Genomic DNA, 144,179 nt, shown 5'->3' on the forward strand with positions numbered 1-144,179 from the left:
GTACTGTTTATTTTATACTCCTTGTGAACAAAGAATGGATACCATCTCATGGAGCGAAAAGAGGGGGGCAACAAGTCATATAGTTGGTACTGAAGTTTTTATCATTATCATGGCCGATGCAGGACAACAATAAGACAATAAAAGATGCCCCAATAACGCTGGTGATTAATGATTCGCTTGAGAGCAATCATTTGTCTGTTAGTAGTTTTTAAATGCAGATGAACTGTATTTTGTGTCGAAGCTCAGTGGGTTGTTGCCTTTGCCACAGAGATCCTTGTGTTACTTGCAGTTCAGAAGTTACAATCCTAACATAGGACAGTGACCAATGAACTGAGTCTGTCACCAAAGAGCTGCATACAAACGTGAATGGTATAGATATGTTTTGTGATATAGTTAGAACTTCCTCAGTCTTTCATCATTCTAATGTTGCTAAAATGAGTATGTTTGGGCAGAGATACATTTTTATCAGTAAAGCTGACCCCCATGGAATACTCTTTTAAATCCTAAGGTTGTGTTTCCCCAGACCAAACCCTCTCAAAATATACTGGCCACCAGTATGGATGACACGGACCTACTTTGAAATACAGTGTAGCAAAGGCTACCGGTAATGCTATTAGGTTTTTGCAGCAAGCAGGAGTGTGTGCAGTTGAAATAGCATACACATAAAGCAACACTTGGAGTGTTTTGCTGCGAATAATCTTTTATTGGGGAGGTTTTTAGAGACCTTTCATAACAAATCACACTTTTGCTTCCCTCCTCGGCATGTTTAATTCCATTTTGCTAACATTACAACGAAATCATTGTATCTGTAGCAATGAAACAAGATGAAAGAGGGTGTGGATGAATTCAAATGTGAGCGCTTTGCAGAGACAAGAAAAGACAAACAGGGGCATATTTATCAAGGTTTTGCGTCGTCGCAAGGGCACAAAACGGCGTCACAAAACCTAAATGAGATTTATCTAGTCCCGCAAGGCCACCTTGGTTTGAGGAATCTAGAGTAACACAAGGCAGCGCAATCGCTGCCTTGCGTTAATCTGCATCAGGGAGGCATGCCTCAGGTGGAGTGTAGGTGTTCCAGCGCATTTAACCATGGATTCTGACACATTCCCAGATTCACCAACATTAGTAGACCTGGGAATGTATCAGAGTTGTACGCCTCCCCACCAGAGGCACAACGGGGAGAAATATCTTTATTTATGGTTGTTGTGTCCTCTTTCTAAGTATGCAGCAGATTCCTACACCTTGTAATCCTCATTGGCTTATGTGACATTCCCTGTAGACTGATTTACATACTTGTATGATTCATTGTCTCTGTATAATGTGTTCGTGGTGTAAAGTGCAGACACACTACACTGATATGAGTAGCGCTAAACAACAAATGCATATGAGAGAGGGGCTACGGAGCGATGAGGGGCACAGGTGGAGGGTGGCAGTGAAGTAATCTGAGGAGGAGGTAGTTGGAGGGGCTGTGGAGCGATGAGGGGCACTGGTGGAGGGTGACTGCAGGGCTCGAGTCGGGGTACCAGGCGGGTGGATGGCGTCCCCTCACTTATTTTCACGGGAGCTCGATTACTGGAGCCACACATTTACTCTTTTGCCTCTCTGGGGCGAGATCGGAGCTCATTCAGAACGCTGCTCACGCGCTGGCTTTTCTGATGCAATGGCATCTAAGGGGTGAGCGAGGGGAGGCAATGAGTCTGATGGTGCAAGCCACCTTTCGTGACATCACTTGCTGTTGTGATGTCAGCGTCCCCCCACTTCTTTTTTTAGGACTTGTGCCCTGGGTGACAGTGAGGGAATCCAAGGAAGAGGTCATGGTGTGGAGGGGGAGCTAGGGTGAGATGAGGAGCACTGGTGGAGGGTGGTAGTGAGGGAGTCTGAGGAGGAGGTCATGAGGGGGAGAGGCTACAGAGAGATAAGGGGCACTGGTGGATGTTGGCAGTGAGGGAGTCCAAGGAGGAGGTCATGAGGGGGAGGGGCTATGGGGAGAAGAGGGGCACTTGTGGCGTGAGGGAGTGAGGGAATCTGAGGAGGAGATCACTAGGGGGACCATAGAGGGATGAGGGGCACTGTTGGAAGGTGGTAGTAAAGGTATTTATGGAGAAAGAGGTTATTAGTGTGGTGCCAAAAAAGACTTTCGCATCAGCGCTAAAGCCGGCCCTGTTATGGCCTTTCTGTTTTTGTTTATTTAATTAGCAGTCGGGTCATAAGGGCTACTGTGGAACATACTTTAAAGTGCATGCTAATTATATTTACTGCTATATTCAATGTTTTAAGTTTGAAGGTGATTTTACTAATGTTTTTACCGGGAAAAAGCAAAGTGGAGCCCGATGGGGCCTGATATGGGGCTGGGGGCCCAAGGTCAGCTGTGAGATAAGGTGCACTGGAGAGAGGAGTAGTGGATAATCAAGCCTGTAAGGGAGAGCGTTGCCGAGTCCGCGGTCAGGTGGAGGTAGTAATGAAGAGGGATTCTCCCTGAAGGCTCACACAGAGGGAGCCCGTAAGGGAGTGCGTTGCAGAGTCCGTGGTCAGGTGGAGGTAGTAATGAAGAGGGATCCTCCATGAAGGCTCGAACAGATGGAGCCCGAGTAGTATCACTTGCCTGATACTCCCACCTCAGAAACCTCCTCTTCCCATCAAAGGAACATTACATGGAAAGTGATAATATTTAGAAAGAGATTTGGAAAGGAGTGAGTTTTACTGGTCCTATTTTTCTGGTTTCTTCTGAATATTCAAGGAGTGCCGCAGCGCCGGAACAGTTGGTCCCGGGTCTTGGATAGAGTTGAACAAGTTCCCATGGCCCCCACAACTGTGTTTAAGGATTGTGATCATAATGTGTCGCCCCTCCCTGTATTTTAGCTTTGGGCCCCCAGGCAGGCTGTGCACCATGTGTGTGCTGAGGCTGCTGTGAAGAAGAGATGCACTATTACAAGCTGGTTTTGGGAACCAAGAGCACATGTCTTTTCATTCCCAGGGAGTTGGTTGCTGCTGCTTGGAAGTAATGACAGGGAGTGACCCCTGGTTGTTGCCTTTGAGCCACCAGAGTGGGCTTTGTATCCGGTCTGTGTTGGCAAGGTGGAGCTGACTGACCCCTTTGTGCTGCGTTTAGTTTTAAGGGCACACAGTGAGTCATTCCCTGTGAATAATTAATTTGCTGTTTTTGAAAGATAAAGAATCACAGGCTTCGATACTGTTAAGTTGGTTTTGGGTCCACAGAGCACATCACGTTTGTGCAGGTCCCCACTGCTTTAATGGGGGGGGGACCATGATGAATGGTCATTTAATGTAAGCTGTAGATGAAGGTTACATGAACAGTGTCATGAATGTGCATGTTTGCATTGTGTTGAGGGGATTACCAGGTAATTGTTCACGCAGCTCTCTGATGGATGTCACATGCAGTTTTTCTGAGTCCCCAGATAGATCATGCAGTCTGTGTGTTCTCTTTTGTACTGCCAGTCACCGGTGTTTTCAACTGTGTAGCCTTGGACCGTGTCATGTATGTGCAAGTAACTTGCATGATAAAGGTAACTATTAGCGGCGATACTACGTGTCTCTCGGACCTCTTTGAAGTGCATGCCCTCCCCCCGCCCCACCCGCTGGGGGGGGGGGGGGCGGCAATCTGAGGGATAGCCCCGGGCGCCACAAGCTCTAGCTACGCCACTGACAAAAGTGTGAAGTTTAAGAAGGTAAATCGGATGTTATTTGCGGAACGTCGACTTCTGGTGTTTATCAAGAGTGCCCACCGGCTAGGACACTTCCCCCTCTTCAAGGCGGCATCTTGTTGCCTGGGAAGGAGAAGGCACGCGCTAGTTTTCCCACCTCTGCAAACATTTCCATCTGCAAACAACAATGGCTTTGCATCTTTCTCGGCACCCCAAACTTTCAGTAGTCTCGACTGACTGGTCGACTAAATGACAACATTCTGTACATTTAATACTTGTATTGCATGTTCGTTAGATTAATGTTTCAGGACGGGTGATACGTACATTGGCATCTACAATTACACACGATGGATGCCGCTCATCCATTAAGTTGCCACTTGTCTAAAGTAAGTTAACTATGCGATCAGTCCACCAGCACAGCTCTAAATCCTGCAATGTCTGTTTTTGAAAAATTACTGCTGCTTTCAATAAACAAATAACCAATAAAATACGATAATATATGCGCTTCTCCATACCATTTCATATCGCACTTCTGGCATGTCTACGGGCTGTGGAACACTAATGTTGCTAATAGACAATTTGATGGTGCTCAATGTACCGACCCTGGAAGGATGGAAGGTTGAGTTGGACATGCCAATATTCAAACTTGTAACCAGTGGCGGCTCCTCTGCTAAGGGGGAGGAGTGTTGCCCTACTGCTCTTTAGCAGTGAAATTAAGGGAAAATAAAATGATAATAACTTGCGTAATTATCATTTCTTTTTGTCCAACTTCCGGCAGCTTTGTGCGACGTGACGGGTTGGGTCAGGGCTGCTCTGCTCACATAGCAGGGCGGGGGAGGAGTGGTAGCACCCTCCCAAGTGTGCAATGACTGCTTGGCCGGCCCTCTTGGGCCGTCCAAACATTCATGCTCACTTCGCATGTTCTCCATGCAGGCTGCATTACAGTCTGCGTGGAGAACATGCCTAGGCTCCCAGTCAGCGTCTAAGCACCGAACCACGGCACTCAGACCAATCACAACACTGCTAGGGCAGTGAATGGCTGACTAGGAGCCTGGGTGTGCTTCCTGTTCAGGCCAAGAGAGCGACTACGAAGGAGAGACATGGGAAGGAAGCAGCCAGAAGGTACGTTTTTTCTTTTTCTTATCTTTTTTAATACCCGCTCCCCCCGCATCCTCACCGCCTCCAACCCCCGTCCCCTACATCTGATCCGTGCCTGCCGCTGCTGCTTGTAACCTGCAGATCCGAGCACGTCACAGTGGGGCCGGTTTACCTTACTGAGCCATTAAGTGGGCCAGGCCACTGCCCTGCTGCCGGTTCTGACCACAGCTTCTTGGTATCCAATACCACCACAGAGAAACCACTATTGATGTCTGTGGTTGTACTGCTGCGAGAGCTCACTCACTTTTCTACCATTGCCTCCTTATGTGAACCCTGCCCTTCTTGTTGCCAAGCTCACACTGGCACCATGCTCGTGGGTCTGTTTGTGGAAAGAGGAACAGCATTTGTGGCTCCTTCAGCACACAGTCTGCATCTGACTCTATAACCTGCTGAAAAATCACAGCTACAACAAACTGCAGACAACAGACTCTGCTGCCCCTCCGATCGGCATGCCACAGGTCGCCTCCTGACCCAAACTTCCACAATCTCTCAATTTGTTTCTCATAAATTGAGTCCACCCTAATGATCATATACCAAAGGCATCCAGGACAGCCGCTATTATCGTTCAATGGGCTTCAATATTTCCTTTGGGTGCTCAGTCAGTGCGTTGCAATTGGGGCACTGACGTTCACATAGCTTTCCGAAAAATTGTTGAATTTGTTTAGAAGGGTGTTAGCATTGGACATGGAGTTAGTGGGGTGAGAGATGAGTTCAAGAATTAGGTTGTCCAAGGAGAAGTCTTTGAAGAATCATCAGATTTTGTGCTTTCTTTTGTGTTGACATTGGTTTGTTATTAGTATGCTGAGCAGGGAGATAAGGATGGCGAAGTAGTCAGTCCAGTCCAAGGGTATGGGTGGTTTGCATTGGATTGTTGGTGATGTTGGTAAGACAAGATCTAGGATGTGATCTGTGGACTGTGTTGGCTGTGTGACATGCTATACCACATTGTGTATATTAATTAGGTTGAAGAGGGTATCTGATGGTGTGTTTGAGCTTGTGTTGTCTGGAAGGTTTAAGTCACCCAAAATGATGGTGTTAGCATGTCAGATGAATGAGGTAGTGAGGAGATATGATAATTCATGAATGAATCATTCTCTGCCAATACATCTCTTTCAACATGATCCAGATGTGTATCTATTCATCCACTTTGCAGGTGCCATTAAGTACATATGTGGTGCTGATGCTGGTGGGTGTTTGTGCCACTGAGTCCAAATGTGGTGCAGATGATGGTGGGTGTAGGAGCCACTGGGGCAGATGCCACTAGATGCCAGTAGGTGATGCTGTTATTGAGTGTAGATGCCAGTGGGTGCTGGTGCTAGTTGGGGCAGATTCCACGGGTTGCAGAATCACTGCTGATGCTATTTGTAAAGAGACCACTAGGTGTGTGGTGGTGCAGATGACGGTGGATGTAGAAGCCACTGGGTGTGGTTATGGTGACGGTAGCTGAGGGTGCAAGCAAGCAAGGGTTGTGCGGTATTGGTTAGCGTGCGTATCACTTGGTGCGGGTGTGGTGCCACTCATTGAAGGTGTGGTGAAGGTGCCAGTGGTTGTATGTACCAAGGGTGCAGGTTCCAGTGGGTGAAAATGCCAGAGACTTCAAGAGGGCAGCAGACTCCTGCAGGTAAATATGACGTGCAGGGCTAATGCTTGCGTGTCCAACAATGGATGCAGGTAAATGCGCTCCTGGCAGCGGGTCCCGTGTAGATGCCAGTGGGTATATTGTGTCTGTGAATGCTTTTAACCAATACTGTTCCACATTGGCCAAACTAAACAAATACATATTTGCCGATTAGGACCTGAGTGCAAACAAAAGCTGCTCCAGCATGAGAGATAAGAGGGTACTTACACCACACATGCACACTCCTGGACCATGATGCAGCAGCAATTATAAAACCCATTTCATTTAGTGTTCCAAGATGACAGATGCCAATCTAGGAATGTTAAATTAAGTAAAACATGCATGAAAATGCACCATAGTAAGGGTGGCCCGATAGGAAATTGCAGCTTCCAGACTGTCCAAAAAATAAATCAAAATTCTTTTTTAAAAAAAATTTTAGACCACAGTGGGAAGTGGCAGGAGAACAAGGAAGTGGGGGTGAAGAGGAGCAGGTCACTGCTGACGGGTGCCGGGAGCCACATGGGGGGCAGGGTCACAGCAAATGAGCTGTGCAAGGTGAGGGGGAAGGGTAGGTAAATAAACAAGCATTGGCATAGCCAATAGGTCTCGCTTTTGGGACCTTATAAGTGTTTAGCCATGCAACAGTTGCATAACTAAATACTTATAAGGTCCCAAGAGTGAGACCTATTGGCTATGCCAATGCTTGTTTCTTTTTATTACTGCTCTGTAGTAATAGTGGCGCACGGGTGCCACCATTACTACATAGAAGTAATAAACAGGAAAAAAAAACCTGGCTCACGGGAGAACATCAAAGCGGCCGTGCGGCCGCGAAAGTGAAAGTGATCGCAATCGCGATCAAACATCAAAGCGGCCGTGCGGCCGCGAAAGTGAGGCGCGCGCGATCGCGCATTGTAGCTCTAGGCTTCAGTGGTAGCACTTTTTTGAGCCCCCACAAAAAGTCTCGCCAGGTCAGCGCATGCGCTCGGTCAGGCGAGACCTAAAAATACTGGATGGGAAGGAGTGACGGAGAACAACATAGAGAGTGCAGAGGAAGGAATTGTAGGGGAGAAGCAGCGCACAAGTGAGAGCGAAAGAAACACGCAGTCGCATGGAGAGCTGATAGAAAATGGAAAAATATTGGGGCATATTATCAAGAAACGGCGTTAAAATTATCGCGGTTTTCTGCGGATAATTTTAACGCGGTGCTTGATAATATGCCTGTAGTCCCTTGGATGTAATCAGTGGAAGGTTACAAGTCATCTAGTCTCAAATGGTAAAGAAACTATGCTGAAGGAGAGAGACAACACTAAAAGTGGAATGAAGGACATCAAATAAGATGCAACCAAATGAGGTTGACAAGAAAGTCAACCAATAGTAAGCAATGAGCTGACACACAGCCCAGTATAAGTGCTCGGATTGTCCTCAACAGATCTTTGACAACGTTCAACTAAATGGTATGTGTATGCAGGACATACAAAAACGCTAAGCACTTGAAGGGGATTCATACGGAACTTATTAGCGCGCTGGTTTAGATGTTGTTAATATGCGTTTTGGAAGGCAGACAATAGTAAGGCAGTTACAGAAACGTCCAGAAATAACTGTGGGCATTTTCAGATATTTTTTGATACACAGTAATTCATTGTTTACAATTACTGATACATGAAAGACAGTTTGAGAGCAGCACAATAATCTGGGTTGTTACTGCAAATATGGCGCAAGAGTGACACCCAGTGGCACAAATATTAGTTGCAGCTCTGTGAATAAAAGCGATCATCTGTATTAAGCAGAAGGTAGCTAGGTCGGACATTTTCAACGACTCGCTTGTGAGAACAGAGCAGGGGGAAGGAAACAGAGCAGGGAGAAGAGCCTTCTCCTCCATCACAGCCAAGTCCTGGAACGAGCTCCCAATCAACATCGGACGCTCCCCTACCCTGCACGCTTTCAGGAAGAGCCTCAAGACCTGGCTTTTCGGTTGACCTGGAGCAGAGAGACGTATTACTATCATTATTATCTCGGTGCAAGCAGTGCTTAATTTGTGCCGGTGCTTAGCACCGACACTTATTTCTCAGGGCCGGGTCTACACTCTATAATCTACTCTACACGCAATATTGATATCGGTAACGTAATAACATTTATGCGTGCTGCTCACTAAGTAGAGAGCAGGGCCCCAGTCTCCCCTGTCAAGAGTTATTGTCGCACGTGACTGTGAACGCATAAAATATTACAAGTGGGATGTTGGCAGCCCGGCTGCCCGGCTTGCCTTATTTTGAGCCACAAATTACTGCCAGAAAGTAAAACTGCCTGGATCCCTGCCTCGGCATAGCGTAGGTCACCATCACATGTCATATCACACGTCATATCCCATTTTGCAATTGTTCATTGGTAGCGCACTAGCCTAGTGCACTACCAATGAACAATTGCAAAATATAATAGTAGCCGGGTCCCTCCTTGGCGAATCGTCATGTTTGGGCCCAGAGTCAATGACCAGTGTTTTCATCTGCGGCATACTGCAGCTACAGTATTAATTCATCACCCGACGAACGAAGCAACCAGCAATCGTACAGCAGACATCTCTTGTAGTTTATTTAAAACTAAAAATGCTGTCCCACAGTCCGGTAAGTAATAGCTATTTATGCTAATTACGGTTTTGTAGTGCAGGGCACACGGCTGCAGTTCGTCGTCCACTGCTGCTGGCTTTTAACTTTTGTGGAAAAATAAATCTTTCTTTAAAGTTAAAAGTCCGCAGCAGTGGAGGAAGAAATGCACCTGTGGGCCCCGAGCTATAAAATGTTAGTTTGCACAATGAGCCATTTCAATGCTTTGTAGATAAATACAGCACTGAACACAGGTACACAGCGGATGGCAGAAAAACAAGACTACCTGAATGTGAATTACCCGGAGTGGCACGTTCTGGTAGTCTTGTTTTTCTGCCATCAACTGTATAGTGTTCACTGCTGTATTTGTTTACAAAGTATTGAAATGGCTCATTATGCAAAATAACGTTTGATAGTGCGGGACCCACGGCTGCAGTTCATCCTCCACTGCTGCTGGCTTTTAACTTTAAAGAAAGATTTATTTGTCTCGAGTGGCACCAGTAGCATCTACTCCCAATAACACTTGGTGGGGCAGTGGGGGTGGGTGGGGAATAATTTAAAAAAACATAAAACAACTAAAATAACTTACCTGCCACTGCTGCTGCTGGATACCGCCTCAATGCTCCTCTGCTCCCGTCCCCACCCAATCACAACGCTGCTCTCACATGAGAGCAGCGTTGTGCAGTTGAGCAGTGCATTCTCAAACACTTCACAATTGTATTGGTTGACTGCCGGCTCTGCAGTAGTGCACGTTCCAATGTCCATTGCACTAGAAACAAATTAAGGGATCACGAATGTGTGATGCAAAGAACTACAGCTACCACAATGCAATGGAAATGAAGAGCTTCTAACAAGCAGAACTATCGTAATGTTTTACCTCTGCTGAGTCTGCACTAATCTGGTGAAATAATCAGATTATGGTTTGTTTAGACTAAGAGTTGTATGGCCCTATCACTTGTGAATAGTGCTCCCTCCGGTATGAGGCCAGACCTTTGCCAGAGGGCAAGACTCCTCTCTTCTGCTTCTGCATGGGGACAGGTGAGGGTAACTAAATCTTCTCAACCTAGGTCACTGAGGTCGCAGAGACTACAGGTTTTTAGTCAGTCAGGCGTTTAGGGACAGGCTATTATTAGAAAGATGGCAAAGAAAGGGAAGCTTTAATGAGCAGTGACCTGCCAGACTGATGTGTCTGGAGGCTACAAGCCAGACTGGGGCATAAGGATGGGGATGTGGCACATGCCAGACTGGAGCGTAAGGGGCCACAAACTAGACTGGGTCCAAGGAGGTACAAGCACACTGGGACTGAAGGGGGTGTTACGAGCGAGCCTAGAGGGTGTCGGGGCAGAAGCCAGACAGCTGTGTGAGGAGGTCGCAGGCCAAACTGGAATGAAAGGGAGGCACATGCAAATCTGAGGCATACGTGGGGCAAGGGCCTGATCGCAATGTGAGGTGGTCAAGGGGGCATAGCTCATACTGAGGGTACTGGCCAGGGAAGGGCATGTGGGAGGGAGATACAGGAGGAGCCGCCCCTGAGTGGCACGTTCAGGTAGTCTTGTTTATTTGCCATCAGCACACATTCTTGAAATCTTATAAAGTGAAACTAGAAGTTCCACAACGTAATGTAAGCTACTCTTGAAAACCTTGTACTGGCTAAAGGAAGCAGTGGCACACGTTATGGGGCCAATTGGCCATTATTCTGGACAGCTCACCAACCTAGTTGTACCATATACTGCAAGACAGCAACAGAGTATTCAGGTTCTCCCTTTCATGAAGAGCTTGTACGCCAGTCAAAAAAGAACATTTATTCTGCCTCTCACCTTCGCAATATTATCGTATTTCAGGACAAAATGTTACCCTTTGATGTCAGAAAAACATGCCCAGTTGGTGTCTGAGTTGCAGTGAAAATTGAAAACCTGGGATCACTGCCGGCTTCCCTACTTAGCCAGTTTGTGTGATCCTAGGCTGCTATTTTCTTTCATTTACTCTCTCTTTTATTCATTGGCGTAAGCAAGGAGAGGGCTAACTGAGGACCTCTATTTCCCTGAGAGAGTCTCAGGTGTGTGTTCAACTCATACCTCTTCACACCTCTCCCGGGTACAAATGAAGTTGTGACATAAACATATTGTTGCTTAGCTGCAACAAGTCAATCTAGAGCAGCAGATTACAACATTTGCCATCTCTTTCTTCTGATTTATTTTAATAGTTTACAAAAAACAAGCAGAGAAAATATTTTGTTTGCACTCCATAGATAGAGAAAAGCTTTTTCTGCACGTTTCATCTTTCTGTATGCGCCATACTACTCCAGCTTTTTTTAAACTTATTTGTATTGAACTGTTTCTAATATCTGTATGCAACACACATCCAGCAGGTTTTTGGTGTGTAAAAGTTTGCAGCACTAGAGATTTTATCTGTATTCTTCATGTTTGCAAGCATGCTCACTTTATCATATAAAAGTGCTACGCACCAAGGTTTTAAGTGGTTTCTGCGAAAGGTGATGGTGTGGCCATGTTTTATATGGGATAAAGACATACACCCTGGTGTACATGTTCGACCTTGTTTCCTGTTAATCATTTTAGCCAATTTACTCCAAAATTGTGCTTTAAATGCACTTTTGACTTCATTTAAAAAAAGATTTCCTCAGGGGTGGTGGGAACCTCCTATCAAAATCTTACTTGAGGAAGGCTCCCTTGTTGAAATTCAGATCGGGTATTACATCGGGCTTTCAGCGGTGCCAGTTGACGATGCAGGTGGAGCCAACAGAGTAGGTGGGTGGAGCCAGTGGAGGAAGTGGGTATGGCACCCTACAAAAATTTGAGCACCTGGACTTAATATTTTACAAATTAAGCACTGGGTGCAAGGAGCCTGCAGATAATGCTGTTGTGCACTAACCATGGTGAGGCACTCCATATTGACAAATGTTAACATTTTTGCTAGCAATCCTGCCTGATACACTGAGATGTCCACTGCTAGTAATATTACATTTTGTGGCCACTAAGGTAATCTTACGTGTTATGGTCACTATCAGCATACCAATAATATTAGTAGCTCCGGATGATTTTTATTCAACATAAGTAGCTCTGATTACAGAAAAGGTTGGAGACTCCTGAGCTAGACAAAGTATACATTTGATGATTTGATGAAGGTTGAACTCCAAGGCTCTTGTACCTCTTTCATCTGTGTCAATTGTGTATATCTGTAACTACACTAACCACACAACTCTTCTAACTTTAGTGTAACTATATAAAATAGTAACTATGTTACATAGGAGCCTGAACAAACATTCAACTTTATGAGTTGTAGATGTATACTAATAATATTCATTAAGTTACAGATTTTTCGGGGTTGACAAATATCTCTTTCCTTGAACACAGAAATCTCTGAAAATCATACATTCCAATGTTCATGCTTAATCCTAAACTGGATGGAATTTATGCCGACAGAAAATACTCACTTATTGGATTAGAAGTACAGACTTTTTTAGGCACATGGAAAATGTTTTCCCATGTGGACAAATGACCTCAGTTACTTTTTTTTTTAACACATAATTTTAATAATTTTTCTTAATGACATTGTATCACATATTATCAGGGAGTACTTTACATTGTACATTTAGTAGTATTACTGCTTATGTTATTGAAAGCATAACATTACAACTCCTCTCATATATTTCACTCTAAAACCTTCGATGATACAATTCCCATATTTGGGAATTAACAAATCTGTGATTTATATTATTATTCTTAGAACAAAGAACGATTCGGAGCAAGGCACTCAACCTGACCCCCCTCCCACCCATGAAAAGAACTTTCTCATTACCTCCTGCTGGTAGATGCTGGTCCGTGCGGGCCTTAAATTACACTTGAAGAAAGGCCGCCGTGAGCCTTAAATGAACAGTAGGGAGGAGGGGGGGGGGGGCTGGAGTAGAGCCCAGGAGGTGGGTGGGGGGAGGGAGTAATGGATTGGGAGGGAGTATGGGTCAAAGTAGGGTAGACAAGGAAACAGAAGATAACCACAGTGACATTGTAGGACGCCGAGATCAAGGTAACCCCCGGGGGCTGGGAGGTAGCGTGGCCGTGCGGAGGCCTGGGACTCACCCCCCTGCTCCACGGGAGGCTGGTGGAGGACCCGGTGTGCCCCCTGTCGATCGGGAGCGGCACCGCACTCTGAGACTCTGGTTCCCCTCCGTGGGATTCCCCCCTTGCATCGGAGACTCTGATTCCCCTCCGTGGGATTGCCCCCTTGCTGCTAGACTGCCGCGTACCAGGGGACCAAGTGCTTACGGCCTGATTATTACGAGTGGCGCTGTATTCTTAAGTTCTGCTCTGAAATGCTTACGGCCTGATTATTACGAGTAGCGCTGTATTCTTAAGTTCTGCTCTGAAGTGCCTAATGATTGATTATTACGAGTAGCGCTGTATTCTTAAGTTCTGCTCTGAAGTGCTTAATGCTTGATTATTACGATTAGTGCTGTGTTCTTAAGTTGTGCTCTGAAGTGCCTAATGCTTGATTATTACGAGTAGCACTGTGTTCTTAAGTTCTGCTCTGAAGTGCTTAATGCCTGTTTTATTACGAGTAGCGCTGTGTTCTCAAGTCCTGTTCTGAAGTTCTTAGTGCCTGGTTATTACGAGTAGCGCTGAGTCCTCAAGTTCTGCGCTTAAGCGCTAGTAGTCTTCCAGGTGTGGCGCTACGTTTTCCAGTCCTATTTCAAAGCGCTGATAATCGCTAGATACCGCGCAAGGTACACACAGCAGATTGAAACGCTAGTGGTGGGAGGGGCGCAGCGCGCTGGTTAACCGCTGTGTTTACCGCTCCCCCAGGTTCGCCAGGTATTGCCAATGGAACTATGATGAATTGCTGATGAATCTGACGCTAATGTATTCAGGTACTGCATATTGCATCATAATGAATTGCTGGTGAATCTGACGCTAACGTATTCAGGTACTGCCTATGGCACCATAATGAAATGCTGGTGAATCTAATGCTAATGTATTCAAGTAATGCCCATTGCCATCTCATGAACTGCATTTGCATCTAACTGCTTAGATAAACTTGATTGATTTTCATTGAACCTACTGTGTGGCGTCCATTATTGTGTGCGTTTCCTGCTTCAGGGGATGTGTGTGTTATATGGTCGCTTTACACTTAAGCCTTCGGGTGCCCAACCGCTCGAGTCACGTTACCCCCTTAGGGCCCGGTGACCCCAGGTCTTACATTGTTGGCGAGCGGTGGGATTAGGACCTGTGACCATACAGCACCCTCCCGGGAAGCGGAGGGCGCCACAATTAAATGCCTATTGTATTGAAGCTCTGCAACTCTGATCTAACAAGATGTTTGATTCGGGCCATCGATCAGATAGCGCCAGTGAAAACACAGCAAATCAAGGGCTCTGGGAAAGCTCCCTGGTTTACTCCGCTCTTAAGGGAAACCAAAACCAAGCTAAGGAGATTAGAAAGGCTGTGGAGGAAATCCAAGCAGGATACTGATAGGGATACCTATAAGGCCTTACTCCACCAATATAAAAAACGTATGATTCAAGCTAAAGCGGACTATCTTGAGTCGCGCCTAAGCAAGGCCACTAATATCCAGAAAGAAACCTTTAAAATCTTGGCTGAGCTGAGTAAGAAGCCGGATAATGTTAAGCCCCCTTTTGATTGTAATACCTTCCAGACCTATTTCCTGGAGAAGGTGAAGATCATTGTCCAGGAGATAGAGAATATGGCAGCAACAGGGACTGCAATTGCCTTAACATCTAATAAGGCGAGCGACTGTTCTCTTACAATGTTCCCACAGATGGATACATTAATCTTGGAACAACTGATGTGTAAAATTAAATCTGGCTCTCCAGCTGATCCTTGTCCACCTGAGATCTTTCGCATTGCGCGTCCCTTATTGGAGGAATACATCATCTCTCTCCTTAATAGATCGCTAGACATGGGATACCTGCCGAGTGAACTTAAGGAGGCGCGGGTAAGACCCTTATTGAAAAAGCTGGGGTCAGATCCCGCTGTGTTGAAGAACTACAGACCCATCTCCCAGCTGCCCTTTCTCTCAAAAATCCTTGAGCAACATGTTCTTCAGTCCCTGTCCTGCTATCTGGAATCTCACCATCTACTCCACGATAGACAGGCAGGTTTTCGAGCACATCACAGCACCGAGTTGGTGATGCTCTCGGTGCTGGACGAACTAAGAGGTAGGGCTGACTGTAAGAAAGCGAGCGCCCTGATTTTATTAGATCTATCAGCGGCGTTCGATACTGTCAGCCACACCCTGCTCTTGGACAGATTGAAGAGCTTTGGGATTAAGGGCTCGGCGCTGCAGTGGTTGGAATCCTTCCTTACAGGCAGGACTCAAAGGATACAACTGGGGGATGAAACATCTGAGGTCGGGGTTTTAGAGTGTGGAGTACCGCAGGGGTCGGCCCTGTCCCCTCTTCTATTCAACCTATACCTGCAACCCCTGATCGCTGCGCTGGCTGCGATGGACTGTAAAGTCTTCAACTATGCGGACGATACGCAGTTGCTGCTAAGTATAAATGACACCTCGGCCGCACAACTCCAATCCCAGAACATCCTGAGGTTCACGGTACGATGGATGACAGATAACCTTTTAAAAGTCAATCCTGACAAAACTGAGATCTTGGTTATACCATCCACCCTTTCACCTTGGAGTGACCTCTACTGGCCCATGGAGTTGGGCTCGGCCCCAAAACCAAGCCTGGCTGTAAAAAGCTTGGGGATTCGGTTGGACGCTGACCTATCGATGGCGCCTCAGATCGCGTCGGTGGTAGGCAGCTGTACTAATATCATCCGGCAACTGCGGAAGTTATCCCCTATCCTTTCAGAGCCCATGATGCGCTCAATAGTAACTGCCACTATCATTTCCAGAATTGACTATGGGAATGCCCTCTATCTTGGCCTACCGAAAACCCTTACTAATAGGCTTCAGATTCTAATGAATGATGCTGCCCGACTGATTTTTAGACTCCCTAGGAGGTCTAGAGCCACTCCTCTACTACAAAACCTACATTGGCTTCCAATAAAAGAGAGAGTGGAATTCAAGAGTCTGTGTATAGCCCATAAGGTCATCTACGGTAAGGCTCCGGCCTATATCAAGGAGCGCCTACAACTGTACTGCCCGACGAGATCACTTCGGTCCTCGGACCTGCAGTTGTTGACTTGCTCTCGGTACAGGCTAGTGACGAAGGGAGGCAGAGCCTTCTCGGTATTGGTTCCCCAGCTGTGGAACAACTTGCCTGGAGGGCTACGTGAGGAAGGAAACCTCTTAAAATTTCGAAAGAGCCTGAAAACGCTACTGTTCAGGAGAAGCCTGAGCATGGCTTAATCCAATGCGATCTTTTGTTCTGACCTGTTGTGTTATTGTCCTATTCCATCTTTCCGGGCGCTTAGAGGCCTGCAGGTGATTAGGCGCGGTATAAAATTAAAATAACAATAACAATAACAACTGTTTATTACTGCACTGATTGCATTCCACTGTCCAGATTGAGGGTGTAAAATCCTGGTTAGCTTGAAACTGTCACCCATATCCTAGAATTTTTCTTCCTTGATATCTAGGTCCCCACCTGTCATGATGGAGTTCCGGTTAGCCGACCTCGAGGGGTACACTGTAAGGCAGCTGAGAGAATTCGGGCAGGGGATGGGGGTGCCTGGGGTGCGGAGGGCCAAAGGACCGGAACTCCGTACCGCCTTAAGGGCATGGGTAGAGGCCCACCCAGAGGGGAGAGAGGATGAGGGACAGGAGGCGCCAGATGCACCTCAGGAGGAGAGCGCCCAGGAAGTACTAGACATACTAAATGTAGATGTGTCTGAAAATGTGCCCCCAGGGAGACGTTCTGGCGCCAGCAGTAGGACAGGGTCTAGGAGGAGCGCGTCTCCAGAGGAGTATGAGGACAGGAGGGAGGAGAGGCAGTTAAAGTGGGAGCTGGCCAAGTTGGAACAAGAGAGAGAAAGGGAATTGGCCAAATTGGAACAAGAGAGAGAAAACAAGAGATGGGCAATGGAAGAAAAGAAGCTGGTGCACGAGCTTCAGCTGAAGGAGTTGGAGCTGCGCGCCCTCCAGTTAAATGCATCCAATAAGGACAATGGTGGCAGCGTACCAAAAGATCCCCAAGAGTCAAAATTCTGTTTCCCCAAGGATGATATCGCCAGGGTGTCTGAGGAGGCATTGGGGAGTGACCCTGAAGGGGGTGGTGCAGGGATCTTCCAACCCAGCGAGGTGGGAGAGGTGGCGAATAGCCCAGCTAGGTCCCCGGGAAGAGAGAGGGTTGTAGGGCCTCACGTCCTATCCATAGGAAGGAGTGAGACGGGGAGGTGTCCCGAGGTGCCCCAACCGCAGTCTCAGGGCCTGAAGAGTTCCATAAGGGAGCCCCAGGTTGGGAGCCTAGGCTGTCCTGATGTGCCGCCCGGTGAGGGGGAGCCCCTAGTGTCAGGAGGACCCGGGGCGACTGTAATCCGAGCTCCTGAGGGTCTGGGGTCGGCCCAGCCGCAGGGTTTAGATCCTGGGCTGGGATGCCAGGTTCAGGGGTTGCCTGACCTGGCGGGTGGGGCATCTGTAAACAGTGTCCCCCCAGGATTGTCTTCCAGGGGTACTTTTCCAGGTGGGAGGGTGCGTGTAGGAAGGTGGATATCTGACTATGGTTACCCCCAACTTTTTGCCTAGTGTCTAGCTGGTTTTTCGACTTAGTTGGCCTGAGATCCTGCCATTCAGGGTCTCAGGCTGTCTGCTCTCTCTTTAAAATGGACTCCATGTACCCTAGGTACATAACCAATTGGTAAGGATCACCTTATTGGACCCTGTACAGTGTACCCTAGGTACCCAGGGCATAGGTGTACCCTAGGCCTCCCAGGGGCTGCAGCATGTATTATGCCACCCCTGGTCTGGCCTTCCAATCAGACACAACTGGCTGATCACTCAGCTGGGGCAAGGTCGTGTAATCACCCCTTGCTTAGATATAGTATGCCTATATCTACCCTTATATATAGACACATGTGTACCTATCAGTCACTCCTATGGCAGGCCTTAACAATCCTGGAGGCAGAGTGCTTGGTAACATGTGAGATGGTGCTCTAGCATGAGCTGAGCCTGTCTGCAGCTTTCGGAACCATGTCCTTATAGCTGGTCTATGATATAGCCTACCATATACTCTTAAAGTGCCTTATAATCTTAAACGGTTATGGTAACTATGGTTTGGCTTTATCAAAACATGTCGTGTAAGGTGTCTAACACTTTGGAATAATACCCCCATACCATTTCTGGTGATGAGGATATTATTCCTCCCTTCTAGAGGGAGAGACATGTTAAAATCCTACTTTGCTGTTTAACTCTAACCAAAGCCTCAGCATCACAAAATGGATGCTGCTGCCACAGACACGAGTCTGACCCCCTGCTGCTGGGAGTGATCCTGGCAAGGGAGGCTTGGACAATAGGTTTCCTGCTTGGGGAGGTGCTAGCACCTCCCCAGACAGACTTTAGTGTATTGGGGCAGGGAGGGCTGAAAGGAATGAGACATGCCTGGGGCACACAAGGTGTCCCATGCATAGTCCAGTTCAAACCGGTGCTGGGGCACTCCAGCCCCAGTCCTGGCGCGAAACTGGACAAAGGGAAGGGGGTGTAACCACCCCCTCCCAGGTCCCACCCATAAGGCGTGACCTAGCAGGTATCCCAGCCCCCCAGATTAGTATAAGAGTGGGAGTTGGGCCTCAAGACTTTAGATTATCCTGAACCTGCAAAACTGAACAGAAACTCTGGACCTTCGACATTCGACGAAAGAAGAAGACTGAAGAATCTCCCTTGTAGCCAAGGAGTGGCTACCCTGTGCAAACAGGCACCATCAAGAGACTACCCTTTGCTTTGCCCACGTTCTACGAGGAACCGACTGCAGAGCCTGACCAGAGCCTTGACTTCCAGACTTCTCCGACCCTGATCCACATCTACAGCAGAGCTGAGATCCGTGGAGGCGACGAGCGACGTGGGACCGGCTACCTGGAAAAAGTGGCTAGTAACTTAAAGCGCAGCTTCTGAGTTACCCTCGAAGTTGTGCACCGGAGATTGAGAAGCCCCAACCCCAAGCACCATCTGCACCAAAGATCAGCCCCCCACACTCCACGAGTCTTGCGTGGGGCCCTTCAGCATTTTCCTGCTTGCCGCGTCTGTCCGGTTGCTTGCCCGCTGGCTAGTGGCCTTTGTGACGACGCACCCTGAAATCTTCTGCGCTGGTTTGGCTCCTCCAGACTGGCTCCCGCTTCTCTGCAAAGAAGAAGCACCCCAGACCTTCCTGGTCTGCACCAGAAGCAAGTCCTTCGTTCTTCGTGGGTTCCGCTTGCCAAGGCTTGGTGAGTCCTAGTCCAACTTCGACGCCGCCGACAGCAAGAGCCTTCGTGGGACAGCTCGCCTCCTGGTCCTGGTTGTCCTCGACGCTTCCTGGTCCTCCTGGCTGCAGCAACAAGCTTCACCTTCACCTGCAATCTTCACGACATCGCCTGGTTCCTTCCTGGTTCCACGTGGTCACTGGCTAGTGACCTTGACTCTGTCCCTTCTGCTTGCAGGTTTCTTCTCTTCTTGATCCCAGCCTTGGGATCCACCGGACACTCTTCACTGACTGCCTGTCAGCATCTTTCTTCAGGCATCCATAGGAGTCGACGACGAAAACGACGGATCTTCACCCCTATGCACCCGCAGCCTGTGGGCTAGGTAACTTGGGTACTCCGGTGCTCATCAGGATAGTGACTATCCTAGTGTCTAGTTTTCAAGTCTCAACTTCCTAGCTACTCCGGAAGTGTCCTAAATCTACCGTTTTCTAAACTGTACTATTACTATTGACTTTTACGCATTACGCGTGAGTGTTTCCACTCTGCACACGAATCCCGTGGGCCTCCCACTTCCTAACTAACGCTAGTGTAGTGTAGCCCCAGCGATTCCCTAGGCCTAGGCCTATTCTATTTCCGTGACAGTGGTTCTTATACCACTTACTTAGTATATGGTTTGCGTGGCCCCTAGGGCCTAACTGTATTACTTACCTGTGTGACTTAATGTATGCTTAAATAAGACTGTGTTGTACTTACCTCTAATCTCATAAAGAGTGCTGAGGGTTTGACTAGAATAAATACACTTTATTTTATATATATATCTGTTGTGGTGTCCTTTCATTTGGTATTCAAGGGATTATATATGGTATCACAGCTGGCTTCACATGCCATTCAGAGTTTAGCCTAAGACTGCTCTTGTCCATGCTACCACTAGGATAGCTGGTCTATAAGTTTGACTTCACAACCAATCACCATAAGGGTATTTGGACTGATATAAGGTGTACACTTGAACTAGTGACATCATACATCAGGCCAACTTCTCACAATGGTGAGCAGCGGTTGGGATCTGAGCTTGCTGTTGTAATACCATTGTAATCTTGAGATACTAAATTGAAAGATCACACAGATATTGTCTAGGTACATATAACATAGATTATAATACTTAAGTCCTACTGGACTTAGTGGTTGTAGGTTGAAGGGAGTGACACACCCTGACTACAACTACTAGAGAGGTTTAGTAGATACAACTAGTGTAGGTAGGTGCACACACCACACCCTCACTAGAATCATGTCCCTGAATGGAGATCACACTGATGCTCCCTCAGGAGAGGAGAATCCTAGACAGGTTCCCTCTAGATATGATGCATTCACTTTCCAGGAGATGAGACAACTGTGTACCTCCAGGAGATTAAAACAGGGTTCCAACCCTACCCTTAGACAGCTAGTGGAGCTTCTGGAGGCCTATGATGCTGAAAGAGCTGCCAAGTATGGTGCCATAGCTGTAGATAAGGGTCTACCCACCACAGAGAATTCAGATGGGACTTCAGATGAAGAGGTAGACAGCCATGGCCAAGTAGGAAGACTTAGCCAGGCTAACCTAAGCTTACATGGGAGTTTGCATGGGGTCCCCCCATACAGACCCCCAAGTAGGCTTACACAGAGAAGCAGGAGGGACAGATCCCCTTCAAGGGAATCCATCCACTCCCATGTCTCTAGCATCTCTAGTGTTTCCTCTCACAGGGGAATGACTTCCCCTGAGAGAAAGGAGCATGAAGCCAGAATGAGGGAAGCTAATCTGAGGATTCAGAGGGAAGAACTTGCCCTTGCCAAAGAGAAGCTTGCTCTGGCTAGAGAGCAAAAATTGTGTGGGTCAGAACCCACTGGTGGCAGCAACATTCCTAGAGATAGGGATAGGTCTTATGACCATAGAAACCTAAGCAAGATAGTCCCCCCATATCAGAATGGGGATGACATCCACAAGTGGATGACTGCTTTGGAGAGGGCCTGCAAAGTACAGCAGGTACCCCAGAGTCAGTGGGCAGCTATCTTGTGGCTCTCCTTTTCTGACAAAGGTAGAGACAAGCTCCTCACAGTCAGTGATGAGGATGCTAACAATTACAAAGTCCTGAAGAGTGCTCTGATAGATGGGTTTGGCTTAACCACTGAGCAATATAGGTTGTTGTTCAGAGACACCCAGAAGACACAGACACAGGACTGGTCTGATTTTGTGGATTGTGCCACTAAGGCTTTAGAAGGTTGGTTAACTGGCAGCAAGGTGCAGGACTATACAGGATTGTACAACTTGATTATGAGGGAGCAGATCCTTAGTAATTGTCAGAACCAGCTTCTCCATCAGCACCTGGTAGACTCAGATTTGACCTCTCCCCAAGAATTGGGAAAGAGGGCAGATAAATGGGTCAGGACCAGGATTAGGCCTAAAAATCAGGGTGGTGACCAAAAGAAAGATACCACCAAGCCTCAAGAGAAGGGTGGGGATAAAACAAAAGAGAAATCTTCCTCAGGGCCCCAAAACTCCACACAGGGTGGTGGGTCCCAAGCTCCCTCCTCTACCACAGGTAAAAAGCCTTACTGCCATGAGTGTAAAACTCCTGGGCATTGGAAAACTGACAGCGGTTGCCCAAGGGCTAAAAACAAAACTGTTCCTCCAACTACTCCTGTCACACCACCTATTACTGTCAGCAGTAATCCCCCAGGTGGTGGGAGTGCCCCCAAAAATTTGGTTGGGTTTTCTTGGGGAACACAGGGGGACCCTGGCTTAGCCAATTCCCCTACAGCAGCTACTCTTGTCTGTGATGGTGGCATGGGGTTTGCCAACTTCACTGCCTGTCCCAACACTTTGGGTAGGTACAGACAGGAGCCCTACATCAATGGTAGAAAAGCTGAGGCCTACAGAGACACTGGAGCTAGCATCACTATGGTGGCCCATAGGCTAGTTCCCTCTGAGCAGCTTTTGCCTGGTTTCTCATACCAGGTAACTAACATTGATGGCAAATAGAACAGTCATCCCATGGCAGAGGTATGTCTCAGCTGGGGAGGGGTCACTGGCCCTAAAAGGGTGGCAGTGTCTCCAACCTTGCCTGTGGACTGCTTACTGGGGAATGACTTAGAACTCTCAACTTGGGCTGAAGTTGAACAAGACACCCATTCTAAAATGGTAGGCCTTTCACAAAAGGGTAGTGGGGTTGTGCCAGCCACAACCCCTGTCCAAGTAGATTTCCTCCCTGAAAAGGTTGGAAGGGCAGTGGTAGCCACAGCCCAGGCAAAGACAGACTTCCCTGTAGAGACTGGCAGAGCTGTGACAGTCACAGCTCAAACACAAACTGAGTGCCTCCCTGAAAAGGTTGGCAAGGCTGTAATGGTCTCAGCCCATACTCAGACTGACATAGGTGTAGTGAAGCCTGAAACTATGGATCACTCCACACAAACAGAGAGTAGTGGGGAGGAAGAAAAGTCTCCCTCTCCCCAGACCTTAGGAAAAGGTCAGCCTCCTCAGGGATCTGACCTCACCCCTTGTGAAGGAACTGCCCCAGAGGTAGCCAGGCCTGGCCTGGCAGAGCCTCTGATGTCAGTGGCCCCTTCCAAGGTGGGACCCAGTCTGGTGCAGGTAGCCTGCCTCTCTCTACCCTGCCTCAGTCAGCCCAGGGCTGCAGAGGTCAGGGAGGCCAGTGGACCCCAAGAGGGCCCCTGTCCACAAGAACCCCCCCATCAAAAGAATGAGGATTGCCTGGCTAGTAGCCCTAGCCAGGTGATGGGTAAAAACATTCCTGAGGGATCCCCTTTACAGGTAGTTAGGGACCTCCCCCAGAGGGATTCTGTTGGGCACAGGCAAACCTGGGACCTTAGGGCCCCAAACCTGACCTGTCCCTCCAGTAAGCCCACAAAAGGGACCCAGCCTCCAGCTTTAGGTAGCCAGAGGCTGACCCTGAGAGCACAGTGCAACTCAGTGAAAGAAAGAAAGGCATCCATGGTGGAGGATGATTGGAGGAAGCTGAGGCCTCACTTTGAGGACACTCACTTCAGTACTCCATCTCAACACCAGCCTTTTACTTTGCAAAGACACCCCAAAGGTAGAGATTCCCTATGGTGGAGACCCTATGATACCTTTATGATGAGGGATTGCTTAGTGGACCATGAGACAGGGGGTAACCATGCCAGTGCTGGTTCTTCCTTATATGGCCACTTAGGCAATAGAGGCTTACCTTGTCAAGGCCAGCCTTATCTCCTTTCGTTTGGGGGGGGGTTGTGTAGGAAGGTGGATATCTGACTATGGTTACCCCCAACTTTTTGCCTAGTGTCTAGCTGGTTTTTCGACTTAGTTGGCCTGAGATCCTGCCATTCAGGGTCTCAGGCTGTCTGCTCTCTCTTTAAAATGGACTCCATGTACCCTAGGTACATAACCAATTGGTAAGGATCACCTTATTGGACCCTGTACAGTGTACCCTAGGTACCCAGGGCATAGGTGTACCCTAGGCCTCCCAGGGGCTGCAGCATGTATTATGCCACCCCTGGTCTGGCCTTCCAATCAGACACAACTGGCTGATCACTCAGCTGGGGCAAGGTCGTGTAATCACCCCTTGCTTAGATATAGTATGCCTATATCTACCCTTATATATAGACACATGTGTACCTATCAGTCACTCCTATGGCAGGCCTTAACAATCCTGGAGGCAGAGTGCTTGGTAACATGTGAGATGGTGCTCTAGCATGAGCTGAGCCTGTCTGCAGCTTTCGGAACCATGTCCTTATAGCTGGTCTATGATATAGCCTACCATATACTCTTAAAGTGCCTTATAATCTTAAACGGTTATGGTAACTATGGTTTGGCTTTATCAAAACATGTCGTGTAAGGTGTCTAACACTTTGGAATAATACCCCCATACCATTTCTGGTGATGAGGATATTATTCCTCCCTTCTAGAGGGAGAGACATGTTAAAATCCTACTTTGCTGTTTAACTCTAACCAAAGCCTCAGCATCACAAAATGGATGCTGCTGCCACAGACACGAGTCTGACCCCCTGCTGCTGGGAGTGATCCTGGCAAGGGAGGCTTGGACAATAGGTTTCCTGCTTGGGGAGGTGCTAGCACCTCCCCAGACAGACTTTAGTGTATTGGGGCAGGGAGGGCTGAAAGGAATGAGACATGCCTGGGGCACACAAGGTGTCCCATGCATAGTCCAGTTCAAACCGGTGCTGGGGCACTCCAGCCCCAGTCCTGGCGCGAAACTGGACAAAGGGAAGGGGGTGTAACCACCCCCTCCCAGGTCCCACCCATAAGGCGTGACCTAGCAGGTATCCCAGCCCCCCAGATTAGTATAAGAGTGGGAGTTGGGCCTCAAGACTTTAGATTATCCTGAACCTGCAAAACTGAACAGAAACTCTGGACCTTCGACATTCGACGAAAGAAGAAGACTGAAGAATCTCCCTTGTAGCCAAGGAGTGGCTACCCTGTGCAAACAGGCACCATCAAGAGACTACCCTTTGCTTTGCCCACGTTCTACGAGGAACCGACTGCAGAGCCTGACCAGAGCCTTGACTTCCAGACTTCTCCGACCCTGATCCACATCTACAGCAGAGCTGAGATCCGTGGAGGCGACGAGCGACGTGGGACCGGCTACCTGGAAAAAGTGGCTAGTAACTTAAAGCGCAGCTTCTGAGTTACCCTCGAAGTTGTGCACCGGAGATTGAGAAGCCCCAACCCCAAGCACCATCTGCACCGAAGATCAGCCCCCCACACTCCACGAGTCTTGCGTGGGGCCCTTCAGCATTTTCCTGCTTGCCGCGTCTGTCCGGTTGCTTGCCCGCTGGCTAGTGGCCTTTGTGACGACGCACCCTGAAATCTTCTGCGCTGGTTTGGCTCCTCCAGACTGGCTCCCGCTTCTCTGCAAAGAAGAAGCACCCCAGACCTTCCTGGTCTGCACCAGAAGCAAGTCCTTCGTTCTTCGTGGGTTCCGCTTGCCAAGGCTTGGTGAGTCCTAGTCCAACTTCGACGCCGCCGACAGCAAGAGCCTTCGTGGGACAGCTCGCCTCCTGGTCCTGGTCGTCCTCGACGCTTCCTGGTCCTCCTGGCTGCAGCAACAAGCTTCACCTTCACCTGCAATCTTCACGACATCGCCTGGTTCCTTCCTGGTTCCACGTGGTCACTGGCTAGTGACCTTGACTCTGTCCCTTCTGCTTGCAGGTTTCTTCTCTTCTTGATCCCAGCCTTGGGATCCACCGGACACTCTTCACTGACTGCCTGTCAGCATCTTTCTTCAGGCATCCATAGGAGTCGACGACGAAAACGACGGATCTTCACCCCTATGCACCCGCAGCCTGTGGGCTAGGTAACTTGGGTACTCCGGTGCTCATCAGGATAGTGACTATCCTAGTGTCTAGTTTTCAAGTCTCAACTTCCTAGCTACTCCGGAAGTGTCCTAAATCTACCGTTTTCTAAACTGTACTATTACTATTGACTTTTACGCATTACGCGTGAGTGTTTCCACTCTGCACACGAATCCCGTGGGCCTCCCACTTCCTAACTAACGCTAGTGTAGTGTAGCCCCAGCGATTCCCTAGGCCTAGGCCTATTCTATTTCCGTGACAGTGGTTCTTATACCACTTACTTAGTATATGGTTTGCGTGGCCCCTAGGGCCTAACTGTATTACTTACCTGTGTGACTTAATGTATGCTTAAATAAGACTGTGTTGTACTTACCTCTAATCTCATAAAGAGTGCTGAGGGTTTGACTAGAATAAATACACTTTATTTTATATATATATCTGTTGTGGTGTCCTTTCATTTGGTATTCAAGGGATTATATATGGTATCACAGCTGGCTTCACATGCCATTCAGAGTTTAGCCTAAGACTGCTCTTGTCCATGCTACCACTAGGATAGCTGGTCTATAAGTTTGACTTCACAACCAATCACCATAAGGGTATTTGGACTGATATAAGGTGTACACTTGAACTAGTGACATCATACATCAGGCCAACTTCTCACAATGGTGAGCAGCGGTTGGGATCTGAGCTTGCTGTTGTAATACCATTGTAATCTTGAGATACTAAATTGAAAGATCACACAGATATTGTCTAGGTACATATAACATAGATTATAATACTTAAGTCCTACTGGACTTAGTGGTTGTAGGTTGAAGGGAGTGACACACCCTGACTACAACTACTAGAGAGGTTTAGTAGATACAACTAGTGTAGGTAGGTGCACACACCACACCCTCACTAGAATCATGTCCCTGAATGGAGATCACACTGATGCTCCCTCAGGAGAGGAGAATCCTAGACAGGTTCCCTCTAGATATGATGCATTCACTTTCCAGGAGATGAGACAACTGTGTACCTCCAGGAGATTAAAACAGGGTTCCAACCCTACCCTTAGACAGCTAGTGGAGCTTCTGGAGGCCTATGATGCTGAAAGAGCTGCCAAGTATGGTGCCATAGCTGTAGATAAGGGTCTACCCACCACAGAGAATTCAGATGGGACTTCAGATGAAGAGGTAGACAGCCATGGCCAAGTAGGAAGACTTAGCCAGGCTAACCTAAGCTTACATGGGAGTTTGCATGGGGTCCCCCCATACAGACCCCCAAGTAGGCTTACACAGAGAAGCAGGAGGGACAGATCCCCTTCAAGGGAATCCATCCACTCCCATGTCTCTAGCATCTCTAGTGTTTCCTCTCACAGGGGAATGACTTCCCCTGAGAGAAAGGAGCATGAAGCCAGAATGAGGGAAGCTAATCTGAGGATTCAGAGGGAAGAACTTGCCCTTGCCAAAGAGAAGCTTGCTCTGGCTAGAGAGCAAAAATTGTGTGGGTCAGAACCCACTGGTGGCAGCAACATTCCTAGAGATAGGGATAGGTCTTATGACCATAGAAACCTAAGCAAGATAGTCCCCCCATATCAGAATGGGGATGACATCCACAAGTGGATGACTGCTTTGGAGAGGGCCTGCAAAGTACAGCAGGTACCCCAGAGTCAGTGGGCAGCTATCTTGTGGCTCTCCTTTTCTGACAAAGGTAGAGACAAGCTCCTCACAGTCAGTGATGAGGATGCTAACAATTACAAAGTCCTGAAGAGTGCTCTGATAGATGGGTTTGGCTTAACCACTGAGCAATATAGGTTGTTGTTCAGAGACACCCAGAAGACACAGACACAGGACTGGTCTGATTTTGTGGATTGTGCCACTAAGGCTTTAGAAGGTTGGTTAACTGGCAGCAAGGTGCAGGACTATACAGGATTGTACAACTTGATTATGAGGGAGCAGATCCTTAGTAATTGTCAGAACCAGCTTCTCCATCAGCACCTGGTAGACTCAGATTTGACCTCTCCCCAAGAATTGGGAAAGAGGGCAGATAAATGGGTCAGGACCAGGATTAGGCCTAAAAATCAGGGTGGTGACCAAAAGAAAGATACCACCAAGCCTCAAGAGAAGGGTGGGGATAAAACAAAAGAGAAATCTTCCTCAGGGCCCCAAAACTCCACACAGGGTGGTGGGTCCCAAGCTCCCTCCTCTACCACAGGTAAAAAGCCTTACTGCCATGAGTGTAAAACTCCTGGGCATTGGAAAACTGACAGCGGTTGCCCAAGGGCTAAAAACAAAACTGTTCCTCCAACTACTCCTGTCACACCACCTATTACTGTCAGCAGTAATCCCCCAGGTGGTGGGAGTGCCCCCAAAAATTTGGTTGGGTTTTCTTGGGGAACACAGGGGGACCCTGGCTTAGCCAATTCCCCTACAGCAGCTACTCTTGTCTGTGATGGTGGCATGGGGTTTGCCAACTTCACTGCCTGTCCCAACACTTTGGGTAGGTACAGACAGGAGCCCTACATCAATGGTAGAAAAGCTGAGGCCTACAGAGACACTGGAGCTAGCATCACTATGGTGGCCCATAGGCTAGTTCCCTCTGAGCAGCTTTTGCCTGGTTTCTCATACCAGGTAACTAACATTGATGGCAAATAGAACAGTCATCCCATGGCAGAGGTATGTCTCAGCTGGGGAGGGGTCACTGGCCCTAAAAGGGTGGCAGTGTCTCCAACCTTGCCTGTGGACTGCTTACTGGGGAATGACTTAGAACTCTCAACTTGGGCTGAAGTTGAACAAGACACCCATTCTAAAATGGTAGGCCTTTCACAAAAGGGTAGTGGGGTTGTGCCAGCCACAACCCCTGTCCAAGTAGATTTCCTCCCTGAAAAGGTTGGAAGGGCAGTGGTAGCCACAGCCCAGGCAAAGACAGACTTCCCTGTAGAGACTGGCAGAGCTGTGACAGTCACAGCTCAAACACAAACTGAGTGCCTCCCTGAAAAGGTTGGCAAGGCTGTAATGGTCTCAGCCCATACTCAGACTGACATAGGTGTAGTGAAGCCTGAAACTATGGATCACTCCACACAAACAGAGAGTAGTGGGGAGGAAGAAAAGTCTCCCTCTCCCCAGACCTTAGGAAAAGGTCAGCCTCCTCAGGGATCTGACCTCACCCCTTGTGAAGGAACTGCCCCAGAGGTAGCCAGGCCTGGCCTGGCAGAGCCTCTGATGTCAGTGGCCCCTTCCAAGGTGGGACCCAGTCTGGTGCAGGTAGCCTGCCTCTCTCTACCCTGCCTCAGTCAGCCCAGGGCTGCAGAGGTCAGGGAGGCCAGTGGACCCCAAGAGGGCCCCTGTCCACAAGAACCCCCCCATCAAAAGAATGAGGATTGCCTGGCTAGTAGCCCTAGCCAGGTGATGGGTAAAAACATTCCTGAGGGATCCCCTTTACAGGTAGTTAGGGACCTCCCCCAGAGGGATTCTGTTGGGCACAGGCAAACCTGGGACCTTAGGGCCCCAAACCTGACCTGTCCCTCCAGTAAGCCCACAAAAGGGACCCAGCCTCCAGCTTTAGGTAGCCAGAGGCTGACCCTGAGAGCACAGTGCAACTCAGTGAAAGAAAGAAAGGCATCCATGGTGGAGGATGATTGGAGGAAGCTGAGGCCTCACTTTGAGGACACTCACTTCAGTACTCCATCTCAACACCAGCCTTTTACTTTGCAAAGACACCCCAAAGGTAGAGATTCCCTATGGTGGAGACCCTATGATACCTTTATGATGAGGGATTGCTTAGTGGACCATGAGACAGGGGGTAACCATGCCAGTGCTGGTTCTTCCTTATATGGCCACTTAGGCAATAGAGGCTTACCTTGTCAAGGCCAGCCTTATCTCCTTTCGTTTGGGGGGGGTTGTGTAGGAAGGTGGATATCTGACTATGGTTACCCCCAACTTTTTGCCTAGTGTCTAGCTGGTTTTTCGACTTAGTTGGCCTGAGATCCTGCCATTCAGGGTCTCAGGCTGTCTGCTCTCTCTTTAAAATGGACTCCATGTACCCTAGGTACATAACCAATTGGTAAGGATCACCTTATTGGACCCTGTACAGTGTACCCTAGGTACCCAGGGCATAGGTGTACCCTAGGCCTCCCAGGGGCTGCAGCATGTATTATGCCACCCCTGGTCTGGCCTTCCAATCAGACACAACTGGCTGATCACTCAGCTGGGGCAAGGTCGTGTAATCACCCCTTGCTTAGATATAGTATGCCTATATCTACCCTTATATATAGACACATGTGTACCTATCAGTCACTCCTATGGCAGGCCTTAACAATCCTGGAGGCAGAGTGCTTGGTAACATGTGAGATGGTGCTCTAGCATGAGCTGAGCCTGTCTGCAGCTTTCGGAACCATGTCCTTATAGCTGGTCTATGATATAGCCTACCATATACTCTTAAAGTGCCTTATAATCTTAAACGGTTATGGTAACTATGGTTTGGCTTTATCAAAACATGTCGTGTAAGGTGTCTAACACTTTGGAATAATACCCCCATACCATTTCTGGTGATGAGGATATTATTCCTCCCTTCTAGAGGGAGAGACATGTTAAAATCCTACTTTGCTGTTTAACTCTAACCAAAGCCTCAGCATCACAAAATGGATGCTGCTGCCACAGACACGAGTCTGACCCCCTGCTGCTGGGAGTGTTCCTGGCAAGGGAGGCTTGGACAATAGGTTTCCTGCTGGGGGAGGTGCTAGCACCTCCCCAGACAGACTTTAGTGTATTGGGGCAGGGAAGGCTGAAAGGAATGAGACATGCCTGGGGCACACAAGGTGTCCCATGCATAGTCCAGTTCAAACCGGTGCTGGGGCACTCCAGCCCCAGTCCTGGCGCGAAACTGGACAAAGGGAAGGGGGTGTAACCACCCCCTCCCAGGTCCCACCCATAAGGCGTGACCTAGCAGGTATCCCAGCCCCCCAGATTAGTATAAGAGTGGGAGTTGGGCCTCAAGACTTTAGATTATCCTGAACCTGCAAAACTGAACAGAAACTCTGGACCTTCGACATTCGACGAAAGAAGAAGACTGAAGAATCTCCCTTGTAGCCAAGGAGTGGCTACCCTGTGCAAACAGGCACCATCAAGAGACTACCCTTTGCTTTGCCCACGTTCTACGAGGAACCGACTGCAGAGCCTGACCAGAGCCTTGACTTCCAGACTTCTCCGACCCTGATCCACATCTACAGCAGAGCTGAGATCCGTGGAGGCGACGAGCGACGTGGGACCGGCTACCTGGAAAAAGTGGCTAGTAACTTAAAGCGCAGCTTCTGAGGTACCCTCGAAGTTGTGCACCGGGGATTGAGAAGCCCCAACCCCAAGCACCATCTGCACCGAAGATCAGCCCCCCACACTCCACGAGTCCTGCGTGGGGCCCTTCAGCATTTTCCTGCTTGCCGCGTCTGTCCGGTTGCTTGCCCGCTGGCTAGTGGCCTTTGTGACGACGCACCCTGAAATCTTCTGCGCTGGTTTGGCTCCTCCAGACTGGCTCCCGCTTCTCTGCAAAGAAGAAGCACCCCAGACCTTCCTGGTCTGCACCAGAAGCAAGTCCTTCGTTCTTCGTGGGTTCCGCTTGCCAAGGCTTGGTGAGTCCTAGTCCAACTTCGACGCCGCCGACAGCAAGAGCCTTCGTGGGACAGCTTGCCTCCTGGTCCTGGTCGTCCTCGACGCTTCCTGGTCCTCCTGGCTGCAGCGACAAGCTTCACCTTCACCTGCAATCTTCACGACATCGCCTGGTTCCTTCCTGGTTCCACGTGGTCACTGGCTAGTGACCTTGACTCTGTCCCTTCTGCTTGCAGGTTTCTTCTCTTCTTGATCCCAGCCTTGGGATCCACCGGACACTCTTCACTGACTGCCTGTCAGCATCTTTCTTCAGGCATCCATAGGAGTCGACGACGAAAACGACGCATCTTCACCCCTATGCACCCGCAGCCTGTGGGCTAGGTAACTTGGGTACTCCGGTGCTCATCAGGATAGTGACTATCCTAGTGTCTAGTTTTCAAGTCTCAACTTCCTAGCTACTCCGGAAGTGTCCTAAATCTACCGTTTTCTAAACTGTACTATTGCTATTGACTTTTACGCATTACGCGTGAGTGTTTCCACTCTGCACACGAATCCCGTGGGCCTCCCACTTCCTAACTAACGCTAGTGTAGTGTAGCCCCAGCGATTCCCTAGGCCTAGGCCTATTCTATTTCCGTGACAGTGGTTCTTATACCACTTACTTAGTATATGGTTTGCGTGGCCCCTAGGGCCTAACTGTATTACTTACCTGTGTGACTTAATGTATACTTAAATAAGACTGTGTTGTACTTACCTCTAATCTCATAAAGAGTGCTGAGGGTTTGACTAGAATAAATACACTTTATTTTATATATATATCTGTTGTGGTGTCCTTTCATTTGGTATTCAAGGGATTATATATGGTATCACAGCTGGCTTCACATGCCATTCAGAGTTTAGCCTAAGACTGCTCTTGTCCATGCTACCACTAGGATAGCTGGTCTATAAGGTTGACTTCACAACCAATCACCATAAGGGTATTTGGACTGATATAAGGTGTACACTAGAACTAGTGACATCATACATCAGGCCAACTTCTCACAGTGCGGAACTCTGGAAGGGGGTGCAGGGGGAGGGAGGACTCGCCCCTGGCACCGGTGCAGCCTAAGGGTTTAGACACTAGGCTGGGGAACCAGTTGAGGGGTCAAGGCCCTGGACTGGGGAGAGAGTGGTGGTCTGAGGGTGCCTCGCATGGGAGTAGGGAGAGGAACACCAGAAGGAGGAGGAGGGGAGTGGTCAACAGGCACTACAGGCCTGGGGCTACTGCCCCCCACTCTGCGAGACCACAAGGGCCAGAGACATCTGGATGGCCTAGGGGTCGGTGCTGGCCACAACCAGCTAGGGAGCCCCAGTGGGGTGGCTTCATTGGTCCAGGGAGGTCTGAGAGGGAACCATCGGGTTCCAGAGTGGAGGAGAACCTGCTGGTGCTCCTGCAGTTGCGGGCCTGCGTCCACCTTTTCTCGCCCCAAGCAGGGAAGCCCATCATGGCATTGATCGGTCTAGCCTGGCTTTTGGCTGGAAGGGGGTTGTGTTGGACTTGGCCCTTTTCCCTGAATTTTTTCGTTTTTTAATGCATGTTAGATGCAAATAACCAGTGTTAAGGTGCAGGTGCTCCCTTCCCCTAAGATGGTTGCCACAGGTCCCTGCTACTGCAGAGTGGTCTTTCTAGTAGCACCCTAGCTGCCAGGAGCTAGCTGGAACCCCACAACAATGTTGCGACACCAGCCCGCCTTTTTTGTCCCATAGGTAGAATGGGGAAGCTCCTGGAATGTGCTGGAACCTTCTAGAAGGGAGGTGGGGTTTTTACTTTTGCCGCCTTGGATAGAGGTCACCTGACCTAGGGCTATTTAACAGAGGGAGGGAACATTTTCTAGTCAGTTGGCCAGTTGGGGTAAAGCAGACCTGGAGGATCCACGCAGGAGTTTTAGGCGGTAGGGCCTAGCCAGGGACTTATGCCTCTGAAAGTGACAGGACTTAGGTACTGCCTTTTAAGTGAGTGAGGGATCCTGTACAGCCCACTGATCTAGCCCAGCGGTAGGAGAACCCAGGGGCCATCTGCCAAACCTGACTAGGAGGGAACTAGTCACCCACTCAATCCCTACCCCCAAGAAACAGAACCCCTAAGGGCGCCAGAGACATCTGCGCCAGAAAGATCGCTAGAACTTCATGCTGAAACTGAATGCTGAAACTAAACGCTAGAACTTCATGCTGAAACTGAATGCTGAAACTAAACGCTGGAACTTCATGCTGAAACTGAATGCTGAAACCTAATGCTGAAGCTCCCTATTGAAACCTAAGCTGAAAGTGACTGCTGGACGGCTGGGGGATCAACCAGGTACTAGCGCTGTGACCCCTGCGCTCCCCGACCTTGCCTGGGATCCCCCCGAGTCAGTCCCACATCGGGCGCGGAGCGCTGAGCCCGCCGTCGCCCCTACTTAATTTGTCACCCCCCCCCTGGTGCAGGGACCAGAAGCCTGCCCTCATCGAACTGGGGCCCGCAGAGAAGCCCGCGGCCCCGTCGCAGCCGTCGCAGCTTCTGCAGGAGTCGTGAGAGGCCGTGAAGCTGCACCCCCGGCACCCACGTGACGAGGGCGGACTGCGCGTCGCCGCCCCCGCCGCTGAGAGCACTGACTGCGGGACCCGACGAGGTGAGGAACCCCTGAGCGACTGCCCGACCCTAAGGACGCCGAGATCAAGGTAATCCCCGGGGGCTGGGAGGTAGCGTGGCCGTGCGGAGGCCTGGGACTCACCCCCCTGCTCCCCGGGAGCCTGGTGGAGGACCCGGTGCACCCCCTGTCGATCGGGAGCGGCACTGCACTCTGAGACTCTGGTTCCCCTCCGTGGGATTCCCCCCCTTGCATCGGAGACTCTGATTCCCCTCCGTGGAATTGCCCCCTTGCTGCTAGACTGCCGCGTACCAGGGGACCAAGTGCTTACGGCCTGATTATTACGAGTGGCGCTGTATTCTTAAGTTCTGCTCTGAAATGCTTACGGCCTGATTATTACGAGTAGCGCTGTATTTTTAAGTTCTGCTCTGAAGTGTCTAATGCTTGATTATTACGAGTAGCGCTGTTAATTCTTAAGTTCTGCTCTGAAGTGCTTAATGCTTGATTATTACGAGTAGCGCTGTGTTCTTAAGTTCTGCTCTGAAGTGCCTAATGCTTGATTATTACGAGTAGCGCTGTGTTCTTAAGTTCTGCTCTGAAGTGTTTAATGCCTGTTTTATTACGAGTAGCGCTGCGTTCTCAAGTCCTGCTCTGAAGTGCTTAGTGCCTGGTTATTACGAGTAGCGCTGAGTCCTCAAGTTCTGAGCTTAAGCGCTAGTAGTCTTCCAGGTGTGGCGCTACGTTTTCCAGTCCTATTTCAAAGCGCTGATAATCGCTAGATACCGCGCAAGGTACCCACGGCAGATTGAAACGCTAGTGGTGGGAGGGGCGCAGCGCGCTGGTTAACCGCTGTGTTTACCGCTCCCCTAGGTTCGCCAGGTATTGCCAATGGAACTATGATGAATCGCTGATGAATCTGACACTAATGTATTCAGGTACTGCATTTTGCATCATAATGAATTGCTGGTGAATCTGACGCTAACGTATTCAGGTACTGCCTATGGCACCATAATGAAATGCTGGTGAATCTAATGTATTCAAGTAATGCCCATTGCCATCTCATGAACTGCATTTGCATCTAACTACTTAGATAAACTTGATTGATTTTCATTGAACCTACTGTGTGGCGTCCATTATTGTGTGCGTTTCCTGCTTCAGGGGATGTGTGTGTTGTATGGTCGCTTTACACTTAAGCCTTCGGGTGCCCAACCACTCGAGTCACGTTACCCCCTTAGGGCCCGGTGACCCCAGGTCTTACAGACTTCATTCCCGTTCATATCACTACCCATTTGAGTGTATTAACCCTTCATATATCGGTAGTACAGACCCCCAGAGCCTTAATCAACAGAGACATTACTTTTAAATTGTTCCAACAGTTGAAACCAGTCCAGCGATATCGTTTTTTTGCGAAGCCCTCTATATTCCTCCCTCTTGAGAGCTTCACATTCCAGCTGGGCCCATCTTATCACTTCCTCCCCCCAACATCCTCCCCTCGGAGCCGTATGAGGCTTCCATCGCTGTGTAAGCAGTCTTTTAGCCAGTATCAGAGAGAGGTCTGTGAACCAGCGCAACACTTTTGCTTTCCGTGGCAGCGGGGATAGTCCTAGCACGCATGTTGGACAGTTGTGTTAAACTTTCAGTGACCTCACGCCAGTACTCTTGCAATGCCGAGCAGGACCATAACATATGTGTCAAATCGGCTCCGGGCAGGCAGAAAACGAGGGCAGTTAGAGTAAGCTTGTGGGTTCATTGTATGGACCTTATCCGGTGTCAAGTATATCCTATGCAACAGGGCCAGTTGTATGAACTTGAACTGCACATTTCGGGATATCCGTTTTGGATATTCAAGGACTACTGCCCATTCCTTATATGTGCACAATTAATATCCACTTCCCATTTTTGACGAAGGGGTGAAAGTGAAATCTCCAAATGTTCTTTCAGTCCCCTATAGAGCCATCTGACCAAATGTCTCCCGTGTCACATTATGTGCAAAGTTTGCAATAAGTGGAATGTTTGGGGCTCACACTGATCAACTAGCAAATACTTACGAACTAAATGTAAAATGCTAGCATGAGTCAAAAATAGCGTATTGGGTACTCCATATGTTCGTACCATTTCAGCGTGGGGCATTAGTTGCCCATCAGTGAATAAGGAGCCCACAGTCGTGATTCCCCCTTCTATCCAAGGTGCTAACCTATGCATAGTTAATTGACCGTGCGGTGTTGGAAGGCCACATAGGGGTATGTTCGGAGCATATGGAATGGGTACTTTTGAGTACTTCAACGCATGTTTCCAGTAATGAAGCGCTACTTGGAGCAACACAGAGATATCTTTCGGTATTCCAGGCTCAGGAGTAATCATTGTCTGCAGTGTTCCACTCCACAATTGTGCGGACGTATACCCAATTTCAGATAAATTATGCCCCGCCAGCCAATATACTAGCCACTGCAATTGGCTAACTATGTTGTATGCCTTGAAATCTGGGGCACCCATACCCCCTTTTGCTGTGGGCAGCTGCAATTTGGCGAGGCTAATTCTACGATGCCCAGTCCTCCATATCAATGTTATTAATAAGGAGTTTAACATTTTAAAAACCCTTGCCGGGACTATTGTAGGCATAAATGACCTCAGTTACTTTCCGGCAATCTTCATTACTCTTAGTCCAGGTCTTCTTGTCACAGTCCTTACAGAGTGAATTTTTAGTTTCCATACTTCACAGAACACCATTACCAAGTTTAAAGAAAGAAAGGCTTCCTCTGATATGGCTCCCATTCCCTTAATACATAGAAGGAAGAACTGGATATGACTACTTCCTGTCACAGTAAACAGAAACTGCTTTCCAGACATCAAGCCTGTGCAGTTTCTAGTGTTCCAAAAAGGAAGAGTTGGGGTAGAAGACTGGCAAAACAATGTCCTCTTCACAGTGAAACCTAGAGGGGATCTTTGCAGAAAAAGAGGACTAGGTCCCCTACTACCTGAACTTATGGTACTGTAAAATGGACCTCAGTGGAAAGAAACTTGATGTCTGTTGATTGTAAAGGCTCAAAGGGGCTCTCCATCAAGTGTGGTGAACCAGGGAATGATCGCAAGATGGGACCGGATAATAAGTAGGTGGCCTATGTGAAAGAAACTTCTCTGGCAAAATGACAAATTTGAAAAACATTCACACCCATATAGGCTGGAATCCCTGCCAATTGAGTTTGAAGTTTTGATACAGTCAGACCCAAAGAGAATGCGTCCTTCAAAAAATCTAGGATTTTGATAGGGTTACGAGAATCCAAATATATATTTTTATTTCTATACCAGACTTCAGAACTCTGCCAATGGCAAGAATATGCCCTATGTGTAGAAGGCTAAAACAATTCTGCCATGTTCGCTGAACAACCCTGGGCCAAAAGATTTAGCCTCTCGAGAGCCAGATTCCAAGACTGAGATGTCTGAGGGAGTCCGGCTGTAGAAAGGAAACTCTCAGTGGGGATGGGTAAGCTGGAAATCACCAATGAGGCCCTTTCTGAATCTCCAGCAAAAGTGGTAAGTAGGTTCTTGTGGGCCATTCTGGAACCACTAGGAGAACGTCTGTTCGATCTCACTGAATCTGCTTCGACACCTTAGGTATTAGTGGAAAGGCCAGGAATGATTAAAGCAGGCCAGGTGATTGATAAGGCATCTATTGCATAAACTTACCTTGATGGAGTATGGCTGCAAAATTGCAGTAGAAGGAAGTTATACTCTGTGGAAAATAGGTCTAACCATGGTTGGCTGAACCTCAGATCAATCTAACAGAACAACAAGGCTGACAGACAAAGTGGAACTGAGGATTGAAACCTCGGGCTCAGGCAGTCAGCACACCCATTCTCCTTCCCTGGAAGATAATTTGCAGAAATCGAGAAAAGACTCCTCTTGACCTAAGGCCTATCTTCCAGAAAATAAGAGAGAGATGGGGCCGCATTACCCTGACGATTGACACATGGTCTGATCAACTGATCGTCTGTCTGCTGTCACACAGAGGAAAAGAAGAAAGGGAAAGAATCAAGGACAGCTTTCCATAGAGCAGCTAGTTCCTTCCAAATGGAAGATTGATCCTTCTCTACAGGATCCTACTTTCCCTGGGCTTACAAACACTCCCAAACTGCCCCCATCCAACCATGTTGGCATCTGTCATGAGTGTTGTGACTTGTGGAGGGTTTAGACCTTCCCGGATCTGTGCAAAAACAAATTTCCTATGAACTGAAGTGACTTGTATGGGTGGGGGTTGGAGCTCTTGTAGCTGAGGAGGAAACAGTATCTCATAAGAATGTTTCAGACTTTGCCTTAACAAAAGAAGAAGAGACAATTAACCAGTCATCAAGATATGGGTGAACTTGAAAAACTTTGGAATGTAAAATACCCACCAGGGGTGCCAAGAGTTTGGTAAAAACCCTTGGAGCAGAGGATGCCCAAATGGAAGAACCCGGATCTGGTAACAAGACCTCTTGACCCCTTGACTGCTAAACGGTGGAAAGTTTGGTGATACTCGATGATAGGGATGCTCAAATGCACATACCACATGTCCAAGGATGGGAGGAATTCCCTCTTGACTGGTCAATTGAAAAATGGCCTGTACAGTAACTATTTTGAACGGCCTGTGATGGATCTAGTGGTTCACCACTTTGAGGTCAAAACCGGATGATAATCTCCCTAGGCCTTTCTCAATAGCCGAGACCATGATTGTTAGATGGAACATTAATTATTGCTGACTTCTCCATTAATAGCTGGATTCTGGAAAGAAGAGCCTGGAGACACATTGGATCCTTTGGCACATGAGTGGGACAAAATATGGCATAAGGGAAACTGGAAACTGATAACTCTCTATTACCATCTGAAAGGCCCAGGCATCTGTCACTGAAAGGCACCAATGAAAAATGAGCAGTCAGCCCCCCACCGGATGACTGGCATAGTCAGGCTCTTGGAGGGAATGGAGTTGAGGAAGTTAAAGTTGGATCGGGGAAAAGTCATTGGCAGAGCCCCCCGGACACGACTCCTGCCTCAAAAGGGCAAGTTGGTAGACCTCGCCGAAGTTGGACCAAAGGCTCGGTGATACATTAACCTCTGCCCGCAAGAACTGTTTAGCTGAAACCATCACATTTCTATTCTTGACTGACCTCTTCACCATATCCTCCAACTGTGGGACAAAGATTTTAGAATGCTCAAAGGGCATTTTCATGAGGACAGGCGTTTGAATGGAGTCCGCTTTCTGAGCACGCATACAGATGTGATGTCAAGCTGCTATTGCAGCTTTAGAGGCAGCAGCCGATGTGCAAAAATTGTCGAAGGATTTGTCCAATGGAAAGTGGACCTGAGATTCAATTATAGCCACGAGAGTAGAGATATCCTGCCCTTCCTGCATCTGCTCCATCGATTTTAGGAAATCTTGCAAGAGGTTTGAATGGTGTATGTCAAATAGGCATTTGCTCCTACAGTAAAGTTTGTTGTGGAGTAAGCTCGCTGGACTGCACCCTCTACCTTTCTGTCCTTTTGATCTGTTGGCAATGCATCCTCTGAAATGACAGTTCCATTTGAAGATAGTCTTGCAATTACATTATCTACTTTTACTGCCAGTGTAAACTCCTCTGAAAAACCCTCAAGAGGGTAACATTTTGACAAATCTTGTGAAAAAGCAGTTTTATTGATGTCCTTCCATTCACTGTGTGAACCACACAGTGAAGGGGAAAAAACTCAGGGTCTGGGTGCTGGTATTTAGAAAAGAAATCGTCTTCATCAAGGTAGAAATGGGAACATCCAAATGTTCGCTTATGTGCTGGTAGATATATGCCAATTTAATGCCCTGCACAAAACAACCTCTTCTCTCCTCCTCCTCAGAAGGCAGTGGTGGCTGGCATGTCCCGAGAGGGGTGGGCGGGTGGGAAAAAAAAATACATTAAAGAAAATAAAACCATTCCTGCAACAAGATGCAGTCCTCCGTCGTCTTCTCTTCTCGAGGCAGGCTCCCAAGCCAATCCGGGTGCTGCTCTCATGCTCATGAGAGCAGTGCCCTGATTGGAGGGGGCGGCCATTGTTGGCGCTCCAGAGGGCACTGTATGCCCACACGTACTCATACTTGAGAGGTTTAAAGTGCGCATGTCTGGCTGTCCGTCACAAGACAGCCGGCAAAGTTACATACACACTTTAAACAAGTGCAAAAAGCCTACCACCCTCCTTCCTGCTGCCATTCAGCAGGCCTGCCCTGTCCTGACAGTCCGTTCAGGACAGGGTGACGAAAAATAAAATGGTAATTAATTATCTTCATTACCATTTTATATTTTGTCTCTGGGGGCATTTCAGTGGGGCGACGCTCTTCCGCTCATCATGCTGTGGCCTGGGAACATTTGGTGGAGGGGACCCAGACATGTCTCGACTCGAGCCCGTAAAGTAGTTTTCACCGCTGCTCAGTCATTTGCTGAAAGATTGTTAAAAAGGCAGAAGTAGTGGAAGTACCAGCATGCTCCTCCATAATGCTCTACAAAGAGGCACACTGAAATGGGCAGGAAGAATGAATGTTCTGATGTTGCTGCAGAATTTGGGTTCTTCATAGGTGGATTTTTTGTAATAAAAACAAAACCTCCAATAAAGGTGCTATTTGAAGGTAAGATCACGGAAAGCAGAATGTTAGCACAAATTCGTTTTGGTATTTTAGTCACCAGGAAATGTGTTTCAACAGTTTATATTCCATTTGATAACATGGGCTTCGTTGATGATAAAGAGGTGATGTAGTGTCGGAACAAAGCCAGCAGCATTCAGTTCAAAGTGGAGCTCTATCTGCGTGCCCTGAAGCACGGTGCCCCAGTAGGGTCAAATTTATGAAGAATTCAGTATTTTGGAATGAGAGGATCAGCTGCCTAAATGCAGGCGCGGATCGTCCATTGGGGCGTTGGGGCGTAGCCCCCCCCCCGCCCCCGCGCACCCGCCCGCGCCCGCAGCTCCCTCGGTGTCTCTGAACTTAGTTTACTTAAGTTCAGAGTCAGTCAGTCATGTCAGTCAGCATGACGTCGGACCGTGGGCGGTCCGGCGTCATGTTGACTGACATGCATTGTCACAAGCCAGGGAAAGGCAGCACAAGTGCACATGAGTGGGCATGGAGATTAATTTTTAGTCCGTGCCCAGTCATGCGTACTTGTGTTTTTACTGCCTTGCGCATGCCCATTAGGAGCCCCTCGGTCTCCTAATGGGCAGGCGGCGGGCGTAGCGTAAGCTGTGCCCTCAGTCAATCCTTGGCTGAGAGGGGTTGGCAGGCCCCTCCAGTACCGTTAGTGAAGGCGCCCAGGGGATCAGAGGTCTGAGAGGTGGCGTGGACCCGTGGACCGGCTGTGAGGTAAGTTTAAAAAAAAAAAAAATTCATTCCCCCCCCCCCCCCCCCCCCGCGAGCCGCGACTGACTAGAGGGTCTTGGAAGCAATGGGACTTGTGTCCATTTCAGGGCATATTCACTAAGGGGCATAATTACCATTCATATGTGTCGCCCTGGCGCCACGCAAGGGAATCTCAACTTTACGTAACTGGCACGTTATCAGTTTCCGATTGGACGTTTTCCTTATTAAAAATAGTTCCTTGCAAAATATGTGCCAGTCTGGGGAATGAATCCCATCATCCCTGTTTTGAGATACTATGTTGAACGGCTGTTTTTGTATTGCAAGTCCCCCTTTGTTATACTTTGCATTTCAATGTTGCCTCGGTAGATGTTAATTATTTTAAAAAACAGCAATCTCCGAAGGGCACAGAGTAGGTGGAGGCTTCACAGTGGGCATTAGACAGAGGGCCCGAAATAGAATGTTCTAGGAATGGTATAGGAATATAATGTGCTCTAATCATTTGCAAGTAAATAGCCAAGTAAAACACAAGAGAGACTGCATAAACAGATAGATAAAGAGCCCCATGTGATCAGATAGAGCCAGAACGTGGGAGTCAGTTCATGAATAAAATGGAGGCAGGTTTGTGTAGACACAATCAGTACAGAGAGGTTCAACCGAGATTCACAGAGCCGAAAGAGAGAGGGCACGGTAAGTGATCAAAGAGGGAGTTAGGAAGAGAGAGGGGAGAGGATAATGGGAGGGAGAGAGGGAGAGAACAATAACTAGTGAGGCACCGAGAATGACAGAGCGAGTGAAATATAAACAAGTAAATAGAGAAAGGATAGGTAAAGAGAAGAGAGAGCGAACAATGTAGATAGATAGATAGATAGATAGATAGACGGGGACAAGAAAGATGAGCAGAAAGAGCGACGCAAAGGCATAGGCCAACAGGAAGACATAGATAGACTTAGTTGGGGTGAGGTACCCATATTAAGAGATGAATTCATGCCATGCAGTGCCGCTTGCTTTCCTGTTCTTTGCGTGCATGTTTTTCACACTGCAAAATCTCCGCCTGTTCTCACGTAGAAAGAGAACAGAAAAGGTTCATTGTTTTTATATCGGTTGCTTTTTGGAAAGTGGTGCTCCTCTGTTCAGTTCCTCCACCAATGAGTGTGCAGTGAAACATGTTATGAAATGGGCCCAGTGATCACTGTTAGACCCCCTCCCAGCTCAGATTTCTTTTATCGCTGCCTGGCGTTCCTCTTTCAAAAGAAATGTCTTCCCAAGGTCACCCTGGCTCTCAAGAAGCATCGAGCCTGCAAACGGGACAATGTTGTGAGCCTGGCATGTGTCTGCTATACCATGTATGCGAAATGTGTGTCTGGAATGTTATTTGTATGTGCCATGCCTGTTCCTCGTAAGAGATTAGAATGTATCGAACCTGTAGTCAGGCAGTGTTTAGTTTGCATGTTTCTAGGGGAAGTTTGATTCCTTACAGAGGCTACTGATACTTGTACGTGGATATGTGTAAACTTTGAGCCTTATCTGCACGGTGCCTGACCAAAACTCCTGTGACTTAGGTTAGTCACTCATTTGAAACAGTAATGTGCGCTTCGTTGCCCCTCATTTGTAGTGGACACACTGGGTAGTCACCTCTGTATCCAGGTACGCCCAGGTGAGTAGAAAATGATGAGATGAGAAGAAAGGGGGAGTGATGGATCGATAGTGGGCGAAGGAGTAGTAGAAGAAACGTGAAAGGGAGGGAGAACTGATAGCGAAGAAGCCATGGCCCCCGATGGATGAAGTGCAAGTGGGGAGAGTCAGCTGTAAATTGTTTACGCACGCCTGCTTTTCTTTCCTTCAAGTTATTTGTTTTTTTACATTTTCAGTTTTAAATGCCCTGATCATCTGTACAGCTGTGTTAAGGTGCCTTGGCAGTGGTGAATGCACCCTCCCTCTTTGACCTCTCTAGTGCAGGCGCTGGGCATCCGTCTGCTTGGGGTGGCATGGACAAGGGGTAGTGGCACAAAGCTCAACCAAGTTCAGTGCTGACTCTTTACTGGGTTTAAATAGCTCCACAGCACCTCTGTGCAAGAGGCCACTAAATAGATAACACTGCACTACACTGCAATGTAGCACACAGCAGCAGTGGTTCGCTAATACATTTGTACAGCACGTTCTTGGTGCTCTGAAGTGCTTAACTGCCTAATGAAGAAAGACCAGACCATGTGTGTTCTGAAGGTTAATAAGTGGCTTGAAAGAGACAGCTTTTGAGCACTTTATAGAACTTGAGGTGATCTTTTTGCCCTTACGCAAGAGACAGCCTATTCCAGTCCTTCAAGGGCAGCACTGAGACGGTCTGGCCACGTCGACTTACGTTTTTTAAAGTACAGACTCCACAAAGGAACGATTTTGAGAGTTCAAGGATCTTTGTAACCACCTGAACATGTCACTCATAAATATGGGATCTTTATAAAGCCTGATTGGTTTCAGATCACTCACTATTTCACCAGTCTCTTGACGGGGAGTCCTTGAAGGGTCGCCAGTGCTGGGGATACGTGGCTGCCTCCTCCAGTGCATAAGAACCTGAGCCGCTGCATGCTGTAATTTCTGGAGCCTTAACAGCAAGCCTTCAGGGAAGTCGAGAAATACCCTGTAAGCATGATCCCACCCAAATATATCCACCACGGTGAATTCCTGCACCCTATGCTGGAAAGAGAGACACAGCACCCTATGCACCCTATTGTCATGTATATGATAAAATGATGAGCTACATTCCCTAAGCACTAGTGTCCAAGTAAATTCATCACCCTGTCAATCATGGTATTGTACATGTTAGCTTGTGGTTCTATCCAATAAGATTAAGAACAGTTGTGCTACTGCTGGAACAGTAAATTGTTGTTCATTTTAGTTCCATATTCCCAGAGCATTCTCATTGTGTGTCAAACTTCTATGAGGTTTCTTAACTCCCACAACTCTAAACAGTAGTACTAACTGAGCTGTTCTTCACACTTTCTGGTTTGCTTGAAAATGCACCATTTGCCAACTCTATTTTCAAAATGTTCTCGTGGGGAGAACTCCCTGTAGGTGGTTCTGGCTCGCTCACTCGCCGCAGTGAAGTACAACAATTGTTTTACGCCTCACCACTTTCAAATGTCACCAGCCGCCACTGCCTAAATGTAACAAATCGAATGGAACGTGCTGAGCAACATTGTTAATATACTCATAGAGCCTCTGTGACATAATTCGAGCCATTGTCCCTCAGTATGGAGAACGGCTATCATCACGTCATCAATGCAGTAGGTTGATGGTGCTTAAGGTTTCGATTTTAATACCAGGGATATACTTTGATCTATCTCTGACGTCATTCTTCTCTTAGCTCGACTCGACACCTTTCGCCACCTGGTACAGCCAATCTTTAAAATGTCCTCTCCGTACCTAAGGGTGTCATAAACACTCACCTGTGTAGGTGTTTCTCATTAAAGCAGCAGGGTGAAGTGTCACTTATCTACTAAAGGAACAGAGTCCAGGTTAGATGAATGATTCTGCTCTCTGTCGGCTGATACCATCACTGATATGATGTCGGCTGATACCATCACTCTAACGTAGACCTAACACAGTGCATTTCGCTGGCTTCGCCTTTTATCTCGAGTGAGTGCCTGCACAAACACAAGTAAATCTACCCCCAAATCTTTTGTATATAGTATATAGTATTTTGTTGTGTTGAATAACTGTATCTGTGACAAAAAGAAGTGCAAATGTGCAAAAGAAATACTTTTCATAAGGGTGAAGGAAAAACTGTCTGAACTTTGCCACATTGCAACGTTTTCAATAGGCCCTCATGAAGTTACAACAACAACAAAAATTTGCTGCTTCGGCCACCTCTAATTTTGAGGTTAGATAGATTGTGAAGAGCTACTTTAGATTTGTTTTATCAGATTGTTTTATTTCCAAATATGCTGGTTTTGCTTATGTATATTTCATTACGTCAAATAAACCTATTCTTTCACAGTGATGAGATTAGAGCTGTAGATGTTGTTGCTTGCTAAAAAGTAGGATATTAGTAAATAGCACAATTGTATGAATTTAGTTAAGAAATGTTTTAATAAAACAGATGATTTTTAGTTTTATCCACTTCCACTAAGATAGATAGTAGCAAAAATAACTATTGACAGGCAGTAGCAAATATAGTAGTTCTGGTTTGTCTTTTGCGTCCTGGCTAATTGTTTTTAATCCTGTTGCAGTGAAGCAACAAAAGAAAAAGCACCGCTTCTATGTCAAATGCATCTATGAGATAAAGATTTTTTTGTGATGATTCAGTAGATTGTAGTAGTCAATATCAAACCCGACAATATCGTGGTACATAAAAATTGAGGACAGTATATCAAGGGTCAAACTATAGAAAGGTAAGTGCATATAGGGAAATATAGATTTACAATTCATAACTTCAGATCTATGGGGCCCATGCATCAAGGTATTTCGCAAATGCAAACGGTGCGATTCGCAAAAATCAGCTGTTTGCAATCGCAAAATGGCCTTCCCTAATGTATGAAAGTTATTTGGATTTGCAATTTAGGTAAGGTGGTTAAAACCAGTCTGTATTAATCTGGGTTGTACATCCTATAGGGTGGCTCTACGTATTTTAACATATGAGTCACTAACCTCCAGTGCAATCTGTGGTACAGCAAAGTTTCTTGGAAGTGCATGGAGGTTAAGACAAAAGCTTATCAAAATGGAACAATCGATAAATAGTCTGCCATGAGCTAGCCTCCTTTTATTTTAGCTGACGCGGCTGGGTTTTAATGTAATGTATTTTGCCCATTGCATTACTTTTTATTATGTATGTTACACCTTTCACCATATGCATAGTATGGCGACATTGGGGAAAGTGGTCATTAGTTCACTATACTGTACAAAAGTGTGTAAATAATGAAGATATTTTTTAACTTGTTTTATACTTTTATGATGTTTTCTACATCGAATAAAGTTTATCCAAAAATGTAGGTAATCGCAATATCTTTCGATTACCTAAATTGCGAATGCAAATAGGGAATCGCAATTTGTGATTCCCTAAAGTATATGAAGAAGCTTTTCCTAAATGTGCAATGTGCATTTAGGAAACGCTAATTAGCATCAACTTCAGGTTGATTCTAATGTGTCCATACTTTGAAAAATGCACAAAACTGCATTTTTCAATGTGCCTTGTGGCACACACATGTCCATAGGGAATGTGTGTGCCCTACATGTGCACCTGTTTTGTGTTAGGGGCGCCTCAGGGGGGCCTTAGGCCCCTGGGGGGCACTCTTGCCTTTGCATTACCTAATTTGCGATTAACAATTAGGTAATCGCAATTTGGGCAATGCAAAACCATTCCCACCTATGGGGCTGGAGGCCCATAGGAAAGAATGAAGGTGCAAAAGAAAATAGCGATTCCCTAATTGCGATTGCGATTCTTAAGGAATCACAATTAGAGAATTGCTATTTGCATCCTTTTTTGATACATTGCATTTTGCGATTGCCAAGGAGCGATTTATTAAAAATCGCTATTTGGTCATTTCAAAAACAAACTTTGATGCATGTGCCCCATAGTACCTTGAAGATATATGTAGAAAATCTAGACTTACTTACTTGATATATTTTTTAAAATATTTTGTGTTCAATATTGTCTCATAGTGATATTCTAAGGACGGGTGTTCGGAGTGTGCACCGATTCAATGTATTTTTGAGATGGAAAAAATTACTCATGCATCACATTGCAAGCATTCTATAGGGGGTGGAATGACCCACTAAACAAACCATAGCGTGAGGTGCGAGATTACTATTCCTGAAGAGAGGAGCCTGAACTCATTCTATGCATTGTTAAAGAATTGGTAAGAATAGATCTTGCAGAGAGCTGCACTGTCAAACTACACATAAAAATGGTACTTCTGCAGGGTCAAAATTCAGAACTTTGTAATATGATAGATCTATATGAAATGTCTAAATGTTTAGCAAGGTTAAACATACAGCAGTTTAAGGAGGTACTTGGCAAAGTCTTCGTCAACGTACTTGCTGCAAAAATGTCTAGTAGTCAGCACTGTCTGTTGAGAGGCATACTGCAGCTTACCAAGAACATAGAGGGGCCTCCAGCCTGCCCTTTGCTTGCCATTCTTTCTATTACAGTAAATAACGCCTTTTTTCCAAAGAAGGTGTATGTTGGATATCTTGAAGTAACTGGAAGAGATGCAATTAATAGCTAAGAAGATAACCGGTTCTATATCATATCATTAAGGATCCCATTTTTCAGTTTTTACTGATGGAGACACGTGCAATGGGGAAAGGAGAAAAAGTGAAGTGAGACGCAGGACGTAGGACGTGGGCACACTAGCACTGGGACAAATAGACACAGACGTTTGGACACATGGGCAAACGCTGCCCCAGGAGGTGAGGACTTTGGGAGAGGTAGTTGTAGGTGAAGAGAAGGGAAATATGGATACTGTGGCAAGGATAAACAGACACTGGAATCTGGAGATCTACGCACAGGCACAAGGATACCTGGACCCTACAGCAGGTAGACAATAACACGGATACTAGCACATGGAGTCATGGACACGGAGACAGAGGGACATTGAAATTAGTTCAGGGAAAAGGTGTGGCGCCGTGGCCAGGGCGACTGACTCTGGAATCTGAGGATCACGGTTCGATTCCCGGCGCCGGCGGCAGACTAGCCCAGCACCAGGTGACTCTGGGCAATAGCTTGCTTAATCTTCCTGACGGCCCCCAGCGCCTAGAGACCCTAATGGGTGATTGTTTGCGCTTTACAAATGTGGATTGTTTGTTGTTATTGTGTGTCAGGAAGACACGGTCAATACTCAAGAACAGATTGACAGGGAGATTCTGACACTAGAACAGGAATCCAGGGACACTGTGACAGGGAGACACAGATAGGACAATGGACACGAGCAGTGGACCAAGGACATGGACTATGAGAAAGGGAGACAGACACAGGAGACAGAGAGCCATGGAACCAGAACAGCTGATCGAACATCAGCAAGGAGACTCACTAGTCAAAAACTGTCAGATGCAGCACAGACTTTGTCTCTAGAAGTCTGAGGCATTGCTAGGTGCTGTGCTTAAGAAAAACACATGACTTAATAGAGCAAGGTAGTAGGCTCAAAAACACATGCTCTCTAATGGAATGCTTCACATAAAAGAAAGAAGTAGTGCTTGAAGCAAGTAGTGGAGGCAGCGATGCCAGCCAACCAAAAAGACTGTAATGAAGTAGTACTTTGTGGGAGGGACAAACACAACATTGACAAGTTGGGGCATGAATAAGAGGCAGGCAAACGAGAGTGACAAGGAAAGCCAACTAATGGCAAGCAATGGGCAGGCTGGAAACCCCTCTATGTTCTTGGTAACCTGCAGCATGCCTCTCAGCAGACAGTGCTGACTACTAGGCTTGACCTAAAACGGTTGTGGTAACATAGTCATGGAATATACCCTTTTTGGTGACATTTAGCTGCCAAAACCCTGTGTTAAAAGTTTCTCTAAAAATATTTTGGAGGGAAAATGTTTGCAGAAACTATTGTTCAAGAATATTCTCCCTCAGATGCAGTTTTGCAGTAGTGATAAACTTTGCAAGTTTGCATAGTTATGTTAACTCTTATGTTAACCATCTATAGAGCACAACTGTAGCCTAGAAAGGCATCGTTGCGCTAATAACAGCCCCAGAGATATTGAACTAGCTTGTCTCGCACCATTAGCTGCATAGAGCCAAGTCTTGAGTAATTTACGAAATCTCAGTATATCTATGATAGATCGAAGTTGTTCCACAGACCTGAATTGTAAAGGATTTGCCACCAATGCGTGTTCCCTTGTAATTTGGTATATACACAAGATTGGCATCAGTGGAGTGCAAGAGGTGAGCAGGGCTATTTGAAGGTATAAAGAGCCAACCCGATGCATGGCTCTGTGCACCAAACAGAATGGTTCAAAGAGAATACTTTTGAGCACAGAAAACCAGTGTAGCCTACCGAACGCAGTAGATGCCGAGGCCAGATGCGGAAGGGATAAACACAAGTGAGCCATCGCAGTTAGCATTCTATAGATGCGATTAGGCAGGTAGTCAGGGAGCCCTGAGAACTATGAATTTCCATAATCTAGCCTGCTTAGGATAGTTGCGTGAACAATTATTGGCTTTAGATGTTGTGGCAGTAGAGGGAGTATCTTGTGTAAGGTTTTCAATACGGCAAAGCAAGAAGAGGACAATTTGTTGACCTGAAATTTCAAAGATCAGTCCGAGTCAAATTGGAACCCCAGATTTAAGACAGCTGAAAGTGTAGCAGGGGTGAAACATCCATAGGCCGAGACCAAAACTCAGCCAAAGCCAACAGTGGTCTGGGGATCTTTCCCGTAGAGCAGCACAACACCTCTGTCTTCTCCCCGTTATTAATATAAATAAATACTGAGTGAGCCAGGTTGTAAAGTTGTGCATTCAAGAATAGAATGACTCAAATGAGGCCTGCTGCGGATCACCAGGGGTCTGGGGTAAATGTTGAATAGAGGAGTTGATATGTTGAAATGAGCCCTGGGGTACCCCCTGTCTGCTGGCCTTGAAATCTGATCGAATGGTGGTAGATGTATCACTTGCCAGTTCTACAGTTTGTTATTTTGCACACAATTTTACAAGATACATTCTAATTTCACATGCCACTAGTTTGGACTCCAGGTGTGCTATGGAAAAACATCTCCATTTCGCCTTCCGATCTGTATAAGGGCTAGGCTACCAGGCAGTGTAAGCTGGCTGGCTGCAAAAGACCTATTGTTGACTTACTAAGAGCTTAAGGGACTTACAACTCACTCATAACCTACCATTGGTTGGCTAAATGTCTCTTTCATTTGCCTGCTCCTTATTCAATACTTTGCCTTTTCCCAGGTTGTCTAGCTTGTATTTGTCCCTCCCCTAAAGCATAACCACTTAACTATCTCTCTGATTGGTTGACTTCTACCCGTTTCCTGCTCACTTTTAGGGAACAATTTTTTTTATTTTTGCTTAAGCACTCTGGGGCATATCAGCAAGCAGGCGATAAAAAATTATCGCTGCTTTTGCGTCCGTTTTCGGACGAAAAGCGGTGCTAATTTTATCACCTTATCAGCAAGGTCACACTATCGCGTGAAACCTTGCCTTATCACCATTTCCCTTAACGCCCATCTTTGCATCTCTAATGAGATGCAAAGTGGGCGTTCCTCCCCAGGATAGCGGGGGAGAAATGTCGCTAAGCGACATTTCTCCTATTATCAAGCCTCACGCAAAGCAGTATAGCGACAAGAAAAGTAGCAATAACCTCTGTTATCGCTACTTTCCTTACACCTGCTTTGAAACTGACTTAGCCATGATATCCTATGGAAGGTGGATATCATGGCTAAGTATGTGAGGCCCTATCAGCAAGCTATCGCGAAAAGTTGTGTGATTATCGCTGGATTTCCAGCGATAATCGCACATTTGGCAGCTTGCGCTCTGAATTTTATCGCTTTGGAGATAAGCTTTGCTAATAGCACGGTATCTCCGGGATGAAATTCAGAGTTGGCCGGCGATAATTATCCTCACGCTAAGAGCGCTGTGCGATAATTATCGCCGTCCCTTGCTGATATGCCCCTCTATGAGAGTACATGTGTTTTTTACCTGTCTCCCTTGTGTGCTTTCCCCCGCCAAATACCCACCTCCCCATGCTCCATATTACTGTCTCCCTTGTGGTGCAAGCTCTCTCTTGTGTGCCTCACCTCCAGCCAAATTCTATCACCTATGCTCTGTATTTCATTCTTGCTTGTGCATTCTGCCTACACTCCCTTATTGCTCTCCCTCATTTGCTTCTATTTCCCTCACTATCCACTGTCCATTGCCTCCGCTCATGCGCTACTCTGTTGCCCCTCCATCCCCCGTCCTTTTTAAAAATATGGTATTTGTTGTGGGAGACCAGGCCGCAAATTATCGCCGGCCCCTGTGCCTTAAAAAGTGCTTTCGTGTTACTTCTTTTTAATATTTTAAGATTTATTGATCCATCTCGGATCAGTAAATGAAAAAATAATGGCACCAGTCTCATTATGTGGGCGTCCATGTGAAAGGACGCTTCGCTCGCACACATCATCCTGCATGCGCGTGCTTACAAGATTATGCAGCCTTTGCAACTGCTTCATCGCACCCTTTTCTTTTTCTTTAGCTGTACAGCATCGCCAGAAGGCATTGGTGGAACCAATATGACCCATAAGCAAGGCATATTGGATTTGCCGATGCTTGTTTTTTCAGATCTTGTGAGCATTACTATCAAGTAACAGTCGGTTTACATGTATTGTGAGCAAGTAATATTGTTTGTAAATTTTCTTTTTGAATTTAATGGTTTCCCCCTCCTTTGCTTAGGTAAAACACACTGACACGTTCATTCTTATGCGCTCATTAGGAGTGGCTTGTTAATTGCAATAAGTGCAGCATCTTTTCTTACCACTCATATCATAATGAATATTTTTTCAGATACCACCTCTCACCTACTGTTTCTTCCCTATAAATCGAATTAGGTCAATCCTGCTGAAATTTGTCGGGGGAAAAATGTTCGATAATAATATCACTGCATGGTATTATCATGGGGTTAAAACATGAGGCATAACAACTCCCTGCATATTTCTGTGTACTTCGTTACCATCCGCATTTACTGGTGGTGACCTGTCATAGGATCTCGATTATACGACTAGGTTTAACATTAATGCTCTAAAACTTCAGAAACTCTAAAAGCATGAGCTAGCCAAACAATGGAACATTTTAATCAATACTATGTTATCCCACTCACGCTCATTAGGGAGTAATTGTAACACTTGTGTAACATTGAGAAAGAAAATGCCACATGGTGGAGGTACAGAAATCGATTAGGGAATACCAATTTACCAGAATATCGTATCCAAATATCAACACAAACATTGGTGGGCAGCTCAGCCTAATAAACCACACATTCCAACTAGTTCCCACAGTTGTGCTTGAATATTGCCCACCTCTAAGGGCTGGGTGCCCACAGGACCCTAATGAAGCAGTAGACAAACAGGAGAAACACTGTGATGACAATACAAACTTTCTACCCAGTTTTCAACAGTTCATAAGGAATTTTCTTGAAGGCTTTGCCCATAAAAGATAAGTTTTTATTTCAAAACAACATTTCGTCATATCATGACTTGACAGCCAAAATATCTACAGGTAAATATGTATAGGCAAATATAGGTTTACTAAATTAACTCTACATATATGTACCTCGACAAGATATGTATTCAAGGTATATAGATGTGGAGTTATCTTACCTATACTCAATATTCTGACCGTGTCATTCTGGTAACTCGATATTCCCTACTCAATTTTCCAGACTGCAGCCCTCCGCTTGTGTCAAAACGCCGCAGACTGTGGACAGTAACTTTTTTGATTAAGGTAAAGTGGATATGTGCAATGCAAACGACTGCATTTTAATCAAACCCTGGGGAGATTCACCAAGGCCTTTGGTCCAGATTCCACAAATAACACATAGAACATTCTGTGTAAACAGCCTGGCTGGGTGCCCACTGGCTGAGATGTTAAAGCACATATGTGTTCCCAGGGTTTTCTGTGGGGTAGATGTGAGGTAGCTTGTCACCTGCATCAACGGGCCTTTGTATCCTGCTTCTACTTGCCCTGAAACAAGTCCTTCTTCTCTCAGTCAGTGCCTTACTGGGGACATAGCCTCAGGCTCAGAACGGGCTCTCGGCCCAGCAACTTATACGAATATACCACATAAATGTTGTGAAATGAATAAATAAAAACATAAGACAAACTGATAAATAAATGCACTTGACAGAAAGAGATGCGTTAAGCCTATGAATCTGTGAATAGAACTCACATGAATACTAAGAAATAAGCCGCACTTTTCTTCTGCTAAAGAAGATTTGAGGTCAATGATTGTGTGCACAGAAATCCTTGGTAGTGTATTGGTGATAAACATTTCCCAAATTTTCATTTAAAATATTTAATATATTAATATTCACTGATTTTGCATAAACTATGGAGACACAATTCCGCATAATTTTTAGGTCGAGCCTAGCGTTGCGTGCATGCGTTGCTCTAGGAGATGACCTTTAGAAATTGGTCAGGTTTTAGGAGACATGGGTACCCCGATATGTAAACCTGGGGTGATAATGAATAGTTAAAAACAATGGTTCAAGTATGGCCCAAAAGGGTCCAATAGAAAAGGTGACCCAAGCAGGGTCACTTGTTTTCTAAGAGAAGTTAAATCAATTCCGTAGGGAGCAGGAGACAAAGTACGTAAAGGGTCATGTAGGTCAAAAAATGACAGGTATTTATTTAAACAAAGTCAATTTTAGAGTGCTCACATAGTAAGAAAGCGTGGTGTGAAATAGTGATAGTAGTTTTAAAAAGACATCGCATTGACAACAATATCTTTACAAGTTATCTTCAGGACAGTGGTGAGCATGTATTTTGAAGTGAAACTGCCTGTAAAGTTACGGTGTAGTTCCTAGATGATGCATCAGCCAGCCCCAGCAGCTGCAGGACGTCTCTGACTGCTCGGCCTCAGGCTTCCATTCACTGCCCTGTCGCCCCTCTAAAGAAAATGATATTCTCCTGGCGGATCTATGTACTGCCAAGCTGCTCTACCCTACAATTGCTTGTTAACAAATCATTAACCTTTGAAGCCCCTGCCTCCCACTTTGGAGCCTCTAGGAACTACACCGTAACTTTAAGGGCAGTTTCACTTCAAAATACATGCTCACCACTGTCCTGAAGATGAACCCCAATAATTGGGTTCGAAACGCCGTCGACCACCCCACAACATGAATTCCTTATAACTTGTAAAGATCAATTATGGAATTCAACTACTATATTGTTGTCAATGCGATGTCTTTTTAAAACTACTATCACTATTTCACGAAACCAGTCTTCTAAATGGAGGGCACGCCAATGTGTAGGCACGCGCCTCGTATCCTGCGTCCGGTTTTTAGAAAACAGCGCTACAGACATTGCTTTCGTAAGCAGGCATTCTTTTATCTGCCAGTGTTTGTTACAGAAGAGGAGCTGACTCAGAGAGGAAACGTTGTTACATTTTGTTTTTTTTTGCTGCGTGAAGCCGCAAGTCTTTTGGGAACTTCCCACCTCTTTAAAAGAAGTGATTACTTGTCAAAAGACAGACTTGGCCATCTCATGCATGTACATGCTGCCTCGGGCTCCTGTTGCAAACAAGGAAGTTGCATTGAAAAGAAAACTATATTTCAATTACATCTAGGTCCATGCCGTCAGTTTCCTACCTCCCACTATCCTCCATTCCTTAAAAGGTGTAGCGCTTTGGGATTTCAGCTTTCTTGCGGTACAGTTCCTGGCTACTCGAGGCCCCAAGAACAATACGTGGGGGCTTATTCACAAAGACATTATGAGTAAGTGTTATCATCTTTTACATAAATCTGTGACTTAGCCCCAAAACATCTGTCAAATGAATAATATACAAATATTCACGGAATAGTCAAACAATTAGTATAAGCAGAAAAGACTGTGCCTTCTTTGCATTTTTACTAATGAGGATTTCGGGTTGATTTACAAAGACCTGTCAGAGTATGTAAACGAGTACTACCTGTACTTGTAGATGCTTTTGTGAATCGGCCACGTGCTTTGTCCTACCCCATGTACATTTATACAGTGTTGGAAGGGAAGTCCCATTATATAGCGGGAGTTGGTTGGGGGCCTGAAACAGAATAAAACAAGCATTGGCATAGCCAATAGGTCTCGCTTTTGGGACCTTATAAGTATTTAGTTATGCAGCACAATATCCTTGGTGCAACAATTTCAACTGTTGCATGGCTAAACAGTTATAAGGTCCCAAAGGCGAGACCTATTGGCTATGCCAATGCTTGTTCTATATGGTCTTACACGGAAGCATAATCTTTGTTAGCAAAATTTCCTATGAGAAGGTTTTGGGTTCTTCTTGAAGTGCAGTAGATTTAGGGCCTGTCTCAGCTCTAGAAAAATCGAACTCCATATTCAAGGACTAAAACAGAGGGCTGGTTGCAAATTTAATGGTGACACAAGGCACCATGGCCCAGTTCTAGAAACAGTCCACGGAAAACAGTGCAGCACCCAAAGTTGCAGCACTGTGTTGTGTGACTGGGAGAGTGCCGGAAAGCGCCACATCTACAGGAATATTGCACTATGCTACTCACTCCCTAGTGCTGGCATATGATCAGGCTATCAAGTGCCACGCACACACTTTGCACCTTAGTGCAAGCGTGTGTGTGTGTGTGTGTGATGTCTAGCATAGGTTTTGAACTTGAAGGGTACAAAATACAATGCCTAGAAATAAAAGCATTCCTCTATTTAATGGCTGCTTCAAAGTGGCATTATTTATTAGTGCAAAAATTTGTCAACTATTATTATTATATGGGTTTTAGGTAAAAAAACATGGATTGTTGAATGGGGACGCCCATATACCACACATAGAATTCTCCCTTGACACAAAGTAATGCAAAGCAGCTCAAAGCACTACTGTACATTACGTTGAAGTAACTTTCCAGCACAAAACAAGCTTTGCACTGGAAAGAAAATAATTAAAGAACATTTTGGTCTGGTTTGCATCACTTTTGTGATACAAACCAATTGCAAAATGTGTGTAAATCTCCCCCCTGATTTAGCAACAGTTTCACACTCTCTGTTCCTGTACAGGCACGTGTGCACTCTCGCTCTCTCTCTCTCTCTCTCTCTCTCTCTCTCTCTCTCTCTCACAAACACACATTAACATGCACGCATGCACATAAACACATACAAAAACATAAATATCACCCTTAGCTAGTACATTTAGCAGTAATACCCTTGGCAGGATACAAGCACACTTCATAAAAACAAATCTCAGCAAACCGAAGAGCCAACACCCCAGTACCTGCGTGCTAGCCACTCTAGGTTCATTTTAGAAACATTCGCCCCTAGTTATCTAGAATGGTGAGAGTTTGAGAGAGCACAGGTGAATTTCATAAACATGATGAAAGCTGGGTGCAAGCCACAGGTTGTGACAGTTGAGTAACCCACTTGAAACTTCTTTTGTCTTTATCTTAGATGTAAATGAAATGTAATATATCGGGGCCAATTAGGATGGCGGGCTGATTGCCCCCGCCGGGCCAGCGGTAGTCACCGCCGGCCCAGCAGGGGCGATCCACCCACCATCCACACAGCAAAGACCCCCGCCATATTATAATGGCTGGGGAGTCCGCGGTGGATGGAAAGACCATCCGCCGCTTTTAACGCGGGTCGACTCTCCAAGCGGTGGAAACATTGCCTGCTTATGGTGGCCGTGTCTGTACGATGCTGGCGGTTGTATGCCTTTCCACGGCGGAAAGACATACGGTCTTTGCTTTGGGGGTCCGTTGCGGGCCCCCAGGGTGAAGAGGGATGGGGGTGCACATGGGGGGTACCTATGGTACCCCCCCTCATTGCCATGCATTGCATGACAGGCACCAAGTGGTGCCTGCCATGTAGTGCATGGCAATGATGTGCACTGTCCTTTTCCATTGTGGGCGGGTCTGCAGCCAGCAGATCTACCGCTATGGAAAAGGCACAGGATAAGACCGCCAGGGTGGCGGGTGAATCCTAATGTGCATGGCGGGTCCGCCGCAGCTTCTGCGGGCGGTCCCACGCTCCGTTACGGTGGCGGGCGGACATATGTCCGCCCGCCATCGTAATAGGCCCCATAGTGTTAAATCAATATATTCTGGAAAAGAAGTAGATCATGACAGTAGGAACATGCCAATCTTAGTAGATGTGATTCTGTACTGTGTTTTACCTCTTGTAGATCTCTGTACTGGGGTCAATGTTTGACATTGTTCAACATTCTGTCCATCAATTGTTCCTTTTGCTCTTGTACAATGCAGCACAACAAATTTGGTTGCTGTGATGCTTTACCTACAAAAATAATAAATCTGCCCCTCTATGTGTCCTTGCGCTGTCTTGAGTGCCACCAGAAGAGAGGACCAAGTGTGATTAAGATCAGGTAGACCAGTCACTCTCAACAATTTAAACAGGTGCAATACCTACGACAAGAGGAAGAGGGCGCACCTTGGCAGAGTCTGTCCACAGAGTTATGGTGGAAGGGAAGAAGTTGCATCTAGAGGCAGCTGATCCTGTCTTCAGACAGTTTGGCTGTTGTGCGACAGTTGTCAGGTACTCACATGCCATCCCACAATATCTTTTGGAAAACCTCCAACAATGTTCATCTTGGTTTCTCTGATGTTCATGCCCTTCTTCCTCAAGATAAATGTGTCCTTGCATTTGGGCGGTGACCAAATGACATCAACCCATTACTTACTGGAATACACATTTTCTAGGACAGGGCTGCTGCTCTGCAAATAATTTTATTCTGCATTTTTGTCGACTAAATTGAAGCAAGCCAAGACTACATCTCCCGTGATGCAATGGTGTGAATGTTTAGGACCAGCATTAAGTGGTTAGGTGACATTGCATCATCAGATACCTCTAAGGCATTTACAATGAACATTTGCTGTGAACAGCATGGACTAATGCTAGGAGCTTAAAATAGAACAGCGGGAAGAGATTACAATAGAAGAGTCAAAGGTAAGCCACTCAAAACAGAAACACCAGGACACACAGCGTTGATGTCAAAGATTGGACCTGCATTGGAAATGCACCTTGAGAGCTACGGGTTTGGATAATAGAGGCAACGTGGGCTACACAGGGACGCAATTAGACTCAAACTTCGGGGGGGGGGGGCTAACGTGTAGATTAATGGAGACATCATGAGAGCTGAATCAAAATTATCTATAGGGGGCTCCCTTCGCTTTTCTGATGTAGCACATAAAACACTGAGTCATTCTTTGAAACTACATGAGGCAAATAGTGCATTTTAAAGTACAATGGGTCAGTAACATTGTTATTGTCATAACAGGAATTTGGGGTTCCTCCTTGAGGAATTTCAGCGCTGTGAATAACAAATGTTTTATTTTAATACACATAAGGCCACTAAATCTGGTGCAATGTGAAACACCTGATTCTATTTTACATAACGATCGGTGGCACATCATACAATTCAAACACACTGGGCCAGTCATGTCAGCCTAGCCGGTCTTAAAAACATTTTTTTTTACAAGATATTTGAGCATCCTTCCCCCAAAGGAAGGTTTGAAATATTGGAAGCAAATAATGAAGATTTGCTCTTATAACATGCAATACAAATAATAACTGAGCACACAGGTTTGATTATCCATAATACCCCCACATCACACATGAGTGTCAATCTGGGATTACCAAGGGTAGGAGATGTTGACCTAGTTTAACATTTGGTACTCATCACACTCCATCCTTGTCTCAGTGGAAGAATCAGAAAATAAACATCTTCATTCCAGTCCCTCTACCTAGCCATTGGGCAGCAAATAATTGGCTGTTGTGGAGCTAACCCTGGGTTAAGGGATCAATCTGTGATGCCACCTCAACTATTGTGGGCATTTTTGTGAATAAATGGCATGGCAGCTCAAAGTTGATATCAAAACCTGCAACATACCCCTCAACACAAACAGGAGCAGGATATTAAATAGTAATAACATTCTTGAAAATAATTTGCAACAGTACTTCAAGAATGACAATGTGTTTACAGCTAACAATGTTAGCACATTTTTGTGTGAAGCAAATGACATATAAAATAAGACTTCTTGGGGTGGAAGCTTAGAAGCAGCATGACAAAGCAATCACAGAAAGAACTTTAGATGCATAAGACTGTCTTCTAATAGAATGATGGAGCTAAATTAGAGCATTTGCAGGGCCTGAAAAAGCTATGGAAATTCAGGAAGAACAATATTGCATGCATATATCTTTTCCCAAACAACCATTGAAAATTATGCTAATTTGGACTGCACAAATTTGTACTACCCTACATAATTATAATTAGGCTCCAATTACAAATACCCTGGAGGACAGTAGATGTCTGTTGCACATGTTAAACTAGATATAAAGGGGATCTGAATTTTATCAGGTGTGATAAATAGTATCAATTATTATGTTTCTTTGAAAAAGGGACATAAGATACAGATGTTAGTGCTCTCTGCAACAAAGCCTGCATGCCCTGGTATTTGCAAGTCACTTATCCCCCAGTAAGGGTTTTCCCAGGTACATTATGGCATGCAAAACCTGTTGAAATTTACCTGTGAAAAATGTTGTGAGGCTTGTGATCCTGATATGTGCTGTTGCAGGAGTTACCATACTTATCGAAATTAACTGGGCCAATTCTCTCAAGTTCACCTAACTGAAAGTTTTAAGCCAGGTACAAATGTATGCACAACAACACTCAAAAGATATCAAAAGATTTTGAAATACATCAGTGATGGTGCTTTTGAAGCAGTAACTAATTCTAAATGACCACCATTGCTCCACAGAACATGACCAAATTCATATATCTGACAAGTGCTGTGATTTTTGAAATACAATATAACTGATACCCTTCTGTCTGCAAATGTTCTTAGGTGTTAGCCATTTTTTTATTCTAAGAGGATGAAAGGGTAAAATGCCCTTGCTGGAAGTCTAGTAAAAAGCCATGCCAGCCATCTCCCAAATCTTTCTTGGTGATTTCAATCTTCATTGTTCTAATCATAATGACCAAGCGGTTACTTGCCTTAAAGACTTTCTGAAGAATCATGAACTTAAGCAGCACTGTGACTAGCCAACACACAACAAAGGTGAAACTTTAGACCTCATTATCTCGAAAGGGCAGTCTATCACACTGGAATCCATTACTCCTTGCGATTGGTCAGACCACCACTGCATTCTCTTCTATATCAATATGGAGGTGAAGTTGAGGAAGGCTCATCCAACGAAATCCAAGGTCTGGAAAAGGGATTTCAGATCTATAAACCCAGTTGAATTAGCTGCCCACTGTAAAACTGCCCACTCCTCCCAAGCCGACTTGAGTGAGGTTCAGTTACTCACCAACAGTTACAACTCTACCATCTCTAACATTTTGGATGACATTGCACCTCTTCAACTAAAAAAATACCTCAACAAAAAAATCCAAACCATGGTACAACGACAATCTAAACACAGAACGACGCAACCTCAGGGCAGCTGAACGAGCCTGGAAGTCAAATCCCTCCTTGGAACACATAAAATTCCTTAGAGATGTCAGGAGTATATATAACAAGCAAATCAAGTGCGCTAAGGCAGATTACTTCAGACAACAACTGGATCAAGCCGCTAATCGCCCCAAGAAACTTCAAACTGGTCAAACAACAATCAATTTCGGATACAAATCACTCTGTCTCCAATGTCAGCCCACCGTCTGGTGATGAATTTTCTGCTGTCTTCCTTGAGAAATCAAGACTCATCTCCAGTGAACTTGCCTCCAAGAAGGCTCTCCTGACAGCTTCTGGGTCCGCACCTCCTCTTGTCATAGATAAGCCCAATCTCACAAACTTGAACATCAAGAACAAGGCCTCATGGAGCACCTTTACCCCATTCAGTAAAAAAGACATCCACAGGATTCTTCAGAACATCAATCCATCCAACCACTTCAGTGACCCATTGACCCCGACCATCTTCAAAGAGATCAAGAATGCTCTCATCTCCACATGGACAAGGATAGTAATCGCTTCTCTATCCCAAGGCACTATCCCAGACTGTCTAAAAGCAGCGCAGGTATCACCCATACTAAAAAATCCAACTGCAGAGAATTCTGACCTCAATAATTTCCACCCCATATCTAACATCCCCAATCTAGCTAAACTACTCAAAAAATGTGTACAATCCCAACTTTGTGCTCAAATGGAGAATTTCCAACTCCTTAACCAACATCAATCAGGCTTTCGGAAGGGGCATAGCACAGAATCGGCACTCACACACGTTATTGACAACATTTTAAATATACTCTATCAAAATGGCTCCTGCCTCCTGATCCTCCTTGATCTTTCCTCCGCATTCGACACGGTTAATCACGACAACCTCATTTACACTCTGAAGAACAGGATGGGATTCTCGGGTCTGGTGCTACAATGGTTCTCCTCCTTCCTCCTCCACAGAACACAAAGAGTCAAGGCAAACCACTCCCTCTCCCAGCCCTCTCCAGTACTCATGGGTGTACCCCAAGGGTCCGCCCTCTCTTCTATCCTTTTCAACCTCTTTTTGGAACCTCTAGCTAATTCTCTAAATGACATGAACATTCCCTTCCATATGTACGCTGATGACACACAACTTTACCTGAAAATCTCATCCCTGGACAACATCATTTCACTCAACTCTACCTTAACGTCTACTCAAAATTGTTACCTGAGAACCACCTCCTGCTCAACACTTCCAAAACTGAATTCCGTCTCATCTCCTCTCCGAACCACTCCCTCAAGCTAGACCTTTGGTTGTCTCACCTCACTGCTTTCAATTGCACCCCTCTCATAATAGACTCTGCCAAATCCCTCAGAATCACCTTGGACAAGCACCTGAATATGAAAAATCATATTAGCAACGTATGTAAGGGAGCTAATCACCTGACGAGGACACTCAGAAATATCAAGCCCTTCCTTCCACAACATGACTTCAAACAAGCGGTCCAAGCACTGGTCTTGCCGAGGCTAGATTATGGCAGCGCTACACTCTGTGGCCTTCCCAAGTACACCCTGGCTCCACTGAGGTCAGCACTGAACGCTGCGGCCAGATTAGTTACTGGTACCAAACGAAATGAGCACATCTCCCCAGTCCTAAAGTCTCTTAAATGGTTGCCCTACGAAGCCCGAATCCAGTTAAAGATTATCGTTCTAGCGCACAAAGCCTTGCATGACAACACACCCAGGTACCTAGCACAAAAGCTTGAATTATCATGTGGCGAGAGAGCTTCAAGAAGCGCTAACAACTTCCTCCTGAAACCACGCATCATGAATAAAAAGAGTACTTGTCGTTGAGCGTTTTCAGGTGCTGCGCCAAAGATCTGGAACTCTCTTCCACCCGATTTGCGCAGAATATCATCAATAACTGCTTTCAAACTTGAAGCCAAAAGATTCCTAATGAACAAATTCTTACCTTAATTTGGGCGATGTGCATTTGCACGCAACCACTGATCCTACAACAGATGTTGATTGACTCTACATCCTTTTTACCATCCTGTGTTTCTGCTCTCTGCCCTTTCGGATGTAAGGCTTGCCCCCCTTAGCAGCCTGTTATTGTCCTGTTTATTTCACTACTCGCTGTGTACCACCTGTCTGTGATTATTGTGACTTTAATTGTTTGGTATTTTTATCTGATATTGTTACTGGAGCTGTATTCTCCCTCCCTCCTGTTGTGTATCACTTGTATGTGATTTGTTTTTGTGACTACTACTGGTTGGCATTTTTACTTGATATCGTTACTGGAATAGTACTCTCCCTTCCTTCCTTTTGTAAAGCTCTCTAATATCCCTCGGGATCTGGTTCGCACTATATAAAACTTTATAAAATAAAAACAAATAAACTGTCTGATGGGCTTTAGGTCTCTGTAAAAATAGAGTTGGTTGAGAGACTGATGGTTCAAACCAGGCTCGAGCCATATGCCTTGCTCTGGCTCAGTTTGAGGTCCTCTTAGACCCATATACCCAAAACACGCTAGGCTCGCACGAGGCTTCTCACTGGCACCCACACTCTAACCTCATGTGGCAAAAATTAAAAACAAAGCATTAACCTGTGATGTAAAACAGGAGAAAGTAAAAGCCTTCTAGTGGCTGAAATCCACAGTGTGAAACGGAAAAAAACAGATCTATCACAGCTTCTCTGCTTGACCAAATGGCGTGAACCTAGGCAATATTTAATTTCACCATACCTCCTTTTATTTCATTATGGCACTTGACAGTACCTTGAAATGTGTGAGTTTGGGATGTGTACTGAACAAAAACATCTCGCATTTGATATAATAAACTATAACATTTCTACATCTATAATAAGAATCTAGGCAACATTTAAGATACACATGTCAACTGTCTTGCCTCTTAGTTCACTTATGGCATTGCCATTAGGGAGGAGGGGGCATGAATGTTGTCTAAGTTCGTGATAAAAACTATCACTAATAATAAATACTCCTCAGTGCAGTGATATAATCTGATGTACCAAGGTAAAACAATCTGCATTTTAAAGAATTGTACTATTTTGAATTTTGGATGACGTAATCATAGTTTTCCGTGATGTTTTGAATTACAATTTAAATGTCAAACATTTTCTTTGCTTGACTTGTGCACATGCTCTTAGAGCCAAACCACTCCCTTAGTTAGGCTTAGCTCTTCCTGTTAATTTGCTGGCTCGCCCACCTCTACGTAAAAGGCATCTATATCGAAATACATATTTTTGTCAAATTTTGTCATTGCATTTTGTCAGGATGCTATATATTTTTTAACTTATGTCGCACTGCACTTTATGATTGGTCTCATGCCACTAAGATTTTTTTTAAGCGAACTACCTACAATTACAATTTCCTGCAGGTTTTCTTCCCAACAGAAATTCCTTCATGCATATCACTGTCTAAAGTGCCCTATAATTGGCACTTAAGATGCAGCTTTTATTGATATGGGAGAGTTCCAGAGCACACCTTTTGAGTATTTGGGGATGGGGCAGGATCTGATAACAGCAGCTTTCATCCGTGCTGCTGCTTTCACACCTTCTCCATGGAACCATTAAGTGTTGCTTAGGCAGAGCAGGGAGAGTGAACAGTGGGCACCTGAAAAGAGAAAGAAGGAGCAAAAGAAAACGACTGTATATCTTGCTTTAAACATGCATATTTTAAGGTGAGGTGAATGCTTAGCAGTGACTGACTTGAAGGCCAGGCAGGCAGCAACCCCACCCCAGGCAGCTGAGTCTACAGCAGCTTATAGGGGGGGGGGGCTGAAGCCCGTTCAGCCCAATGGTTGTTGCGCACCTGGGTCTGCATACAGACGTGGCTCCCTCGCATTGTGTTGCTGATATATGTATTGTATTTTATTGTAATTGCATTTATACAGCGCTTACTACCTCTGACGAGGCGTCAAAGAGCTTTTTCGGCGAGTAGCACGCTACTCCGGGACCCATAGTGGATTAGTGTTGAATTAGTAGTATATTGAAATATGAAACAGTCTGGTATTCTTGCTGTAACAATGAATATCTCAGCATAATTCAACTACTGGGTAAAAAACAAGGGGCAGCTTAAAATGAATCTCTCGACAGTTCCACGATCAGGGACAGTGGTCTTGGCACAGTTTTCAGACTGGGGGTGCTACTTAGCTGCTAAATTTACCAGGTCCATGCGTGATGTGCTGTTTCAGTCCAGGTTTTTCCTTTGAAATTTGGGGCTTGTAGTCCAGTTTTATAATGGAATAAACAGGACTACAAGTCCCACAATTCAAAGAAAAAAAATCTGGACTAGGGCAGCACATCACACATGGCCCTGGGGAATTTGGCAGGGCTGTCCTAGGGATTGTGGAAAATCTAAGCGTCTCTCAAAAGAACAGGCATAGCAAATGAGCCATGCCCATTCAGTCGGAGAGTGCTAAAGGTGTGGTATGTAGACAGTGGTGAATTTTGGAGTACACTAGTGCAAATATATTTCTAAAGCATAGTGTAATAGCACAGTGTCATTGACAGACAACACATTCTCCATTGAAATGGCGACAAAATCCACACTGACACAGTTTTACTGATAAAACTATATAGCGCTCAAACGATAACGTGTGGAAATCAGGTTTGTCAAAGTGTCTAGTTTGTTTTGTTCCAATTAAAATCTTTGTTTCGCTCACACTTAAGACTTGCAAAAAAATTTGCTTCATTTGTGTTTTCCTAACTGCTGATATATTTTGAAATATGTATACAGTTGATTTACAGGTATTTAATTATTGTTTTGTGCTAGTTAAAATCTTTGTTTCCATCACACTTAAGACTTACAATCAATGCGCTTCATTTGTGCTTGCCTAACTGCTGATATAGTTTGAAATATGTATACAGTTCATTTCCAGGTATTTAATTATTGTTGTGCTTTAGAAAATACCTAACATCCTATAGCTTTTCTTTACACTCTCCGTAACCAACATTGTCAGATAGTCTAGTTTTGTAAAATCCTCTAATTTTGCAGTCAGAGAAAAAGAAGTAAACACTAATCACCAGGTGAAAAGATTAGGCAGTGATTTTTCAAACGACACAGCCTGGCATTTGACCTCTGTCTTTGAACGCAGTAAGTGTGACAAGATAAAAACAATATTTAAAGCCATTTTTCTTGCTCATTCACCTTTCGAGCTCCAGCATGGTTATTTTGGGGTACCCCCTGCACCTCTACTTCCAGTGCCTGTGATCATGGCCATCGGGTAGCAAGATTGTATTGTACTTAAGTTGCAATATTCTGCTTTGTCCCCCAAATAAGGCGCTGCGGCGCTGGCGATGGGCAGCATGCTACTCCATTGGAGGTTTACAACATTAGAGAGTAGGGCCCTGATAATGAGTATTGCAGAATTGGTTGCGGGGAGGGACCAGTGGTGTATCTAGGCACTTTGCCTCCCGTGGCGGTCCGTGCCTTTGGCGCTGAAGAGCTGGGGGGGGGGGGGTTAGCTGGCGATGATTTTTCTGTTTTCCGCAGCAAACTCATGTAAGAGCGGGGGGCCCCACCCCCCAAACTTGTGTCGCCTGGGGCGCTCAGCCGACCCCGCGCCACCCTTGCTACGCCAGTGGGAGGGACGGAATTGTTAATTCCGTCTAGTATCACTGCACCACATTTAAGACATTGCGAGTCCCCCCCAAAAAAATGTGGATTCATTTTTCAGACCTATGATAACTGGGGCACATATTTACATGGCCATGAAAAGTCATGTAGGGTGACTTTATGTGGCCCTGTAATTATGGGCAAGCCCATTGCACTGCAGGTGTGTCAAAAAAAGCGACGCACCGGCGGCGCTAGAGGCTTGTAAATACGCCCCTGGGTCTTTTTACAGGTCATTTGTCCCTGATTTTGAGCAAACAACACTGACAGTGGCAGTGCCGGGATTGGTGATAAAGTAGGGGGGGTGAAGGGGCGTAGGGCATGCTTGTGCCTAAGTGGAGTGTGGCATTGTCTTCTCCTCATGTGCTGCTGCATGGGTCAGTTGGGGGAGGGCTGTGAATTGTGATGCTGCCCACAGCCCCTACAGCACTACATACTGGCTTAGAGTCTCCCCCTAAATTAGTGGATTCAGAAAGTGTGGTCCCAATAATTTAGGACTTAGACGCACTGGTCGTAATGAGGGCCTCAGTCATGCAAGCGTTTGTCAAGTTCTTTGGTCACACACTGATTGTTATATGGATTGTAAGTAGATTGCTAAGTTAATTAAAACATGCAGTTAGCTTTATAGGATTGGAATGCTTATAATGTTGGACCCTTAGGTCCTCAAGTGACCTGATAAGGTTTGAAGTGTGCGTTAACTGTTATTACCTATTCCGGATCTACCACATAAATTGCCGTTGCAGCAGCTGCATTCAAAATTTGCTGAGAATCTGCCATGTTTAATGCAATAGCTCAGCAAAGATTTTTTGTTCCAAAAACCAACTCCCAAAGTAGGGTTTGTTATTAAAAAACAATAAATACATGTCCCTGACACATAGGTAGTTTTCTCCTAGTATGTATCTGTTATTTCTTTGGTTTCCTGATCAGCACCACCAAACTTCCCTCAGTAGCCTCAGCATGAAACAAATATGCCAGAAGGTCCTCCCTAAATAGAGAGAATTGTCTGAGGTATTTTAAATGATTGCCCAATATTCGATCAAAGGTTTGAGTTGGTGGACCTTGCATAGGCTCCACCATCGGAAACAGGCCGGATTTCCCAATCCTAAAGAGAGCTGCGGAGCAGGGGAGCCAATAGTTATGCAAACGGGCTATCCGCTACATCTTTGATGGAGTATCCCACCCACCAAACTCCAAATGGAGACCTTGGTCATGCACAGGAGATAACATGTGTCAAGCTAATTCTCACGTTGTTCTAAATGAGGTATAGAATTCCCATCAAGCATGTTGTCATGCAATCAGTTATGTAACGTCATAAAATGTTTATGCAATCAGTCAAAAAGTTGCTAATGCAGGTAAGCCGTCATGTGTCCATGCCATGGGCTTGCAGGCTGTCATGCATGTGGTTTTGAAGAAGCACATGACTGAGGGCGTGCGGGGGGTCGAGGTATTGTTGTGCATTGCACAAAAGGCACAGAGGACAATCATATCTTTGAACTGGTTTATAGTAACAATAGTTGTCCTCCCTTGTGAGAGATGGTCAAGGCAGCGTCATAATCTGTTACTTGTTGTATGGCCTCATTTATCGGACATTTAAATATTGATGTAATCCACTTGGTCCAGTACGTGTCAGAGCATGCTAATGTTCGCCATATTTCGGTCAAACCCCGAGTTTCTCCCTGAAGAGACCATTGTGGATGACTTGTATGTGGAAATGATTTGAGTGTCTTCGGTACCTTCCATTCATCCTGCAGATTGTATGATTTGTGCAGAGCCAAAGCTTGTGTGCTGCACATTCTAGCCAGCATAGAGGCAAGACGCTATCAGTTTTCATCATTATTTGTAAGAAACCAGTACTGAGCTCGGAAATTTTAATAAGTCGGTTGAAGTTAATTCCTTCCCAGAGTGAATATGGTCTTTAAAGCTTTGCTTGGATGCGGAATGATGTAGTAAGGAGCCAGGAAGCAGATGATGTCTTGAGTAGATTTATTGTAAGGTTACATGGGAAAGGAGCCAGCTTGGAAGCAGCCAGCTCCAACAGACACCAACTCAAGAATAATCCATGTACATTCTAAAGTATCTAAGCAGCAGTAGAACATTCTAAAAGAGACCAACACATTACAATTACAGATTAACAATAAAATTAAGATTAATAAAGCAGAGTAAACATTATCTGACTTAACAGATTGCTACAAATGGCTAAAAGAAAAGCGTAATATTGTAGACCACCGAACCAGGTGTGTTTGTTTAGCGGCCATGTTAGTGCTATAACTCTGCATTTCTCACTTCAAACTTACATTTTAATTTCTGTATTTATTCCACACTTATTGAAGGCAGTTCTAAAAATGGGAAAAAATATATTCTGGGCACTCACAAACTAAAGTGTGAGGAGGGGTGACATAGAGGGGTGGAGGAGTTAGGAATGGTGAATTTAGTGATAGTCGTTTTATGGTACGGCATATTCTTGTGTGTGGTATTGAATTGCATTGTTACTTATATAAAGCTTGTCTACCCCTTGTGAGGTTAAGTGCTTTGTGGATTGTTGAGTAAATAGCTTTTCCATAATTGTCACATATATAGAGGTCCATAGGTCTGATAAGGCCACAAGCACTTCAGATTTGCATGGGTTTCTTTGGTGCCTTTTGAATGCTTGGTTTGGAAAGGAATTAGTTGGCCTCTGTGAGAGCTGTTGGAATGAGTGAGTACTGCCTGAAGGAGTGGTGTGCCAAATTTACCTGCGCTTAAGCATGAGGTGATGAAGAGCATGAGAATAGATACAGCAACACATGCAAGCACTCCCATCTTTTGTGGTCGATGTTATGAAATGAAACAGGATGGTGATGCCATTAGGGTGGTCCATACGTGGATACTACATAGGCTGTGCTTGTAGCTCAAAAATCAAGAAACCTTCATTAACACAAGATCCACCAGGGGCCCTTGGAAAAGTAACACATTAGAGCTCTGAGAATTGATCACAAAGCATTTTAAAGTATCTTTACATGGAGTGACATAGACTAGACCCACTGGTATCATACCGACTAAAGGTAATGCAAGCCTCTGGGAAAATGCCATCAGTATTTAAAAAGAAAGAGGATCACTCCTGGTGGCCATAGCATCATCTATTGCAATGAGCCAGATAACAAAACATATATAAGTTAGGGTAATGTAGTCATATTTTGAAGAAAAGCCAAGTTGTTATTGTTTTTACCAATTCAACGTGGCTACTAATTTCCTTTTTTTGGGTAAGGTGTTCCATATTTTGCTGATTCGGACAAGAAGGAGCTTCCCCTTATGTGGGTTCTGATGAAAGGGTTGGTGATCTGGGGTGATATAAGATTACTCCTTTGGGTGTAAAGCTTAAATGTAGACTGTAGAAATACTGGCAGAGTACCATGAATAGCACTGTGCATTTTGCAAAAAACTTTGGAACTGGTCAGGGGAGATATGGCTAAATCACAACTTATCTAGCAGCAGCATTCTGGACTTTTTGAAGTTTGTTGGTTTAACACTTTATAAATCCAATGTAGATGTTATTAGTATATTCAAAGCATGACAGGAATCGGGCTTTTTAGGTATACATCTTTTGCGGGTAATGCAAATAAAGAAACTTCTAATATAGTTGAAAGGTTTTCTCATCCCATTGCTGTCATGGCTTTGGAGGGCCAGTTTGGAATCCATAATGAAACCCAAGTTCCAAACCTCTGACGACATGGAGTTGCAGATCTAACTTCCTTGGGCCTGAACAGTTGCCTACTGCCTGCAGGCGTTCAGAAGGTATTGATGGTCCAATGATTCTACTGTTTTAAAATAATCAGGGTCATCATTAGCATAGTTGTAATGGACATGCTCATGAGAGTCACTAAGCCCAGGGAGTGGCTGCAGATACACATTAATGAGGAAAGAGGCAACAATTAGGCCCAGACCCTGTATTATTGTGTCATTTAGTCCTGGGAGTCGCAGCTAATGGAGTCCAAAGTTGTTGAGGTCAAGCAGGAAGAGTGGTGTCACTTCAGTAGAAACTACAGCGTTCTTGAGATCCTCCCAGAGTACAATAACTGTTGCTTTACTGCTTCATCCTGGCTGAAACTTCTGCTTGTTGGAGAGGAGACATCTTTGCTCGAACAAATCTAAGATCTGTATAAATGCTTTTTCAATAAATGTACCCAGAAATGGTCTGTTTCATATAGGTCTGTATTTTTTCTGGTCCCCACAGTCAGTCCTTCCTTCTTCCGGATTCGGTTGCAGAAGGATAGTTTTAATTCAGGAAGGAATTCTCTGATTGGAAGTGATTCGCTAATGACTGTTCTGGCTTGTATGGCCACGGAGGAAGCATGGGATGTGATGGGTGTTGTGATTTTGCCGCATGACATTACATTATATGACATTACACTGTGTACAACCGTATATACTGCTCATTCTCCCATCAGAATGTTTTCATGTTCAGTATGTCCTACCCATGTTTCGAGAATGGAATTTGTTCTGTTTGTGAGTTGTAATGTGCAGGAGGCTGTGTGAAGATATTCTGTGTTTAGTTGTTGATAAATAGATGTGTTGTAGGTTTGTTGTGTGTGGCCAGAGGTCTAGCCAAGATGCTTAGGTACTATCTGGGTTCTCTCGCTTGTACATTGCCTGGCATTATTTGTATGTGCTGCTATAGATGGGGTATTGGGTGATGCTGCAAAGTCTGCATATCCCTCTATGGCCTGAACGACCCTCTGCTGTGGGTGTTAGGAGTTCTATTTAGATGTTTTGTATAATATAGTCGTATGTGGCATGTATTGATGGGGTGAGCGAATGCTGTGGACATGTTGATCTCCTACTTAGCCATCATTCTGACCCTGTCAGAATTATGAGAAGGTGAAACCATCTGAGGAAACTATTGTTAGTGCACCTAGCATTTTGTCCACATAGATTCAACTTCTGATTTTGAAGTTTGAAGATAGCAATGGAGAATAACACAAGGTTGTAGTTTAACCACACATTAAATCCAAGTGTTCCTCATTTCAGACTAGTTTTCTCTGCACATATCTCTTAGGTTAATACTTATGGGCTCTTACTCTTGAAAATGGAACCGGCCAATGTGCAATTTGCACCCACTTAAAATCTGAAATCGGACACACGTTTTTTCAGCAAATACATTTTCATGCACAAACACGCTGCAGGAAGAGAATGAATGAGAGGGAATACAAATTACCAACAAGCCGCACCCTTCGAAGATTAATATTTTGGCACACAGCTGCTTCATCTAAACATGATATCAATGAGCATATGTTACCTACAACTAACACATATAAATACAATGCAATGCTTGTAAGGTCCTTCATTATCTTGAATAATATTGCTCTTGATTCATTTTAATGAAATCTTGGATAAACTACAAGTAACAAAAGCAAAAGATACCTCATCATACCCTGTATTGCTCCAAAAGAGGGTCCCGCCAATTGAGGACAGTGCCCAAAGTGGGCGGTGCTCGCAGTGACTGTTGACACTGGTCTCCTAACATAAACGTTTAACCTTGCCTTTCATTTTTTTTTTCAAATGAAAGAATGCTGTGTCAATGATACCCAAAGTACAAGGACAGACAGCATCTCTATTTGCAGAATATGTTGCATACTATACTGTCTTCAATCTTTAGAAAAGGAAAACAGGCCTCTTTAACAAACATTATATGTAATAAATAGATATCATAATGTGGAAGAAATTGATGATGACAAAATCAAGATATTGCAAGCACGAGTGAGGTTTGCTTGAATCTGGTTGCGTGAATTTCTCAATTTCACATTATTCTTAGAATCCATTGTTTTTATTGTAATCATTGCTTCAATAAGAAAACAAGAAACAATTGCTATTGGCTCATAACCTTATTTGCACTCTTTGAATGCAAGCAATCTTATATGCATGTACTTTATATCCTAACATTAGAATCCAATTGAATATCATTAAGAGCAATGCAGAAAACACACTAAATTTGAAATCAAGAAAGTGAAGCGCGACTAGTAAGCTATTAGTAACATTGAAGTGTTAATTTACATAACACTATTCTACAATTAATCTACACATGCTTTGTGTCAAGAAATGTTTTAATTGACAACAGCAATTCTTAGTGGCGGCTGGTGACATGGGCGTAAAACAATTATCGTACTGCACTGTGGTGATTGAGCGTAGCGAGGGAGCCCGAACCAGCTACGGAGGCTACGGGGAGTTCACCCCCGAGAAAATTTTGAAAAATAAAGTGGGCAAATGGTGCTTTTTCAAGCAAATTTGAGAAAGCAGGAAGGTTAATAAAGCAATTGTGAATCTGTTCCAACAAAGACAATGACTGGCAAAACTGTCTCAGGCAGGGAAATGAAACAGCTTTTTGTGCCATAAAACAGCCTGGGCGCGGCAGGTTAATTCGTCCACTGCAGGAGCCTTCGTTAAACCTTTACGGTGCACACCTTCCCCTGCAGACGGTAGGTCTGGGTAATACAGGCTGCTGAGCTGGGCCACGGCAGTGAAGTGATAACCCTGTGTAACTGGAGCCTAAACTTTCCTCGAACTGCATGCTCGAAGGCGCGTTTTCAGGGGCCCCTCTTGGCTGAGAATCCAAGGCACACCACTTCTCATGAGCATGTGTCTGTCACCAGCAGAAGAAGGAGGGGTTCCTTGCCCTTCCCTGTGCTGCAGGGAGGAGGGACGGTTACCCCCTGCACAAAGCACAGCCGCCGGCGCACTTTGGGCACAGGCTGCCTCACTAAGAACAGCTGCTGAGGACGGCCAGCGTCTCCCATGTGCACCATGCGGGCAGAAGAGGACAGAACGCAGGGGAGGCTGAGAAGTGCACTTTCATGCACACCACAGGCAAAAACACCGAGCACTCCGTGCCCTTCCTGCAAAAACATGGGCAGAACTTCACACGAGCAGGGTTAAAAGCCACATGCATGGCACAGCCAGCTTCCTTGCACCAACACCACACGAGGCCAGCTTCACACTATGCGCTCTGCCACTCACCTCGGTACTGCACACCTAGCTCCGTCCGAGTACAGCTGTTCTCGCCCCAGCCCACACCGAAAGAAACATCAGAAGTATCAGCTGTAAACACACCATGCGGAACACGGCACTGCCTGGTCACCCGACACAGTGTCAGCGCCTGTATTGCTTCTCCTCATACACACTGCATTGCGAGCAAGCACTCTGGTCTCAACACTGTCTACCCCAAAGTGCATGTGCTGCACGCCCCACTTACCAATCTGCTTTCATGTACCCCCAGTACTTGCCGAACTAGAGGAAAGTGTAAATACCCATCAATGAGGACAAACAAATAACCTGACTGCATTGGCCCCTGGAAGTCCATACCTCGGCCAAATAGACCACGTTTTTCTGAAAGGTCTGACATAATCAATTTTTATGGGGAATTAGACCTTCCAGTGTATGACATAAATGACAGGATTGTACCATCTCATTTATTAGTGAACCCGAACCTGGAAGCCAGACCTTCTACAATACCTCAATGACTGTTGTGCTATTCCAACCAGTCTTCTTCATAAATAACTATTGTGGTATTAAAATCGATGCACCTCTCAAAATTATTTGTCCCGCTGAGATTGTTAACTCACTTTGTTCCTGCTTGTATACTAACATTTCATTACTGAGTTTAAATGTTTAAATGTATTCATCCATGTTATGCAGATCACTTCTGCCTCACGAAAAAGCCTTGTAGGAAGCTTTTTCTAATTCTTTTTCTGATAATCTTTACAGCATTGATTGTGATGTATTAAAATGTATGCATTTATTGGCCAACATGTTCCGATCTTTAAATATTGGTAACGGATGGCATAAAACTGAGGATGGTGCAAAACAGGTCTGTGAATAATTTTGTAATCATAATCCACAATTCAACTCCACACCATTACATTTCTGTGACATTTTCGCTTTTGAATTACATACATGGCAAGGACTTTGAGTGCCTAAAGGTCTGTGATGATTGTTATTGTTTGCCATACATCAATAAAAGGTGATGATCACATGCAGGGTCTAAAGCCAAATTTCTTTTTCAGCTTGAGCGTATGATTCTTCTACTTCTGTTAAGCTTCATCTTGCATGGGACACTATTTATCGGTTCACTGACTCAATATCAAAACCATAAATATCCTCATACCAAAATATTGTGTCACATATATTGATCACAAAAATTTAGCTTTTCTATACATATAATTGTAAGTGCAAAAATATTGCTTGCACCAATATCAAATAATATACACAAAAATATTGTTTTTTACTATATATGTAGTTTAAATAAGTAAAACTTAAATATGTTAACATATCACATTAATATAATGTAAATACACAAACACATAATAATACATATTTCAACAATATTAATAAAAAATTGGATTATATAAATAATAAATACGCTATTCCCACTCCAATTTAGACAACAGTAGAGAAAGCATTAGCACAGGAGGGGTAAAATGTACTATTCCCACTCCAGTCGGTACAACAGTAGGGAAAGAGTTGGACTCAGGAAGGGTAAAATGTGCTATTCCCACTCCAGTCTGTGCAAGAGTGGAGAAAGCGTTAGACTCAGGAGGGGTAAAATTTACTATTCCCACTCCAGTCAGTGCAACAGTAGGGAAAGCATTGGACTTAGAAGGGGTAAAATTTACTATTCCCACTCCAGTCTGTGCAACAATAGGGAACTTGTTAAACTCTGGAGAGGTTATATTTACTATTCCCACTCCAGTCGGTGCAACAGTAAGGAAACTATTGGACACAGAAGGGTTAACATATCCTATTCCCACTCCAGTCGGTGCAGAGAGAGAGTAGTTCTCTTCAATCAAATAACATATTTCAACAACTTTACTAAATAACAAAAAATATAAATATTTAAATTGTAAAATTAAATGTCAAAATGCCAACAACAAAAAAATTACATAATTATTACATCTCTTAATAATTATTATCTATTAAAACAAATATTGTAATTGCTTTCATATACCACACTATATTTTCACAATAATAACAGCCAACAATTCAAATGTAATTGAAATAAAAAAAAACATAATACAATTAATATATTACAAAATAAATAACACAATTTTTGATAAATTAATTAATAATTTTAAATGTATTGTTACTTAAATAACTTCCCACCCTATACCTCTACAAACTAAACAACACACACTTAAAATACAACTTAATAAATATGATAATTTCTCAATTTACATAATTATCAATTAAATAATTAACAACAAATTAATAATTATTTTATAATGAACTTCCCACGGTGTAGTTTTAAAAACCCAAGAAACCACCCCAAAATACATCTTAAAATTATAATAATTATACAAGTGACATAATTATTAATGTAGCAACTAATAATACTTAAATAATAATTAATACATTATTTAAATTGACTTTCCACCCTTAACCCTAGAAACACAGCGACACGCAATTGAAATATAACCTACAAATATCTTAATTACATAATTTACATCTTTAATTATCAATTAAATAATTATTATTAATTAACATTAATTATTTATTCATTGTAATTCATTTACTTCCCACCCTGTACCCCTAAAAACCCCACAACCTGCACCTAACACATAACTTAAAAAATGAATTAATTAAACAATTTAATTAATTACTAATTAAATATTTAGTCATAATTAAAAATTAAATATTGATTCATTATAATTAATTTACATCCCACCCTGTTCCCCTACAAGGCCCACAACTGGCAGCTAAAATGTTACTTAAAAAATAAATTAATTACACAATTTACATAATTAATTATCAATTAAATAATTTATAATAATTACAAATCAATTATTAATTAATCATAATTAATTTACTTCCCACTCTGTAGTCTTCCTAACCCCACAACCGGCTATGATGCTAACAATTGTAATAAACAATAGACAATAAATTAAATAAATAATAATAGAATAAGGAAAGTAGCGGGAAAGAGTAAGAAGAAGAGAGTAAGAGTAAGCTCACAATCAAGGGCATATCTATGAACCAGCATTGAGTGCCTGATGTATGATTTAGCCATATTTTGATAGGTAACCATGGTAGTCACATTTGGGGCTGATAAATCAAGGAGGTTTAAAGACTGGGGGGCACATTTACAATAACTGGCGCATCCCTGCATATCAGCAGGGATGCGCCAGTTATTGTGCGCCACAGCTCCGCCACCATGGATGCGCCGCATTTACAATGCAGCGCACCATGGGGCAAAAACGTCACAGATGCGTGACGCATCTGTGCCGCAAAAGTGGCGCATTGCTCGAGTTGCGTCGCAAGCGCGACGCAGCTCCAGCAATGATCTGGGGGGCCCTACCTTGTTAATGCTGCGTCAATCCTTACGCCTGCTTCAGGCAGGCGCAGGGTTTTGACGCAGCATGGGCCTAAAAGTGACTGAGTGAAATCTTGTTCCTGCGCCGGAACGCCCCCCCCGCGCAGGAACGCCTACATGTGGCGCAGGGCTTTACAACGTGACTCATCTCCCAGATGCGTCACGTTGTAAGTACCCCGCACCATGGCGCAGGATTTGTGCTGCCGCTGCGTCACAAAAGTGATGCAACGGCGGCGTAAATGAGGCACAAGGGGCTTGTAAATGTGCCCCTGGAGATGCCGAGTCAAGCAGCTTCCAAATCTTCCTGTGTTTAGGTTTCCAAGGGGAGGTATTTAAGACAGAGTTATCCGCACCTCTGAAAAAGAGAGCCATTCTTGCCATTTTTTGAATGAAACTTTCCCAAAGCTCCTCCAGTTACACAGGATTATTTACACGCCAAAGTTAGCATTAAGTCAAGCAGAAAGCGATCATCTTCCCCCGTCAGGTCTGGGTCAAGGAATCCTGCTAAGATATATGATAGCTCTTTAACTGGTGAGACATTGAATATCTGGGTGATGTAATTGAAGACTTTGTTCCAAAAGTTATGAAGCATAGGGCATAATAGGAGCATGTGTGGTAAGTCACCTGTTTGTGAATTGCAGTTCCAGCACTGTGGGGACTGGGTTAATTTAAGGTTAAATAGTCTAGCAGGGGTCCAGTAGTTCTTATTTATGATCATGAAGTTTGTTTGTGAGATAGTAGGAGAGATTTTGTATTTAAAGGGCATCATATGGATTGTGTCCAGTCAAGTGTAATTGTCTTGCTGTTTGGTTCAGACTCCCATTTTGCCACATTGAACAGTGTTTAGAAATGTGTAACAGACACCGTCCTGCATCTGTCAACCCAATATGAGCACTCAGAAATGTCTTTGTATTCTGCAATGGCTAACTTTTGTATAACTGTTGCTGGGCCAGCTCATCTACCAAGCAAAGATGCTGTTACCAGTTCGGTTGGCCATCTCACTCACCATCAATGTACCGCTGTAAACCTCTCACCGAATACCTTTATCCTCAATGACATGTATCTTTCTGATATATGTTTTTTCTTTTTGTGTTTGAAATAATCAATAAAAGTTACCGAATTAAAAAAAATTACAATAAACAAATAATTAAATTGAAAAACAACTAAAAATGTACAAAGCATATTAGAAACATTAACAATAATTATGCTAATAATTTATAACATATACAATTAAAGCATACTAAACATAATTAAAAAACAATATTATTAACAATGATATTTTTGTAAACAATATTAACAACATGGCTATATTTAACATTGATAACAACATAGAACTTTTTGAAAATTATATCAATAACATAGATATTTTTGTTACTTAGCTTAGAAAATCGATATTCTTGTCAACTATATTCCAGCATCACGATATTTGTGAATCACGATATTAAAAATTCGATATTTCTGAATCTCAATTTATTTTACTCAATATTTTGCCTGATTACCCTATTTATTACAGCTAGTCTTTGCCTGCCTATACTGCATAGTATTGCCTCTAGTTCAACAGGACTAATTTCTGCCGTGATTTCTGTGTGCAACTGTGGATCAAAATAGGCCATATTTTCACAGAAGTGCTTTCTTCTTTTACTTTTTTTAATCTTTAACCACATTAATTTGCGTTTAAAAATATCCTTTTTAGTTAGTTCTCGATGAAGAGCACTTATTGTTGTAAATTGTGGTATAGAGAGAACACAGTAGCTAACCATTTGTGGAATAAATACATATCAGATATATCTTTGCATTACATATAATGGTTATTTTTCTTGGATCTGGTCGCATCCCTTCACTTGAAAAGTTATGGCCACAGAAGTATATTCTTTTTTTTTTTTTTTTTTTGTCCTCATTTGCCAATACCTCCATCTACACACGAGAGCCAACCACCAGACGTCTGCCTTAGGCTGATTTTGATGGTCTATCCGCCATATCGTATTCCAGGCAGGATTTGTTGAATAAGGCGGGAGACTACCTCATTAGGCAGAAAAACGGAGAAGCACCAGTCAGTAGTAACAAGACCCAGAGCTTACATGCGAGGGGGACTGCTTCCCAGGATCTTCTGGAGCCTAGTTGACATAATCATCGGACCCGGGGAAAAAGGGGAAAAAAAAAAAAAAAAACCCCGGTATCCTAGCTCCAATTTATTAGGAGATCCCAGAAAGACAAATTCTTATTGGAGCATGATCTGGCCAAATCAGTCTTGGAAGTTTCATACAATGATGTCAGCCAAGCTGTGTGTGATGGGGCTTTAGCTTCTACCCAAACTTTGCATATTTGTCGTCTTGCGAGAATAATGGAGTAAAAAAGAAAAGACTTTGCCTGTCCATTTATGTTTTCCTCCAGTCCAAAAATTATTAACGGGAGAGTAACTTTCAGTGATATACTTAAAATAGATTCCAGAGTAGCTGTTACTTCTTCCCAAAATAACCTAATAACCGGGCATTCCATAAACATGTGTATATCTGAGGCAGCCGCCAAATTACACTTATTACATTTCTTCCCTGGAAGAAACTTGGACAGCCTTAGAGGTGAAAAATAGGCCCGGTGCAGGGTAAACAGGTGGTTACGTCTTAGCCAGGCTGGTTTCACTATTTTATAAAGAAAAGAAAAGGATCTAATCCATAAATCCTCACACTGAAGGGCAAACTCATTTCCCCATAATTTATCAGGTAAGATGAAATCTCCATCCGCCTCCTCTACCATAGACCAGTACCAGACAGCCACTTCTTTGCCCCCTTCTTGCTTTTCTACAAGTTGTTTTTCAAATTGGCTATATTTCCCCACTTGAAGACCCTTCCTATTCTGTGCACGTACCCAACTGTCCAACTGTAAATATTTAAACCTAGAAAAGGCCATACCCACCTTTTCCCGCAACATCTCCCAATCTTGTACCCTGCCATCCTCCAGTAATTCTCCCCATCTTTGAATCCCAGCGTCCTTTAACGGAATTGCTAACATGTCCTGCATACAAAGTGGGAGCCCGGGAGAATCCCAGACCGGCGCAAAGTTTGAGTAATAATGTAGCCTGACATTTTTTCTAATCTGAACCCAGTTTGATATGGCTGACTGCAAAATCTTTAGTCTAACTTTCTTGAAGTATTTCATGTCTCCAAACTTAAATAGAAAGCCATCCGGTAGTATGTCTACTCCCCTTAACATGGCCCTGAACATAACCCCCAAAGATGATATTGCGGGGGTTTTCAAAAGCATCCTTGAATAGGTTAGCTGAAATGCCCATGCATAATATAACAGGTCTGGCAAAGCCAACCCCCCCTTTTCCCTCCTCCTTCTCAACTTTTTGCAGGCCAGCCTAGCTGTTCTAAAATTCCAGATGAAGGAATTTATTTCTCGCTGGCATTTCTCCAATTTTTTCCGATCGAAGGACAGGGGAATTGAGTTAAAAATGAAAGTAAATTTTGGTATTATGGACATTTTAACTAGATTTATTCTCCCAAAAATCGAGAGTGGCAGAAACGTCCATGATCTCAGAAGTTTCCTACAGTCTGTAGCAACCCGATCTAAATTGATCTGTGCCAAGCTTCCTATATCCTGAGTGATACGTATTCCCAAGTATCTCATTGATGTTACAACTGTAGACTGTATATTTGGAACGCTCCAACACATAATCTCTGTTTTACTGGGATTGATGTCATATCCAGAAATTTGCCCAAATTCTCCTGCCTTTTTAATTACCATCGGGAAAGCTCTCCGCGGGTCTGACGTATACACCAGGATATCATCCGCGTAAAGTGCTGTCCGCTTCTCCCATTCACCAAATACAAAGGGAGGACTGTCCACTTCCTCTCTCAGAGCGTAGGCAAACGGCTCAATATAAAGGTTAAATAGTAACGGGGATAACGGGCAGCCCTGTCTAGTGCCTCTAGTAGTTTTTATCGAATCTGTTAAAGTGCCATTGACTAATATTCTGGCGGTGGGGGCACTATACAATATCTCAAGTACCCGACAAAAGGGATCCCCCAACCCGAATCTTCTCATAACCTCCGCCAGATAGGGCCAGTTGACCCTATCAAAGGCTTTTGTGGCATCTAGGGTCAGGATGGCCAATGGGAGAGAGAAGGTAGTTGCAATATCAATTGCCCCCACTAAGTCTCGAGTATGGTCAGCCAACTGACGTCCTCTTATAAAGCCCCTTTGATCTTGATGGATTATTGATCCGATTACCTCCCCCAATCTTTTTGCTAAGATTGATGTAAAGATTTTGTAATCATTATTTAGGAGGGAAATCGGCCTATAAGACCAACACTCTGAAAGCTTTTTTCCAGGCTTTGGAATGAGAACAATCGTGGCCTCTTTCCATGATCCAGGGGAATTCTCCCCTCTCAAAAGAATCCCATTAAAAAGACTTGTCAATATTGGGGTAATGACGGGGCTTATCACTCGATATAATTCTCCAGGTAGGCCATCCGGACCTGCCGCTTTCCCCTTTTTTAAATGGCCAATCGCAACTCCCACCTCCTCTTCTGAAATCTCCTTTTCTAAGCTAACCCGTTGTAATGTTTGCAGGAGTGGTAAATCGATGTTATTTAACCAACTCTCCCTGGCTTCCGGGTCGTCCCGGACCTCTTCCTTGTATATTTCTTGAAAAAATTCTTGGAAAGCAGTTCCTATTTCCCGATCTGAAGTCCTGATAGTGGTCTCTCCATGTTTTTGGATTTCTTTGATATATTTTCTAGCCTGTTCTTTCTTAACCTTCCATGCCAGAACTTTTCTTGCAGCCTCCCCAAATTCAAAATTGGAAATCTTGCTCGCCTCCCATCTTTTAGTTAATCTTTCTTGTAATATGGTTTCAAGCTGACATCTCAGATTAGCCTGTTTTTCTGCCACCCCCAAGGAAGCGATGTTAGGACCCAGCTGTTGCTCTATTCTAGCTAGCTCCATCTCAATGTTTTGTATCTTCTGCCGATAAAGTTTCCTTCTGTAGGTAGCTCTATTAGTTATGCAGCCCCTAATGAAAGCCTTCATGGTATCCCAAACTAAGTTAATATTTGCCGAACCCAAGTTTATATCTAAGAAGGACTTCACTTCTGTTAACAGGAAATTGGTCTCTTCTACTTCCAGTAGTATCGTACGGTCAAAAGACCAGGAAGATTCTTTCTTAAAGGTGGCCCCTTGAAGATCAAAAATGATGGCCATATGATCTGACATATGTGAGGGAAGGTATTTAAGCCCTGTTAAAGAATCTTTTAAGATGTAGCTGAAAAGGGCATAATCAATTCTTGATTTGTGTTTATATTTAAAGTTTTGAAAAGAAACCCCCAGCTTATTACCTGACCTTTCCCTCCATACATCTGCTAGACCAAGGTTTTCCATAATATCTAAGAGAGCCAATCTTGATTTCGATAGAACAAGTGCTCTTGAACTAGAGGATTCATCTAACAAAGGATTAAGGACAATGTTGAAGTCACCAACCCATATAACTGGATCCTGTGAAAGTATAAGGTGTTCCTGAATTACTTTCAAGTGAGAAGGGTCATCTTGATTCGGTCCGTAATACCCTACCAATGTTAGCGGAATACCCTCCAATAGTATCCTCGAAATTAACCATCTCCCACTGCGATCCTCCTTACATTCGAAAATCTGAACCTTGACTGGTTTTTTAAAGATAAGTAGTATCCCTCTGATATTAACCGCTTGGTCCGTGCATAGGAACGTCTCTACCCAACTCTGTTTTTTTAATATCTCAGAGACCTCTAGCTTTAATAAATGGGTTTCCTGGATGACGATGACCTGTGCAGAAGAATCTCTCAAGTACTGTAAGATTTTATGTCTACGGCTTTTCACTCGCAGGCCATTGACATTCCAGGATAGAAACCTGATAGAGATCATCATCTATAAGGGTTTATATTATTCATTCTTTTGTTGTTTTTTTTTTGTTTTTGTTTTTTCCTCCTTTTTCCAGCGTTGCCTTCGACTGCCATAGAAAATATGATATCACATGTAATGCCACGAGCTAGAATAGACCCTTTCTCTAATGGTGTAAGGCTTATGAAAGGTACAAAAATCCTATCCTTTATGAAGTCTGGCTCTTGAGAACTTTTTATTGCTTTTCCCCACTTCCCCCATTCCCCCTGTGCCCCCCCCCCAACCCCCCCCCCCCTGGAAAACCCTACCTTCCTAACTCTTGCCAGATGTATAGCAAGGTTTACGTCTCTCCCTCCTGTCCCGCTCCTTGTTTTAAAGAAAGAAAAATAGTTTCTGTGAGTCCAGGATCTCTTTTCCTTGGGCTCCTCTCTTACGTTGGAGTAAAAAAATCGGAGACAATACCTAGAGGGGAAAAAAAAGAAAGAAAAAAAAACCTAGTGCCTCCAAACGGAAACTTTGCTTTCACCCCATTGCCCCCTTCCTGTAACAGGGAAAGTAGGGAAAGAAAACTACTTGAAAGAAAAATAAATAGAAAAGAAAACTGGAAAAAAAAGCTACTTAGACCAGACTTTAAACAACCGTCACTTCAATTTGATCCAATTTTTCCTAGGAATTCATCTACTTCAGTAGGGGAACGAAAGTTATGCATCTTATTGTTATACATGACCCGCAGAAATGCGGGGAATCGCATCTGAACGGAGGCCCCAACCTCCCTAAGCTTTTGCATCCTCTGGCCCAATTCCCACTGCCGCTCCAGTGTTACCTTAGACAAGTCTGACCTAATTTCACAAATGAAGTCAGGACCCTTGAGAGACTTTGATTTTAAAGCAAGAGTCAGAATTTTTTCTTTCAAGGAATAAGTCTGAAAGTTAACCAGAATCTTACGCGGTTTAGTTCTGCCAGGATTAAGGTGGAAGGGGTCACGGTGAATCCGTTGTATATCATTTTCTAGCACCTTTGCGGTCTCGTCGAGTTTAAGTGAATCTCTCAAAAGTGTCACCACGAACGCTTTTAAGTCCCCCCCCTCTCTTCCCTCAGGAACCTTAAGGATCCGCAGATTATTCCTCCGTGAAAAATTCTCCAGCGATTCGACCCTCTCCTTCAAAACTTCCCCTTCCTTTTGTAAAGCTTGAATCTCTCCCTCAGTATCCTCAAATTTTGCTTTTAAGGTCCCTACCTCTACCTCCAAAGAATCTGTTCTGTCGCGAAGCATATCCACCTTTTTATCGAGTGTATCACAGACTGCTCTTATTTCCATCTGATTAGTCTTGGATATTGCAAAATCACTCCGAATCTCCTCCCTCATAGCTAACATAGCTGACATAATAGACTCAAGAGAGTAGTTTGACTCTCCTGCCCGTCTCCCACCCCCACCCCCACCCCCCGTAGAGCCCAACATGAGCCCTGGGCTCTCTGTGTTTAATGCTTGCATGAGAGTTGTATCTATATTGTCAGAGGGAGCAACTATAGAAGCGGGGGTAAAAGCAGGGGTGGAACCGATAGTAGGGACGGAAATGTGTTCAAGGGTGGTGGAAGAGATGGGAAAGGGAAGAGGGGAGTTGGGGACTACTAGGCCCCCTGAACTAGGGGCCGGTAGCACTTGTAGAGGCAAGAAAGTTGTGGGGGGAGCTATGTAAACTCCTTTGTCCGGGACATCACATACCTCAGGCAGGTAAGCCTCAGCCATACCTGCCCTTTTTGTTAGGCTATCGGGGCCCTCTACGTTGATGTTCAGAACCTGGGGAAGTACTTTGAAGAAGGAGCGAAGGGAGGGGGTTACCCGCACTACGCTATTTGCTCTGCTGTTATTTTTGCCCCTTCTTTTTTTTCTGTTTCTTTACTCAAATCACCCTCCCTGTTTTTATCCGTAAAAAAGTCTGAGCCCCGGCCACCTTCAGCTTGATCTCGCCCAGCACAGGAGGTCACGGAGGATTTCTCCACTGCTGATTTACTCAGACCCTCTTTAATACCGGATTTTAAGCATCTTACACTTTTACCTTTTCCCTGTCTTTTCCCTTTGCTTTTTGTGGGAGACCCCCCAGGTATTCTCTTTAGGTTATAATCTCTGCTTCTTGCCTCAACCTCCTTTCTCCCCTCCTCGTCCCTCCTCCCCTCCACGAAGTCACACCTCCCTTGAGAAGGGACTGTAGGGCCCCCCTGAGCATCCAATGTGGCAGTCAATGAGGGGGCCAACCCTCCTCCTGCTCTCCCCAAACCTCTACGCAGGAGTCCAAGAGCCGCCGCTCTACGTCCTCTCCTCAGCTCCACGGCTGCTTCTCTCCACTTCAATATATATGAGGGAGGGCGAAATCCCTGTAAAGAAGCCAAACACATCCGCTCCGATTCACCATCCACCGGGTGGGGTCCGAATTTACATAGTAAAATCACCGGAGTCAGGTTTGGGTGTCTTGTTGAGGCGGAGTGAATATCCTAGATCATATTTTATAACTTCTACCTAGTAGTGCCTCGCAGTTTGTAGTGAGACTTATGCAGAGAACAGATAGAGGCTTATGTGATGTTGGAGGATTCCCTTCAGAGAGTCAAACCCAATGGCTGACAGCGGCTGACAAAGGAAGAAAAAAACAAAAAAAAAACGGCATAAGGAAATTTGCTGAGTGCTCGGCTCCGTGAACCTCTCAGTGGAGGGGGGGGCTGGTGAGAGAGTTCACCAGTTCCACCGGCTCCCGTTAACCGCAGTGCCAGCTTCTCCCACGCTTTCCCGCACACTGCACCACGAAAAGAAAACTTGACACAGCAAACAGCTCCCCAATCTATGGGAAACTTGAATCTTGAATCCGGAAGCGGGAGGTGCTTCAAGCTGCTTGCAGTGCTCCCCCAGCTACTCAGCTGCTCTGTCACGGCAACACCGCCAACAGCGCGGGTCCGTAACTAGGAATCCCAGAAAGCACTAAAACCAACAGGGTCAACAAAACAACAGTCACGGTAGAATCTCCAGAGTCACCAGAGTCGGGCATCCACTCCGTTTCACAAGCCGCCGGGTAGGACTGAATTGCCTCTGTCAGGCTTCGCGAGGGCAGCCCTCTCCCCCGTCTCTGCCACAAAGCAAGAAAGCGACCACAACCGCCGAAAAACCGTTCCGCAAGACTCCCGGCACTCCAACAAGCCCCGCAGCAGGTAACGTGACAACGACGATCGAACCGGATCCCGACTCACCACCACCAGCTAAGAATGAGCGGAGCAGGGACGGGAGCTCCAAGAGAGACGTGCGCACCGCGCTAACCCGCAGCCGCCATGTTTTCTCCCGCCATTGAACTCTTTGTGGACCTTGGCATCTTGTGCCGAAGTATATTCTTTTTTGACAGACTCACAGTTTATATCTACCTTTATCACATGATTTACTGTCAAAATCATTATTGTCTACTAAGGGGTTAAAAGAAGTCAAAACATTATAAATCGTTCACTAGCGAGTCAATCTCTTGAAAAGGTGATTCTGCCCAATAAGGGTCTACTCATATACAAAGCCTTTCTTAACACATAGATCCAGGCACTCATTCAGACCAGCAAAACACGCTCCCTTTATTGATATTATTCACTAAAGACAACCCAGGCTCAGTTTCACCCAGGTTCTAAGACAATTATGACTTTTATTCAAGGTGACCCCAAAGTGCAGAAGTATGACAACAATGATGGTGCATTGATATTATTTTACCAGTCGGTTTCCTTTGGCAATGCCACCACCATCCTGCCTCCCTACGCGACTTAGCTTGTGTGGCACTATACTGGGTTAGCTCCTAACTTAGTGGAAAGAAGTAGGCAGTTGCCCTGCCCTCTTCAAGCACCCCCTCTGGAATTCAGAATTCTACATTAGCATAAGTGTAATAGCAACAGCCATATTGTTGTTCAGTGCTGAAATGCTACCAAGTTGTGTTCATCTCTCATCTGTACAGCCTCACTCATGTCTGGCATCATACGTGAGAAATTCTTAAGTAACTTGCTCAGCTCTGAAAGTTCACATTTTAGTATCATTTTGAAGGTCAAATGTGTGCTGACATAGGTTTCCCCTCTTCACCTGCTAAGCCTCCATTGTTAATTTCATGATGTGACTTCCACTGGAATCCTGTGTATGAAAAATTATTCTCTGTACTGTTGTTTCTAATGTAATAGTGTTTACGCTCACTGAGGGCCCAATGACGACATTTCGCGAAGCGGGAGCAGGCGGTATGACACTGCCACGCTCTCGCTGCGCCAAAGCCGTGGTTGGGCTGCCCGCCACATTAAGAGTTTCCTCCTGTCTGGTGGAATGTTTTTGGGTGTTCCCACAGCGGTGCCTCTAAAAATGGGCACAGCAATGGGAACGCCAAAAATAGTTCCTGAACGGCATGGACTGTTAAGTCCATGCCGTTCAGGGTCAAGTGTGCATGCACACAGGGGGGCTCATGTTGTGCTGCCCATGTACGTCCACATAGCGTGAGGCACCAGGGGCCCTTGTAGGTCCCCTTTGTCTTCTCTCTGCCATGGTTTTCATGGTGAGGGAACCGCCATGAAAACCATGGCTGGGAGGAAACCCGTAATATGGTTGGGAGGACCTCTGAGATCCTGCCAAGCATATTGCAGCCTCAGGACCGCAGCGCCACTGCCAGGGAATGGTGGTTCCCTGGTGGCGGTCTTATGGCGCGTCCAACCGTCCAAGTCTTAATGCGGTGGTCGGACTTCTGGTGTGGTGGTGGCTGGACCGCCACCAAGAGTCGGGTGGTCCTCAGAACGCCAGATTTGAAATCTGGCCCTGAGTGTTAGAGAATCTTTTTTTTTGTTAATAAACATTTTCAGACTTTGTGTGGGCATGTAAACAAATTTCTTTGACACACCCCTATATATTTCCTGTAGAGTGTCACAGGGATCTGCCCTCTCTCTTTTGGATTCAATTTCCATAGTTAGACTAACGATACCCAGTTGTTGTTGACAATTTTGCCATCAATTTCATTGCACTGAATTAATGTCATTGTTTACTTACAACCAAGGAAGGAATGGGCCATAACTGCCTCTAGATGCAGCCATCTAAGATAGTGACCATGGTGGTTAATGGCCCACGTGAACTCTGCCTACTCCATCCCACTTCCCAGATCAGTGATGTTCTGCCCCTGTCCCACAGCCAGAAAAACTGGGAATAGGTATGACTGCAGAGCTGACAGTGGCATCCCCAAAGCCAAATGCTGTAAGAACAGATTATTTTTACTTACACACCAATGTTTAAAGGGAGTGTGCCAAAGTGGTGCGGCCTGGAGTAAAACGGCACTACCCCTCCCAAACACGTGACTTCCTGAACCTGACAGTGTGTATGAAGAGGTAAACAGATTGTCATCTGTAGGCTAAGAATGTAGGGCCAGGTTCGAACTGGGACAGCGAATAGGCAAATTGGGGCAGTTTGAAATATTGAAAACATCTAGTATAAATGTTTTGCAAGGTATGGCAGTCTGCATGGATTTGAGTTTGCTGCAGGCAACATTTGTTTTATATCATGGAAATCAGCAGTAAAATCAGCCCAGCAAACCATAAAACAGGCACACAAATAGCCAAAAACCAGCCCACACCCTGACGTATCAGACCAGCCATCGGGCACTGCCTGATTGCCCTATAGGGCATTCTAACCTTGCATAGGGCCTCACAATATTGTGGTGACATGATTGCTAGGTCTCAGAATACACAGGGTTCTGATTGGTGTATTCTTGGACACCACCCCTTTTGTACTAAGAAGTAGCAGTGCCTTGATGAGGAACTATGGACAAGGTCTAATATAAAGAATGTGAAGACTAATGTTACTCGCCCTCTGTGCTTGAAGGCAAGGTAACAAAATATTTTTCAGAGGGTGCGAAGGAGCACTTTGTGGTTTAAGTCGAAAGCTACACCTGGAACCTGGACTCAAATCTAATGTCAACGTTATCGCTGATTTTATCACAAAGCACATGTATTATGAGCCGGGTGTGTCTGCTTTATCTGATATTAAATGAAAGTTCAGGTGAACAGTACTGCTAATCAGCACCTACTGCATGGTGCGTCAGCCAATGATGACAAGCAAAAACATCTCTTAAAGGGGCAGACCTCACTGGCATGACCAAATTATCTAAGGCTATCGTGCTATTTATTATCCCTTTGAAATTGGTGACTCAACCAAATCAAATGTCAAAAAGTTATTCAAAGGGTCCCACTGATCGCCCAAGGATTTAGTAACCAATTATAAGCCTTAAATCTCTGAAATAGAGTGAAGAAAAATGTTAAGGAACTGAGTGGAAGGTATAGGAAGGCGAAGATGAAAACAACTGTCATTTCATAGTATTCGGGGATGAAGAAGATATGTTTTCTATGGAAAAATGTTTGAAATGACTCTTTTCTGAAAGCTATGAAAGAACTCTATTTAGACCTTGGAAGGGGAAGGTATGAGCCCTCCTCCATCAATGTCTAACCATCTGGCCCTGCACCCCATCATCCTTCTACTGTACAGGGCGGGGTTAAGAATTCTACCAATCAAATGGTGGAATCCCTGCTTCTAGCAGCAGTCCATCTAATTGGGCTAGTTTGGAACTGAGCAGCAATTATAGCTACTGTTAGACCTGTCAGTCTTAGGGTGGTCTTCCCCCAAACATTTTGCCTGTTTGCCTCACTTTTTGCTGAACTGTTTTTGTTTATTTTAGGACTCTGGGCACTTTACCACTGCTAACCATTGCTACTGTTCATGTGCTCATTCCCCTAAACATGGTGACATTGCTTTATCCACATTTGGCATATTTAAGTTACTTATAAGTCCCTAGTACAGTGCCCAGGGCCTGTAAATTAAATGCTACTAGTTAGCCTGCAGCACTGATTGTGCCAATCACTTAAGTAGCCCTTTAAAATGGCTCAGACTTGCCACTACCGAGCCTGTGTGTGCAGTTCTACTCCCATGTCGACTTGGCATTTATAAACCTATGCCAAGCCTTAATCTCCCCTTTTATTACATATAAGTCACCCCTAAGGTATCCCTAGGTAGCCCATAGGGCAAGGGGCTGTGTAACATGAAGATAGAATATATACTTTGAGTTTTACATGTTCTTGCAGTGAACAACTCCCAAATTTGCTTTTCACTACTGTGAGGCCTATCCCACTCATAAGTTAACATTGGGGATTTCTTATTACATCTAATAAATATAAGTCCTGATTGAGAGGGAGTAGATCTATCATGTTTGATATCAACTGGCTTGTATCCTCTTTAATGGGAAAGTTGGATTTATGAATACAACTTTTAAAATTCTACATTTAGAAAGTTGGCATTTTTCTGCTCTTAGCCCTGTGTGCCTGCTGCCTGTCTCCAATACACATCTGGGGTAGGTGACAGCTGGGCCTTGTAAATTCCCTCTAGACAACCACACACAAAGGAAGCTTAGGTGTGACTGATGGGGCCATCAACATCCTGATGGGTCATCGTGGGCAGGATGGGAGGGTTGAGCTGGGCACAGCCTCACACTTGCATCTGAATGGGCTGTGTCCTGTCTCCACACTATGGACTGCTTAACCCCCTGTAGTGAGTCTGGAGCCAGGGCAGGAAAGGGAGGACCTCTGTGCACTTCAAAGTCTCTCTTTGAAGTGTCCCCCTCTCCTTCAGCACAACTGGTATAAGCACTGGACCTCTGACACCACCAACTCAGTACACTTCTGGGCCTGTGGATACTTTGTAAGGAAGAAGGACTGCTGTGCTGCTGAAGGACTGTCACTCTGCTGGACTGCTGCTCTGGAATAAATACTTTTCTGGTGCTGACCAGCCTGCTGCCCTCCTTGCCTGTGTGAGAAGGACTGGATCTAACCCACTTGAACCCAGAGTTGCTCCAATGGCCTGACTGCTTGCCTCCTGTTCTGAGCCTCAGGGACATCAAAAACTCCTCTTCACCTGCAACAGCACCTGGACTGCGTGCTACAAGTCTTGCTCTACTAAGTGTTGTTGATCCAGTCCTGGGGCCATGGAAGTGGTTGCAAAGTGCTGTAACTGCCTAACTCCATGCATCGCCGACATTGCGCCAGTTGGAAGCGACAAATCTCCCTTGATGCTGACGCATTCCTGCCACTGCAAGGACTGAGGACATCACATTGCAACCTGTACTGCTCTTTGCCTCCAGCTCTCGATACATCACCTAAAGTCTACGGATCCACAAAGATGCATCCTCGATTTGCACGGATCGAAGACGATGCCTCGCATTTGAATCCTGAACTGGTTGGTCTTAACTTTTTGAGTGATTTAATAGCATTGAGACCGCTTCAGCTTTGGCGTTCGATATGGTCTAAAGATGAGACAACTTTTACTAAGTCTATTATAAACGACTGTCTATGCCTGGAAAATTATCTAAAGATACCATGGTTAAAATATATTTAACTCAAACTTATGGGGACATTTTTAATCTATCTGTTCTGGGAAAGCATAACGAGACACCAATTACATCTAAACAGGAGTTAAAGAACATCTTTTTGTCACATAAGAACAAATGTAGGAGGGAATTAATTAAGAAACAAACCACGTACCAGTTTTACCACCAATATATGGATACGCTGGGTTTCCAATCCTATCTCTCTTTAGTTACAAGACCTTCCCATCGTTATGTATTAACCAGATTGAGATTAGGCCTCGTGCACCATCTGATTGTGTTTCCTGTGATGAACCAGCACCCAGTTACCCCTTGTCCTTGTGACGGGTTCACAAAACAAAGCACTTTGCACTTCCTGTTTTTATGTGATCTTTTTCTGCCTTTAAGGATTGTCTATCTCAAGCCCTTGTTTAAAAAGTATGAAACCAATACCATCAATGCTGCTATGACCTTACTTTTTGCACTCAACGCCCTGATGTATGTTTTTATACTGCTACATTTATTTTAAGTGCAATTAAGATAAGAAAGAGTATGCTGTTCTAACGTGAACCTTTATCCTTCATTAAGTTAGGGACAGCCCTACTGCTCCTGCACTTTGCACTTTAGCATTTTCACTTTTTTCTTTTTTTTTGTGTTATGCTGCTATGCACTTTGCACTTTAGTTTTTGTACTTCTTAAGCTTTTGTAAGTTGATCCTTCGCTATCGCTATTAATATTAGGCTACGCTGCTACGAGTCCATTGTTTACATCTGGAGTTTTGCTTTAACTTACGCACTATATACAGGACATTGAAAAGTCCCAATGGTTCCCCCTAATGTAAATATGCAATGCTATTCTTTGCTTACTGTTTATTTTAAGAGAAGATAACCATAGTCTGTCGGATACTGTAAAATGATAACTGTATATGTTTTAATATTGTATGTGGATCTATATCATGGTATTTTAGTATGTCATGTGCTATATATTGTGCTTTTATGATTGTATGTCCCAACCGAATAAAGCTTATTTTGAATTTAATTGAATCCTGTACTTCGGCGTCGACCCATCGCCTCCTCCTCCACGCATCTTGGCTCCATCATCAGTGCAACCAAGGTACTTTTCATTGGGATCAGCTTGGCTCATGTATACAACCCACGCATTAATCACGGTCAACCTGAACTTTCAGATTTGACCTACTAACCAGGTGTGGAACTTTTTGTTTTAGATTTTCTATGATTTACTGTTTTAAGTGTTGCACAAATACTTTACTAAACTTTATTTGGCGTGCGCACAACCACTTGTAAATATAGATATTTGTAACAGTTTTTTCAGGTTTTTAAACACAGCAGAGAATGGTAAACGTAAGAATGGTGCAGTCAATAAGCCATGGAGGACAAACAAAAGAAACATTATCCATGATCATACATATACATTGGATGAAAAACAAGACAAAAAGCACAAAAGATACAGAGGTCTCACGGAAGAGGTGTGTCGCAGCGGACAGGGCAGCTGACTCCGTAACACCGGGGCTCATGATTCGATCACAACGGCAGGTTAGCCCAGCACCATGTGACTCTGGGCAATAGCTCGCCTTATCTTCCTGACGGCCGCCAGTGCCTCGACACCCTTAGGGTTAATTGTTTGCTTTTTACAAATACAGGTATTCCATTTTATCTCTCTGCCTCTGGGTCTCCTCTCAGCCCATCACACAGTCCTGGAACTGGTGGTATGGCAGGGGGATTCATCTGAGGTGGTACCTCGGAAGACCTCGACCAGGTCCTGGCTGTTCAGGGATGGTCTGCTCACTCTTCTCCTCCACTCTCGTGTCTGAATGATCTGAAGCATGGCAGGCGGTAGATCCCGTCCTGCGTCACCAGTTGTTGTATTGGTGGCTTCGCCCAGGACTCTGGGCCTATGCAAGGCAATGACGTAGTCGAGGTGACGGTTGTGCAAAGAAGACGAGCACACATGGGCTGTGATCTGACGCGGAACTGCCTCTGCATGGCCCCGTCTGTTTGTTTATACTCCGCAGTCATATGACCGCGAACACAAACAACGGGGTACGCGGCACCGGGGTGTGAAGGGAAACACCCATGGGCGGCCAAGAACATTACAGGCCCCACTGGAACAAGATGAACCCCATGGCAGTTGTAGTCCTGATCAATGTGTTGTGAACCTCATGGCAGTTGTTGCCTCAATTTGGCTGCTGCAATCCTAACAGCAAATGTAGCCCCAATCGGGCTGCTGTGATCCTCATGGCAGATGTAGCCCTGATTGCGCTGCTACAATCCTCTTGGCAGTGGTAGGCCCGATTGGGTCGATGTGATCCTCACAGCAGTTGTAGATGTTCCTGCCAGGAATTGCAGGAAGACTAAGACACCCTGTTCACCATGGGTCGCTTTTGACTTCACTCTCCAACTGCCTGCCTTATCTGGTTGTCCATCAACCAGGAAAATGCTGGGCTTCTCACCCTAGACAGTCTCTCATCCTGAAGTGTCAGGCAAGCTTCTTCCTTTTCACAACAGGTAGTCAGGCCTCTAGGCGCTAAGCAGACCCTCAGGTCTTCCAGAATAATGTGCAGACTTCAGGCAATGTCTCCTTATCCCTGGGGGACCGCTGTCATGCAGACACCAGCCCTGGTCACACATCAGTCGTACAAATATTCTGTGGAACTCTTCTGTGATGATGAAGAACTTGAAACTGAAACAATGTGAGGTAGTTTGGAACCAACTCTTATACACACTTTCTTCACAGGGGATGTAGATCCACTCTCTAAAACTTCTGAACCAGTTTGAATTGGTTCTCTTTCAAGTGTCCTTAGCAGTCTGCTCAGCAGACACATCCTTTGGCTAAAATGATGCTTCTGACAGCAGGTAGCACAGGGGCTGTCTTCCAACCGACGCACCTACAGCATGAGCATGATGGAATGCAAGGTTTCTGCACCTGGCTATCCGAAGCTTTCCTAAAGCAGTAACCAGCGATAGACAAAATGGCAATCCTGACCCAGAAACGTTCTCACTTTGTAAAACAAACATTCCAGTTCCTCCGTTCACCAAATGGCAATGTTACCAAAGTCTACAACCAATATATCTAAAGGTAGCCCTATCCTCATCCTCCTCACTTCAATGGCTGGGTCTCCAGCCACAGGAAACTTGGCAATACAGTTAAATTGTCTAAGGAAACTGTCCTCATCCTCCATCTTGTGGCATGGCAAACCAGGGTCATCCAAAAAGTATTGCACTGTTTTCAGAAACTGGATTCATACACAGAGTTATACTACTGCACATGTGCTAAATGTGCACTCAATATACATGCAGGATGTCAGTGTCAGGTTGTGAGCATTCACATAACAGTGGAACATTCTATGAGAGGGCCAGTAAAGTATAGCCAGCACAGGAAGAATTGTCCACTAAAAAGGTACATTTGGTGCACACCTCCAGATCACAGGACATATCCTGGACCTCACATACGTAAAGATAGGCTTCAGCATCTTTGACACAATAGCAACAACATAGCCCAAATTGGTACTATCATGTCAACCTGATTTGTGTCAGTTTCAAAATCTTTGTTAGAGATTTACCTCTACTATTTACTGCCAAAAAGGTTCTTCTACACCTGTATGTGTTCATTAACAATACGTTATTTTATAAAGTCTGTCATACTGCACTTTAGTTGTTTATAAGCAGTGTAAATAAGAGGTGTTTTCTACCATCCAGTGTAAAGGTATGCAAAGAACCAACCTATGGAAGGATGGAAGATTGAGTCACCCTTTCTTAGATTTGACTCAGTAAGTAAAAATGTTTATTGTTTGGTGTCTGACTTTATCCTCTCTGAAGGATCAACCCAAACTTTTTGCCTTCACCCATTCCTGTGCGTAAATTACTTTTGTTGGCTTTTAGGAGAACACTTTACCACTGCTAAATAGTGCTAAAGTGCCTCTGCTCTCTCCTTCAAATATGGTGAAATTGACCTATGCCTAATTGCCACATTTAATTTAATTTTAAGTCCCTATTAAATCCTACTAGTGGGCCTGCAGCCCTTATTGTCCTACCCAGTAAAGTGGACTCTTAAAACCATTCCCAAGCCTGTCACTGCAGCCTGTAGTGCAGTTGTAAACTGCCATTTCAATCTGGCAAAATACACCTTTTGCCAGGCCTAAACCTTCCTTTTAAATACATATAAGTCACCCCTTAGATAGGCCCTAAAAACCTATAGGGCAGGTGCATTATATTTCAAAAGTAGGTTTAAGTTTGACAAGTCCTGGTAGTGGAAAAACTCCTAAATTTGTTGTTTACTAATGTAAGACATATCTCTCCCGTTGGATAACATTGGGGTGCCGATTACGATCCGTTAAAAACCGCGTACGAACCGTCGGTCGGAGCGAATTCCCCGTCCGACTCGTACCCGGTTGTAAAACTTTACAAACATGGAATTACGATTCGCACGGAAACACCATTTCCGTACGAATCGTAAAAAACACCGACCGACGAAAATATACATACGAATGTGATCCGGGAATGCTGCGACGTGACGTCGGGACGCTTTCAGGCAGCGTTTCACGAACCAGGAATTACGATTCGAACCGACAGCAGTCCGGACGGCAATATTTTCACGGCACCCAAAAAGTGCCGCAAAAGCGAAGTACGGCGCGAATCGACCAGAGTAGGTGGCCCGGTACGCGCCGACCCCCCCCCAGCCCCCGTAGGTACGCGCCGACCCCCCCGTGTGTACACCCGTGTACGGTGCGTACCCCCCCGTGTACGCTCGAGTCGAACCCCCCCGTGTACGCTCGAGTCGTACCCCCACCCGTGTATGTACGGTGCGTACCCCCCCGTGTACGCTCGAGTCGAACCCCCCATGTATATACGGTGCGTACCCCCAGCGCGTAGCGCTGGGGGTACGCGCCGTACATACACGGGTGGGGGTACGACTCGAGCGTACACGGGGGGGTCCGACTCGAGCGTACACGGGGGGGTCCGACTCGAGCGTACACGGGGGGGTCCGACTTGAGCGTACACGGGGGGGTTCGACTCGAGCGTACACGGGGGGGGTCCGACTCGAGCGTACACGGGGGGTACGCACCGTACACGGGTGTACACACAGGGGGGGTCGGCGCGTACCTACGGGGGCTGGGGGGGGGGTCGGCGCGTACCTACGGGGGCTGGGGGGGGGTCGGCGCGTACCTACGGGGGCTGGGGGGGTCGGCGTGTACCTACGGGGGCTGGGGGGGGGGTCGGCGCATACCTACGGGGGCTGGGGGGGGGTCGGCGCATACCGGGCACCTGTTTGGACGTCTCCATGGTTGTTATGGGAGTTCGGTGCGGACGGTCTTTTCACCATACGGTTGTACATTCGGACGCCCGGGATGGATCGTGATTCCCCGGTCGGAGTTCACCTTTCACGTTTGTACGGTGAATCGTACGAGGACGTGTCGGACACATTTTCCGACCCGAGGACGTGTGGGGAAATATTCCCAGTGCGGTTCGTATGGACTTTTTACCATGCGAATCGTGATTGCCAGTTCGTACGGCACTTGTACGATTCGTACGGTAAAAAGACCCGATACGAGTCGTACGGGGACATTTTTTACCGGATCGTGATCGGCACCTGGGTGTCCTATTGCATTCAACAAGTGCTAACTTTTGATTGAGAACAAGTAGGAATATCATGCTTCGACTGAAATGAATTGCAATTTAAAATCCTCTTCAATGGTAAAGTCTGAGTTTAAGTCGCAATTCTGAAAATGCCACTATTAGAAAGTTCAATCAAGGGGGTTGGGATGCACACCATGTATTCAGTGTTTTACAAAGTTTGTCCAAGTATTCAGAGAATGCGTGCAGACTGGTAATGTGGCATGCCCAAATGCCACTGGAATGAACAACAGCTGCTTGAAATGGAGCAACCTCTTGTCCCCAACCAGATGGACAGCTGAACGCCTGTAATCGTTGTAATCCATGTAATTGTTTGAATCTATATTAATCGTCTTTTAACCTTCATTTTCTTTTTGTAATTTGAATCCACTTTCGGAAAATATTGCCTATTTTCAGGTTTCTAATATTCAAACTGTGCCCATCCAGGCCTCTTGAAAGAATACGAATGATGCAAAGTTCATCTTCAGCAGTGTTTTATTAAAATCCCAATGCATTTCGGGTTGCGAAGCGCCCTTCATCAGGGGTCACTATGAATGATAATAAAAATAATCACCAATTAATAATCTAAACACAGGTACACATTTTACATCATCTAAAGACACCAGCCAAAACTTTTTTAATCAAACACAGTGTCAAATTAGCATTGCAACTCGATATTTTTCATCATTGCAATCTTTTGTCAGCACTCCTATCCCTGTCATGTTGTTTGCATAATGAGCCAATACCTCCACTAAACCATGTCACTAGCTTTTTCCCTCCCTTTGTTTGTAAATATCACTTCATTCCCAAACTACCCTCATTCCTCTTTATCTTTCTTGATGCTTTCCTCACTACACTTTCACCCGCTTCTTCTGAAACATTAAGGTCACCATCTATTTTTTGAACATCTTAAATAAACCTTTGCAATACTCAGTTTCTAGTCCTTAATGTCTTCACTTTCCTGCCCCTCTGACCTTTATATTTTCCACGCGTCTCACATTACTCTGTGACAACAACGTTCACTCATGTTTCCAGATCTTATTTATCCATATCCTTGCAACAAGCATCATAACTCATCCCATACCTGCTGTGGAAAATTAAAATCCTTCCGTTTTCAACATCGTCACGAGCCGTGATTAATCACCACGTACTTCTTCCCTCTTATCAACACTCTAATCATCCCTCCTTTCTCACAATTGGCCGAAAGTGCAACTTTTCCCGCCATTACACCTGCATGATAATTAAACAAACCACGTTGCTCCTGCATGTTAATCAGACAAACTATTTGTCCCATAATGCAATTCATCGGTAATCTAATTTACCGGTAAACTTTCCTTGAAAATGTTTCAAAACTGTGTATGGAATAACCATTGTGCTAATTAATCATAATTCATCTGACCGCTAACAATCCATAAAAATCTGTTTTCTCTGTGCTGCAACTTTATGTTAGTGATGAACTTGATGTTTCGCCGACCTCGTGGATTCCTGAAGCTATTTTCTTGTTCTCCTTCGTTATCCATGTTTAAACAGCGGGTGCAATACCTGAGTAGGGCAAAGTATGAATCATTCAATCAAGGGGGTTGGGATGCACACCATGTATTCAGTGTTTTACAAAGTTTGTCCAAGTATTCCGAGAATGCGTGCAGACTGGTAATGTGGCATGCCCAAATGCCACTGGAATGAACAACAACTGCTTGAAATGGGGCAACCTCTTGCCCCCAACCAGACGCACAGCTGAACGCCGCCTTCTTTGGCGATCAGATATGCCTATTAAGTTCATCCATGTAATCGTTTGAATCTATATTAATCGTCTTTTAATCTTCATTTCCTTTTTGTAATTTGAATCCACTTTCGGAAAATATTGCCTATTTTCAGGTTTCTAATATTCAAACTGTGCCCATCCAGGCCTCTTGAAAGAATACGAAGGATGCAAAGTTCATCACCAGCAGTGTTTTATTAAAATCCCAATGCATTTCGGGCTGTGAAGCGCCCTTCATCAGGGTACACTATGAATGAAAATAAAAATAATTAACAATTAATAATCTAAACACAGGTACACATTTTATATCATCTAAACACACAAGCCAAAACTTTTTTGATCAAACACAGTGTCAAATTAGCATTGCAACTCAATATTTTTCATCATTGCAATCTTTTGTCAGCACTCCTATCCCTGTCATGTTGTTTGCATAATGAGCCAATACCTCCACTAAACCATGTCACTACGTTTTTCCCTCCCTTCATTTGTAAATTTCACTTCATTCCCAAATTACCCTCATTCCTCTTTATCTTGATGCTTTCCTCACTAACTCCCACCCGCTTCTTCTGAAACATTAAGGTCACCATCTTTTTTTTGAACATCATAAATAAACCTTTGCAATACTCCGTTTCTCGTCCTTAATGCCTCTCTGTTTTCAACCCCAACCCACTGATTCCAGCACCTCCGGGTAACCATTTATAAGTGAAAGCATCATAAACCCTTCACTTTCCTGCCCCTCTGACCTTTACATTTTCCCCGCGTGTCTCACATTACTCTGTGACAACAACGTTCACTCATGTTTTCCCGATCTTATTAGAAAGTTGCCATTTTCTTGCTCTATATATTTGGTGCCTGCTGTCAGTGTTCCGGGTGACATGACTGTGGATGGCTCAGCTGTTGGGCTTTGTGTACTTCTCCCAGACAGTGAAACAAAAGGGGGTTAGGTGTTGACACTATGGGCAATCCTGCCAGAATGGCTGGTGACCAAGCTATTCCCCTCCCCACTTGCACTTCAAAGGGCTGCCTCCACCACACACATTCAAAGGAACCTGAAGTAATATTTTATCACCCAAGGCTTCTTGAAGCCTTAGCAGGAGAAGGGAAGAACATTCCTGAACCAGGTGTTGGTGTAGCCTAAAAGACTCCCCCACTTCAAAGGCTGGCATCAGGTACATATATTGGACCCTCAGACCAACTTTTCAGTACACTCCTGGACCTGTGGAAGACTTTGGAGGACTGTCCTGCTGCTTGAGGCCTATCTTGTTCCCCAGAGGACTACTCTGCTGCTACCAGAGGACTGCCCTGTTGCTTGAGGCTTGCATTGCTCCCCAGAGGACTGCCCTGCTGCTTGAAGGAGACCTGGACCATCTCCTTGAACCTAGGACCATCAGAAGTGACTCCAAGGGTTTATTGGCTGGCTTTATGTGTGTGCTACAGGGACACAAAAAGCTCCAAAGACTGTGAAACCTGCACCTGTCCTCTGCTGGTGTGAGTCCTAATTTCACAGTGGTGCCCCGCAGGTCCTGGACCCTTGGACCCTTGGATATTGTGTTAGAAATGCTGTTCCTCCTTAACCCTAAGAGTTGGGGCTTAAAAACATTTCCAACAAAAAGTGACAGAAGACCAGCCAGAAGTCAAGGACTTACCTGCCAGCCGATCCGCCCAAGGAGCATCACCAGTCCGCCTGACTTTGTAGTAGCTTCCACTACATGATACTCCCAAGCAGAAAATCCTGTTCAGTGGGACCTCGGAGCAACGCTATCCGGCCTCGTGAAGCCCTTGAGGGCTACAGATGGCAGCTTCATCATGCTGGAGGTTTTCGACTTTCAAAGAGTTTTCTAAGCCTGAAGGTAAAAATCCTCACTGGACTTGACAGTAACAAGCTCCCCATGGACGATGATGACGTCCTCTGCTTTGCAATCCAGCTTTTCCTGCTCTGAGCCTTTTCCTGTATTCACCATTGGCTTAACCAAAATTTCATCCAGCTCTCCCTGGCGCTGTAGACTCCTCCTCGGCCACAGCATGTTGCCTTGCCCTGGTGAAGTTTACCTTCTACTGGACTTTTCTTCAGAATTTCTTCTAAGTTCAAAGGTATGCTGAGACTGTCCCTAATGCACCTTGTGAAATCGAACTTCTGAATTTGCCACGAAGGGGGCCCTCCTAAGAGGGCGGCCAGCCTTAGTGCCACAGGATGGCACATTCGCCAGCAGTGCAGTGTTGAGGGGACCCAGGTGGGTCCCCCTGCGCGGCGTCACTTCCGGAAGTAGGGGGTGCGGGGGGAAAGGTATTGAAACCTTTCCTGCCCTCAGAGCGACCTCTTTTCTGCTGACCTTCCTGGCTGCCCTGATGCTGTTTGTGCCCCTCCTGCCTGGCTGCCCTGACCTAAGGTGAGTGCGTCCCCTGCCCCGGGCTTTCCTCCAGGGGCCTTTGCGTTCCTTCCCCTGCTTTCTTCCTCCCTTCCCTTGTGGATTTCTTCTTAGCTGGGGTGGGGGCAGCCAGGGGAAGGGTGGTGGGGCTCGTGCCCCCCTGCCGGCCCGGGCTTTGGCCGGGCCCTTAAGGGGGGTGGAGGAGGGGTCCTCGCAGCGCGCGTGGCCTGCCTGGGGGGGATCTTGTAGCGGGCACTGGGTCTGGGCTCTTCTTGTGGGGCATGGGGCCTACCTGCCGCTGCCGGTCTCCTTTCCTTCCCGCATTGTGCGGTGGGTCCCGGGATGCCGGGCTGGGCCCTGCTGTGGGGGGCGTAGTGGGGACCTTTGTCTCTCCTTTCCGTCCCGCATCTCGCGGTGGGTCCCGGGCCGCCGGGCTGGGCCCTGCTGTGGGGGGCATAGCGGGGGCCTTTGTCTCCTGCTGGTCCCCGGCCGGTGTCGGGGCTCCGGTCCGGGCTTGGGCCTCGGGCCCTGGGGGTGCGGGGGCCTCACGTGCCATGCAGAGGTGGGGGTATCCAGCATGTGGGCACCCGCGAGAGGGGCGGGGATGTTCTCCCTCCCCTGCTCCCGCCCGCTCCTCCTGCTCGGCGGCTCTTGGGTCTTCCACACCTGCCGGGGGCCCAGGCCGCCTCGGGTGGGCGCCTGCACTCCACGTGTTTCCTGCGTTTCCCGCAGCGCCTGCCCCAGCCGCGGTCGGGTCCCCAACTCCTGCCGCGCTGCACCTCCTGCACACCCCCTGCTGGCCGCTTACTTGTGTGCTGGGGGCCCTTTCCGCCCGAGGGGCGCCTGCTCACGCGTGCTACCTGGCATCCTCGCTGCGCCTGCCTCTGCCACAGTCGCGGCCTCCCCCCCCCCCTTCTCGCCACGCGGCCGGGGCAGCCTGGCATAGTATCCACTAGGGAACACCAATGTCTATTTTGCCTTCAAGCCTTCCTTTGAACAGGCGCTGCTGTCGCTCTCTCACTTTAGGAATTCCTGGGCGATCTATTCTCCTAATTATGGTTTTCCGCCAGGTTTTGCCACCTTTTTGCGAGTTTCAGAATATGTGTTTACACGTTCCCATGCACTTTTTACTGTTTTTCCATCGCCATTTTGTTAACTACTATGCTGTTTTATATCGCATTTTCACTTTCTATATTGGGTATGGTTGTGTTTATTCTTACTCCGCCATCTTGGAGTACTGGGCCAGCCATCCTGCGCTGCCTCGGCTTCCCCAGGCCAGCTTGTGTGATCACGTTTTCCTTTTCCTCTTGTTCTCCTGTACGGGCCGTTTCGCGATAAGCGCTGATGAGTGATAATCGGTCAAAAAAAATTATATAATCATGTCTCTGCATTTTGCAGCCAATGTATAGTTTTCATGGTGAGTGTGAATGTGGATTGACACTTAATTTAGGCTTTACTCCAATGCCAATGCGAAGCAAGATGGCGGCAGGTTGGGGCATTTGGGACATCGTTCCACGCGGAGTAATCCGTAGTTTTATTGATGGGGGGGCAGGGTTTCTGATATATGTCTTATGTCCCTATGCAGGAACCGCGCCAATCGCCGCCCAACTCACCTGGGGGGCCACCAGAGGCATCGACAGGTACAAGGGTCAGAGCACTCTGGGGCCAGTGTGCCGGGATCTGGGGCAACCAGACTCAGGATGGAGGGTAACTCTTATTTTCTATTTTCAGAGTTAAGTGAACAAGCATTCAAATGGCAATAGGAGAGGAGCAGACGGTGAACAAGATCAGGTACAGGCAGGTGGTGCTTCAGGGGAGGGTGTGTTTCAGACACGGACTGGGAGGGTGTCACGGGGTGATTGGTGACCAGCAAGGAAGGTCTCTAGACGCAATGGGGGCTATGCTAATTTGTCTTTTCATCTCGCACTCAGAATTATCGCCGTGTTCAGTCCTGGAACGCACATAATCATAGCTGACATCTTCTCTGAGTAAGTGGTTACGGGGAGTGGGGATGGGGCTCTGCAGCTAGCAGCAAGAGGCCTGGCCAGACTAAGGCTGTGGTAAGGTGCTGTCTGACACTATCTTTATCTCCGTAGATTGAGGGACGCAGGACCCGACGATTCGTCATGGATAGTGATAGAGATCAGGGTATCTAAAATATGCCCACTACCACGGATAGAGTAATCACACAGTTACACGCACATACATTCATCATACGCTAGGGCCCATTTCACTAACATACACTCAAATACTCTATACACTACCAGCAATAAACCTGTGGGAAGAAAACTCCAAACCACCCTGCATCTATATCTAGAACGATAGGACCTGATTATAGTGGTTGTCCTTAAACATACTCTATACAATCTATACAATAATGATCAAAATATACACAATAATTGACAAGAGGGGAGGAGCCAAGATGGCGACCGGAGCAGACGCTTGAGCGCCCGGCTCCGTCGGCCCTTGGCCCCGGACTATTATCCTGATTCCTATCCTTGCCGATTCTCGAGGTGAAACGTGTACGACGACGCGCTGTCCACGCCGCCACTTCCCCGAAGTCTCAGCCCGCCCGGATGCCGGAGTTTTTGGTGCTTTTGTTCTCCGCCCTGGACCCCTGCTCCATTGTGGCCTTTGCCGGCCCCCTGGAAGCTCCGCAGTCCCCGGACCCGCTAGCGCAAATCCGAGCCCCGCGGTCCCGACCTCACCTAACACCACGGATTGTCGCCAGATGAGCCTGGGGAGGGACGGCCAGACACCTCCTGTACCCTGCGCCTGAAGGGCTGGGGCTGTAAGGTAAGCCCCGGTGAGGCGGGTCTCCTGCCCCGATCTGTGGACGGCGCTGTGGGAGGCTGCCGACCCCCTTCTTCTATTGCCTAGTCGGCTGCAAAGAGAACCCGAGGGAGGGGAGGCGATTGTTGGCTTTCCCAGTTGCGGCGCGGACCTGAGGGGAACTGACTCCTTGCTACGACCCCCCCCTGGCCATTGTACCGTCCGGCGGTAAAACATGGCGTTGTTTGCCTGCTCGCGGCTGGGGGGTGATACTCCGGTCTTGCCCGCTGCCCGCTTCGCCCTCCCTCCACCAGACACCAGCTCCACAGTGCCGTCCCGGATTGCTACCGATGTGGGGGTGCAGCTTCCGCTGACATGCGGCTCCGTACTGGTCGTCCTGCGGGACTTTCGTTCACAAATGTTTGCTCGCTTTCAGGCGCTAAGTGAGCAGTTTGACTCCCTGTTGTCGGCTGCGGGCCGTGAGCGCTCCGTCTGTCATCAACACGGCGTGGGTCTGCCAGTGCTTTTGTCCTCTTGCGGGGACGCAACGGCTGTGTGTGATCGTGCTACACTGGTGCCTGCATCTGGCTTTCCCGGCACCCAGGATCAATTGCTCTCCAGCTTCACAGCGGATACTTTGTTTCCCCGTTCATTGCTGCCTGCTTCATTGTTGCCTGCCTCACCGCGTCTGCAAGAGTATCCAGCTGAGCAACACCTAACATCCTCGAGGAATCGTTCACGGTGGCCTACTGCTTCTTTTCTGTGGAACTCCTGTACTCTACATGCCATGTCTGGACTTTATGTGGTGCACAAAGGGACCTCTACAGATGGTCGGCGGCTATTTTGGGATTCTACTTCACCATCTTCTCCCAAACGGCCATATTGTCTTTGTCTGCACGGGATGCGGGGCCTTCATGTAGGGGCTGGCTTAATCTCAAGCCCGCGATCGGGTCAGGGCTAGACTGATTAATATCGCCATGGTTTCACGGAGGGGCTGGACTGGGACTGGAACTGTATGTGTACTTTGTGCGCATTCGTCGCGATTTGTCTTCCTTCATCTAAATTGTTGTGACAATTCATTTTCACACGACCGCTTTTGGGGTAGTGGGGTCTCAGTGTGTGGAAGCCTAAGATGGCCGATGGTTTAGGGCGCTCTGATGATACGTAGGCTCCTCCCCACCTTTTTCTTTTTGGGAGTTTAGATTAGAATAGTCCTATTCTTTTCTCACCCCCTTTAACATAGGTGTATTGTTTTCTTATCTTTCTTTACTTTATTCTTACTCTCTTTCTTGTCTATATTTCGGGTTTATTGGGCGACAGGCACTATGCTGGGGGGGGGGAAGGCCGTAGCCTCCGCATTGGTGTAGGGTGGGGGGGTAACTTACTGTTTCTAATTAGTTCTATGGGCCTTTTTTCTCTTTATGTTTCTGCGCTATACTTGTTTCGATTCTGGGTCCGGGTGGGGGGTTGACTGAGTGGGGGCGGCACTGGAGGGGTGCGTAATTGCTCATGTGACTATCCTGTTATATAACTGCATTACCTCACTGCCTGCGATTTTACTTCCATTGCTGTTTTAATGATGCTGCTGCTCTCCCGTGTGGTGAAGATATCGTGCGGACTCGAATCTCCTTGGTTCTTATTCTTCACTGACTATTTCCCTGATAAACTTATTTTGAAAACTTTAAAATTAACCTTCACTTCTCCTTTCCCTGGGGTCAAGGATCTCTCCAGTGTATGTTTCATAAATCGTTGCTAACCTTGACCGTTGAAGCACAGGGACCGTAATGTTTGTATCAGTGCTTAACCGTATCGTGGCCGGCCTGAAGGTTGTAGGCCCGTATTTGTTCTTTTAATATGCACGAATAAAGGTTTTAAAAAAAAAAAAAAAAAAAAAAAATAATTGACAAGAAAGGAAATTCAACACCATGTTTAAAAGTTATATTGCTTTATCTAAAATTAGTCAAAGTAAATCAGAATAAATCATTTCTCATAGTTACCTATTCTAACTAAGTATCAGAACGGGTCAGGACAAGTCTCTCGGTAAAGTCTCTCAAGACGAAGTCCTTCAGCATCGATCCTCAGCAACGCAAGTTCACGCAGCAAAGGTAAAATGGCAAGTGGCAAAGCCCTCCCTAAGCTAACAATTCTTATAGTGAAAATTACAATGGAAACACACATAAAGTTGGCAGAATAAACTGTATCACTGAGCAGAGCGAGAAGGAAGGGATGTAACATTGCTACATCTGAAAATCTTCGCTTCAGGAAAAGTCACAAGACGTGAACTACGGAACAGGAACCAAGAAACTATTAAAGTATCCAACTTGTTCAACTTCCCTCGGCAGCCGAGCCACAGTTCTTTGTCCGTTTCTGAAGCTCCCTTGTTTGCCAAGGACGTTCCATTTCTTTGGAGATCCTCCAAACTGCTGATGTCCTTATGGAAATTTACAACAAGGACCATGGTCAGTTGTCTTCGACCTTTTTCCAGCAGAGGTCTCCCTTGCCACATCACAGAATATGCCACAGCCAGGCTTCGAAATACTGTCAGCTCGGTTAAGGCCTTCATAGGCCACAATAGACCATCTTAATTAAAGAGACAAAATAAACGTTACTACAGCATAATAATTAAACAGTGTTAACCCCACTAATACCCTTATGTGTATGTATTTATCTAGCTTTGCGACATAAAAAGCATTAATTCAAACAGCGTTTTGTGCTTAAAATAAATAGCACACAGCAACATTTAAACATGAAAACTTGCACGTTATTATTAAACAGAAACAGCACAAATAAGCTAACCCTCGTATAACTTTCTCTTATGTTAAGACAAACAAATTGATTAATAAAATCACACTTGCACAAGAAAAATAATTAATTGTTATTTATTAATAAATTAATAAAACGCATAGACATGCCAGAGCTTCAAAAGCCCATGAATTTTCTAAAAGAAAACTCTGCTCCAGCAATCCCCCCTTTGGTGATTTTATCACCAAATAAACCCAAAAAAAAAAATTAGTGAAAATTTAGTCCGATTTTAGGAGAAATCAGAAATGTCTTTTCCCCTTACACAACATTAAACACCAGTCACTCTTTCATCATCTCTCTTTGTCTCTAAATAAACACTCTCCCTCAATTCTTCTAATTCAATTTCTTGAGGTTCTCTTTTCAACTTCTTATTTTTCTTTTCCTTATTCAATTTCTTTCTCCCTCCCCTGTTTTTACAACACACACACACCAATCTTATTATCAGTAAAGCAACAATTATACAAGACAAAGGAAACAATATTCTACCTATAATAGTACTACCTATCTTTGCAATAAAATCTTTAACAGCTATCATTTTATTAGCTATTTTAGTCCACAAACTCCCAGCTTCAAGTGGTACTAATTCTTCATGCAAATCAGTAATATTTTTGATATAGACCTTCAGGTCTTTACTTTCGTCAGGAATGTAAGTACAACAATGTTGAACTTTCAAAATTCCACAGACTCCACCCTCCTTGGCCAATAAAATATCAAGGGCAAGTCGATTTTGCATTGACATGGCACATACGGCACTTAATTCCGTATTCACCAAAAGAAACCCTCCTGCGGTATTTGTCGATAAGCGATCAACCACTGTGGACAGTTTCCGAATTCCATAAGCATTTAAAGAAATTCCCACTGCTGGAATCAAAACCCCAAAAATGTCACCCACAATTTCAGACCAAGTTTCTCTCTTAAAACGTGTTAATAAGTTAATATCTTCTACATCTCTTATTTTATCTGTATGAAAAATCTTAGGAAAAACCAGGCCCACATAACACGTGCCATACCAATGGTCAGGCAACCTGTAATAAGCCTTGTTCCCACAAACATAGTACACTCCTGGAAAAATTGTATCTTCTCCACCTCTGAAACCCCAACCTGTCGCAATGAAGTATGTATCATGGCACTCACTAGTTCCCACAAAATATGTATCATATTGGGATTTCCTTCTGGTAATGCAAAGTTTACCCTTCTGTGGCGCATCTAGAGCTAAAGTTGGACTAGCCCCATTCTTCAACTCTTTTCCCATCTCAATGTCCCAAATGGTTTCGCTCACTTCATATTTTCCCCCTTTCTCATGCATGTTCATTCTCCTTTCTTCTACCATATCCAGGAAAGCTCTCTCCTCTTCTTTCAAACTGCAAGTTAAATTATTCTTAAAAATGTAATCTAATGTTAATCCTTTTTCTTCAATAAAAATCTCACCAAAAGTGTTAGCTTCTTTAGCTGGATTCAGCTCTTTGTTCATTGGCAAGTGCCCAAAAATACTATCTCTGTTAGACATCTTATAATCTATTTTCCCTAACAAATAAAAAACACTACTTAAAATACTACAAGAAATACCATATGTAACTGGTAAATGGTGATAAGTAACACCCTCTGAAACGGATGCAGGTAACTGCATGCAGACATAGCAATCCCTTACTTCCATTGTCTTCACATATTCATATAACAGTTTAGAAAAAACATTACTAGAAAAATTATTAATCAACCTATCTTTGTGTATGTAACTACTACTTCTAATTGGAACTACTTTTTGTGAATTCTTCTCTATATCTGTCACATTTTCTATATTCATTCCAAACTCTACTCTAAAAGTAACTAATAAAACTAAAACACCCCATAGAAGCATTAATAATCCAGTACAACAGCAGCACATTCTACACCACCTCTTAAAGAAGGCACGTTTATTATTATTATCCTCTATGTTAGCCATTTTAGTTTAGCCTCTACCACTCCACTACTGTTTGAATTTCTTCAATTCTTCAGCAATTCTTCAGCTTTCAGTTTATCCAAATGATCTCTTCGTACACTTGATCCAAGTGAATCCTTCTTTCACTCAGTTTGGATATTTGTCATTCTTCACTTCAATTTCTTCAACATCAAATTGTATCAGATCTCCAACGTCAGAATCCTCAGTACTCGACTCTTCTCCAATGTCAGTCAAGAGTACTTTCAGAATTTCACCAGTATCTTCCTCAACCACTTCTCTCAAGACCACTTCCGGATTATCTCGAGTCACTGTTTCTTCTTTTCCTTCTTCAGACAGTGTCACATAAGACCATTCCGGTGATCTGTACTTTTTGGTTGGGTCTTTTAACTCTTTTTATTTCTACTGGTTCTTTTGACTCCTTTGATTTTTCTCCTTCAGCTTTTGAACTTTGACTTGAAACTTCATTCACTTGTTCAGCTTTCGATGAATTTGCTCTTATTACTCTGTATCTCACCCTTTTAACTCGGTTGTTAGGCCAACGATCTCCTTTCACAACCTTTTTCGGCTTTCCAATCGAAGTTCTCTTTCTCAGAACTCGACCCTCTGTTTGTTCATTTTCATCATCCGATTCTGTTTCAATTGCCTTTTGCTTTCGTTTCTTAGCAGTTTTCTTTTCTTCCACAGATTCTTTCACCACTATTTGAGACTTCCCTACTTCTGTCCCTCCTCGGGCCTCCGACACGCAATCTTCTTGCTGTCTACTTGTCCCTTCACCTAGCTCCTCATCAATGTTCCCTACACCTCCTCGGGGGTCTTCCGCAATCTGTCCCTCTCTATCTTCTTCTGACCCTGTTTCTTCAAGAATAATCTCAAGTGGTTCTTCAATCTCCTCCTCTTCTGATTCAGGAGTAGTCTCTGTGTGATTTCTTTTTTCTTTTCTTTTCCCTCCACTGCTACTTGAAACTTCAGGCTCTTTAACAGAATCTGATCTCCTCTCTGATACTCGCAGTGATTCTCTTGAAGCTCTCTCTGCTTCTTTTCTCACTGATTCCGTATCTTCAGGATCTTCACCATCACTGGAATCTGACTCTTCAAAATACTCTTTACCAGTCCCTTCTTTCGGGTTTGGAACTCTCAGAGTATGACTTGCATGTATCCAATGCTTCACTCCAGCACACTTTACTGCAGTCGTTGTAGTCAGAATAACTTGTCTCGGCCTTCCCCACCTTGGAATCAAGCAATTTCTTCTTCTGTGCACCTTAACCCTCACCCAGTCTCCTGGACTTAGATCATGGGCTTGCTTCTTCTCAAGTGTGGTAGCTTCTTCTCCAACCTGGTGAAACACAGAATGAACTGCGTCAGCCAGGCCTTTACAGTAATCCAAAATCATGTCATCAGTTATTGTCACCAACTTATTGACAGGCACGAATGCATGGCGCATAGCACGTCCCATTATTATTTCATGCGGGCTCAAACCAGTAGTTCTATCTGGAGTAGATCTCATAGTCATCAGAACTAGAGGTAACACATCTGGCCATTTCATGCCAGTGGCTAAGCACATTTTTCCAATTCTATTCTTGATTGTGCCATTAATCTGCTCAACCACACCAGAAGCCTCTGGTCGGTATGCACAATGTAGCTTCTGCTGAATTTTCAATGCTTCACAAATCAAACCTATAAGTTCATTTTGAAAGTGTCTACCTCTATCAGATTCAACTGTAACTGGAAACCCGTACCTAGGAATCAACTCCCTCAACAGTAACTTTGCCACTGTTAATCCATCATTTCTTCTAGTCGGGTAAGCTTCCACCCACCTTGAAAACAAACAGACTACCACCAAAACATACCCCAGTCTGTTTACTTGGGGCATTTCAATGAAATCAATTTGCATTCTTGTAAAAGGACCTCCTTCTCTGCCTATTGTTCCCAGACTCACCACTGTCTTTTTCCCAGTGTTAAATTGCTGACAAACTAAACACCTTTGACAGATGCTCTCTGCAATTGTCCTGAACTTTGCATTGTACCAGGTCTGCTTGAACGACCTTACCATCGCATCCCTCCCCAGATGTCCCTGGCCATGATACATCCTTGCCATTGACGACAAGATTGAGTTTGGCATTACTAGTCTGCCATCTCTATAGACCCAAACATGGTCTGCTTCTCTTGGAGCACATCCTGCCTTAACCCAATCTTGTTTCTCTTCTTCTCCTGCTTCATCTTGTAACTGCTTTACTTCATCCCATGTTTCTAGGACATTAGTAAACATCACAGAAAGGAAAGACATTTCCCCTTCTCTTTCCCTATTAATCGATTGATTTGTCTTGGCACAATATTGTGCCACATCATTGGCGTAACGGTTACCAACCGTTATAAAATCATCCCCTGGACCATGGGCAGCACATTTTACAACCGCTAACTCCTTAGGCAGCTGTATCGCCTCAAGCAATTTTCCAATCAACTCAGCATTCTTTATCGGAGTCCCACCCGATGTCAAGAAACCTCTTTGCAGCCACAGCTGGCCAAAGTCATGCACCACTCCAAATCCATACTGACTATCAGTCAACACGGTTGTTCTCAAATCTTTCCCAATCTCACAAGCTTTTGTCAATGCCACTAATTCAGCAACTTGCGCAGATTTCACTCCTTTCAATGGTGATGCTTCCATGACCTCTGAAACTTTGCACACCGCATATGCTGCACATAGCACACCATCATCATTCCTCAAGCATGATCCATCCACAAACAGTACATGGTCATTCTCAGGTAAGGGAATATCCCTTATGTCTGGTATCGGTTTTGTACAGTACTCAAGCACATCCAAACAATCATGATCATCTTCCATCTTTATACCCACATTTTCAATATCCGGCAAAAGTGTTGCTGGATTCACATTCACACATCTCTCAAGAGTCACATTTGAAGCTCCCAGAATCACTTTTTCGTACTTAGTCAGCCGACTATGTGACATATGCTGAGTTCTGCTTCTTGTCAAAAGAATTGCCACATTGTGAGGTACGAATACCCTTACAGGATATCCCATTATGATCCCCTCACTCTGTTCCAGGCTTCTGCATGTTGCAGCCACAGATTTTAGACAACCTGGTAAACCCACAGCTACAGGGTCAAGTGTCGATGAGAAGTATGCAATAGGCCTTCTCAATTGTCCATGTTTCTGGATTAACACTGAAAGTGCACATCCATTTCTCTCACTGCAGTACAATTCAAACTCTTTCTCATAGTCAGGCATACCCAGAGCTGGAGCCTCACACATTTTACTTTTGAGCTCTTCAAATGCTGCCAATTGTTCTGCATCCAGATCTAATGGATCTGTCATTTCACTTTTTGTCAGCTTAATCAGTGGCTTTGCTATCAGGGAAAAATTAATTATCCACTGACGACAATAACCCACCATACCCAGGAACATTCTCACTTCTCTCTGGGTTTTTGGAGCTTTCATTTCTCTGATTATTCTGATCCTGTCAGTAGTCACTTTTCTCAGACCTTTTTCAATATTGTGTCCAAGATAATGAACCTCTTTCTTGCAAAATTGCAATTTGGCTGGAGATACCTTTAACCCTCCATCTGCCAGATGATTCAGTAAAGCTATGGTATCCACTTCACAAGCTTCACGTGTCTTTGATGCCACAAGTAGGTCATCAATATACTGCACTAACACTGAATTTTCAGGCATGATCAGACTTTCCAACGATCTTTTCAATAACTGATTGAATATCGAAGGACTCTCCGTATACCCCTGTGGGATACGACACCATGCTAAAATACGCTGGCCAAACCTAAATGCAAAAATCGGCTGGCTGTCATGATGCAATGGAATTGAAAAGAACGCATGACACAAATCAATCACTGTATACCACTCGGCATCATGTGGAATTTGATACAGAATCACTGATGGATTTGGCACAATAGGACAACATGCCACCACAATTTGATTAACTTTTCTCAGATCTTGCACGATCCTAAATTTGCCATTGGGCTTTTTTAGTCCCATTATCGGTGAATTACACGGACTACTCAGTAGTTCTCTCAGAACTCCCTGCTGAATCATTTTCTCAATTATAGGAGTTATCCCTTCAATTATTTCTGGTGTCATTTTGTACTGAGGAATGTTAGGATATGTAATTCCCTCTTTCACTGCAATTTTCACTGGATCTACATTATTCATCAATCCCACATCCTCTCCTGTAAAATCCCAAACTGCTCTTTTCACTGTGTCTCTCAGCTCTTGAGGCAAATCCTCCGGATTGAACACAGCAAATGCACCAATTAACTCACTTTCTCTATTTTCTAGAGTCATTCGGTAGAAAACATCATCATCTGGTGTCTCAAAAGCTATTCCATCTGGTGTACAAAAAATTGTGCAATTCATTTTACACAATAGGTCCCTACCTAACAGGTTCACTGGACTCGTGTCACAGACAATAAATCTGTGCATGTCTGAAAATTTCCCTATCTGTACTCTTACTGGTTCAGTAAGACGTGTTCTGATTTGTGTATTTGCTACACCAACTACTTGGATTGCTTCATCCGAGAGAGGAAGATTTCTAACATCTGTTGACCTGACAGTTGATCTTGTCGCACCTGTGTCTACCAAAAAAGTAACACTCTCCTCATTTATTTTCCCATCCACAAATGGTCCTGCCTGGTCTATTTCTAGAGTTGCACCAAGTATGCACTCTTCCTCCTCTCTTCGGCACCGTCAATAATCACCCTCAGACTCACTCCCTTCACTCTTTAACAAGTACTGTTGTACTTTGTTAGAACGTCTTGGTTTGTTTACCTGCTCATCATTGAAGAATCCCGAGTCCTGATTGTACTTTTGTACCCCTCTATTCTGCGGCAAGGGCGGTTTTGGCTCCTGACTCTGCTGTCTCACAGCTTTCTGTTGCTGTTGCTGCTGGTTATTCCCTTCATTCTGCACCTGTTGATTTAAGGATTTACCCTCATTATTCACTAATGGTGGATTAGGACATTCCGATCTCCAATGTCCCAGTTGGCCACAGTTGTGACACGGGAACTTTTTTTTCGCTTCCTCCAGACTTCCTTTTCCTTTTCCTGCATATCTCGGTCTATTCCCTGCATTATTTCCTGGATTATTTGCCTGTTCCACCAACTGTGCTTCCTGTCTTTCTGCAACTTTCACTTGTGCCCACATTGCTTTCTCTTTCAGCTTTCTTTGTTTTGCTTCAATTTCATCACTGAAGTATTTTGCATGTCTCAGAATCTCATCTACTTTCTTACTCTGCCAATCCACCGTGTGCTCACGAATTCTCTCACCAATTTCAGGTCTTAAACCATATACAAATCTGTATACAAAATGACTCAAATCCTTGTCACCCAGGTGTTCATCTCCACTGAATTGTTTAAAAGCCAGTATCAGCCTTTCATAAAAAGCATGAACTGATTCTTTTGCTTCCTGTTGTGTTCGATCTATCTTAACCCAGTCTGTCTCTTTTGGAGGAACTTTACTCTTCAGGTATACCATCACCTGATCATACTTCCTCATTACTTCTGGATCTGGTGCCCCTGTTCTTGGATCTCTTGGATATTCCTCAGTAGGCCAACTCACAACTATTTTACACTCAGTCCACAAGTCTGCTGGAACAATTATATCAAACAGACTATTCAGGTCAACCCACAGCACTTTTGACAATTTCACAAACCTGTCTACCTGCCTATACCACTCGACGTGCTTTTCTCTCAATCGAGGGAAATCATTCGTAAATGATAAAATATCCTGTCTGGTCCATGGAACATGTACATATCCTCCTCCAGGTATTTCTCTCATGGGATAATGCTCCACTGGTTTCTCCTTTTCTCTCACTGGAAATGCTGAATAAGTTGTTCTATCTTCAGATTCCTCTCTTTTCTTATACCACCTATCCTTCCACTTTTCTACATCACCCCATCTTTGCAATAATGTCACCATTTCTTTAATCTGTCCTGTTCTACCAGAAGTATTCAAATTTTCTATGTCTTTCTCTGTGAAATCCATCCTGTAAGTTTTCTGCAAAACCTTTACTTTATCAATGTCAACTCCTTGCTCATTTGCTATCGCTCTTAGTCTATCATGAGTATTTCTTGCTCTCCATGTTATGCTTTTACACATAAACATTAATTCACCATCATGATGACTCTTCAGAATTTCTGTTGGAACTGTTCCTGTCACAAGCTCTTCTAATTCTATACATAACTTAACCACGTCAATAACTTGTGAATCCTTATCCTTTTTCTGAAGAACTTTCATCCAATCATTTAAATCATCAACTGTTATTTCAGCAGTTTTTCTCACTGGAACCACTTTTTTCTGCGGTTCTAAAATTGGCATCCCTGAACAACTAGGTTCACTAGTATCCAATAGTTCACTACATGTGTCATGTCTTGTTTGTCTCAGGTCACTTCTTTCTGCTCTTTTATCTGAATCCCCTGAAGGACCAACTGAATTTGTCAGATTATTCCCAACATATGGAATCACTAGTCCATTCTCACCTGTTCTCTGTTTGTCAAACACAGGCATAACCGGACCTATAGTTACAGGCACCGTAACAGCTTCCAGATTCTTCGTTAACTCTCTAATTTTCTCAGTCAGTTCTGTTGTCGTTTTTGCTAATTTTCTGGCATTTTCTTCACTACTTCGATTCTCCCTGAAAGAACTACTACTTCTTGATTCAGGTGTCATTTTTTCTTTTTCAATAATACAGACTGTATCTCTTATCGGAGAAACAACTGGTGTACTCTCATCTGGTTCTGGTCTATATGGGGGTGGTCTCTTGTAAATCATGTCATTTAAGACCTCATCATCATACTCATTAACTCCAACTGCTCCCTCTTCAATTGTTCTCATAGGATATAATCCTTCTGACATATTAACATCTCGCCATCTTTTCATCCGATCATGATGTGTCTCACGATCATGTCTCCTCCCAAACATATTCCTGTAATACCCTCCAGATCTTTGCTTTTCTCGCTCATGAACTTCCTCTTCCCATTCCACTAAAGCCTCGAACTGTGTAGGTCTCGGCTTCGGGTCCAGACGTACCATCTTTTCCCGTAAATTTCTCAACACAGCCAAATTAAATGAACCATGTTCTGGAAATGCTAGAACACCATCTTCTTTAGTATACCTAACCCAATTCTGCAACCATATACAGGTATGTAATCCATATTTCGCAACCATGAAGGATGCAGGTGTTTTCGCTGGAGGTAGCAATTCACCCTCTCTCGTTTTAACCTCTTTATCCTTGGTAAACCACCTTTTAACTTTCCCAAAGAACGTTTTTTTCTTTTTCTCCTCTTGATAATACATTTTAGCGCTTACTAAAACTCTCTACTCTCTCCGTATTATAAATATACAATACGAGGTTAGGTTGAAAAGCTCGATTCCCACTAACGCACCAATCCTGGAGCGTTTACGTCACTAAACAGCTCTTCCAATCCCTGCGCGACTCACACTAACGCACCAATCCTAGCGCGAACCCTATTCCGATCCACTATCCAATCAGAGCGCGGACCTTCTGACGTCAACAGTCGCTGCAGTCTCTGTCTCCTGTCTCTGTCACTCGTCTACCCCTCCTTTACAAAAAACTCTCAGTAGACTTCGTGTCAAAATGTCTACAAAATCTATTAGTTACAACATAAAAACATCTCCATTGTCTGTTTCGCTAACCACAGGATAGAAAAAAGAATCTATTTCTCAAGAATCAACAAACTTTCATACATCTCATAACTGTTTCCTCTAGGACTTATCCAAAGAGTCTTACAATCAATTAATGTATATACATTCACGCACATTCATACAAGAAAAATATAGTACATGCACACAGAATCCTGCTCTTGGGAAGCAGCGCACAATCTGTCCCACTACAGAATTATAACACACATTAACTAAGCAATTTCGCCCAGTTCCTCAAACAAGCTCAGAGAATACCTATTACTCCTCCCGCAATAAGCTTTAACGGCAATCCTTACGGATCCCTGGGACTTAAGACCAGAGTTTCACAGATAACCTTCACTACGATACACACTCCTTATATACCAGAAATGTTTTCTAATAGTAACATACGACGATGTCACTGATTCCGAACCCAGACAATGTGAACGCGCAACTTCAATTGTCACACGTTATTCCTTACAATCCCGTCTTTCCCGAGAGCAGCATATACACCTTCCTCTGCCCTACTACGGAACTGCTACCAGCTTCCAAATTCCAGAAGCACTACATATAACTCAACATGACGACTCCAACATATAGTATTAGTACATATACCAACATCAACCAAAATAAATCAATAATCAATAAGCTAATATACAAGCAATCTTATCTTATCAGATCAAGACAACCATCTATAACCATCCTCTGCTACCAGAGAAATTGATAGAGATCAGGGTATCTAAAATATGCCCACTACCACGGATAGAGTAATCACACAGTTACACGCACATACATTCATCATACGCTAGGGCCCATTTCACTAACATACACTCAAATACTCTATACACTACCAGCAATAAACCTGTGGGAAGAAAACTCCAAACCACCCTGCATCTATATCTAGAACGATAGGACCTGATTATAGTGGTTGTCCTTAAACATACTCTATACAATCTATACAATAATGATCAAAATATACACAATAATTGACAAGAAAGGAAATTCAACACCATGTTTAAAAGTTATATTGCTTTATCTAAAATTAGTCAAAGTAAATCAGAATAAATCATTTCTCATAGTTACCTATTCTAACTAAGTATCAGAACGGGTCAGGACAAGTCTCTCGGTAAAGTCTCTCAAGACGAAGTCCTTCAGCATCGATCCTCAGCAACGCAAGTTCACGCAGCAAAGGTAAAATGGCAAGTGGCAAAGCCCTCCCTAAGCTAACAATTCTTATAGTGAAAATTACAATGGAAACACACATAAAGTTGGCAGAATAAACTGTATCACTGAGCAGAGCGAGAAGGAAGGGATGTAACATTGCTACATCTGAAAATCTTCGCTTCAGGAAAAGTCACAAGACGTGAACTACGGAACAGGAACCAAGAAACTATTAAAGTATCCAACTTGTTCAACTTCCCTCGGCAGCCGAGCCACAGTTCTTTGTCCGTTTCTGAAGCTCCTTTGTTTGCCAAGGACGTTCCATTTCTTTGGAGATCCTCCAAACTGCTGATGTCCTTATGGAAATTTACAACAAGGACCATGGTCAGTTGTCTTCGACCTTTTTCCAGCAGAGGTCTCCCTTGCCACATCACAGAATATGCTTCGAAATACTGTCAGCTCGGTTAAGGCCTTCATAGGCCACAATAGACCATCTTAATTAAAGAGACAAAATAAACGTTACTACAGCATAATAATTAAACAGTGTTAACCCCACTAATACCCTTATGTGTATGTATTTATCTAGCTTTGCGACATAAAAAGCATTAATTCAAACAGCGTTTTGTGCTTAAAATAAATAGCACACAGCAACATTTAAACATGAAAACTTGCACGTTATTATTAAACAGAAACAGCACAAATAAGCTAACCCTCGTATAACTTTCTCTTATGTTAAGACAAACAAATTGATTAATAAAATCACACTTGCACAAGACAAATAATTAATTGTTATTTATTAATAAATTAATAAAACGCATAGACATGCCAGAGCTTCAAAAGCCCATGAATTTTCTAAAAGAAAACTCTGCTCCAGCAATAGCCAGGGCTCACCACCCCTTTTCGCGTAGATGTTGCAGGTGGACGATTCGTTGCCGGACGCCACGCAGGAAGCGCAATGGGCGGCGTTTATACAGATGGCCAAGGGGAAGAGCCTGCCCTGTGCCATGGGGATCTTGAAGGCCGTCGAATCGGAGGACTCTGGCGTCGTCTGCGAGCTGCCCCCTCCTGAGCTTGACCTCAACACTGAGGTCGGGCCATCGAGAGCATCGAAGCGGGTGTGTAAGCCCACGTCAAAGGACTTCCTGGCAGACTCGCTGCCAGCCAAAACCAGGGCACTGCACGCGCAGAAGGAGCCAGGGACCCAGCAGGCCACCCCTCAGCCCTTTTGGCCAGCGAACCCGCAAGACAATCCTAGGGTCGATTCAATGTACGCTACGCGGGAAGACCTTGGTAAGCTCACTGACATGCTCAAGAACTTCATGGCAGAGCTAAGAGGGGGCCAGGTGAGCCCCTGTCCCCCACCACTGGGCAGCAGCACTCCTACGGGAGAGAGAGGGGCGCGGGCGGCTGCAAGGGTGTGGGTTAGCCAGGCGGATGTTCAGCACACCATGCAGGGGGTGCCTGCTCCCGCCACCCAGGGGGGGTCGTCGGGGGTGGCGGCCAAGCCAGCGCCAAGCAAGCCTCTGGAGGGAGCTGGGGAGGTGTCCCTTTCCGCGACCCCCGCCATCCTTCCGGTGCTTCCTAACATTCAGGAGGCGGCAGTCTCAACGGGCGCTGCGCCAGTTAGTTCCTCGCCATCCGCCAGTGCGCTTGTTAGCATCCCTGCAAGCAGTAGTCAAGCCGTGCTAGGAACGCCATCTCTGGCTATCACTCCGCCAATTGGGGTTCCCCCTGTCCAGCAGATCGCGCCCCCTGCGCCTTTTCAGCCAGTCGCAGCAGCACCTTTGCTGTCAGATCACTGCTCCTTGGCCTGGCAGGTCCCCTTAGCGGCCAAGGAGGTTACCTGGAGGAGAGAGCTGATAGATATCTTCTCTCTGCTCTTGTTGGGTCAGGATGGGGTAGATGCCAAAAAAGCGGGGGTGAAGGAGGATGACAAGAAGGTTAAGTACAGCCGTGGCCAGAGAAGACCATAGAGAACTGGCTAGATGCGTTTGCCATTCTGTCCGCAGTCATCCTGGAAAAACATCCTGTATCCAAGATGGTGCGTTAATTCGCAATGAGGCGATGAAGTGGGGGGGGGGGACAGGGCTGGGTGAACTATGACGGGGAGTTTAGGAAAAGGATGTCCTTGTGTCCTGAGATGCATTGGGACCAGAAGGAAGTACAGCTATGGCTAGATCACATGGTATCACGCACGCTGCTAGGCGCAGGGGCACAGCCGAAAAGTCAGGTGAACAAGGAAGCTAGCAGTAGTACCTCTCAAACAGAGACATGGGGTGACAAACCCCTCTTTTCGGGGGGAGCAGAGGGAGAGGGAGCAATAGAGGGGGCTTCAGAAGGTCACCCCCAGGGACCTGCCGTTTGTTCAACACGGGGTCTTGCTCTTGGGGTAAAACATGTAAATTGTTGCACGCATGCAACAAATGTGGGGGCCCCCACACAGCTGTTTCTTGCCACGCTCAGCAAGGGTGCACCACCAAAGGTAAGCAGGACACTGGAAGTTAGAGGGGGCATTCTGGGTCCTTCCACCACCTCCTCCCCCATCCCTGAGGTAGCAAGTTCTCGGTCCACACAGATTATGCTACCCAATCCCCTCTCACTTCCCACTGGAGGCTAGCCCCGGGTAGATGGGGGCACCATTAAGGGCCCTTCGCCAGTCTGTTTGTCAAACCTTTTATCTCTCCTCAGACAGTACCCGCTCACACAGGACAGTCATATGCTACTAACAGGATTTTGCGAGGGATTCAAAATTCCTTTTGTGGTACCCGAAAGGGCCAGGGAGGCCGATAACCTCAGGTCAGCCAAGGAACTGCCAGAAGTTGTTTGGGCCAAAGTAGAGAAAGAGTGGGCACTTGGGAGAGTGGCGGGCCCTTTCCTGCGACCGCCCCTAGATAACTTTGTGGTTTCCCCTCTGGGGGTGGTGCCCAAGAAGGAGCCTGAGGCTTTCCGCTTAATCCACCACCTCTCTTACCCGGAAGGGGGCTCGGTCAACCATGGACTGGAGGAAGGTGCTTGTTCTGTCACGTATTGTACACTGGACGTGGCTTTGGACCTAGTGAGGAGGGCGGGCAAGGGCGCCTGGTAAGCCAAAGCTGACATCGAATCGGTGTTTCGCTTACTACCAGTGCATCCAAGCAGCCAACACCTGCAAGGCTTCAAGCTAGAAGGCAGGTTCTTTTATGACCGGTGCATGCCCATGGGTTGCGCAGTCTCCTGTGCTTACTTCAAGGCATTCAGTAGCTTCCTTCAGTGGGCTCTTCAGACAGGCTATGGGGTCGTATGGGTGACACACTACCTGGACGATTTCCTATTCATTGGGAGAGATGGGTCTCAGGACTGCAGCAATGCCCTTAGGGATTTTGAGCGGCTGGCCAGTCATTTGGGGGTCCCTTTTGCGCCAGGGAAGATGGAAGATCCGGCGCAAGTGTTAACCTTTTTAGGGATCGAAATTGACACCTTAGCAGGGGAATCCAGGTTCCCAGCAGACAAGGTCCAGGACCTTGCACGGTATATCCAGTCAGCCATAGGTGAGGAGAAGGTCACTTTGGGCTTCTTGCAGAGCCTTCTGGGTAAGCTCAACTTCGCCGCCAGGAAAATACCAGCGGGGAGGGTTTTTGCACATAGGATCGCAAGGGCAACTGCGAAGGTCAAAAGGAAGCATCACCTAGTCAGGCTAAGCAAGGGGATGAAGGAAGACCTGAGCATGTGGGCGAGCTTCCTGGAAAGCATTAATGGCGCAGTCTTATGGAGGGCACCTTGGGCGGGATCTCCGGAACTCACCTTGTTCATGGATGCGTCTGGCAGGGAGGGCTTTGGGGTCATCCTGGACACAGAGTGGTGCATGCAGAGATGGCCCAATGTGTGGTGCAGGGAGAAGATCACGGCCAACATTACGGTACTGGAATTGTTCTCAATAGTGGTGGCCTTCTACCTATGGCCCTCTGTTCTGTCGGCACGTAGGGTCCTTTTCTGGTCCGACAACCTGGCGGTGGTACAGGTATCTATTCTCAGTCTGCTTGTCTTGTGTTTACTGAGGGAGCTGGTGAGGGTGTGCCTAGTTAACAACATTGAGTGTAGGGCGCGACATATCCAGGGGGTGCAGAACACAGCGGCTGATGCTCTCTCTCATTTTCAGTGGCACAGGTTCCGGGAGACGTGGCCGAGAATGAGGGAGGAGATGACCCCTTTTCCAACACACCTATGGTTCCTACTGAATCTGTAAGGCACTTGAGGGGTATGGGTGAGCTGTCCTTAGCACCTAGGACAGTCAAGTGGTACAGGGCGTGTGTGGAAAAATTCTGTACTGTAACCGGCGCATGGGAAGAAGGGAGGTCATCCCTGGAGAGCAGGACTCAGGACTTCATTTTGTGGGCCAAGGACCAGGGGAAGAGCCAACCGTGGATTGGGAGACACCTGTCGGCGATCAGCCACCAGGCTAGATTAAGGGGGCAGGAAGATCCCACTAAGTCTTTCTTGATCCGGGCGGCGCTCAAAGGCTGGGCCAGGAGTGAGCCACGAGCACCTGAAAACAGGTCAGCCATAGATTTCGAAACGCTACAAGGGATGTTGGATTGGGTGGGCAGGGCGCCCCACTCTGCTTTTGAGGTGGCCCTCTTCGTGGCAACCTTTAGCCTGGCCTTCTTCGGGGCTTTTAGAATGGGGGAACTGGTAGCTAGGTCTAGACAGGACACGTCGGGGGTGGCGTTGAACAAGCAGGATGCTGTGTTGGCAGGCGGGGCCCTCACCGTAAGGCTACGTAGATCCAAAACGGACCAGGCGGGGGAAGGGAGGGTGATCATGCTGAACAAACTACAGATCGCCAAGTATTGTCCAGTGCACCTAGTCTCGTCTTACCTGGCGCTGCACCCCGCGACAGAAGGCTACCTGCTAATGCACGCTGACAGTACCCCCTTGACCAAGTATCAGGTACAGCGTATAATGGAGGTGTGTTTAGAGCTGTCAGGCAAAAAGATCCAGGGCACACGGTTCTGCAGCCACTCTTTCAGAATAGGGGCAGCGACCACGGCTTTCCGGGCGTGCTTGCCGGAGGAACGCATCAAACTGGTGGGGCATTGGGAGTCCAACTGTTATAAAAAATACATACGACCATAAAGGGCCCCAAGCAAACACGGATCAAAGAAGAGAGGTAGTTGCGAAAAATAGGTTTGCGACATAAATGTCGGTGTATTACTTTTGGTGTGATTGAGTGCAAGTGTAATTGTGGTTGCTGTGTTGTTTAATAAATCGATTTTCAAACTTCCACATCTTCATTTGCCAGGAACGACGGTCTGGGTGATGGGCCATGCTGGAGTCCAGAGGGTATCTCAGTGGGCGGATAGCAGAAAATGGAGGCACGGGTTTACAGCCACGAGGATAATGTGGCTTGGGACACCAGACATGCGATGGAATAGCCTGATGAAGAGAGTCCTTCAGAGACTGGGGGGAGTGGGGGGGTGACTCACCGCCCGATGTATTAGTAATACACCTAGGAGGGAATGACCTGGTTCACTGGGGAGAAGGGACCTGCTTCACGAGATGAGGGCCACCATGTGCGAGTTGAGCAACAAGCTGGGGACCTGTGAATTATGGTGGTCGGAAATTACACCTAGGCAGGTATGGCTGGGCGCGCGTTCCGGGGAAGCCATGGGGACCTCACGCAGAAGGGTGAACAGCGCAATGCGGAAGTTCACTGAGCAAAGGGGTTTTGGGTTTATCTGGCATGGGTTGCTACACGCTAAGTGCACGGGGTGCTTCAAGGCTGATGGGATACACCTGTCCAAAGTGGGTATGGACTTATTCTTGCTGGATCTGGGGAGGCCTTGGAAACAGCAGGGTGTAAGTGAGTAGGGCTATATGGTGGGGGGCCCTGGGGTGGCGGGGGCCACACCAAGGTTGTGGCGGAGTTACAGGGTGATCCAAAGGCTGTAAGGTACAGAAGGGTGCCCTCTACAGGAGCACAGTAAGGGTGCTAATGCCAATTATCCCCAGGGAGGTCCTCGCATGGGATCCTGGAGGAGCGACGGCGCCCCATTAGTCCTACGGGCGGTTGTGCACCTGAGCAACCGGGGGTTGCCTGCAACGCTCCGCCCCCCTTAGCTGGGAGGGGCGTGAGTAAGGGGCGGACTGGCGGTCCGCCGGAGAGAGGGGCTATCCCCTCCCCCAAAAGGACAAACACCGGTTGGTTACGGCCACCGTGTTTTATGGCTCATCAGGTGGGCAGGCGGCAAGGGGCTGCCTGCTCTGGGATCGCCCGTAAGTTAACCCACCATGTTGACATATTGTTATGTTAATAAACCTGCTGCAATTTTATCCACCAAAATTGTGTTGTGTCTAATTTATTACAATTATTGCAGTGGGAGGGCTGGGGAGTGTGCCGATATTGGCACTATGTGTCCAGCAAGTAGCTAAACAACTAAGCTACCCAAGGGCAGCGTATATCACACATATGACCTTAGATGAAAACAGGTTTCCCTAGCCGTCGAGGCCACTGAAAAAGACAGTCAGCCACACGTTGGAAATGTCGAGCTTGTGGCGGACTCTTTTGTGACCTCAAAGATATTTCAAGGCCAGCGGCCAGTCACGAGGCCTATCGTTTTTATGAGTCCCCAATCAGTATTGCAGTTGCCGCATTTTAATGGCTATGGGCCAAATTCATAGTTAACACTGAAATGTATGCTTTTCTACACAGACTAGTTTGAATGGATATCTGAACAAAGCATTTCCAAGCAAACATTTCATATCTGAATGCAGAGGTTTGAACGTTTTAGGGAATGTGTGTGTTTACACAAAGGATAACCATGTTTGACTAAAGGTTTTGAATGTTGCGTGTGTTTTATAGCTAGAGTCATAGCACACAAATGCTTCCACCGTCCCTCTAAAATCATCTTGTTAAGCATTCTTCTGTCGGAGCAGCTGCGACTTGCGGGAGGTGTTGGGGAGGCCCCGGGGAGATGAGGTGATTTATGGCAACCATGAAGCGCGGCGGCCCGGGCGTCGGTAAAGAATGAAAACCAGCAAACGGAGAGTGAATAAAAAGGAAACGACAGCAAAGTTTAATGAAACACACTATGCCCCTCACACTCCTCTACCGCAGCTGAACATGCCTCCTCACCTCTCAAATGGTCTACTGCCCACCGGCCCTGTGCACTGCTCAGAGGTGTGAACGTTTTAGGGAATGCGTGTCTTTACACAAAGAATAATGTATGCATCATAAATATTAAACCAGTTGCACATTATGAAATAACGAACAGCTCTGTGTTTGCCTGACAATTAAAGATATACCAGGGAAGCCACAGATTGTCATTGAAGCTGGTAGCATTTGTATTTCAACCGTAACACAGATCTCCGGGATGACTTACAAAATACAATTGTGCATGATTAGAATTTGTGATGCGGAGCATAAAGTTTGTGATCGTGCATGCTTTTATTCAGGGAGCACTATTTTAATGTGCTGTACAGATAATATACCTGCAGGTCTGAGGGCTGTGAGGGTCGGTGAGAAGTAGGGGCGGGAGCAGCGCCCTCAGTACGGGGGTCACTGGTAGCGCCTGGCCGGTGACAGGGGGAAGGTATCGCCGCAGCACACCCTGACTCCCGTGGTTTCTGAGCTGTGGCACAAATCACCGAACATCAGAGCGCCGGTGTGAAGATACACGGCACTGCGGGGTTTGTCCGGGTATTTAAACGCCAGATTGCACCTCTTTGGATGTTTATTTAGTGAAGTGTGATCTTCTGAGCATCTTGTTTGTGTGTTTGGGTTGGTGTTGCCATTGTGTCAAAGCAAAGCCACGCCCAGGACTCGGTCCGGGGGCGCTTTGGCTTATCGTTAGACAATATATGTATAGTGCCGCAAAATCCAGGGCCTTTTTGGGCACTTTTGCTTGCCCCTGATATGCAGATAGTAGTCTGTGGGTTCAGTGTGCGGTATGTCCCGTGGACTCTACATGGGTTCCGCTGTTGCGATCTTACACCAAATGTGTTTAGGAGTTAATTAATGCTTCACTAATAGTGCACGCACTAGTGTTTCTCTATCCTGTGTGCGTGTTTGTTAGTGTTTTAAAAGCGGCAAGTGCTTGTCCCAGGGTCTTCTGTCCAAGCGCTGTGACTGTCTCTCTAACACGATGTGTTGTGCCAGCATCTCCTGTGACAGTGTGTGTATCAGTGTCATCTGTCCCAGTGCCCCCTGTCCTAGTGTGCATGTCAGTGTCTCCCTATCTCAGGACCATGGACGTCTCTCTTTCCGAGTGTGGGTGTTGGTGTCTCTGCCACTAGTGTAAGGGCCAGTGTCTCACTGTCGCAGTGATCTCCCCTCCTAGTGTGTTTCAGCGTCTCCATCTATCAGTGCACCATTGTGCGTGTCAGTGTCTGAAAATATACTTCTTTATTAGAGCTTTGAAGTGCCTGCCATGCTTGACGCACGAGCCCGACTTAAAAAACAAACAAAAATAAAGCGTGAACAGTATAGATGTAATTTGTTTTACTTTTTTGTAAATTGCTTCTCTGTTTTCCACGTGCTATGGGATAATCGAACTTAGATGCCCCCTTTTGTTACACAAAATATCCTTACATTGAGCCATTTTAATAGCTGTGTTTAGAAACTGCAGTTTCACCCAGAAAATAAAATGTGCTGGAAGCATTTCTAAAAGGATAACCATGTTTGACTAGAGGTTTTGAATGTTGCGTGTGTTTTATAGCTATAGACATGGCACACAAATGCTTCCACTGTCTCTTAAAATCATCTTCTTAAGCATTCTTCTGTCAGAGCAGCTGCGACTTGTGGGAGGTGGTGTGGGATGCCCCGGGGAGATGAGGTGATTTATGGCACAATAGTATCATGCAATGCTGCCGCTCTAGTTACAGAGGCTAATCTCACAAAGAAGAGTCTCCAGTTAGCAGACGCAGGGGGTAATCTCCAAAATAAATAAACAAACTCGGCACACTGTAGGCAATTAAAACAAGTGCAAGCAGAGCGGATGAGAACTGTAGTTATGCGCCGCTGCTTCGGGACAACACAGAAGTTAGCATAGGATCAACAGCCAACAGAAAGCAAGATAACAAAAGCAAAGCCACAGGTAAACCAATCGCAAGAGGAAAAACAAATTACATGGAGGTTAAGCCAACATACAGATTACTTTAGGTCTCGCTGAGACAGTGGATGCAGCGCCAGCGCTGCCTTAGGCGAGACCTAAAAAAAGAAGCCGCACAGGTGAGATCCAAAATGTAACAAGTTCGTATCAATACTAAAAGAACAACATACAGATCTTATAGGCTCTCAGAAACTGGACGTTGATTGTTAGATGTTGCAGCTAGGCAAGCTGACCTGCTTCCTACGTGTCAGCAACTACAGTTGTGGGGCTCATGGGATCAAACTGTCTCTAGGCAGGGAGCTAAGATAACGAGCGGTGCAGCCACCATGAGCTGCCCGCGAGATCACTGTGACTGGAGTGCGCTCTGCAGGTGCATCCCCGCTGGGATGAGACGTGAACAGACAATGCAGCACCGTGACACAGCTGCAGACCTTGTAAAGCAGCAGTCTAATAGTATAATCGTTAATCAGGCTGACTGAGTTTCCGGGAACCTAGGCACAGCGTTTCTACCTCTAACCTGCTGGGTCCAGTTCCACAAGTTCATCAAAATGATGCACTTGGTGATAACGAAGAGAGGGGAACGTGTTTTTTCAGTGAAAGATTAATTGTTGCAATTTAATTTTAAAGACAAGTTACTTTAACCTGCGGCTGACCTGGGTAGGCAGTGGAGTTAACCAGCTGAGCCCGCTATGCTGCATTCCAGCACTATGAAAACAGCGCTATGATACAACCTGCACTTGCTGCGTTATACCACTTTGTTTTTTTCTTTCAGCCATGCTGCACCGGAAGAGGGAAGGTACGGTAAAATCGTAAGCAGCTGTAAATAGCTTCGAGGATTCGGGTCCGGTGGTTGGTCACTCGGAATCCTTGTACTGAAGGACCCAGGCAGCATTAAGTGCATTGCCACTCTGCCTTAAATCAACCCGTTGGACTTCCAACCACCGGACCCGAATCCTCGGCCTGTCCTCGCACAGGTTAACACGCGCGGTTGCATTACTGCTCGAGCGTAGCTATTTACAGCTGCTTACGATTTTACCATACGTTCCCTCTTACGGACACTATTTTGACCGCGTCCATTGGGCAATTTCTTATGCTCAGGCCAGCTAATTATTTTGTCCTGATGATGATCCTAGTATTTTACGACAGGATCGAAACGTCGTCGACCCAAGCCAACAACGTGCACATTAATCCACTGTGTAAAAAAGTGCATGTGTTGTTGTAAAAAAAGCTTCTAACATTGGATAATATATACAAGCTCTTTCCGTCTTGCCTGAAATGCCCTTTTGTTTATTTGTATGTAATTGTTCTTTATGTGATGTCATTTCTCCCTGAAGGATACAGGACTGTGTCCCACAAAAAGTATGATGTCTTATATGTGAATGTTTCATCAAAGAATTAAAAAGGTTTATCCGGCTGGACGACCCCCAATATAGTATCGATTCTGGACTATATTTATTCCATCTGTATCCCCATTGTTCTAAGGACCACTGTTTTTTGTAAATTACTATTACCCAAGGTCCTTGATTACCTTGTTTGGGTTCCCTTGTTTCTTTTCAAATACGGGGAGAAATATCTTGCAAACACGCATTTTTAAAGCGCAAACAAGCAAAAAATTCCGCGAAGCAGCGGAATTTTTGGCAATCCCACGTTCTCCACGGAATGCGAAATTACCCAAATTCCGCGAGCAGAATGGAATTTACCGACCAGGCCTAGTAAGCACAAGTTAATTTAGTGACTTTTGTGTTTCACCCTGACAAGGTTTGTGGTTGTTGCTTAAGAAGTGCCACAGTCCTCAATTAATAACTCAATTTCTTACAATTAAACACCATTTAAAATCAAATGTGCTGATTACATCCGACAAAAGTAGCTTTTGAGTCCTAAACAGAATCTAAAAACACGTTTTTGTGCATGTCAGGAATTTTTAATGAAGAAAATAGAAAACAATGGTGCACAGTCCAAACTCCACCTCCCACACACTTCCATCAATAAGAAGTATGTGCACTCCTTCCTCAGTACGAGTCTTTGATTGGTACTGCTGCTTCAGCAGCTATTACGTAGAAACACACAATATCGAAAGGTGCACCCATCCTTGAAGAATTCATAATCCAAAAGTCTTGAAATATTTTTTTATTGGATTCCTTTATTTTATTCCATCAGAACAGCCAAACAGCCAACACGTTTTGTTCAATAGACTTGAACTTCTTCACAGCTCTTTATAATAAAAGATTATTGATTTATACAGTGATCCAATCCAATGATACATTGTCAACAGTCATGGTCAAATGGGAAAATCATCCCACATTTCAATGGCAGGAATTTCACCCCAATGTTGACACCTGAATTCCTGCCCAATTGCCACTTATATGGCATCTCGATTTATAAAAAGATCCAAAGATAATAATTTAACATATAGAGTCCTGAGTAAGTTCAAGTCTATTGAACAAAATGTGTTGGCTGTTTTGATAGAATAAAATAAAGGAATCTAATAAAAAAATAAAATTCAAGACTTTTGGACTATGAATTCTTTAATGATTGGGTGCATCTTTCGATATTGTGTGCGGAGTGCAGAGTTCCTAAAAAACTCCCCAAAGTGATGCGGAGCAGAGTTTTTTCTCTTGAACGGCTCGCCAATGTTAAGTTAGCGAGCGCTGGTGAGAAAAAATCGTGCGCTAGACCTCCTCCCAGCGAGAGTTCTCCACGTGGGCGGTCGCTGCTGGTCGTGACCGCTCGTGTTGAGAAGTCTGCGCTCGCGTTGAGGAAGCTGCCACATGAGTAGAAAGTCTACTCAAGCGGCAGAAATCAGCATCACCCTCTGGCGCGATGTATAGTGCATTGCACTGATTGTACAGTGCAGTAAAAACTCACGGCACTAAAAATCAGTGCGAGCAGCGCAACTTAACAGGCTCTGCCGGTGGCGGAACTCTGCAGAGCGCAGCAGAGTTTTTTCGTCACTTGACAGAGTTCCACGGAATAAAACTCTGCGAACTCCACCCAGGCTTGTTTATAAACCTTTGGAGCATTTAATGAACATGGTAGTGCAGCTCCCTTGTGGCTAACAAGAATAGTTATAAGGGTACAACATAATGTTGTAGGTAAAAATAGAGCGACTGACCATGATGAAGTAGCAGTGCTTGATGTAGGTGATGCAATATTATTGTAGATTGAGGTCATCAATACCAATATAGTTCATTCAAGTGAATACGCCTTTAGTTTTGACTGGTTTTAGTGACTGGTTGTTTGTTTTTATGAATAAACAAGCACTGGCAAAGCCAGTTGGTCTCACCTTCTCAGACTGGCTGGTATGCGACCACTGAGCCATGGTCACCATATACTTTCAATAAAAAATTTAATTCAAATATATTCAGTGTTGTGGCTGTTTTACAAGTGATGTTTTAAAATAACAAGCCTTCCAGCTTCTCCATGCATTTTTTAAATATTTTTGTGACATAGACAAGAATAAATCACCGCCTAGCTAAGTTCTCAAATCACAGGCAGTTATAATCTTACAATGTCACTTAAATGTTTTATGTTCAACCTCATGGTCACAAGTTGAAATCCAGGCGGGTCCACTCAGTCTTCTGAGGTCGATAAAATGAGTACCATTGAGTTGGCTATCAATAAACATCTGCTGTTCGCCGTCACCCTTGGTTGAATGTGCGCTTTACAAATACATCTCTTATGTTATGTTAAGTTATTTTATGTTATGTTATTACAGCAACTCAAGAAAGCAAACAGAAAATAAATTCCCATCTAACTGGGCAGCCAAAGTGCCGGCACGAAAAATAGCTGGTATGTAATGTTAAAAAAATTTAAATTAATAAAAAGCATACTTTGAACAAGCTTTGTCATTTAAGATAAAGGAACTGGTTTAAGCAGATTTCAACTATGTGCACAGGCTTTGTACAGTCACTCAGAGTGAAGGGGACCAATGCATAAAGTTGGCTGCTCTGTTGCCCCATGCTGTATGCTATGATGGGCGGAAACAACATGTAAAGGACAATTTAACCGACCAATGGAAAACGCCTGCTGTCCAAAAGCCCCTCTATGTATGTATATGATGTATTTATTTAAAATATATATATTTTATCGAGACAACTAAAACTGTTTCAAAGGCTAGACCTAAAAATGTATCAACTGTGCCTAATTGCTGGTGTGTGTTGGGGGACTCCAAGTCCCAGGCCACACCACTTCTGGAGGAGGAGACAGGATTGCCGCCTCCCACACGCAGCACTACAAAGCGCTTTAAGGTATCCCGCGGCATGGGACATGTGTTGTAATGTACTAATTACCCAATGCACTCTCCCTACAGAGGTTCTCTGCCTTGCTGCTCAGCCTACGATGAGGTCATATAGAATGTTGAGTGTGTTTGTATTGAAGGGAGAATCAGTTGGTGTGGAAGGGCTGTGCAGCGAGGAGGCTGCTCCTGGTGGGGCACTTTAATGGATCAGACTAACATCCTGTAACCTGTAAGCAAGAATTGATCTTAAGAATAAATCTACTACCTTTCCTACAAGACTTGACTGTGCATCATTCTTCGTTTTCACACTACGCCGTGCCTAATTGCCGGCATGTGTTGGGCGACTCCAAGCCCCAGATCACACCACTGCTGGAGGAGGAGCCACGATTGCCACCTCCCACATTCACGCTGTAGAGCTACAAAACGCTTGATGGTATCCTGCGGTGCTGGCTGCGTCCAGGCCATGGGTAGGCCCGTCCTGCGTCCGTTAGCGACCGATGAGGCCGGGCAGGGCTACCGGTCTTGGTCCTGGCTTGTGATTCTTCTGGGCTGCCCAGGAGGCTTAGGAAGCTAAACGCTATGGCAGGGCCGGCTCTAGGGCGGTGCGAATGGTGCCACCGCACCCGGTGCTGGCTTCCTGGGGGCGCCTTGTTTGCAAGTTAATTACGTTTTTAAAGCACATGCTGCAGCGTTCCTTTCATCGGCAATTACCAGGCCTCACAAAAATGTCAAAATAACTCCTGTGATTGATGTTCTTCCTGGAGAGAGATCAGAGTTTTGTATAGTTGAGGTTTTGACTTATGTGGAGTTAGTGCAGAGGGTAAATATGCCTGCTGCAAAGAACGTGTACCAAGTAGATTACAGAGTGCATATAATGTAAACAAATGAGCAGGTTACTGCTTTTAAATGAGACATCCGTTTGTTACTTGCAATTTATAACTTAAAGTCCTAATATAGAACAGTGAGCTATTAACTTTCATCATAGAACTGCATGCACACTGTAAAGTATACATTAGAACATTGATTAATGTTGCAAAAGGGTTAATTTGGCTAGAAATCGTTTCTTATTTTTAAAGAAAACTCCCAACTATGCTGTTTCTTTTTTGACTCTGAGTGTGTGCTTCTCCACACCAAGCTCTTTTAAACTATACTGCCCACCAGTATGGATGACATGTGACTCCTACACTTTTAGGGCCCCATGCATCAAACTAAAAACCGGTCACAAACGGGCAGATTCTCAGAATCTGCCCCTTTGTGACCGGTATTTTTGCATTTGGGATGCATCATCCCAAATGCATTACTAGATTGCATCTTCTGCCTGACTCGATCCCCTTAGTGGCTTTATTAGTGGAAGTGCCACCCTTGATGGAGGGCATGATGGAGTCAACACAGAGTTAATGCGCGAAGCCAAATTTTGGAGTGATAATGTGCTGGATAATGGTTCTGCCCTATCCCCTCACATAATTATGGCTCGAAGAGTGAGATGGGTCAGGTATAAAGTAAAAGGTATCAAAGGGGACTGTGTGGTGATCAACCTGAGACATCCGAGGTTCACAAGAGATTTAGTGCAAAGTAGAATACATAGCCACAAATCTATTGCGGAGATTAAGATCATCCCCCTGTCTTCCATCCCACAGTCTAGTCCAGTCATAGGTGTTCAGTCTGAGCTTCCTTCTTTAGTTCAGATTGAGCATTTGTTGAAAGCTATGATTGTCCCGGTTTTGGAGAGAGTAAAGGGTTTGACAGTGCGTTTGGACAGTTTTGAACAGACCTCCAGGGACAACTTCTTTTCTCTCAAAACCCTAATAAAACTACACTTTAAAATTCAGGAAGATGGGCTGGCGGGGAATATAACTCATCAGGAAATTTCATCTCCCGTACAGGTGAATGATCTAACCGCATTACCAGGGGAAGCGGGGGGGGGGGTTCCAATGTGTGTGTAGTAGTATCTACCTCAGGGTGTCCAAGTGGGTCACACACGAATGCTGACTTTGTAGCTCTAGACGCCCCTGCACAATTTGCAGTTCCTATGAATATCAACATCCCCCCAAATCTGGCCAAAGGGCCTCAGCGTCCCGACAAGCCTTGCGCGGAATTCTAGCGCTAACAACAACACGGGAGGTAATGGGGGGCTAAGCTCCATCTCAGCTCTTCCCCCCAACACACAGCTAGTGGAAGAGGAGGGGGCTACCATTACTCCCCATGTTAATTTACCGCCCGATTGCCAACCTTTTGTTGTGGTGCTTACTGGGGTCCCTGTGCTTAAAGCTGGCAAATATGAAACGTATAATGAATTAAAAAATAAAACTATGTTTTGGTTGAGGGACAATAGACAGTTACCTAGCTTTCTGGATGGTCAGATCCTTCATGTAAGACGGGTTACTTGGCTGGGAGTCAGGCCCAAAGATCTGTGGGGTGAGTGTATTATAGTTAATTTCTCAGACGCCAGGGTAGCTAATTTCATCTGCAGCCATCTCTACAGGGATGGTAACTCAGGAATTAACACCCATACCCTGAACTACTTCTATCCGAATCAAGTAACCCTTTGGCCAGATAGCACTCCGAACTGGGGGGGAAGGGTCAAATCGTATCTTCATTCTACCTTTCCTCCCCATAGTTTGCTCTCAAATTTTTCAGGTACAGGTCATCATTGGCAGAGGTGGGGCTGTTGACCTGAAGTCCTGCATTCTACGGGGAGGGCTGCTATCCCAGTTGTTTTTCCTGTAAGCCGTAGTCTGATGCATTTAGGGGGTTCAGTGGTGCCTTCTAATCCCTATGTTCCTTTGTCTTCCCCTTCTCCTGGTTCACTGAATGAGGCTGTACTGGATTACTGCCTCCTAGAGAACAATTGTACGATGTTAGGGTCTGAGTGCACAATATGTGAGTCCTGTGCTGGGCCCAGTATGGCCCCAAAACATCTGCAAGTGGTTCGAGATAAAACCAAAGGCGACTTAAGGATTGTTAGCTGGAACATAGCTGGCATTGCCAGAAATGTAGACCTTCCGGACTGGAACATCTTCATTGAGTCTTTTGGTATATGCATTTTCCAAGAAACTTGGTGTCTGGAGCCTTGTTATAAGGTTGGCTATACCACCTTTTTTGTTCCAGCAATTTCCTCTATCACAGGGAGCGGTCACCCTTCGGGTGGCCTGCTCATCTGGGTCAGTATTGCCTTGGGCCTTCAGATCAGGTCTAGGGTTTCAAAGTTACCAGATCTAATGAGAATTTCGCTTACCGGATCTCATAGAGGGCGGTCCCTGGAAATCTTTAACATTTATGTTAGAGGTGGCAAAAGTGGTATGTCATCGCCACTTATATCAGGGCTGGAAGACGAACTTATTCGGTGTAGTCCTGACATGCATATTTTGGTTGCTGGAGATTTTAATTGTACCTTTGAGCCTCTTGCACCAGACGACATCTTGGGTATTGCAGAGGAGGATCTGAGGAGAGGTATTCCATATTTAGCAATAGCACCTATAAAAAGGTGGACCAAACGGGCCATGCAGCTTAATGCCCTTGTTTTGGAATATGGTTTAAGGGCGGCAAATGGCAGAACAACTTCGGACCGCTGTGGAGCACACACGTTCAACAGGGACGGCCATTCCTCTAGAATAGATTATGTTTTATTGGACCTTAAGCTCTGGGTTTATATGATTGATATGGCTGTCCTTTCATCTACAGACAGCGACCATAACCCGCTTTCTTTGTCACTTTCCCCTATGCTGTCAGCCCGTACCCGCTCTCAAGAAGTTCCAGTTTTGCGGACAACTGGGGATGTCTGTCCAGCAAACTGTGGGAGGCGTCTTAAGTGGCAAAAGGTCATTTTGGACAAGGGGAAGGTTCAGGAAATAGGTCTGATCTTGATTAAGGCTATGTTAGGACTAGGAACCGGCCCCCTGACCTACTCTGATGTTTCCTCCATCTTTTGTGACACTATTGAAGCCCTGGGAGAGTTATTTGTGATACGGAATAAGGGTTCTTCAATTAGAGTCAGTAGGGAATCTGGGGGCAACTACGGATGGTACTCCAAGGCGAAAAGGGTTTTAATTGAAGCTGTGAAGTCCAAGAGTTCTGAGTCGATTGGCGTGGCTAGAATGGTTTATAGGTATGCTATCAGTAACGCTAAGAAAGAGTGGGACGACAAGTTTTGGTGTGATTTGAAAATGGCCAGTGCTGGAAGTTACTCGAGGGGTTTTTGGGACCTAGTTAGGTCGAGGAACAGGCCGGTTGACTCTCTGTTAACTTGTAACATCTCTGAGGAGATGTGGTTTAACCATTTCTCCAAACTTTATTCTCCCTCCCAGGACGATACCAGTGGGATGTTTGTCTTACCTTCTCTGAGCCCTTCCGGCTCGAGCGAAGATGTTTCTTTTACGCCCAAGGAGGTGGAGAAGGTTATTAACTCTCTTGTCCCCAACAAAGCTTCAGGCCCAGATGGGATACCGGGGGATCTGTTCCGTCTTAACCCTTTGGGTGCCAGGCCTTTTCCCCCTCCTGTGCCTGGCGATTCCCTAGTGGGTGGGTGTCATGACGAGATAGAACACTGACCTGCTAGCACGTTCAGAGAGTAAGTTTCTGAAAGACTTGTTGTCCCTCCCTTATAGTACCCCGTCCTTACCTCTATTCATGGATATGGGCTGCCACCCTATTAGTGATCAGGCCAGGCTTCGCCCCTTGCTCCTCTGGGCTCGCCTATGGAGAGTCCCTCAATTAGTGAGTTATGCAGATGGGCTGTGGGAGATTTTATCGCTGCCCGGCTGGTCAAAAATTGGGTGGTTAAGGGATGTCAAATTTTTGCTGGGGGGAATTGGGTCTGTAGGAGTCATGGTATTCCAGGTCTGCCCCTCCCAAATCCGCCTTGAAGAAGATTTTTTGGAATTGGGTAGTGGGTAGGAACAACTCTAACCCAAATTTATGTAGATCTTCCAGTGAATTCTTCTTGGTTAAGGATGTGTCGTTTCAGGAACCCTATCTCGACATAATTTCAAAATCCAGAGACAGGGCCTTGTATATCAAATTTAGAATTGGTGTATTACCAGTGGGAGAATTGACTGCCCGCTGGAAAATTCCGGCTCAAACTAGTCCCTTGTGTGTTTTCTGTTCGCAGAGGACTGAGTCGGTTGCCCATCTATTGTTTGAGTGCCCTGCCTACAAAGCGCCTAGATCTAGGTGGTTAAAACCATTATGTAAGGAGTTGGGTACTAGGCACTATAGGGTAGCCTTGAGAATATTGAAGTCAGATACAAGGCCCCTAATTGTGTGTGGCATGGCAAAGTTTTTAAGTTGGGCCTGGGTGATCAGATCAAGAAGGCTCAAATTAATTGTTTAATTGGAGGATTTTAAATTTGTGTGTTTAAGGTAATTTATTAATGTCATTCGTTTATGGTATATTTTATCGACTGTATTGTTTTGCTATGGCTCTGTTTCTTTTTTTTTGTCTTTTCACCGTATTGTATGTATTGCTTTTTAAGATAAGATTTTATCAAAATAAAGCCTATTGACTGACTGACTGTTTATACAGGAACGAAACGCGTTGGCTGACGTTGTGTACAACTATGAAATAAAAGTCAAAAAAAGAAAAGAAACAATTTGGACTTTTGTGTCTCAGGTTTAGTGCACCGCCATTTGTATAAAAAATGGTTTTTTAGAGCTAAAATGGTTTCCCTACGACTTTGTTTCAGTGCGGGAGGACGTTGAGTAGTAACGGGTACTTGCAACTAGGGAGTGGTGTGTGAAGTCGAGAGAACGAGACTTAGACTGGGCTTCTGACAAGGTGAGAGGCTGAAAGCAAAGCAGTAGACGTTTCGGAGCAAAGGGAGTAGTAAGCATGGTGGGATTCACATGGTCATTTTATGATTCTTTTTCAGTGCCTGTAGACGTGGGTAAATAATGCTTCTAACGACCAGGAATTGCCGGTGAATTTAGCGTAAACACATCGGAGGTTAGTGTGGTTGAGAGACTCAAGGTGTATACATCAATCAGTCGAGTAGAAAGAGTGTCAACTGTTATTTTCATATTTTTTCCACAGAATGTTTTTCAACAGTATTATTCCGGATTTATAACAATCTCCAAGAAGTGAGTATCCCGTCGAGTCTGGAATGTGATTAGCAAGACATGGTGGAGGAATAGATCACGTGAATTTGAATCATTTAAGAGCAACCAGATTTATTGGTTAAGAGTTGTGGGCTCTTTTCATTCTGTCTTCCGTTATTTATTCATTTGTTTTTTCTTTTATTTTTCTAATCTTTTCTATTTACTATAAAGGGTTTTTCCCGTAAGAGAACAACATGTAAAGTGTGATATCCGCAAGTAGATTGTCTTATGGAGTTTGAACTGTGAAAGATCACTCCTTGCTTAATTTTTTGTTTGACACAAGTGTTGTTTCTTTGTGTTATCTTTCTAAATTTGTGCCCCTGAAGAAGGGCCAAGGGCCCAAAATGCATTGGGCAGGAAAGAAAGATTGAAAAAGTCGATATATTAAAAATACAAATGTTACATACATGTTTATGCCATAGAATAAATTACGATAGTGTTGTATGAAATTGTGTTTTGTTTATATATGGAATAATGCTGTATGAAAATTCAAACTGTAAATTCTTATGATTAATTAAGAGATGAAAAATGTTTATTGATTATGTTTGATAACAATATTGCAGGTGCATTGAGTTACAGTGCACAGTGGTCAAGTCTTTTGAGTTGAAATTAGGTTGTTTTTTGTATTCAAGGCGTGCCTAGGCAGCATGCTCACCATTGTAGCGCGCTGTGTTTAGAGGTTTAAGCAAGAGAGATAATCGATAAGAGCAGGTGTACTTCACTCATTTACTATAGTCTAGAAGACCACAGGGCACAGGCCGTTCATGGGTGGGGGGGGTCTATGCTGAAATCAGTCTGTTGGAATAATGCGTGGCTAAATATTAATAAAAGATGATGAGAGGTGGCGGAATGTAGTTTCTGACCACCATATTTTAGCGATGCAAGAAACTTGGGCTACTGACTACTCTTTCCATTTGGATGGGTTCTCTTCTTTTGTTACTGCAGCGATACCCTCAAACTCGGGAAGAGCCAAAGGAGGGTTACTCACTATAATCTCCCTGAGGGTCCCATGTACCCCCACTGAGTTGAGACAGGCTCTAGTTGCTTATTGACAGTACAGTTGGACTTTGAGTCTGCCCCGATCATGTTAATTGTTAATTTTTATAATTTGTTTGTGCGGGGATGAACCACGGAATATCTATCATGCCTAGTTGGTTTTTTGGGGGGTTATGATGAGCGCCAAACTACCACTTATTTGGTGATTATCTTGTGAACGCGTAAATAGCAACCACTTTGAACATTCAGCACAAGTGGAGGATTTGGATGATGTCCTAGCCAACAGGAATTTGCTTTATATCAACCAGGTTATTGGAAGGGAAGCTATTCCTTCATTCACGTGAAGAGGCTGTCCCTCTGTTATTGATTTTATTTTTGTATCCGTGCCCCTGGTTCACCAAGTTAGACAGATGAGGGTTAAATGGAACAATTTTAGCAATGATAATCCCCTCAAGTTTGGAAACAGAGTGGGTGATGGAGGAAGCAGACATACAAGGGGTGGGCCCCAAGAACGCGGAAATTACCGCTAATGATCAGATTCCCAGGCTTAAATGGAGTAGAGTGGTTCCAGACTCCTTCACCAAAATTCTTGTTACTGCTAACGTACAAGATATTAATGGATGCTTAAAAGAGGATACCCGAGAGGATGAAGTTTTGAAGGCTTTTCATAGGCTTTTTGAGCAGGTTGCAAAATGTTTTACTATCGCGAAAAGAGGAAACAATTTGGGGGTAGAAAAGTGGTTTGATCATAAATGTTCGAAAGCCAAAAACAATCTGCTGATAGCCTTAAAACAAAAGCCAAAGGACAGGAGTGACATTATGGCATGTAGGAAAGCATATAAATTGGCCATGGTAGCCCGTAGACCAGAAATTAGAGAATAGGCTAGGATCTTCTACAGACAAGTGAGTTAAACAATAGTGTCAAGTTCTGGTAGTGAATAGGCTAATGTTTGTAGGGTCTAGGATAAAAGGTTTGGATTGCACTATCCCTAGAAATTTGGGTTAGGCATTTTTAGAGTATGTATAGTAAGCCTGTGACAGAGGGCCATAGCCCTGACCAGGCTTTCCATTTTTAAAATTTTGGGGAGGAGGAGTTTTATACAGCTATTGTAACCATGTCTAATGCGAAAGCGCCGGACCCAGACGGGGTGCCCACAGACCTATACAAGGCAGACCCGTCCTTCTGGACAAAAATAGTTGCGCTGGTGTTTAATGCTGCTTGTAACACTGGACTCCTACATCCTGGTCGAGATCGATTACATTGCCGATATTTAAAAAGGGTCAAGAGCTGAGCCCCAATGCTACCAGTCAATATCGCTAATAGGTTCCACTGTGAAAATTATAGGGAAAATAGTGCTGGAAAGAGTGAATGAGTGGCTGGAGCAAAATAACGCCTTGTCTAGCTTTCAATATGTATTTAGTCCGGGAAAAGGACTGTTGACCAATGCATTAATCTCCAGTTGAATATTGGCAAGTACACAGTAGCTAAAAGGAACAAACTTTATCTTGCGTTTATGGATCTCACGTCAGCTTTTGACAGAGTGACTAGATTTTAGCTCTGGGGTGTACTTATCAAGCTGGAAATAGACAAAACTATAGTACATTTTCTACTTGAGCTCCACCTGGACTTACGGGCATCAGTTAGGGATAACATGGATGGTACTCTTTCCGCTTTAGTGAAAGTGCAAAGAGGGGATAGACAAGAGTGCATTTTAGCCCCGCTATTGTTCACTCTCTATATTAACAACTTGGGGCCATCATTGCGTGTAAGGATATTCCACGGAAGGTTCCCACTCTTCCCCATGCTTTTATATACTGATAATGTCATGTTGATAGCCAGGACACCAGTGGAACTCCAGCGTCTGCTGGATACTTTTATTGATTTTATGGGAAATTTGGATTTCAGCAAAAATTATATCAAGTCACATACTGTGGTGGAGGGCCCATGGAAAAAACCTAGAAAAAATTCTCTGAGGGCAGCACCGAACTGTACAGAATAGCCCCTTTCCCTTACTTTGTGGTCCTTTTTGACAACCCTGGGTCTTATGTCCCCCAAAGGAATGCCAAGAGAAATTTACTAACCAGAGCTGTTGGGGCAACTTTTGACTTTAGAAAGAGGCTGGGGTCTAAACCAGTGCAGACCTTGTTTAAGGAATACCTAGCCAAATGCATCTCAACGGCAACATATGGGTATGATGTATGGGGGTATAAGCGACATTAGTGAGCTACAAATAGCGGAAAATAATTTCTTGAGAAGACTGTTAGCTGTATCCCAGGATGTCCCCTCATACATGTTAATAGAAAAACCGGGTGTGGATCATATTTTCAACCTTGTGGCTTTGGCCCCATTAATGGGATAGATCAGGATATGGGGGAACCCCAATTTGGAGCTTAACGAGGCAGGGATTGAGGACTGCTGGTCCTTAGTGGTTGCATTGCACACCTCCTCGCTTAATTTAATTGAGAACATGGGGGCTTACTTTTAAAGCCCCTTGCGCCACTGGTGCGTCACTTTTTGTGATGCTCCGGTAGCGCAGAAGCCTGCTCCGTAATTACCAGGCCACACTAAGACATTTTTTTCGGCTTAATGCTGCGTTATAAATATTGTTCCCTTAAACGCAGTTTTCTGCGTTAAAGGGGTGTGCAATGTGTGTTGCTGGGATCGTTCCCAGCAACGTCCATGGCTTTTTGACAAGTCTGTGGCAGCGTCAAAAACTTACACCTCCCCAGTGCAGCACACATAGAAAGAAGAGAAATCCTCTTGTGATTGTTTATGTGCAGGAAGGTTTCCCTTCCTGCACCAAAAATAATCATCCCCGCAAAGCAGACTCCCTTGCACCATGGTGCAAAGGTGCCTGCAGTGGCGCACGGCAGCCCATTGTACCCCAGAGCAGGGGAAAAGGACAGGAATGCGCTGTATCTGATACATACATTCCTGCCCTTTTCTTTTGCTTTAGGGAAGCGCAGCAGGAAGGCCTGTGGCGCTGCCGTAAGACAAAACCTCATAAATGAGGCCGATGGCATGTACCTTGGGACATCCAGGTCTTTTTGAAAATCCATAGATCATTGTAAAAGAAGATTGAAAGGCGATACAAAAACACTTCCTCAAATATAATTTGGTGGAGAGTGAAGCAAGTGAAAGTGTGAAATGCTCAGTGCAGGCTTATATGTTATTAAAAACATGTATACCAATAGAGCCCTATTTAGTGATGGTCACCAACCAAGGTTTAGGTTCAACCTTACACATTGACTTCTGGCTGTGTCACATGGGCCCGTGTTCGTGTGACAAGTTTACACTTCAGTCTGTTTTGTGGCCACTACAGTTCGTGGGGGCATATTTACAATGAAAGTGGCAATGAAAGTGGCAGAGCGCAGCGTTAAGCCAAGAATGCTAACGCCGTGCTCTGTCACTTTCAAAACGCAGGGATGCGCCGTATTCACAAGTATGTGGTGCACCCATGCATTTTTCCCTGCTCGGGTGCTAAATTTAGCCACCTAGCACCAATGCAGGCACCTTTGCACCATAGTGCAAGGGTGCCTGCGTTGAGGGAACAATTGTTTATGTGGCGGAAATCATCCCTTCCTGCACATAAACAATCACCAATGGCGATTTGTGACTTCTATGTGTGCAGCACACCTAGAAGTTGCAAATTGTCATTTTGCTAATGATTTTTTATGAGCAGGAATTGACACCTTCCTGCACGTAAACAATTATACATGATAATTTGCTGTTTCTATGCGTGCTGCACAATAAAACACGCATATAAGCAGCAAAAACTATGGGAAATAAAGCATTTTTCCTTGTTTCTCCATGTTAAGACCAGGTTTTAACTGGTCTTAATTTTGGTGCTGCCTCCTATTTATGCCACCCTTGTAAATATGGGGCCATGTCAAAATCAATGCTTGTTGCGGTGGAATGCCTACCGCAAAACCCATTGACCACCCCTTTCACGCTACCTAAAGTGTGAAAGGGTGCCTTGTTTACAAGGCGCCTTTAAGCCGTTAAGTGGCTTAAAGCCGCCTTCTAATAAGGCAAAGCCCCAATCGCCACAGGACGTCAAAGAAGTGACGTTCCTGTGGCAAAAGAGGCTTGTAAATGTGTCCCTTAGCTCCCCTGTTAAAAGGGAAACATTTTGTTCAAGCCAAACCTGCTCTAATATATTTGCAATTGCTGTCTAGCCCAATGATATGTTTCGGAGTGACAAGGTTTTTGGCAGAAGCCATCAGAATCAGGAAAAACTTTGTGGTTAAAATGATATTTCTATATTATAATAGTCAAATGAATGTGGCACATTTTAAATGTGGTCATACTTTGTACCTCTTAGTAATTTTATAGTTGCTACCAATTATTTCTTTCAGTAGGGACCTACCTTGATCAACTGTAGACATTTTTTATGTTTTCTAATGTTTTATTATTTTATATTGGGTGGTTTTATGTTGCTTTTATGGCTTTAACTAGCGGGATAAAGTATTTGCTGACTGGCTGTATCAATGTGCTGCCTCTCATTTAAAAAACAAACGGATAACAACATGTCCTGGGGCTCGCTGTCCCAGACGCAAAGGCACAACAAAGAACCGACCAAGTCGAGTCCAAACACAATTACACCTCGCTGGGTCCTCCCCATTAAACCGGAAACATTCCGTGAACTGCTTCCTGGATGAGCGGGTACGATGGCACACCAGCTCCGCGACTTCCCCAGCCAGATTCCAAAACTGTGCTGAAGCCTTCCACGTCACCCAAGCGTCCCTCTCATAGTGACGTAGCAATGGTGAGAGGAAGTAGAAAACGCGCCTCTCAGTCTCAGCCGCTCAACTGGGGTACAGTGGGCCTCTGACGTCCCTGGGCGCCGGTGCCACTGCGCCTGCTGCACCACTGACAGCCACGCCTGTGCTTCCCCTCCCACGGCCTGGCACGAGCGCCTTTTGAAATCTGCTACACATATGCTGACAACACAAAAATAATATAAGAGTGTCATATCCAAGGAGACACCTGCTGTTGCCATACTGCTGTTACCACCACACCCTCGCCTGTTGTCCGCGCCGGCAGACAGGGCGCGGCAGGCAGTTCCTCTGTTTACACGGCAGAGCTGCAGATGTCGAACACTTGTTTCTAACCATTACTACTATCTATCACAAGTGTTCTGATCTGGTTGTCACAACGGGTGGGGCGGTGGGGGCCCTCCAGCCCCATCTCTGGGTCCGCAACAGCCACGCAGTGGTGACGAGGAAGCACTGGCACCCGTGGGTGCTGAGTGGGACTCGACTATATATACTCTGCCTAAAAATAGATTTTTAGTGCTGGTATTTGTGGTATGAGTCCTTCCACTGAGTCACAAGGGTGTGACATCACTTTTATCTGCTTCCTTGTTTGTCACCAGAGCTGCTTGGCTTGTGCAGCTGGGAGAAGACAAAGTCCTTTAAATCCAATGGCCATTGTGATCTCATTCTGAGCACTCACATTCCATCAGCACTGGAAATGAAAGAAAACACATTCAGCCAATCAGAGGTAAAGCATCGGGGGAGCTTCAGGATAAGAAGGCCAGTATCTGGCCGGGGTTTCATTTGTTAAATGTGCCAGGGTCCAACTCACAGCCAGTGCCACTGAATGTTGGTGCGCCACACACCAAGGCTTCGTAGACTTGATTCCACCTCAGCCTCTTTAATTCATCATCAGACACCACCTGCCCCTTTATCCTACTCTTGCAAGTTCCTGCGTTTCTGTGCTCTTAGTGACCACACCGTCATCCGCTTCAGTCAACACGCATACACAGACGTCACCCAATGATTACACTGACACTTTATTTGTGGGTGAAGAACTGCTGCAGGTTTATTTCATACAACATAGTATGATAATAAAATTGGGTTATCTTACGGGCGATCCAGGGCAGGCAGCCCCTTGCTGCTCCGCCCGCCTGGTGAGCCAGCACACACGGTGGGTCGATGCCCGGCAGTGTGGCACATAATTATTTACAGATCATCCACTGGGTCACGTGATCTGTCTCCTACTCCCGCCCCTTCCGACAGGGGCGGAGCGTGTTGTGGCACACCCCCGGTTGGTCAGGCCCCCCAACCGCCCGAAGGACTAACGGGGCGCCGTCGCGGCCTTCCCAGAACCCCCTTCGGCTCCTGGACCTTGGCTCGGGCACCCTTACTGTGCCGGACAGGGGTACCCTTACTGTACAGCCTGTCGCAGAGGTACCCTTACTGTACCCGTCTGCATCCAGATCGCCCTGTAACTCTGCCTGCAACGCAAAAGAAAACATTAAAACATTCAAAATAACGCGCTGTGCCTGACACGTGGGGTAAGTGGAAAGGGTGGGAAATCGCGTGTCCAGGCTGGAGCGGCGCACAGGAAACAGAGGAGGAACTGGGCGAGAGGGCCTCCTAAGTAGGGGGGGCAAGCCGCGCCCCCCCGCCCTCAATGGCCCGCCACCAGCTCCAACTATAGGGAGTAATACCTTAGTGGGCGTAGCCTCGCGCGCGAGGCAGCAAAGGGGGAGGCTCCGACGGGCGGCCACTAACATGCTGCCCTGCTGATGTCCCACTGCTTGGGACGCGGGCAGCGGCATTCTCTCCCCTTTGTATGTTTTTCACTCTCTTGCTGTTTAAAAATTAGTGCAGGTCCTCAAAAGAGAGTGCTGGTGGGCCCCACCTGCAACCACAAGCTCAAATTAAACACTGTGATCAGCACCTCCATGGTTAAGTATCGGCAGCAGGCCCTGCTCCAGGATTAGGATCTAGGACGGCCATAAACAAGCTGGGGTGGGTCCGAAAGATGAGTGGGGATGCCCAGCATCTCTTCGGTGTCTGAGTGATGGGTCTAGGCATAATCCATTGTCTTGTAAGGAAGTGACTTTCATACTGTACCTTCTGCTGGGGTCGTACCTACCAGTCTTAAGTAGGGGTGGGTGGAACTCTGCGAGACTCTGCAGAGTTCCGCGAACAGGTGGAATGCTCGTGCTGATTTTTTGTGCTGGGAGCTTGTTTAGCGCTGTAAAATCAGCGTGAACGGCACCTCACGTTGTACCAGAGGGTGCTCCTTCTTCTGCTGCTTAAGTAGATTTTCTACTCAAGCGGCAGCTTTCTCAACGCGAATTGTCGCGACCGCCCACGTTGTGACATCTCACTGGCAGGCATTCTAGCGTCCGAAAGTCACGCTAGGGGTTGCAAAT

The sequence above is a fragment of the Triturus cristatus genome, chromosome 1_2, assembly GCF_964204655.1.
Source record: "Triturus cristatus chromosome 1_2, aTriCri1.1, whole genome shotgun sequence".
Classification (NCBI taxonomy): domain Eukaryota; kingdom Metazoa; phylum Chordata; class Amphibia; order Caudata; family Salamandridae; genus Triturus; species Triturus cristatus.